The sequence below is a fragment of the Podarcis muralis genome, chromosome 5 (genome assembly GCF_964188315.1).
Source record: "Podarcis muralis chromosome 5, rPodMur119.hap1.1, whole genome shotgun sequence".
NCBI lineage: Eukaryota > Metazoa > Chordata > Lepidosauria > Squamata > Lacertidae > Podarcis > Podarcis muralis.
The window spans coordinates 28,726,926-28,871,104 of record NC_135659.1 but is presented as its reverse complement, the minus strand read 5'-3'; the positions used below and the strand labels follow the sequence as shown (position 1 = coordinate 28,871,104).

The window sequence follows — 144,179 nt, the reverse complement described above, 5'->3', positions numbered from 1 at the left end:
TTATTTTCATTAACAGTGTATCTTTCTGCTTCTCCTTGGTTTAATGTTGTTTCCAGAAAATTCTATAACTTTTTTGAGATTGCATTTTAAAATAATATTTTAACTGTGTATCTCCCTGAGGTGCTGCATGGTTTAAATAAATACATAACGCCCAGGGATGAAAATGACCACTCTTCTAATTACCAGCAAAGAGAAACATGGAAAAAAAACACCACACACAACATTTTCATGCAGTTTGAATGCAAAGCCTTTGGATAGTTAATTTAAAACTGGTGGCCCTTACTGATCTGCAAGTATTTAGAAAATATTTTTCCCTTATCTGACAGGCAAATATTTTCTTCCCTGGTTTCAGAGCACATGTGTTGACTCCTTTAATCTTACTCTCTAGCTAAACTCAGTGCTTCCCAGCTACATTTATTCACCTACCTTTGGGCAAAATATTACATTTACACCTCCCTGGGGAGCTGAGAAAGCTACAGAGAACCATAATGAGTTTGTGTAATGTTTAAATACGTTTGATTAGATGGCAGTATTTATCTTTAGATGCAATGAATTATTGACATCTGTTTTGCCCACAGCCTAGGTGAACCTCAGCCAAAAATTGTAACAAGGTGAATGACTGGAATCTAATATGTCAATCCTGTCTCAGTTAAATGCTGAATTATTATTATTATAAGATATGGCCTTGCTAAGAGAGTTATGGCTGAATGTAAATATTGAAACTCTCAAACCTAGAACTTTGATACTCATCTTAAATCTTTTATTGCTTTTGCTTTTATGTAGCTAGAACTCCACCACCCATCCATGCACAAGAGGGGGGCATTGATAGACTTGACGGAAGCCCACATTTTGCGGATGTACACACACAGAGAGATGGAGGGGAACCCTCAAACAGCCCAACTGAGCATGCTCAGTTCCCACAGAATGCTGGTTGGCTGTTGAGAGCAGGAGCCGGTGGAGGACAGCATAATGGAGCTAGCTTTCAGGCATCAGGATCACTACAGCTTCATACCCTCCAGCAAGTCCAGGATAAAACTGGGCCATGTGTCTTCCAGGCTGTGCTTCCTGGTGAGTCACATGACCCACATGAGATCACACCCTGTAAAAGTGCTTTGTTTCAGGGTAAGATTGTGGTGTGAGATCATGGTGCCTCAAATGGCTGCCATGCTCTTGAGCAAAAAATGGGATGTCCCGGTTTTCTCGGGACAGTTGAGGGGTATGCAGCTTACCTGGACGGTAGGGGCAGGGAAGTGGCAAGGACATGAAAGCACCCCAACAGAGCCAGTCTAGTGCTCTTGTTGGTATACCCACACTGCCCCAACCTCATTGCCACCTTGCCCTGTCCTTCACCATCCTGGTAGGTATCAGCAAGACTGATGCCAGAAGGCCAGTTTTGTAGTAGCACCTCATCTAACTAATCACTCCTGGTTGAGAGAGGGGAAAAAACCTGGCCTGAAAATAGTGTTGTTGTTTAGTCGTTTAGTCGTGTCCGACTCTTTGTGACCCCATGGACTAGAGCACGCCAGGCACTCCTGTCTTCCACTGCCTCCCACAGTTTGGTCAAACTCATGCTGGTAGCTTCGAGAACACTGTCCAACCATCTCGTCCTCTGTCGTCCCCTTCTCCTTGTGCCCTCCATCTTTCCCAACATCAGGGTCTTTTCCAGGGAGTCTTCTCTTCTCATGAGGTGGCCAAAGTATTGGAGCCTCAGCTTCAGGATCTGTCCTTCCAGTGAGCACTCAGGGCTGATTCCCTTCAGAATGGAAAGGTTTTATCTTCTTGCAGTCCATGGGACTCTCAAGAGTCTCCTCCAGCACCATAATTCCAAAGCATCAATTCTTCAGCGATCAGCCTTCTTTATGGTCCAGCTCTCACTTCTATACATCACTACTGGGAAAACCATAGCTTTAACTATACGGACCTTTGTTGGCAAGGTGATGTCCCTGCTTTTTAAGATGTTGTCTAGGTTTGTCATTGTTTTTCTCCCAAGAAGCAAGAAATAGTGTAGGAGGGGAAAACTGACTGGAGCCAGTAGGAGGGTTGCCATACGTCTGGAATTTTCCGGATATAGCTGGGATTTGGTTGTTGGAAACAGCGTGCACATGAAAATCACTGAAATGTCCAGGAAAATCTGGACATATGGCAACCCATGTTGGAACTGTAGATTTTGGTGAATCCCCCCCCCCAAGATTTTGCCAAAAAAGCTCAACAACTTTGGCCAAAAGAATGTGCCCAACCTTGGCCTCTCTGCCACCTGGCTTCAACCCAGCACAGTTCCAGGCAAGCTGAGGCAACCCCAGGACTAAGGTGATTATTTTGGCTGTGACTGCATTCAATTAGTCACTCCTCTGTCCCATTCATGCCCTACATTTAAAGCCTACGGCTTCCTCCAAAGAATCCTGGGAACAGTAATTTACCCCTCACACAGCTATGGTTCCCAGCACCCATAACAAACTACAAGTCCCAGGATTCTTTGAGGGGAAGCTATGTGTTTTAAATGTACGGAAGTGGCCCATGAGTGACAGAGTGCAGCCGTGACAAAAATAATCACCTCAGTCCAGAACACATTGGATGGCTTTGGGAAAGTCACTGTTCTGATTAGCCACAGCTCACAGGACCTCACTTCCCCCATAAATCTTCACTTCTTTCTAGCGTTTTGCCACCCCCCAATGAATAATAAATTATAACAATGGCACATTTCTCCCTTCAGCGAGCTGCACCTTTCACTTTAGTATGACTGGGCACTCAACTAGCCATATGCAATATTAATAGATTGTATTGCATAAACAGCGCATCTCTTTTGTAGGGTTATGCGAAAAAGGGGGTCAATGGGAAATTTGTGTGAGCAAGGAGAAAGAAACACTGACTAAGGGTTTTGGGGATATGGACTCGAGTGTAAATTATTACTCCATAAAAGAGCTGTCATATTCAACCGGCACTTTATGCTTGTTCCGATCCTTAGTAATCAGATGACAATTTCAGGAGCCCATCCTGCCTCTAGTTTTATGAGGCATTTTCTTGTTCACTGCTCTTGCTATGAACATGAGCAGCATGTCAATAGACCTCACTATGTCTTAACAGCAAATGACTGGAATATGGAGGAGCGGAATGACCAGGGCTGGGGGAGAACAAGGAGCAGTGCCAGATTTATGTATAGGCTAAGCAGGCTGATGCCTATGGCCTCTAAATCTAGAGGGGCTCGACAGCCCGCCTGCTCCCCAGTGGGCAGTCTCCCCTCTCCCAAAATTGCAAACCCAAGACTTCATGAGAGGGCAGGGCAACTCAGGCCCAGCAACTATGAGACTATCAGGGCTAGCCAGTGGGGCCCATTTTGAAGCAGTGGGGTGCAACTTGAATTATTTTTTGGTAGGGCCCCAATTCACAGCCAAAGTCTGCAAAGTCTTATAGTTATAAGTAAAATCCATCTAGATTGCCCTGGTGCAGGGGCCCCCTTAGGAGCGGCATTCGAGGCCCAATTTGGCCCAATTGCTCCAATTGCCTGAAGGTCAGCCCTGATGAGACTGTGTAGGATGAGACTGTGTAGGGGTTGGACTGACAAGCCCCACACCTTCTAGGTTCCTGGTGTCACTATTCATAGTACAGACTCAAGGACTTGTTATGGAAATAAAGGGGGGCACTTATTGGAAATCAGTTTTGTCACTTCTCTCTCCCCCAAACTCCGAGACAATGAGCCCAGCTCCTGCCAACCTAGCAGTTCAAAAGCACACCAGTGCAAGTAGATAAACAGGTACCACTGTGGCAGGAAGGTAAACGGCATTTCCATGTGGTGTTTTGTTGCACCAGAAGCGGTTTAGTCATGCTGGCCACAAGACCCGGAAAGCTGTCTGTGGACAAACGCTGGCTCCCTCAGCCTGAAAGTTAGATGAACGCTACAACCCCATAGTCATCTTTGACTGAACTTAACCTTATATGATGGACCCACTCTTTAATTCTGCCAGATATCTGCAGAGGTTCTTCATTCCAGATGTTTTTGTGTGGCTTGTGGGACAGAGGGAATTTTTGTTGTTGTGGGGGGGGGGACAACAACTAGAAAGTGGTATGACTGTTTACAAGTCAGGATATGAATGCTCTCCAGTTCATGCTTGTGTTTATTCCTTGGCAACTGCCTTCTTCAGTTACTGCTGCTGCCTCCATTCCTATTCCTTCAGTACATCCCTAGATAGAAGAATCAAGAGGAATGGAAGATGCAATGGCTTTTCCAAGCTTTGGTTGTGGGACTGGATGTTTGGGGAACTTCTCTCCATTGCGTTTTCTCTTGACTGCTATTCTGTGTCCCAAACTGTCAGTGCAACGAGCTTCGCAAATCAAGAATCCCCGTTCCCTAATTATGCATGGTTCCTGGACAGATTTGTGGCTCTGTTCAGATGGATAGCCCATTTGTGCTGACATCATGGAGCAAAGAGGATGAACCAGTCTTAGGAGAGAGGCTGACAGTATGTCAGATCCTCCAGTCACTTGTCAGGAGTGGCGATGCAGTTACTTCACATTTTACACTGCAATCATGTTTGATTGCTTAGAACTGCTTCACACTTCGAGGGTTTGGAATAGCTACGGGGGGGGGGGGGTACCACTCTGCTGTTTCCTACAGTAAATACCAGGATGTGCAGGACAGTCACACCCCTAAATTCCCCATTAAAAAAGCGAGTGGAATCTCCCTTCACATCCTCATCTTTTTATGTTGTGACAGAGCAAGGCCAGCCCTACCATTTGACTGAAGGTGGTAGTTGCCTCAGGTACCAGGTGATGGGGCACAGGGCAAATGAAGAAGAGAACTTTGCATGTAACCTGAAGCGTCTGTAACCCGAGGTACCACTGTATATCCCACCTGCTCTCAGGTGGGATATACAGTGGTACCTCGGGTTACAGACGCTTCAGGTTACATACGCTTCAGGTTACAGACTCCGCCAACCCAGAAATATTACCTTGGGTTAAGAACTTTGCTTTGATGAGAACATAAATCATGCTCCGGTGGCACGGCAGCAGTGGGAGGCCCCATTAGCTACAGTGGTGCTTCAAGTTAAGAACAGTTTCAGGTTAAGAACGGACCTCCGGAACAAATTAAGTACTTAACCTGAGGTACCACTGTACTGTCACTTTGTTAGTGTTGAAGTGAGAATCTCAGCTGCCAATCTGGTCAATTTCAGTATGTGGAACTATAGTGGGGGAGCCATCTTCTCTCCTGTTCTAGGCATGAAGATGTCACGTCCTAGCCCTGTGGTAGAGCAATCCTGCACAAGATAATTATCTAGAAAGAGAATGCTAAAAATGCTCAAATATGGGTATATATTAGGGTTTGCCACATTTCAAAAAGTGAAAATCAGGACACAAAAGCAGTTGATATTATTATTATTATTATTATTATTATTATTATTATTATTATTATTAAACATCTCAAAAAACAAAAAGAAGTTTGGGCCAAAGTTGTTGAGCTTATCTTTTTTCTTTTGGCCAAAATTGTTGACCGAATTCTGCTATGTCTGGGAAATTCTGGACGCATGGCAACCCTACTATATATGCACAGGTTATCTATAGCTATCTCTACGCATATGCATATATTTATGTACATTTTATCTCTGTCTCTGTCTCTGTCTCTATCACTATCTATTTATCCATCCATCAATCAATCAACCTATCTATCTGCATGGATTAGAATTTATTTTCCCGCTGAGGCTTGCTCTGTGCAGGGTAGTGATCAAAACTGAACAAGAACAAATACTTCGCATGCCTGTTCTACACCAGGTGTTTTTCCCTTTTCTCCCCCCACAGGTCAACATGCTTTCCTACACCAGGCCGCATCCTCGTAAGATCAAGACACTTTTGCCATGCTTTATTTTAGTTGAGGTAAGAAAACACTCAGAGTGCTATTGTGGAATTACCCATTTATGTTTCTGAAAGTGCTTTCAGTGAGCTCAAGGAGCCATTATTGTGTTGTTACAGCATGCTATCTATTTACTAGCAATCACTTTCCACGGCCATAAACGGTCCCGTTCCTGCGTTATTATTGTTTCGTTCCTTGAAGGCAGGAGAAATAGGAGTCCTGTTCACTGACTTTGCCCCTTGGCAATTTACATGGGGTTGGATGGGATGCAGTGGGGTGGAGTGGGGGTTGACTTTGGCTTCAATGCTTTTGAAGTGATAGATTAAGCAAAATCACCACAAATAAAAAATGGTGCCATAAATAGAGGTGCAGAGCATTATTCATTGTGCGTTATATTGCATGGCTCAATCCTGAGAGCTACTATAGGAGCAAATAAGGGAATTTATTTCGTTGAATGCAGTGCTATTTTTCTAGAAAAAGAGGTGCCAGAACTCACCATGAATGCCTCCCTTATAATGGCAATGGTGTCCACCTGAGAGGTGCCAGAACTGAGTTCTGGTGAGTTCCAGCTGGAAAAAAAGCCCTAGTTAAATGTAATCTACAAACTTAGTTGACCACCCATTGGGGTTACTCTGAGTACTACTAATGTTTGATATCACCTAATATTTCTTTTACTATGCATTCTAAAGGGAAACTTCTTAATTGTTTTTGGAGGTGTGCTAACATAATGTAGCTATGGCGTAGCAAAATGTTGGGTACTGACAACACAAGAATCCTGTTCAGGGCTTCTCCACAGCAAGGGGCTGGATCTAGACACATTAAAAAAGCGTTTCAGGAAAACACGTTGTAAACTTCATAATGGGAACTCATGTTGGTGAAAGACGGGGCTCCACAGCGCCATCTGGTGTCAAAGTGTTATAACACATATAAAACACTTTTTCTTTACTAATGAGTCCAGGGTAAGTGGGCGGAGTCGGAAGCAGCAGGACCACACTACTGGCCCTCCTGCTTGCCATACAATGTTCACAAAGGGGCTATGTGTAAATGTGCTATGTGTAAAACACATAGCGCTACATTTGTTGACAGTCCGTGCAACTGCGACTCCCAGTTGCACAAGTTCCCAGCACCTGCATGCTTAGATCTGTGCACACATAGAAGATACTTTGCCATTTTTGCACTGAGCACACATACATCACACTGAAGGACCAGTGGCACACACAAAATTGAGGGAGGGCCAGTCATGTGGTCCTACTCTTCCTTTTCCAGACATTTGCCCTAAATGTGGAGAAAGTCTAAAGTAGGGCTATAGCGATAGTCCATTTAGTGCTTTGCTCCAATTGCTCATTTTATAAAGAACCATTCTTATTACCAGAGTTATAAAAAGGTTTCAAGGAATGCATCTGGAGCCAGAATTAAATGCGGCAGGAGCTGGATGGCTTCTGTTCAAAGCAAAAGACCTGCACCTTCTCCTCCTTTTCTCCCCCCCAGTAATGTCTACAGCAGTTTCATCGCATTATGTGCTTTGTAGTACTGCAATACTGCAAAGCACATGATGGGATGAAACTGAATATCAGGCTTCCCTGGTTCTGGAACTGGCAGTCAATGCAGTGGTTATATAGTACTAAATGTTACTTACTGGGGGAAGGAGGAATAGATGATATGGCACTGTCTGCTACCACTGGCAGTGCCTCACCTCACATCTAGTTGTGGCTTGAGGGAAACGGGGAGAAACAAAGAGATAAAGCCAGAAGAAAAGTATATTTAGGCCAACCTTTTCAAGTACTATTCACTGGCAGGAAAACCCAGAAAACCTCACAAATAAAAGCAAGGACGACATTACCTTCATATTGTTGAATCAGCTGTAAGTTGTCCAACTTAATTTGGTTCTTGGCAAGGAAAATATCTTAAGATTCAGTGGGAAATGGTTGCATAAAAAACTTTGCAGAGTGCATAAGTGAATCACAGATCGATGACCTGTCAGTTTTCCTGAAGAGGCTTAAAAAAAAATACACCACAATCTAGCAAACACATTCCACATTTAATAGAGCTATTGTGTGTGTGGAATGTTTGTCCTTCAAGCTCCTACATGAACCTGCTACAACACTGAAAACAAGGATGGAAGAGTCTCTCAATTTTGGTTTATCTCAGAGTCTCCTATTATCCAGTCTTAAATTCCATTTGTTCCATTTCAGCAGAAGTTTGTAATTTTTCTTAGAGGTCCTCGCCTAAAATCTTCACAGTGAGGACTCTCCATGCTTTGCCATTCTTTGCAAGGATTGGATGAAGGAAAGAATGTCAAGCTTGCATGGGGGAATTGACTATTGTGAAACGAGTTCAACGATTTAAGATATAGCAAGTGAAAGTCAAATATCTCCATGGAAAAGGCTCACCTGCTCCAATATATCTGGGAGTGAAAGGGAAGAGCTTTTAGCTCATAAAGTGTGGCTTCCAGGTAGCCTTAAGCCCTGACATCTCTTTTTTAACGACTTAAGTATAGATGCTTCCCTATCTATTCGCCTGTAAAATCCAGCTAAATGCATTTTACTGGATTCTACAGCCATGCACCCAGAAGTGAAACTGTGGTTTTAATGTTGGCAAGGCACTGCTGGCAACTGCTATAGTCAATGTGTCCTTGTACATATTGATTTTTCTAAGTGACATGTTAGATCTGGCTTCTTGGTCTTCCTATGTGTTTTAATTATCTGGGTTTTATGATGTACCCGGGTTTTTTTGGAAAAGCACCTTCTGAGCTGTTGATGCTGACAGGTTCATTCATAAGGTTTTCTGCCCCTGCAATTAAAGGCTTGATCTAGAGTACAAAGGGTGTTTCACATGAGTACTAAGGTATGCATTTGTGTCTAGCCAAAGCTATGGATATGTTGTTTCCCATTGCATTAAGATACAGTAATATGTCTGAGAGCATGGGTAGGCAAACTAAGGCCCGGGGGCCGGATCTGGCCCAGTCGCCTTCTAAATCTGGCCCGTGGACAGTCCGGGAATCAATGTGTTTTTACATTAGTAGAATGTGTCCTTTTATTTAAAATGCATCTCTGGGTTATTTGTGGGGCCTGCATGGTGTTTTTACATGAGTACAATGTGCCCTTTTATTTTAAATGCATCTCTGGGTTATTTCTGGGGCATAGGAATTAATTCACCCCCCCAATATATATATATATATATATATATATATATATATATATATATATATATATATAAAACCTGCATATATATATATATATATATATATAGATAGATAGATAGATAGATAGATAGTCCAGCCGACCACAAGGTCTGAGGGACAGTGGACCGGCCCCCTGCTGAAAAACGTTGTTGACTCCTGTCTGAGAGTGTAGCCCAGCTATCAACACAGTATCATTTTCTGCATGTGCAGCACTCTGTATATATGAAATTTGTTCTCCCAATCTGCACAGAATTTGTTCTGTGACAATCCCTTACAAGTATTCATGTCTAGAAAGCAGAACAGTAGCATCTACGGTACTCTTGTTTTTGGAGAGGGATGAGGGAGAAATTTAGTTTACCTCACATTATGATGCAAACCTTCTCAATTTGCACTTCCTGAAACTCAATTTTCACTTCCAAAACATCTGGAAGGTCCCATGTTGGGGAATTCCGCTTTCCATGAACCAAGCAATTCCACAGCCATTTATTTGATGGTGGAGGCATTTTCTACAAGTTGCTGTGAGCCTGACAATGGAAAACAGACTCCCCCATTGTGGACTACAACTCCCATTAGTCCCAGCCAACATGTCCAATAATAGCCAGGGGTGATGGGTACTGAAGTTCAGCAACAAAGAATCTACCACAAGAGTAGAGAACATTCCCCCCCCCATCAAGAATTGCTGTTTCTTGGGAGTTAATCTCCTGGGGGCCATTTGCCATCAGTCTGTGGGGCCATAAAATAGTACTGGACAGAGCCTGTACCCCAAGTTGGTGGGGCCAGAGTCAAAAGTGGGAGGGGCACCATTTTCCCCTCTCTGTTTTTCTGCCACCTCTTTTATATCTCACCATCACTGCCTCCCCCTGCCCTGCCTTTTTCCTCCTTGCCAGCCTTGAGTAAAATTAAGCTGCCAAAAACGGATAGCTCTGGATGGCTGTAGCATAGCCTCCAGCATCATCAATCAAGATGACCCTTCTGAAGACTTGTTTCCAGGTTCTACAGAAGATATTGAATTTTTTAACCTTGCATCTTTTCCTTTTTTCCAGTCTAACAGCCCGCCCCTTAGGCAACTCTTAGGAGGGATTGGATCAGCTCCAACCTCTTCCCAGGCTGATAGACTACTTCCTTCTCTGTTCCCACCTGATTGGAGTTCCAGCCCCCTCGCAGTCATTCCCTTATCAACTGGCATTCCAAGGGAGTTAGCTCTCTTTGCTGTTCATCCTGCATGAAAGTAACCCTCTCTGTTCCTGGCTGCTTTCTTCAGTTGGCTGCAAACCTTCACTGGGAACTGGCTGTAGACCTTCGCTGGGAGCTGGCTGCAAACCTTCACTGGGAGCTAGCTTATTCCTGACACTATGTATCAGCAGAATGACCAGGATCACACTCATACAATTAGCACTTGGTGCTCAGTTGTCAAGTGGTGTGTGTGTGTGTGTGTGTGTGTGTGTGTGTGTGTGTGTGTACCAGCGCTCACAGATGTGTCAGGTTTCTGATGCCCTTCCTGGAACATTAAAAAACAACCTTCTCCCCCAATAATCCCATTCATGTCTTTAACACATTGCTCCCAGCACTGAATAAGTACCGGTATTCTATGAAGCTAGGCTACCCATCAGAACTTGGGAGGCCTTGGTAGGTCAGAATGTGCAGATGTCAGAATGATTCAGCATGTTTTGTCCTGAGCCACAAGGACTTTACTGCAAACATATAAATTGGTCCAGAACTGTGCCCATCGATAGGTTGCCATTTAATATATTTTTTTCAACATTGTGCTGATAAATGCCAGAAATTGAAGGTGTTGGAGATATCTTTCAAGAGGCTGAAACATGGAATGGATGAGTAAATTCCAACCGAAGTTTATAAATAACTAAAAGGCCACTGTGCAGCACAGCACACCCAGAACCCACTTTGAGGTAATTACATGGAAGACAAATTGCAGGATACATTATCAGAGGCAGTTTGTGCTCTTCAAAGTGAACATGGCTAGATCATTTTTCTTCTGGAGTTGGATAGCACTGGAAACAAGAAGCTGTTTTTACTTGTCTTTGATCGATATGGGAGACGATATGGTGCTGGACTTTCATGATATCTGATGGAGGGGAGAAATGGAGTTCTCTTCCCAATTTGACCATTGGTAAGGCAAAATATAGGCAAAGTCTGGATGTAAAATCACATTTTGTGATATAAGAGTAGATACTCTCCAACTGCTTGCCTTTACTCTGAAGGTGCACTCCTCCATTGTCTCCCGAGACAGACGAATGCCAACATCTCACACACCTATTAGATATACACACATTGGGTGATATCTAACTAAGTCAAACTTAGAGTAGACCTATTAAATTCAAGTGATTGTTGATCATTATTCATACTCATTATTCTACTCTGGGTATGACTAACATTGACTATTACCATATGTGTGTGGTACACACACACACACACACACACACACACACACACACACACACACTTACTCAAAGTTTCCAAAATTACACTTTCCAAAGAATGAAAATTAGGTGTGTTCATGGAAGACTGAAAATATCGGGGGGAAGGATTTATCTGTGCAGTTGTATTTGGGGGTTATATCAGTTGGGTAAGGTTAGGATTACTACAAAATTCTGTATGTTGCTGCAACTTGAAATTATGATGCCAGCATAACTTTAGATTTGTGTGAAGGGAAATTGGGTAAAGATGAGGGTGGGATGCAAGAAGATCAGCTTAGTCCAGCAAGGACCTCAACCTAGGCTGATGCAAGATTTCAAAACAGCTGACGTACAACGAAATGCACATTCATAGGAGTCCATTCATCCAGAGTTCTTTTTTCTATTGCATCTTTAACTTTGCTACTGAGGGAGCATCGGGGGAGCTATGCTGCTACAAATTGTAGTGTACTGGTCGCCATCATATAGCTAAAAGGGTCTCTCAGTTCATGTCCTCGTGGCCTGATCCTGTAAGTTCTTACTCAGAAGGAAATGAACTGTCCAATAAGTGTCCATGGGATTCACCCAAAGTCCCATGTTAAACATGATATTTAAATTAGCTATGGTCAACATCTTTCATTGGTTTTGAACTGCATGCACACTTTACTTTTAAAGCGCATTCAAAGTACATTTCACCTCTCAAAGAATTCTGGGCACTGTAGTTTGTTAAGAGTTGCTGGCAATTTTAACCCCATGAGGGGTTAACTCCAGTGCCCAGAATTCTTTGAGGGGGGGGGAGTGTGTTTTGAATGGGCTTTAAAAGTAAAATGTGTGTACACAGCCTTAGTGGGATTCTTGTCACAAGAGACTGAGCTATTTTCTAATGAAATTTGATTTGCCCAAGAAATTTTTTAGAGTTTTCTTCAAGGCAAACATGTCTCTGTTTCTATGGCAATGGTCATTTGCAAAGTGGTGAGAACAGAACATACTGTGCCCAGAACTTGACCATTGGACCTGCAGAAGAAAGAAGTACACTACCACAGATTAAATTCTGTCTTTTAATAATAATAATAATCATCATCATCATCATCATCACAAGCAGACATTCACAAAATTACTTCGTGCTCAAAACTGTTAATCTTAAACATTAAATAGGCACCCAGGATACTTGGAAATATATATATATATGTGTTTGTGTGTCACATGGTGATTCTAGTATAACTGATGTCCTATCTGCAGAGATGCACTTCATTTTCTTCACAGCAAAATATAATACATGGGTTGCCCAGAAAATGCATATTTCCTGAAATAAGAGTGTGACTTTGAAGGAAGATGTTTAGACCATGAGTAAACGGCAACTAATCAATGTGCACTTAATGTGCATCCAAACTGATTCTGAAGAAAGGCCTTGACATTGTCATAATAAATTCAATAAATTCAGAATAAATAATTTCCAAATAAACTTGGAGAGCTCACTCATCGCCTGTACTGAGATCCTACCAAATCCAGACCTACAAACTGGAGGCTCCATCCACTGTCCCGGACAAAGGCTTTGAATGTAAACGAATATTTTGCATCTCTCATTCTTGCGGACAAGTATGTCAGCCTTAATCTCTGCCAGCAATTAATGGATTTGGCAGACTGAGTCACTTGATAATGAGGGAGATCTTAAAAGCAGATTCAAAAGAGAGATAGAACTCACCCATAGTAATTCTATGTATATTTCATAAAGGAGATCTCAGAGAGGGCTCTGTTTTGATAAACCATACCCCCTTCTGCCCTCTCTGTGGTTGTCTCTCTCTCACTTTTGTCAAGACCCCAGGCCTTTTTGTACAGTACAGCCATGTGCTGATGTTGCACTAATTATCTAGACTGCCTAGTGGGCTGTGTTATTTGAACTTACGGCTGGATGAACTTAAGGAAGGGGGAGGGGAGAGGAATCTTCCGGTTGAGTCATTTCTGATTTCACATTCATTTTAATGCAGTTTACATTGTAAATTTTATATACGGCAGCAGCTATTCTTGTTTGTCATTGTTGGACAGAGCAAGACATTATTAGAAAATGTGAAGTTATATCTGACTCTGCCTGATATTTTAACTTTTAAGAATGGCAGCGAATTGTTATTGGAAATGAACTGAGAAATTAAGCTTTGAGGTCACATAATGTGGCAATGAATATTTCAGAGGAAGGTATCCGTACTGAGTGTTTACTGAGAGCAGAGCTATGAAGGCTGTGGGGGAAAAGAGTGAGGATAACAAAAGATAAATTGCCCTCATAAGTTTATATTTAAGTTCCAGCCAGTAAGACCAGAGGTAGATAAGCCTTATTTTCAAAACTGAGAACCATAATAGATTGCCATCTGAATTCCTCCTGATGTTGCTGGAATCCAGCTCCTGATAACCTCAGCCAGTATTGCCAGTGCTCAGACATTATAGAATGTCCAGCAAGATTGGAGATGGCCACAGGTTCCCAGCCCTACCTGTGAACTGTGTTGAGCAAGGTGGAGCCTGACATTTGAGGGGAATTAGCTCAAGTAAATGGCTGCAACAGGATCACCTCAGCCTGCTTAGATGACCAGCTGCTTCAAACATGCTTGGGACCGCCTCTCCTAGTATGCCCCGCAGGGGACCTTAAGGTCCACAAATGACAACACTTTGGAGGTCCCAGGTCACAAGGTGGTTAGATTGGTCTCAACTAGGGCCAGGGCCTTTTCAATACTGGCCCCAACTTGGTGGAACGCTCTGTCACAAGAGACCAGGGCCCTACGGGCCTTGACATCTTTCCGCAGGGCCTGTTTCACCTGGCCTTTGGTTTGGACTCAGTCTGACCGTTATGTTTCCTTCCCCATATGGTCTTGATTTATCAGCTATTTTAAAATGAGGCTGCATTTTAAATTGCATTTTAACCTGTATTTTAAATTGCCCCCCACCTTATATTTTTACTGTGATTTTATTGGTGTTAGCCACCCTGAGCCCGGCTCTGGCGGGAGAGGGCAGGGTATAAATAAAAATTATTATTATTAGTAGTATTAGTATTATTATTATTATCGGACAACAACAATATGATAGTGAGGATCTGATTCAGACAAGATGGCACTCCACTGCCAGAAACCAACTGGACCAGCTTCAACACTGGTGATCCTCCACATCTGAGACCACAGAGCCCAGGAGAAGGGGATGCGGCAACAGAAGGGGATGGTGGAGGGCTCAGGAAGAACAATGAAGGGCTGCTGCTGCCCCTGAGCATCTGTCCCCTGAGGCGATTCCCTCGCTCTCCCTAACGGCAGTGCTGGCCCTGTGTCTAATTTAGTAGCTAATGAGAAAAATTTGGAAGAAACATTTTAGATCTTCCTCCATGAGGCTAGGCTAATGAAGAGCTGATGTTGCTTAGGAACCAGCTGATGGTCCAGGTTCCGGGAGCAATCCTGTAGTAGAGCCAGTGTGGTGTAGTGGTTAAGAGCAGTAGTCTCATAATCTGGTGAACCGGGTTCGCTTCCCCGCTCCTCCACATGCAGCTGCTGGGTGACCTTGGGCCAGTCACACTTCTCTGAAGTCTCTCAGCCCCACTCACCTCACAGAGTGTTTGTTGTGGGGGAGGAAGGGAAAGGAGAATGTTAGCCGCTTTGAGACTCCTTAGGGTAGTGATAAAGCGGGATATCAAATCCAAACTCTTCTTCTTCTTCTATCTGCTAAGCCTGTACATTCCTAAATAAAGCATTACAAAGGCACCAAGAGTCCCTGCTTCCTCTTGCAAGGAGAGTTACAGCACCTGCTGTGGCTGCAAAGGCCGATACAGGAGAGACATGTTTTATTGCAGGTGGGTCAGATGGAAGTGCCCGGATGTGCTAATGTTGGTGTACCATGGCATTTCTTCTTTCTATGGACCTCCCAGTGGTCATTCCGCCCCCGATCACTGCTGTGGATATGCAACGTAGTCAAAGAGATAAACAACTACCTAACATTTAGAAGACATCTGAAGGCAGCCCTGTTCAGGGAAGTTTTTAATGTGTGACACTTTAATGTATTTTAATAATAATAATAATAATAATAATAATAATAATTTATTATTTATACCCCGCCCATCTGGCTGGGCCTCCCCAGGCACTCTGGGCGGCTTCCATAAAAACCAAAAATACAGTAAAATATCACACGTTAAAAACTTCCCTGAACAGGGCTGCCTTAAGATGTCTTCTGAATGTCAGGTAGTTGTTTATCGCTTTGACATCTGCTGGAAGGGCGTTCCACGGGGCGGGCGCCACTACCGAGAAGGCCCTCTGCCTGGTTCCCTGTAGCTTTGCTTCTCGCAATGAGGGAACCGCCAGAAGGCCCTCAGCGCTGGACCTCAGCGTCCGGGCAGAATGATGGGGGTGGAGACGCTCCTTCAGGTATACTGGACCGAGGCCGTTTAGGGCTTTAAAGGTCAGCACCAACACTTTGAATTGTGCTCGGAAATGTACTGGGAGCCAATGTAGGTCTTTCAAGACCGGTGTTATATGGTCTCGGCGGCCGCCCCCAGTCACCAGTCTAGCTGCCGCATTCTGGATTAGTTGTAGTTTCCGGGTCACCTTCAAAGGTAGCCCCACGTAGAGTGCATTGCAGTAGTCCAAGCGGGAGATAACCAGAGCATGCAGCACTCTGGTGAGACAGTCCGCAGGCAGATAGGGTCTCAGCCTACGTACCAGATGGAGCTGGTATATCTTTGTTGGAAGCCGCCCAGAGTGGCTGGGGAAACCCAGCCAGATGGGCGGGGTACAAATAATAAATTATTATTATTATTATTACAAAGGATTACCACACGGTGGGGTTAATGTCCCCAGCCTTCATGCCATGTTTGCAGACATCTTTGTCATGCAGACTTGGTCTGGCAATGGACCTGTTGCCTGAAGTCAGTTCCCTTTGGGGATCCTGACATCTTCCATTCCATGGACTTTGAACATGCTGGGATTGTGGACTTGGGGAACGCTCACCTTTCTTTGAGACATTGTCCTGCCATGTGATGCCCAGAATCTTCAAAGTAAAAACAACACCCTCATTACAAAAAAATACATTTGTTGCACTAGGGTGACAGACGGGCTTAAATCCGCTTTAACTGAACAAACCTAAATTTGCAGTATGCACTTTCAATCCCTCCTCCAAAATAGTGACTGTCTGGAGGCAGCCTAAAAATCAGGGTAGACCTACATTGGTAGGAGCTTTGCTGCTCAGTCGCCCTAGAATATAACAACTCATTAGAAGAGTGAGATGGAAAGTTCAGAACTCCTTCCTGAAGCTTTGATTGATTTGGGCAATATATATAAACTGCAAAATCAATGGGAAACAGTCTGAATTGCGTCTTTCTGCTGACAAAGGGGCCCCTTGCGCTAATGACAATCTAAGCAGTAAAAGTGCTGGCAGGTTCTGTGTGGATGTGATGTTAAGTCATTTGCCAGAGAGGCATGCAGGCTTGATTCAAGGGCTTAAATTCACTCTCAGAGCAGAAAAGAGGAATCCAGTGGCATTTTCATTGCAACGCTGATAGTTGTGGCTCTGAGTTTACATTGTAAGGGGAAAATAAAAAGGATACTCTTTCAGAATTGTAGGGTTTGGGGTTTTTTTTGCAGGTGTATCCTGCAACATGTCATTGATGCAATAAATAGTGTGCTTATAAACTGCTTTGAGGTTTTTCCTACAATCAAGCAGTGTCTACATTTTATGAACTAAATAAATGAATGAATGATGTCTCAATGCAGTGCTGCTGCAAAGCAGTCACACAATTTGGATGAAGGGTTGTGGAAAGGTCTTTTTCTTTCCTGAGTTGGAGTCACAGAATCATAGAATTGTAGAGTTGGAAGGGAACCCAAGGATCATCAAGTCCAGGGCTTTCAAAACTTGAGTCTCCAACTGTTTTAATTTTTAAAAATTCCAATCATCCCTAACCACTGGTCCTGCTAGCTAGGGATGATGATGGGAGTTGTAGTTCAAAAACAACTGGAGACCCAAGTTTGGGAAACTCTGATCTAGTCCAGCCTCCTGCAATGCAGGAATCTTTTGCCCAGTGTGGGGTGTACTGTTTGTCAATGTCGATGTGGCTCATTGTGAGACTCTGCCCAATCAGCCTTGCTGTGTACCTGAACAACAAAGTTTCCAGGCAAAACTACAGCATTCCTGCATCTAACCATTGTTGTTGTAAGTCTCCAGAAGGCATAAGATTCATTCTGAGAAGGTGCTATTCATTGATTCTTCTGTTCAGCTTTTGCAAATGGGCATTCCTCCTAGTAGGGATGCAGATGGCGCTGTGGGTTAAACAACAGAGCCTAGGACTTTCCGATCAGACGGTTGGTGGTTCGAATCCCCGCGACGGGGTGAGCTCCCGTTGCTCGGTCCCAGCTCCTCCCAACCTAGCAGTTCGAAAGCACAAAGTGCAAGTAGATAAATAGGTACCGCTCCAGTGGGAAGGTAAACGGCATTTCCATGTGCTGCTCTGGTTCGCCAGAAGCAGCTTAGTCCTGCTCGCCACATGACCTGGAAGCTGTCTGCAGACAAACGCCAGCTCCCTTGGCCAATAATTTCTCCTAGTACAGAGGAATTTTGTCTTCAAGAGCCTACGGGTTGCTTCACGTGGTCCTTGAGACCACTGTAGTAGGTAGGGGCTGATATTTCATTTGAAGTAAGATGACAGTTTGATACAGTGACCATTTCTATGGTGGTAGCCTGAGTGTTTGAAAAAGGTTATTTGAGGTAATAAAGGTAGGCAGTACTGGGACTGTTGGTATTCATTTTGTGGTGGCCTTGTAGGTATCTTTCTGGTGAACCAACAGATAGCCTCGTTTTGCAATTTGCAGAGAAAATTATAATATTGTCAACCAGCCCACATAAAAAACCCTGAGTAGTTTGTTGAATGAAGATAAAATTAATCTCTTCGCATGTTTCTTAAGGGCATCAGTAAATCAGATTGCAAATGTGTACTGCACTGTCACCAAAGATTAAGCATAAAGCTGTTGTCAGATGTATATTCTATAGCCAGTGAAATATTGCTAAGAAATAGAAATTCCTTATAATTGTAGTATACAAGACTGCTGACTTTTTGCCTCAGGGTCGCCCTTTACCTCAGTTATATACAAAATGGGCCCAGCTTGATTGTCTGTTACACAGTGCTCATTTATTGACCTAATTAATTCCATTTAAGAATAATTTCCCAAAGAATATCTCAAAGCAATTTCACAATAAAAACACCAGCGATAAAAAAACAAACAGTTTCATATATGAAAACAATTATATGCCAAAACAATTTAAATCCAACACAGATGCAAACTGGGATAAAAAAATCAGTAGCACTTTTATTTATTTGCATTCATTGATTGATTACGTTGTATGTACAGTATTTATAGGCCACCCTATATCAATCTTTTTTTAAAAAGGAATGCTACGTTAAACAAAAATGCACTGGACCTAATCTGTCTTAATGTCTCCTATCTTTGCTTAAAGCAGTTTGCAATGAATAGTGAAATGTAAGGGTCAGGTTTCAAGGTCTAATGCGGGGGGGGGGGGGGGTACTTCAAAAAGTTTCATACAAGTTTAAACTTATTCAGCAGAAACTAAACTTGGAAAAGTGCTAGGTTCTGGCCAAAACAGATGAGCTGTGTCAGCCCTGTTATATCCTAACCACAAAAGTGTGCAGAATCTCTTGGTACCTCTGGTGCATATCATTTTCTGATCCTTAGAAAGTACCTGAAGCAGCAGAAACTGTCAGGATTAGCTCCCTCCCCTTTTTCAAGTTTCCGTACAATGAGAAAATCAGGGCTGGCCCTGTCATTAGGCAATGTTAGGCAGTCTCCTTTGACAAACAGCGGCAGCAAGCTGGTGGAAGACTAAGATGGTGGAGGACTGAGCTGGGTGTGCAACTGTTCCCCATAAGGTGCCCCTGCTGCCTTCAGGTGTGGTGATGTTAGAGACTGGACTGAGGAGGAATGGTGGAGGCCGCTCCCCCTTCCTGAACCTTCCTGAGAAGAGGAAGACAGTATAGATTTACAGCAGTGGTTTGCAGAAGGTCATGACTCTGAGATAGAAGGATGGAGCTGGGAGATAATGGAAGGGGAGGAGAAGGAAGCAGCAGAGCCAAAACAGCTGACTGACATGTTATCATTAGAAAGCATTTCCGACCCCCCTTCTCATAGAAGCAGGAGGGCTGTTAAAGTGGAAGTGCAGAAAACAGACAAAGGGCCTTACACAGCCACTGCATAAAAGGTGGTGCCACAGGCGATGGAGAGTAAAAGGGGGGAGAAGATTACTCAGAGCAATGCCATGAATGAATGAATGAATGAATGAATGAATGAATGAATGAATATTTGAATCTGCCATCGGGCATAGCAATAAAACAACAATACAATATACAAAGAACAGAAATAAAAAGTCAATTATATAAAATACACTTTAGGGTTTTGAGTCAAATAGTGGATCTTATTCTGATTGCCCCAGCTAAAAACCTTGCAACCTTTGCTGTCAGCTGTTCATCTTGATCTGGCAAGAGAAAGGACACTGTGGCAGTGGTTGGGCGACCCAGAATGGACAATAAAAGAGGGGTGATAATCTCGTTCCTCAAGTCTTTATAAAGAGTGCAAGCCAGAAGGGCATGCGCCATCAATTTGGTACTGCCATCCCTACAGGGACATAAGCGTTTTTTGTGTGGAATCTGTTGGAATCGTCCCTCAAGTACAGCCGAGGGCAATATATTCCATCTTGCGAGAGTAAAATAAATAATAATAATAAATTTTATTTATATCCCGCCCTCCCCAGCCGAAGCCGGGCTCAGGGCGGCTAACAACAATAAAACAGTACAACAGTACAACACAACACAACACTCTAAAATCATTCATTATAAAATTAATTCAAAGCAAACCACTGGCAACCATTGGGCCAGAGCTCCGCGAAGATTGCCGAAGGAGGGAGTCAGGCTATGCCCTGGCCAAAGGCCTGGTGGAACAGCTCTGTCTTGCAGGCCCTGCGGAAAGATGTCAAGTCCCGCAGGGCCCTAGTCTCTTGTGACAGAGCGTTCCACCAGATCGGAGCCACAGCCGAAAAAGCCCTGGCTCTAGTTGAGGCCAGCCTAACCTCTCTGTGGCCTGGGACCTTCAAGATGTTTTTATTTGAAGACCGCAAGTTTCTCTGTGGGACATACCAGGAGAGGCGGTCCCATAGGTACGAGGGTCCTAGGCCGTATAGGGCTTTAAAGGTTAAAACCAGCACCTTAAACCTGATCCTGTACTCCACCAGGAGCCAGTGCAGCTGGTACAGCACCGGGTGAATGTGATCTCGCAGCGAGGACCCCGTAAGGAGTCTTGCTGCAGCATTCTGCACCCACTGGAGTTTCTGGGTCAGTCTCAAGGGCAGCCCCACGTAGAGCGAGTTACAATAATCCAGTCTGGAGGTGACCGTCGCGTGGATCACAGTGGCTAGGTCAGGGCAAGAGAGGTAAGGAGCCAACTGCTTAGCTTGGCGGAGATGAAAAAATGCCGCCTTTGTTATAGCTGCAATCTGCGCCTCCATGGAAAGGGAGGTGTCGAAGATTACACCCAAACTCTTAACGGACGGTGCTGGCACTAATTGCGCCCCACAAGAGATGGGAGTTGCCCCCCCCCCATCCCATATCATCCCGTCCCAGCCGCAGGACCTCTGTCCCCGACCAGAGAGAAACGAGCGCAGCCACTGAAGGACTGTGCCCTGGATCCCCTTTCGGCAAAGCGGGTCTATATTTTAGAATGGCTAGGTTATGCAATTGATTAATAGGGACTACATTCCTTTCTCCCAGTGTGTAAATCCTGAATAAATTACCCGGTAAGGACCCTTCTTGTTACCTGCTTTGTTTTGATGCCACCGGGGAAGGGAAAGGATTCCCTGAACCTTGACAGGTGGATGCATCCACTGTGTTGAAGTTAGAACCATGTGATGGAACTGCAGGAGAAGGCGCCATCTTGCCTCTTACTCCAGGCAACAAAATGCCTCGGTTCAGTCCTGAAAATACTGGAGACTTGTGCTGGTTTTTTGAAAAACATTTTTCTTCACCAATATTCAGATTGAGTGGAAAACAAGTATGCAGGTAGACAGTCCCAAGGCAGCATCAAGGGCGCTCCCTACTATGGCTTTGGAGATGGACAAGGCTAGTTCTCTAGCATTTAGAGATGCTTTGGAGATGGACAAATGCTAGTCCCCTAGCATTTACCTCTTTTCTTGGGTCTTGTACCCTGGCTGTATGATATGATCTATGATCCCCACAGATATGTCCCCATTAGTGCATAAGAGGAATGGGAAGCTAATGGACCTTCAGATGTTGTTGGCTTCCAACTCCCATAAGCCCCAGCCAGCATGACCAATATTTTGGAATGATGGAAGCTGTAGCTCAACAACACCTGGAGAGTCACAAGTTCCCCATCCCTGGGATATAGAAATGACTTGATGTGGGTATACATTCTGGAGTAAGTTAAAAACAAAACAAAAATAACAGCACAAGAACAGAAGGGCTGAATTAGACCAAAGGTCTATCTAATCCAGCAAACTATATCCCAGTTGCCAACCAGATGCATGAGGGCATTTCCTACTGGTATTCATAAGCGTGCTATTCCTGATCCTAGAGGTGGCATATTGCCATCATGACTGGCAGCCATTGATAACCTCATCCTCCATAAATTCAGGGCTTTTTTTATCTGGAACTATCCGGAACTCAGTTCTGGCACCTCTCAGGTGGGCACTATTGCCATTCTAAGAGAATAAGGGAGGTGCTCATCGTGAGTTCTGGAACCCCTTTTTCTAGAAAAATAGCACTGCATAAATTTGTCTAATCCTCAAAGCCATCAAGGATGGTGGCTGTAAGCAAGGGGCCTTAACCCAAACCCTGAACATCACATGATAAGCCTAGAAGTCACAGGAGATTTTTTTTTTAAAGCCATAGGAGAGAAGAAGAAGAAGGGTTTGGATCTGATATCCCGCTTTATCACTACCCTAAGGAGTCTCAAAGCGGCTAACATTCTCCTTTCCCTTCCTCCCCCACAACAAACAGTCTGTGAGGTGAGTGGGGCTGAGAGACTTCAAAGAAGTGTGAGTAGCCCAAGGTCACCCAGCAGCTGCATGTGGAGGAGCAGAGACGCGAACCCGGTTCCCCAGATTATGAGTCCACCGATCTTAACCATTACACCACATTGGCCATATAGCTAAAACGCTGTTTATGAAGTGATTTCTGAATTTCTATGATGTAATCCCATGAGTTTTTCAGTGATGATGGATAAAATGAGAATTTTAAAATACAGCTGATCTTTCTTTTTTAAAAAAAATAAAAAAAATGAAAATGAGGCAACCAGGAGCCTAATAAGAGTGGTGGCAAGAGTTCTAGGCCTTGTGATTCCTGCCTGCCTTTGTAAGTGCGTGTGAAAGAAAGAGTTCAAACACTACCATTGAGAGTAGATGAAGTCAGTATGGGGAGAAGGACTCACAGTCCTATAGCAAATAGGAACTAGAAAGGTTTTTGTGAAGTCATGGAAAAATGGCCTTCACACATCTTCCCAGAAATAATGAAGCCAGTCTCCTCAGTTACAGTTAGCTTGGACTCAGACATTTGTCTTCATTTTTCTCATAATTGGCTGGGCATAGGTATCAATTTTCAAGCAAAGGGTTTAAGGCCTCTACAGAAGTGTCAGGAATTGAAAGTTAATGTGTGCCCACGGACAGCTAAATATTGAGAGAGAACATAAATCTCCACACATAAAGGTGACTGGGGGAGGGACACAGTCTTCCTTGGTTTGGAGCTTCAGGAATTTTGGAAGCTGATAAAGCAATTTTTTTGTAACCAAGATAGAATGGCAGGGGCAGCCCCTTTATGTTCATCATTATTATACCTATACAAGTTGATTAAACAATTGGTTGCGTTAAGTTCTGCCTGTGTGTGGGCATAGCACTTGTTTCCTTCACAAAATGTCCAAAGGTCAAACTGAGTGATGTACACCAAATCCGCCATGTTAATCTTGAGAGGTGGTGGTGATTGTGGTTGTTGTTGTTGTTGTTACATTCTAATACTGTGTTTTTAGTGTGAATTGTAACGTTCTATATGAATTGATGTGCACTGCCTATATTCTATAAGAATTCTATATGAATCCGGTCTGTATTGTGAAATTCTACATTTTATTTGAAAGCGTGGTTTGTTGTTTGTTGTTTAGTCGTTTAGTCAAGACTGATGCCAGAAGGCCAGTTTTGTAGTAGCACCTCATCTAACTAATCACTCCTGGTTGAGAGAGGGGAAAAAACCTGGCCTGAAAATAGTGTTGCTGTTTAGTCGTTTAGTCGTGTCCGACTCTTCGTGACCCCATGGACTAGAGCACGCCAGGCACTCCTGTCTTCCACTGCCTCCCGCAGTTTGGTCAAACTCATGCTGGTAGCTTCGGGAACACTGTCCAACTATCTTGCCCTCTGTCGTCCCCTTCTCCTTGTGCCCTCCATCTTTCCCAACATCAGGGTCTTTTCCAGGGAGTCTTCTCTTCTCATGAGGTGGCCAAAGTACTGGAGCCTCAGCTTCACGATCTGTCCTTCCAGTGAGCACTCAGGGCTGATTTCCTTAAGAATGGATGCGTTTGATCTTCTTGCAGTCCATGGGACTCTCAAGAGTCTTCTCCAGCACCATAATTCAAAAGCATCAATTCTTCGGCGATCAGCCTTCTTTATGGTCCAGCTCTCACTTCCCACTTCCATACATCACTAGAAAGCGTGGTTTATAAATCGTTAAATAAATAAAAATTAAAAACAGAGCCAGGTCCATGGCGGTCTTTGGAAATGCTGGTGTGCTGAAAACAAGCATGTCTATACTTTGCAAAGTTCTGAAAATTACCAGTCTTCAGTAGCTGTGCAGCTGGTCTGGGGATACTACCAGACAAGGGTGTGTGCTGAAATGGAACTTCCAACCGGCTAAACCAGAGGTTCTCAACCTTTTTGAGCCCATGGCTTCCTTGACCAACTACATTCTTTCTGTAGCTGCCCTGGCCAGCCCCAGAGACACCATTCGCCTGGGGAGCTTGTAGCCAGGGCTGCTGCAACAAACAGTTGCACAAGCCTTTGGGAGGCAGATATGCGAGAGGGCATCAGAGGAGGGAGGGGAAGAAAGAAAGAAAGAAAGAAAGAAAGAAAGAAAGAAAGAAAGAAAGAAAGAAAGAAAGAAAGAAAGAGGGCCAGAGGCCAGTGTTGCCTGTGGCACCCCTGACTATCCTGCAAGGCACCCCAGGGTGCCATGGCACACTGGTTGAAAACCACTGTGCTAAACAATTGGACAGTGGGTCCCGCCCAGTGAAATAGGTGCAGCACATGGGCGTAGCCAGAATTCATGTTGAAGTGGGGAGAGGACACCTACCTGCCACCATTCTCTGTCTCTTTTCGTTAAGTATTATTATTCATTTACTTGATTTTGGGGGGCAGCTCCCCCTGCTCCCCCCTGGCTACGCCCCTGGTCCCGCAGTATTAAAGAAGGCAGGCAAGAGCAACAAACACTTAGAAGATATGGAGGCAGTTGTACATAGTGGTTACATGCACATGATAGCAAGTGACCTTTTGATGAATGAATGGTCATCTGTTCTTACCCTCTTTGAATTAAGTTGGAACTGTTGTCTCCTGTCTCTGTTGAAGTGGTCGTGCTAAGAAGCTTTTAAATGGCAGAGGCACTGCTAGCAGCTGATAAAAACCGATACATATGAAATGGCCCTGTAGTGTAGGAAGAAGATAGGTCCAAATGCTTTTTCAGCTGCCCATTTTGCTATTGAATAAGGCAAGAAGAGTTCTGCATATGTCAGCTTATTCACCAGTGTGCTGTCTCATCAGCCCTGGATAATACTATAGTCCCTAGGCTATTTCTTGTATCCCCGGGGGGGAATTATTCCAATGAAATTACTTACACGTTTATCGAAAGCTGATGAGACTGGGTCATCTGTTCTTAATTATACCAACTGAAAATTCAATTTCTACCCAACCAGTGGTGCCAAAAAGTGCACCAGACTTTGACAAATGCGATGCAATTTACAGTTTTCAGTCCGGTGCCAATTTGTGAGCGTGATTCAATATTATATTCACCCACCTTGGCAATAAATGGGTGACGGTTGTAATAATTTTCTAATTCATTTCCTAATTTATATTTCTTACACCAGACAAAATTCTGACTGCTTAAAATCAGAGTCAGCAGAAGAGAGACAGCGGTAGAGTCATGGCCTGCTTGTGATGGATTGTTCACTGCGGGCTAGATGCTATGATTTGCATATCGCAGGCATGGGAAACCCGTGGCCCTCTAGATGATGCTGGATTCCCAACCTCCATGAGCCCTAGCCAGAATGCACAATGGTCAAGGATGATGGGACTTGCAACCCAGCAACATCTAAGCATAGGCTCGTTCCCTCTCACAGCCTCTGTTGGGATCTTAGGAACATGTGAAGTCGCCTTTATACCAAGCCAGATCACAGGCAGGGATAGGCTAATCTGTCAATTTCGGTTTATGTCAGCTTCTCATTTTCCCACTTAAATTCAGTTCTCCGCATCTCCACATCAGTTTGTGAATCTTTTCTTTTAAGTTCTCTTGAAATTCTCATCAGCGCTTTGGTGCAAATTTCTCCTAATATATACAATTTGGTAAATCCATTATTCCTAATATAACAAGTTTCTGCATGGTATTTTAATGCACACTTTACCTCAGTATATGCATTTATATGCACATTAGCTGGCTGGAGAACTGTGTTGCAAAATTCAGAGAACTGTGACTCTCAAAGGACGGCTGTTTCGGTTTGAAAATTAGGTAGGTTTGCCTTTAAATGTGAGTTGATTCCTTCCCAATCCCAATTGGTTCATCCAGACTAGTGTTTCTCAACCTTGGGTCTCCAGCTGTTGTTGGACTACAACTCCCATCCTCTCTAGCTAGCATGGTCAGTGGCCAGGGATGATGGGAATTGTAGTCTGAAACCAGCTGGAGACCCAAGGTTGAGAAACACTCATCTAGATCAGTACTATCTGCATATGGAGCACTGAGTGCTTCAGATAGTCCTACCTAGTCCTTCCTAGGTCCCACCTGAGAAATGCCAAAGATTGAACCTGCAGCATACGTGGTGCCAGCGTGGTGTAATGGTTAAGAGCAGTGGACTAGTAATCTGGTGAACCGGGTTCGCATCCCTGCTCCTCCACATGCAGCTGCTGGGTGACCTTGGGCTAGTCACACTTCTCTGAAGTCTCTCAGCCTCACTCACCTCACAGAGTGTTTGTTGTGGGGGAGGAAGGGAAAGGAGATTGTTAACCGCTTTGAGATTCCTTAGGGTAGTGATAAAGCGGGATATCAAATCCAAACTCCTCCTCCATACGGCCTTCAAAACATGTGCTCTGCCACTGAGCTTTGGTCCTTCCCTAAGGGGAAGAGATTTTCCTCTGTGTGTAGACAGTAGGGGTGCCTGCAGGTGGGGATGGGAAACTCCATTGTGCTAGCACTCATCCTTGGAGTAGCCTTTCTATTCAGTTGAATGCAACCCATAAGAAGCTGCCTTATGCCAAGTCAAATGCTGGTCCATCTAACTCCAGCATTTCAGACAGGAGTCTTTCCTCAGCCTTACCTGGAGATACCAGGATCGAAGCTAGGACATTTTGCATTAAAAGCATGTGCTCAACCACTTAGCTCCAGTCCTTCCTTGCCAAAACAGGTGATTGTTTTACCAAACAACTGATTCCTTGAGCAGCATGGTAAGTTAACATGTGGTAAAGGGTCATTTGTATTCGCTCTTACACATTTGCAGCAGTGTGCAGGATTCCTTTGTCCCCCCTAGGAAACATTTCAATCCCTGCTTTCTTTCTTTTTCAAGGAACAAAAGAGTGACAATTTCAACTCCTTTGTGCCATCACTAATTTTGCACAATCTATGTGTGTCTTTTCCCCCGTTGAGCGTTCATACACAGCACCACTCTTTGCTTCTTGTTCATCAGAGTCGCTCCGAGAGCTTTGAAAGCATTAATTACTTTAGTCATTTAATCAAGCGCTAAACAGCCGATGGGCTGAGATTGTGACTCAATATACCAATCACAATTGAGTTCACTGCCACCTCGTGTCCTCCCACCCCCGTCTTTTCCGATTTCTCTGCTGTTCCTCATCCTCTGCTCAGGCTCTGTTCAAGCTTCCTAAGCTCTTGGGAGACGAGGGAGGCAGGATTTGCAGTGCAAAAAATATTGGAGGTAGAAGCTGCAAAAAAGGATTTCCTCTGATGGGTGCACTGAAGTCCAGTCCCATTTCATTCCCACCAACAGCAGGTATTGCAATCAGAGTCCTGCTTCAGTTCATAGAATCGTAGCATTGTAGAGTTGGAAAGGACACCAAGGGTCATCTAGTCCAACCCCCTGCAAATCCAGGAATCTCAGCTAAAGCATCGGTGACAGACAGCCATTCAACCTCAGAGGGAGACCATTCCACTGTCAAACAGCTCTTATTGTCAGAAAGTTATTCCTGATGTTTAGTCAGAATCTCCTTTCTTGTACAGTGGTACCTCGGGTTACAGACACTTCAGGTTACAGACTCCGCTAACCCAGAAATAGTACCTCGGGTTAAGAACTTTGCTTCAGGATGAGAACAGAAATCACATGGCGGCAGCACGGCAGCAGCAGGAGGCCCCATTAGCTAAAGTAGTGCTTCAGGTTAAGAATAGTTTCAGGTTAAGAACGGACCTCTAGAACAAATTAAGTTCTTAACCCGAGGTACCACTGTAAATTGAAGCCATTGCTTCAAGTCCTGCCCTCAAGAGTAGGAGAAAACAAGTTTGTTCCCTCTTCCAAATGACGGCCCTTGAGGAATTTGAAGATGGCTGTCATGTCTCCTCTCAGTCTCCTTTTCTCCAGGCTAAACATAACCAGCTCCTTCAACTGCTGCTCATAAGGCTTGGTTTCCAGACCTTCCCAGGTTGATGAGCCCCATCTGCCCCTTCAGCACATGCAGAAACCACCTTCTTGACTGTTGGACTAGCTCTTGGTCTCGTCCACTTAATCCACTGGCGCCTGTCTTCACATGCAGGGGAAGTCCCTAACTCACTGAGGGCAATGGGGTGAGTGTGTGAGTAGAAACAAGCTTACTGTACAAGGGTAAAATTTACATTCATTGACCCTCCCACTTTTGCCTCTGGCCCCACCCACCACTGGCATGTGGTCTCCAGAAATTTGTCCTGAAGGGGATATGGCCCTAAGTCTGAGAAAGTTTTCCTGTCTTGGTCTACTGCCCCATTCTTGTCTTATCTTTCCCGCCCCCCCCATTTTTTTGCATTAGTTTTCCAAATTTATAACAAACGAATAAAAAAAGAACATCAAAAAACAAACAAGCAACAAACAAACATTTATCCCAGCTGTAATAGTCCCACTTTTGTTAACATTGTTGGGTGACTTCCTTGAATCCCCCTGAATGAGTTTCCATATAAATCATTGTAGCAGTTTTCCAAAACTATTTTCACTAAGATTTACTTAATCAATTAACACATTTATTTCTTTCCATTTTAACTTTTAACACAGTATTCTACAGCATCACATATTTAAATCCTAGGCCTATCTGATACTCACAAGTAATTCTATTTAAGATATCTTAACATATTTAGCTAAGTAGTCTTTGAATTTCTTCCATTCCTCTTGGTACTCCTCCTCCTTCTGGTCGCAGACTCTTCCGGTCAGGTTGGCTAGGTCCCAAAAGTCCATCATCTTCATCTGCCATTCCTCCACTGTTGGTACTTCTTGTAATTTCCAAATTTTGGCCAACAAAATTCTAGCTGCAGTTGTGGCATACAAAAACAATCTGACATCTTTCTTGGGCAATTCCAAACCTGTTATTCCAAGTTGAAAGGCTTCTGGTTTCTTAATAAATGTATATTTCAACATTTTTTTTCAATTCATTATAAATCTTTTCCCAGAAGTCTTTCACCTTGGGACACGTCCACCACATATGGTAAAAGGTACCTTCTTTTTCTTTACATTTGCAACATAAGTTGTCACTCTTGTGGTAGATCTTTGCTAGTTTTATATGGGTCAAGTCATTCTTGTCTTTCAGCTTCCATACTATGAGTAGATTTTGTTCTCCTCTTCCAGTTGTAAGATTTGGTTTCCAGGCAGACAAAGACGACTGGGTTGATATCAACATGACTGAGACTCTGTAGCTGCTCTGTTGTGGATCTCGACATGTTCAGTTTGTTTTAAAATTCTGTTTCTAACCTTTATGATTCCGGGGGGCGGGGATCCTTTAGGGAACAACATGATTTGAATTCATAGGAACTGGTACAACAGACAATTAAGCTCCCCCCTTTTTTTTCTTTGCTGGTATGTATGCTTGTAAGCCAATGTTTTCACTACTAGACCTTAGTAAATGTCACTTCAGATCTCAATTAACTGATGATCAGTTCCAAACATCCTAAGACCTGCCACTTCTCATCGCACTTTAGAAATTGCACAAATGGCATTGAAGAAGCAGCACAACATGCCTGCAAGCTAAATGCCATTAAAGAGGGAAGTAAATAAGTTCATACCCTGGATTCTGGGTGAATGGCTGCTCTGCAACTGAAAACAGTGTTTCTTTTTTTAATTTGACGTTTGTTGGTGCTATCGGAAGGTTCTCAAATTCAAGCTCTTTGAAAGGAAACATTCAGGCCAGAGTATAAGAAAGCTCAAAGTTGGAGACAACAATAATACACAGAACTATATTCCATCAGATCCATAATTCCATATCTACAGTAGCGCACCAGAATTTCTGCATACAAGCACAGTGGGGACTCCATTTACAAAGAAATTTCTTACTAATGCCTTATTTACCCTCAAGTTGAAATTAGTTACAGCAGTTACCGAATAAGTTAGATGCATGCAGGACTCAAAATTAAACAACAATAATGGAAAACATCATCACAAAATAGTCAACTCAGACAATGTTAATATCACCCTGTATTTATTAATGGAGACCACGCATGAGAACCAAGTGACCATTACAACATCACTTTGCTATATGCTATTACCATTAGCATTTGGGGAGGTCACATTTTCCCCACCTCTGGGCTAGAGGAATGATGAATGACTTGAAACATCTTTATTGTTCTAAGATCAACCTATAGGTCTTTTTGAAATACCTGGGGTTATGTGAACTTAGGGCAAGTCCTCAACTTACCAACTTCTTAGTACTAAGACAATGGTTTTCCACCAGTGTGCCATGGCACCCTGGGGTGCCTTGAATGATGGTCAGGGGTGCCACAGGCAACACTGGACTCTGTCCCTCTTTTCTTCCCTCCCTCCTCTGATGCCCTCTCACGTCTCTGCCTCCCAAAGGCTTCCACAGCTTTTTGTTGCAGCAGCCCTGGCTACAAGCTCCCCAGACAAATAGTGCCTCTAGGGCTGGCCAGGGGCTGCTTCCTAGGCCCTTGTGGGGCAGTGGGAGGAGACATCTCTCTTTGGGGCAGGGAGGGCACCTCAGAGACCAGGGGTGGCAGCAGTAATTGCCCGGAGGACTCCCAAGGAGATGGGAGAGGAGAGGAGGCTGAGGGAACACTCCACAAGGGAGGGTGTTTGAAAAAGGCTGAGAGGCTACTGGCTCTGCAGGCAAGGGGTGACACATCTGGGCTCCTGAGCCCCACAGGGTTGCCGCAGAAAGAATGGAGTTCGTCAAGGAAGCCGTGGACACAAAAAGGTTGAAAACCTCTGTACTAAGGGAATAGCTGTGAATTATAAGCTTTACCATTACAGATCTCCACAGTCCAGCCTTAGCTGCACCACTGCATACAGAACAGACCAAATAGTTTCCTACCTGAGGATTCTAGTCCATTTATGCTAGGAGGCAAGCATGAAAAGGTCATGCAGAAAGCCAGACTCTTTCATTGCTTCAGACATGTTGGGCACACCTCTTCAACTGTGCCATCCTGTGTTGCTGAATGCATGGGAGTCTGGCCCTGAGCCACTGGTCATCCATACACTGGGCTTTTTCAAACTAGTGCCCTCTAGATGTCATTGACTCCAATTTCCACCAGCCAATGGTGGGGGAGGATGGGAGCTGTAGTCCAACAAAAATCAGGAGGGCACCAGGTTGGGGAATGGCGATCTGTGTGCTCATAGGTAAAGTGGCTGGAATGTTTTTGTTCTAGTGAAGTTTATTTAAGCAGTCTCTCCCCCTCCCTTAAAGAATGCAGATTTCCTATTCTGGAAGAACAACTTTCTCTGTAAGAACATACAGGTGAGCCAAGGACAGTTATATGTTCGGAAATGTTTGCTGCACCTGTCTACTTGCATTTTTTCGTCAATGAAAACTTTATTGCTTTTTCAGCACACTGTCTTCCTTAAGTAAGGTGCACAACAGCTGCTTGTCAGCATCTGGTTCTTCTGAGCTACGGTTAAGTGCAACTGAATGTTGGAATAGGTGACCTGCATAAATTTAGGTTTGCCCTTTCGTATTCAGAAACTGTGCTTGGAGACGGGAAGGGGAGCTTCGCTCAACTTGCCTTGCCCTCTCAAAGCTTGAGCAGCGCAATTGTAACCAGGTCTACTTGGAAGTAAGTCCTACTGAATTCAGTAGGTCTCACACACAGGTTAGTGCAGTTAGGATTCCAGCCTTCGTGACTCGGGAAACTTGGCAAGATCCTGCGGTTCTTGTTGTGGCTGCTATGAATATTCTACTTCAACTTGCGAGACACATCCCAATGATTAATTCAGCTCATTAGGAAGGAAGCTTACCTAGCTTATGCATAGCACAGCACAACGCTGCTTATGTGAATGGCCTGGGGGGATATAATGCCTCTCCCTTTAAATAGATAAACAGGAGTGCTTTTTTGCATTGCGTTATTCAACTAACCGGGCTAGATGGGGACATAAAGAAATACCATGGAAAACTAGGTATTTCAGAAATCCAAGAGGCAGGCAGTTTTGAATTTTTATTGCAATTCTGCAAACACTTTCCGCTTCCATATTTTGTGTTTTACTACCATTTAAGCAATTGTTTAATAAAACATCTGATTTTTAGTAGCCAGCATTTGACTTTTAAAAAAATGCACTCAAGTTTTCCCTCTTGATAATATCAAGAAGGCAGCCCTGTATACGGAAGTTTTTAATGTTTGATGTTTGAGTATGCTTTTATATTTGTTGGAAGCCACCCAGAGTAGCAGGGGCTACCCAGTCAGATGGGCAGGGTATAAATAAAATAATGATAATGATAACGATGATAGATTTATTTGAATTGGGAGAATGTTTCACTTCATTCTTCCATAGCAATCATTCAATCCTTGGCTGTTCCCCCACCTCTCTGAGGCTGTGCATGCATACACACACACACACACACACACACACACACACACACGACCCCTGGACGGTTAAGTCCAGTCAAAGGCGACTATGGGGTTGCAGCGCTTATCTCACTTTCAGGCTGAGGGAGCTGGTGTTTGCCCACAGACAGCTTTCTGCGTCATGTGGCCAGCATGACTAAACCACTTCTGGCGCAACTGAACACCGTGACGGAAACCAGAGTGCATGGAAACGCCATTTACATTCTTGCCACAGTGGTACCTATTTATCTACTTGCACTGGCATGCTTTCAAACTGCTAGGTTGGCAGGAGCTGGGATTCAAATCACCATCCTTCTGATTGGCAAACCCAAGAGGCTCAGTGGTTTAGACCACAGCACCACCCATGTCCCAATCCTGTGCATATAGGAAGTGACTAGGAAGAGCAAACTGTCTCTCAAGCATTGTAGATTTTGGAGGGGAAGTTCCACAGCTGTCACAGGAAGTACTGGTGGGCATAGTTGCTCCTGTGGCATCACGTTGGCAAACTCTGATGTAGGGTAGCAATTGTGGCAGTGGGGGAGGGATAGCTGGAGAGCTGCAAATTCAAAGAGTCCATGTAGTGAGGGGAAAAGTAAATGTAGTGAGGGAAATTGTCCCTCTTTGTATGAAATCAGTACAACCTACATTAGAAAGCTCAGGTCATGCTCTCTTTAATGTTCTCTTTAATTCAATAGCTAAATATTTGGGAAGTACTTTTCACAGGGTTGATAAAGGACCTGCCTTTTCTCCAGTCCGATAAAAAGAATTTCGAAAAGAAATTCCACACAGCTACTGACATTGTAAGTCACCTCAGAAACATACACCAAAGATGCCATTGACAGCGTTTGTTTGCACGCTAACTGTTGACCCCCAGGAAAGTTTGCCACATTAGCCACAAACCCAAGCATAGCAAAAACATAATTGCTCCAGGACAAAACCAGTATTAATGTTCCATCAAGGCCAGATTTTCACAGTAGTTAATATTCCATAGATGTGCCTATGAGAATAAAAGGTAAAGGTACCCCTGCCCGTACGGGCCAGTCTTGACAGACTCTAGGGTTGTGCGCCCATCTCACTCAAGAGGCCGGGGGCCAGCACTGTCCGGAGACACTTCCGGGTCACGTGGCCAGCGTGACATCACTGCTCTGGCGAGCCAGAGCCGCACACGGAAACGGCATTTACCTTCCCGCTAGTAAGCGGTCCCTATTTATCTACTTGCACCCGGAGGTACTTTCGAACTGCTAGGTTGGCAGGCGCTGGGACCGAGCAATGGGAGCGCACCCCGCCGCAGGGATTCGAACCGCCGACCTTTCGATCGGCAAGCCCTAGGCGCTGAGGCTTTTACCCACAGCACCACCCGCGTCCCTGCCTATGAGAATATTTTATTCCAAACCTGCAGTCCCATAGAATACATTGCATGATTCCCCCCCTGTAAGTCACTTGTGCATAGAAAACTGCATGACTCTCACTGCACTGCACTGGCTCCCGGTGGAGTACAGGGTCAGGTTTAAGGTGCTGGTTTTAACCTTTAAAATCCTATGCGGCCTAGGACCCACGTACCTACGGGACCGTCTCTCCTGGTATGCCCCACGAAGGACCTTAAGGTCCACAAATGACAACATTTTGGAGGTCCTAGGTCATAAGGTGGTTAGATTGGTCTCAACTAGGGCCAGAGCCTTTTCAGTAATGGCCCCGACTTGGTGGAACGCTCTGTCACAAGGGACTAGGGCCCTGTGGGACTTGACATCTTTCTGCAGGGCCTGCAAGACAGAGCTGTTCCGCCTGGCCTTTGGTTCGGACTCAGTCTGACCCTTATGCTTCCTTCCCCATATGGTTTTGATCTATGGGCTACTTTTAAAATGAGGCTGCATTTTAAATTGCATTTTAACCTGTATTTTAAATTGGGTTTTTACTGTAATTTTACTAGTGTTAGCTGCCCTGAGCCTGGCTCTGGCCAGGGAGGGCGGGGTATAAATAATTTTTAAAAAAATTATTATTATTATTATTATTATTATTATTATTATTATTATTTGTGATACACATTTAGATCCATTTCACCAGTGACACTATGTGACAACCTTAGCCTGGAGATATGCAGCCCCGCCTCACAGAATTGATGTCAGCGCAGGAAATTTATCTTGTATGAAAACAGCTGCACTGATAAAGAAAGCATTAAGCAGCATCAGTGGCTCAGCTACATTGTCTCATATGCAACTGTTGCATCCACTAGTGTGGATGGAACAGAGAGGAAAACCTTACACACATACAAACACACAAAAATACACACACTTCAATACTCAAGCAATTGCAATACCAAATGTAGCATGCAGTTTTCCAATGGAAGAGGATTGACTCTGCAGCAGTGGCTGCATCCACATTATACCTTCAAAGCGCATACCTCAAAGCACGATGGGAATTGTAGTCTACCTCACACAGAGCTGCACCCTTAAACTACAGTTCCCAATGATTCCTTGAGAGGAGAAATGTGCTTTAACAGCATACTGTATATGGAAGAGAACTCTTTGTGTGCCCTTTGTTTATTCAGTATCCCAACCCTTCTTCCATCATGAAATTCAAGGAGGCACACAAGGAGATTCTGGGTGGCTTCTCATCCAGGTACTGGCCAAACCTAGGAGATTTATGGATTGTCACTATTTTCAGGTAGGACTGAATCATGTTTTGGCAAGCCCAGGTTGCACAATGACTGCTGACTGGAGATTTTTGGGCTTTTTGCGATAAGGAAAGTGAGGAGGGGATTGCGCTAGAAAGTGTGGGTGCTTTGATGGAACATCATCTAACCGCAGATCAATAGTGCTGCTGAAGCCAGAGCGAGGCTAGATGAAGTTGTGGCTTTTCCCGTTGGGCAGCCCTTCTGTCGTTTGCACCACTTTGCATAAGAAGCCTCTGGATTCTGAGAAGCGTCTCTTGTGTTTCTAAGCAGCTAGTACGAGCTGAGAGCCAGCTGCAATGCCAGAGCTTACAAGCAGCTAGTTCTCAAAGCAGGAGGAGGAGGAAGAAGAGAAGGAGCTATATATATTATGTATATATAATATATTACACACATGGGAAGCTGATGCTTCGATTGACGAGCGCGGGGGAGTTACTGCTTCCGCTTTTTTCTTTAAGGGGGAAAAAAGCCACACACAACCAAAAATCCTTAATAGGGGAGGAAAGACGCGAGCGAGAAGGAAGCGCCTTTTCAAAAATCCACCCACCTCTCTCCCCACCCCCTCCAGCTCTCCGGCAGCCTTGGAAACGGCATTTGCGCTGCCTCCGCCGCTGCGTTCGGGCAGGGACCGGTTCAAAGCAAGGCAAGGGATTAAGCGCAGGGCGAGCTTTTCGCAGGCGCGGGGGCAGCCAGCGGAGAGGCGCCGGGGGGCCGCATCCCCGCGGCGAAGGATGGAACTTTGAGCGCGCCGGGGGGCAAGGAATCCGTTCCCGGAGTGGAAAGGGTCCCTCCGATCGTCTCCAAGGCTTGTTGGATCCAAGTCTCCAGTCTGAGGGATTTATTTAACTGGGTGTTTTTTTTGGAACGACTTACTGATATATTTTTTGCCCGCAGGCAAATCTGCAAAGAGGAGACTTCAGTGCGCCTGCGGGGGGCTGGGTCCACTACCCACTCTGATCTATACGGGACGCTGTGGGATTAAAGGACCGGCGACACCCCCCCACCAAATCCCCCCCAGTGGTCGCAGCGGAGGGCTGTGCGCGCGCGCGCCGCGACCCGTTTCCCCGGCGCGCAGTTGCTGCGCTCTCCTGCCTCGCTCGGAACGCCTTGGAGAGCTGCCGCGGACGGAGCGCGCTTAGGACCCCCTCCCCAGCCCCTCCAGCGGCGCCCGGGGCTCCGCCTGCCGCGGGGGAAGCCCGTGCTGGTTGCCTCCATCACTCCCCCGGAGGGGCCTTGCCCCACGTGCGCGACCCTGCGCCCAGGACCGCGCCGCCTCCGCCCCTTGCCATCCATGCGCTCGGCCGTGCGCCCGGACGCCTTTGGTCCTCTTCTTCTTCCTGCTTCTGCCTGGGACTAAGGCGCCTCCTCCTTCCCCCGGTGGATGCCTCCGGGAAGCGGGCGGAGCGCGCAGCCGGGGAGGGGGGCTGCCGCTGCCGCCGCCGCCAGAGTACATGCCAGTGCCCTCTCCTCCTGCTCCTCCTCCACCTCCTGCCGCTGCTGCTGCTCTTCTCACCAGAATGCTTTACTTCCAGATGGTGATCATGGCAGGGACTGTGATGCTGGCTTATTACTTCGAGTACACCGACACCTTCTCGGTCAACGTGCAGGGCTTCTTCTGCTACGAGAGCGCCTATCGCAAGCCTTACCCGGGCCCGGAGGAGAGCAGCGCGGTGCCCCCCGTGCTCCTCTACTCGCTGGCGGCGGGGGTGCCCGTGCTGGTGGTAAGCGTCGCTGTCGGCAAGCGAGGTCCCTCCCCTCTGCCTCTCCCACCCTCTGGGTCTGTCCCCCCTTTTCTGGTACACCCCCACCCCCGGGAAATATATACAATATAGGCTTTTCGCCTTTTAAGTTGCTCAACTTGTTGACAAGGAGGGCACAGGGGTGCCAACTTGAATAAAATATGGGGGGGGGGGAGAGGCAGGTAAGCCCCATCTCACATAATTGATCACATGATGGGGCACACCCACACCGTTGGAATGCCAATGCCTATCAACTTTGGGGAGGCCCTCAAATATTTTATTGGGGGCGGGAAGGCAAAGCGACCTCAGCCCCTAGGAGTTGGCACCTATGGGAGGGCACAAGGAGGGAGCAATAAATTGAAGGGGGTGGAATCCACTGTCAGTGGGTCAGTTGTTTGGGGGTAAGAAATCCTCCTTCATGCAATGCCTTGTTGTTAGTATTTTGAGTGCTGGAATATTATCCAACATTCTTGCACTTCTGTTCCTTTACTGGGATCAGATAGAGCAACCCCCCTTTTTTTTGCTTGAGTCCAAATTTGCTCCCTGGTGCCTTTGAGATGGGTTCAGCAATTGGGCCACCAGTTGGACTCTCTCGTTTGGGGAGGGGGCTTGCCACTCTTCTCAGCCATTTTCTAAGGACAGCTAGTTGAGAGAGGGCCTTCGGGTTTTCAGAAAAGCTAGATTCAGTGCTAGTCTGTTTCGGAGAAGGAATAGTTCCTCCCCTGCCCCCACCCTTCTTAAAAAACCCAACCCAACCCTGACATGATTTTGGTTTGGCTCCATTCAAAGCATGTGTTAGTCACAGATCCGGTGGGTAGCATTCTGGAGGAGACCAGTTGCTGATAATAGCCACATGTTAATATTTCAGCCAACGAAAGAAAAAGAAAAAAAAAAAGACAAGCTTGGTTATTTCTGACAGTAGATCGCTATTTAAAATGGAGCAGGTGCTTCTTCTGATTTCTGCCTAGTACATTTAAGAGATACACGCTGTGGCACGTGGCATGATGTGCAAGTGAAATCTTAAAAACCTGCTACTTATATGTGGTTTTCTGTACATATATTTTTTTAAAATAGAAGTAATTACACACACACACACACAGATATGTGGCTGTGTTGTAATGCAGTTCAGCTGGGTTCTCGGCTGGGGGCTGGGGAAGAATATCAGCGGCAAAGCAACAAAACATCTGCCTTTAAACGGCTCAGTGTACAAGTTGTAATGTCAGCTGACAAAAGCATTAGCATCATTTAATAATCCTTGACCATATTGAACAGATGAACAGAAAGGGGAGTGTGTGGCTGTTAGGGCTGGATTATATATAGACATGAACGCACACATGCGTGCATGTACACACACACACACACACACACACACACACACAGATACTGCATAGAATTAGTCTTGTTCTCGAATCTGCTGATTCCCCCTTGGTAGCAATAAATATTAAGGCCATAAAGATTAATGGTAATATTTTGGAATTTGCAGTTCAATAAAGCAATGGTCTCCTAGGAAATTCTGAATGGAAAACTAAAACTCAGAGAGAATTTCCTTTCCATCACAGCAGGGCTTTGCTTAGGAGTCTCTTTAATTATAAATCAATCACACTTGCAACCCTGCGAGTCTTCATAGTGATTTTAAACCTGAGAGCCAACTTATGCCCTAATCAAGAAATAATTGAAGCCAGGGCTGGCACAGGTTGCCTCCCACCTTGCAAATGTTAAGGCAGAGCGTTGGATAGAATGATATTGTGCTTTTCTCAGGCCAGGAAGAACTGGAAATGGGAAAACTTTTTGAGTACCCTTCCAAGAAAACACACACAAAAACTTAACGTTTTAAACTATGCAACTGCCTGTTCTCTTTTTAAAAGCTTCTTTGCTATTCAGTTTCAAAATATATATATACATATACTGTACATATAACAATCAACCCCCATATACCTCCACACCCAAAAAACATTCCATGCATCTACACAGTAAATGATAACAACTGAACATTAAGCAGGGTTGTACTATAGTTTTGTGTTGATTTTAGCAGCTAAGGGTCTTCGCTTCTTAACAGAGAGTGACATATTAAAGTTTGCTTGCATTATAGGATGGGTCAAAGAAGGGAAAGCATTTGAAATGTAAAAATGTCACCTGCTGACACTGAAGTAAAAGAGACTTAAGGTTGCAATCCTGTGCACATTTACTTGGGAGCAAGCAACACTGAACTCTGTGGGACTTACTTGAGTAAGCATGCTTTGGATTGTGATGCAAGTCAGTTCCTTACATGGGGTGCAGGGAGATGGTGGGGCAGGGAAAAAAAAGAGTATTAGCCCATAATTCCCATAGGGCGCTGGGGTATTTTTTAAAATGCAATGTAAGCTGAAATCTACTTCCATCAGATACCTGAAATGTAATTAACAGCAGGTATGTGATGGACACCACTGTTGCCGGTGTCAGCAAAAAACCTCAAAGACATTGCATACTGAAGGTGTCATTTTCTTAATACATTTGGCCCCTTATAGGAACCCTTTAGCAAGTCCATGAGGGCAAAAGATTCTTGGACTATGAATGTTCTCATGGACCTTTAGCAAGTCCATGAGGGCAAAAGATTCTTGGGTTGGGCTAGATGACCCTCGTGGTCCCTTCCTACAATACTATGATTCTGTGAATGTACAGTGCCTTTGCATTAAATGTATTGGAGCAATTAGGGACCCTATTCTTCTCTCCAGATAATTCTTTTTGTATCCATGTGAGTGCAGTACGGAGCCAGTGGTATGTAGCATGGATGTTATTTTGTAAGTTTGGCTTCATTAGGTGGGCAGGGGAATCTAGGTGTATGTAGTTCCAAGCACGGAGAGGATTGTGATAAATCACCAGTCAAGACCTCCATACATCTAAAACACTCTGTCGTGGATCCTCAGTGATCCACACTGGATTTGTGGCCGTGTCTGCATCATCCCAACGTGATTTGGAAAGAAGGAAGTTACACAGCTGCTTTTGTGTGGCTGTGCATTTCTGGATTATTATCCCAGTCCACAGAATTTCACAAGCAGAGTCAGCGGTACCTACATGACTGCATCTCTGCTTATTCACCTGTGGAAGAGGTGATTGCTGATCGGTTGGAGCGGCACAAGTTTAGAAGGGGATGCTGGGTTCAAAACAGTCGAGAAACACTGCCTGTGCCCTGTCATTGATTGGTCCCATTGATTCTATAGTTGAGTTTGGCACCTTTAGAACTTTCTGCACAGATCAGCCATTCCCGATACAGGCATCTCGTATCGAAAGAGATGGCATGAAAGAAAGAGGACACATGGGGGAATAAACCTCCTTTTTAATTAGCTGCATCACATGACTCTGTCACTGCATCCAATACACATTGGCTGCCAGACTTGTTTCCCAAGATACAAGATATTAATTTTTAAGGAGATTTGCGGTCCAGTTAAATATTCATTACACACTTCTATTTGGCAAGACTGTTTAAAAAGTGGCCGTTAGATACATTTTCTCCTCCTTATTTATCTTCCCAAATGCCTTGATGCAAGCAGGAAACAGCATTGTGTGGCCAGGCGGAGACCCCCCCCCCGAACCCAGGCGACACCCAGGTAGAATAATGACTTGTGACGCGTGTTATAGGATTAGAATTGGCCACAACTTTATTAAACTTTCAGATGCAGGAAGACCTTGGCTTAGGCATTGGGTGTTTATCCCTCCCAGATAGTCGGGGATCTGCGGCACATCAGGGTTAATCAATCTAATCTATCTGGGGATTGGGCTGGCTCTGGAAGATGTACCGGTATGTTTAAGCAGAGAGCCCGCCCCCCCATTTCTCCGTCATGCAGGGGAGAACACAGATAATCTTTCAACTATGGTCAGTGACTCCCCTCAACACAATCCCTTTAACAGGGAACCCTGGGACCGCCGCCACGGGGGGGGGGGTGTATCACAGCTTCATGCCCCCCCCCCCAGTAAGATAGACTAAAGGATTCCTCCCCAGACCTGAAACCGCCAAAGTTGTGGCGTTTTGCTATGGGGACAGCGAAACCTGCAAATGCAGGGAAATTCCTCCCCGGTCCTTTAACAGCAACCATTGTTAAGACCATAGCAGCACCCGCATGCCTGTAAATAAGATGTTAAGCTGCAATAAAAGACCTAAACTAAGGGAGGGTAGGGCGGGAGATACTCTGGAGCCGACTGAGGACTCCCAGGTAGGTTACACCCTCTATTGTGCCGAAAGGGCTGTCCCAACCCTTACCTGGTCCATTTCCCTGGCTACGCCTCTCCAGCTGTGATTGGTTCATTGAACTAAGGTTAGGTGAAAAACTTCTAGGTTTGCAACGAGGGGAGGCGGTCCAGGATTGCATGGCTGGAAGTCGTGTTGGATCGGGGGTGCCACGCAAATAGCGCCCTCCATTTGATGAGGAGAGTGGTCATTATGTATTCCTCAGCTGTGTAAAACATATAGCAGAGAAATGATTACATGAGTTTCCTCATGTAATAATAATAATAATAATAAATTATTTATACCCCGCCTATCTGGCTGGGCTTCCCCAGCCACTCTGGGTGGCTTGGCTTCCAACCAAATATTAAAATATAGTATACATCAAACGTTAAAAGTTTCCCTAAAGATGGCTGCCTTCAGATGTCTTCAGATTTGAGTACGAAGCCAGTTTTCTGCTACATACAAACTTGGGGAAGTGTTTGTTCGAACTTTAGTTCATTAAAACAAACCAGGATCAAACTATGGTTTGATATCCTGGTTTGTCAGCTAACTAAAACAACCAAAGTTCCTTGAGATCGTCATATGTAATGAAATACTGCAGTTTAGTCAAAACGGAAAGTGGAAGCTTTCATTCTGTCATGTGAAAAGGAACTGGAGGGGCAGAATGGAAGTCTGAAGCTTGCTATGGCTCATTCCTGATAATCTAACTATAGTTTCTCTAGGTAACCATAGAGTAGTACTCAACTAGATGTGCTAGCAGAATGGAATTTTTCCCTCCCTGCCACTTCCAAATCTGCTCCTCGGGGCTGGGGAACCTTCATAATAGATTTAGGGGGTTCACAGGGTGGGGAGAAGAATGTTCTGCTTAAAGCTACAAACGATAGTTTAGATAAGGCACTCAAGTGGTGCCTTCTGGATACCTCTGAACTCCCATCAGCCTCAGCCAGCATAGCCAGTGGCCAAGAATGTTGGGAGTTGTAATCCATCAACATCTGGAGGGCCCCACATAGGCTACTCCTGGTTTAGACAATCTTCCAAACCTTGTGTGTGTGTGAGACACATGGGCAGAGATAAATGAAAACCAAAGGAAAGAGTTGTATATTTGTTGAGTAACTGCTGAGAATGGCTGTTAGCTTCCTTCTTGCTTGTACTTTTGTACGTGGGTAGCATAATCAAGAGAAAGGTCTCAGCCAATTTTAGGCATGGTGACAGGATGGAAGAGAGAGGCAGAGTCTTAAGTATGTGAGCTTCAAACAATTCTACCATTTTTTGTGTGGATCAAAATCTGTACCCCAAATTGTGCCTCGAAGGCCACCAGAAGCCAATTTGGACAGCAGAATAAGTAGCTGAGTATTCTCTTTTATTTACTGATTGAAGTATTTAATATCTAGAGGTCATAGTCATGTTGAGATATTTTTAGTTTCTCTGTTATGTCTTGAAATCTATTTAAGAAAGAAAAGGAGAACTGTCTCGCTTGATTCTCCACTGTGTGTGCTTTTCTTTGTCAAAAACATGTGAATTGTTATACAGAATTTTTTTATTCAGTTCTACTTACAACCTTTCCTACTATGCTTCCTGGTTCTTTAGTAGGACTGCTTGCCTTTTTTGAACTCTTGCCTTTGAAAGCTGGGAAATACATGTTAGCCTAATCTTTCACCTACAGTTGAAATGATGCGTATATTACTTTTCCAGGAGGACTGCAGTTAACCTACCAGATGTGCTATGGAAAGATGTGCCAATGGCCAACAACTTAGATGTCTTTGAAAGGGGGTTAGATAAATTCATGGAGGTCAAGGCATGATGGCTGTATGCTATCTCCAGGATCAGAAGCCTTTGAATACTAATTTCTGGGGAGCAATAGCAGGAGAGGGCTATAGTCCTCCTGTCCTTCTTGTGTACTTTTCATAGGCTCCCCATCTGAGCAAGGGGATGCTGGACTAGGAAAGCCTTTCATTTGATGACTCCTTTTTTCTATTGTGCTTTATCCCTTCTGCTTTCAGTGTCAAACAGAGTTGTCTTCTATCACTTTATCACTATTTTACTAAGATGCAAAAAGAATATCTTGACAGCTAGCCCACCCGATGCCACAGAACCATTTGGGCATACAATTTTTGTGAAGTGTTGTGATGGTTTTGTTGCTTTTCATTTACCCTTGTAATCTGCTATTTGCCTGGATCAAGTAAAATGTACATTCTGGCAAATGCAAACTGTGTGTCTTTCTGCTTCTCCTCACCTTTAAGAGGTACTGAGCTCTAAACCAGGGGTGGGGAACCGAATCTGGCTAGCAGACCAGATGTGGTGTAGTGGTTAAGAGCAGTGGACTTGTAATCTGGTGAACTGGGTTCGCGTCTCCGCTCCTCCACATGCAGCTGCTGGGTGACCTTGGGCTAGTCACACTTCTCTGAAGTCTCTCAGCCTCACTCACCTCACAGAGTGTTTGTTGTGGGGGAGGAAGGGAAAGGAGAATGTTAGCCGCTTTGAGACTCCTTTGGGATATCAAATCCAAACTCTTCTTCTTCTTCATGATCTCCTCATAGGGCAAGTTTGACATGTGGGTAGCCCTGCCAACAGTCAATCACTATTACATCACCATGACAACAGTTCAGCATCCTTCTTGCTCTGAACTCTGCTCCAGATAAGAGTGGCCAACTTAGGGGTGCTCTCAGAGTTCCCCAAACTCATCTTTCCTTCAGAGGTGTCTTGGTAAGTCCCTGGTTCCTAGCATAGGAGAGTTGAGACTCTTCTCATTATCAAGCTCTCCTTGAGCTTAGCAGACAAATTCCCTTCTCACTTCCCTCAGTGCCTCTTCTGGTAAGGAGTTTACTTCTTGGGTTTCTACATCAGGTTGCAACCCGGAAGGATTTCCCTGTCATCTCTGAGGCTGAGACAGTGTTTCTCTGTTTATCTCTTCCTTCAGAATCTATGCTGCTCCTCTGGCTGCCTCCTTCCCACCTTCTCTCACTCTTCATAGTATGCAGAGGAGGAAAAGCACCCCTCACACAGCTGTGAGGTTCCATGGAGGCAAGGCTCAGTTATGTCAAGCCCCTGACAAGTCCCAGCTTTCAGCCAGCCTCTAACAGCCAGGCGCCTTTTTTTTTTTTTTGCATACATGGGTTTTGCAAAGTGCTTTGCAAGGTGCTGTGTTAAGCAGCTGTTCTGAATCCCCCAAGCTACATGCACTTTTCCTTGCCACGGGAGGGAGGTGCTTGGAAAATGAATCTCTTCCCCCCTCTCCAAATAAACACATTCAACAAGAGAAGGTTTTCTATTTGGACTGTGGCTGGTTGGTGCTGGTGCCTGCCGCAACACCACTTACAACAGTTGCAAGAAACAGTTGGGAGAGCTGACTCAGATACTCAGCAAACAAAAGGGGCTTCAACGTTCTCAGGGCTCAACAAGAGTTTCATTGAGAAGGAGGGATCAATATTAAAAAAACGACCTTTTGCACAAGCACAGTAGTAGTTGACTTTGGGTGCCTGGAGTGTTGAACATTGACCTTGTAGCTACAGAATGTAGTTTAACATTCTAGATAGACATCGGCTTGTAATGCAACAGAGAATCATAAGCAGGACAAGTTCATAAACCAAACCAGATTCATATTCAAGCTTTGGCAGTATCACTGCTTGAGAGACCAAGGGCCACGTAGGAGTAGAAATGGTCTCCCTACTCCTCATTACCAGTGTTAGAAACTCAGATTTATAAGCTAGGACCAAATGGCTCCTTAAATTAAGGTTAAAGTCACCAAAACGAAATGTCTAGTTGTCATTTTGGGGCAAGACAGCTCTAAAGTCTTATTTTTGAAATGATGGACTGACTGTGAGTGATTATCAGTTAAACATCTGGCTAGTTCAGATGCAACTTTGAGTTAAGGTTAAGAGCTTTGAAAACTTAAAGAAGAAAAGTCACTTGATCCAGGGACAGTCCACATATATATTGGCTTAGTCTGACCTCTTTTCCTTAATGGTGACATGGACCATTCATAACATAGGGATATTCTTCACAACTGTGAGCAGGGCAGCGGGGACGGGGTGTAAGGGAGGATAGGCTAAAACAATGAACTGTAATGTTGTTCACTGCTCCTGCTCAGGCTGCATAGAAAAAGGATTTTGGTTTCTGAAGTTCATTCTGGCTGTGCGGATAAAATAGAACTGATAGAATTCTACAGGATGTGGTATTAGTGTGTGAAAACAGCCAAGATCCAATGATGCCCAGGCATGCAGTTCCAGATGGTGCAGATGTCTGGCACCCAGGCATCTTTGCTTGGTCGCAAGTGGCCAATAGTCAGATGTGAAATGTGGCTGGCTAATTTCGAACACTGTTCATTACATAAAGGTTATATGGCATATCAACTAATAAGCAGAAACACTATCCAATCAAATGTGATTTGATAAATGTGATAACTGGATTATTATTATTATTTGACAATAATAAAAAATCCACATAATTCATTAGATAGGGTGTTTTGTTGTGATTCCTAAATGTCTCATTGCAGCTAAAATGTGGCTTTCCAAGGACAACTTTGAGAGGGGCTGCCGCGTTAGTCGATGGCAGCAATAACAACATGTCTTTTGGCACTTTAAAGACTTAACAAATTTATTAGGGCATAAGGTTCTGTAGAGACCAGAAAAAGTTTGTGCCATAATAAATTTGTTAGTCTTACAAATGTGCCATGGGGCTCTTGGTTGTTTCAAGGACAGTAGCACAGACCTGAAAACTTGAGAAATATGTCAACTTCTCACATCTCGAGACTTTCTCCCCAAGGCACAGCAGTCAGAAATCACCTTTCTTGGCACTGTTATCATTTGTCCTGTCCTTGGTGGCACATGGTTTTCGGGCTACCGCTGTGAACACGTTTTGTATCATTTCAACAGAAAGGAAGGAAATAAATTTGCTGCCCAGACAATTCAGTGCTTTTTAAGTGATCACCGCATATCTGTTAAAAATTGAGCTCAGAATCGTGAGCATGATGATTTGGATTTGGGGCTCACATTTTGGATTTAGCCTTTTGATGCCTTCTTTGAAGTTTATTGAGCTGTCAATTTTAGTACTTGGTAGCATTTCAGGACTGATGGGGGCACATCCTGGTGATGTGTAGATACAATGCCTGCTCCCTGTGAAGTAGGGATGGGGAACCTGTAGCCCTCCAGATGGTGGACTGCAACTCCCATCATTCCTCATCATTGGCTGTGTTGGTTGGGGCTGATGGGAGTTGGTGTCCAACAGCAACTAGAGCTTCCCTGTCTCTGCTGGAAAAGATGCACAGTGTCTTACAAAGCATAATATATTGTGGGCTTCTTTCCCTTCCCACTTTCTGTCCTTCTTTCTGGAGTGAATTCTTGCTTCCTTTTCCTTTTAGCGATGTACATAGATACATGTACATGGATGATGTACATATGATGTACATAGATAACTATGATGTACATACATGCACCACCAGTGTAGGTGGTGATTTGGTTTTCTTGTAATCCCAGACTGCAAAAACTCTTTAAACTATGTTTTTAATCTCTACATTGCAGTAGTGATATCAGCCATGGTTAGTGTTGATAACATGAACCCTAAACCATGGATCACAGCAACCAGGGAAGGGAGGGATCTGTGAAGTGTGCAAACCATGGCTTTCAGCTTTGTACATGCACTGGTTCTTGGCTAATCACTTTCAACCATACATGAGTAACAATGAATGCTGCCTTTTGATGCAGATATACATTTCACATTGCTTGAAGTTGAGAGGATTCTGCACATCTACCCTTTTAGACAACTTTCTCGACCCTGAACACGTTGCATGGAATCTTTTTTTAAAAAATATTTCAATAAGATGCAATGCCACATTTTGTACTAGAAAAGCTTTATTTACAAGGATAGTAACTGAGAATCTTCATACCTCTAGAGTAGGTCCCATTGTTTCAATAGCACACAATAGTGTGTTGCCTGTTTCATGTAATGTAAAGGAAATGCACCGTGTATGAACAATGATTAGTTGTATGGGTGAAACAGTAATCACAGAGCATCCAGACTGAGCTTTCATGCTTTCCCTTATCACCCAATCCTGTGCGATGGAGGCAGTTTATCCCTTCAGCTGTGATTTGATGGGTGCGTTATTGAATGATGTACAGTAGAGGTGTGTGTCAATCATCCATTATTTTCATGCGTTGCAATCCTGCTGTTTTCGAGACATGTCAGATTCCATTTGGACTTAATATCATCACTAATGTGTTTAAGATCAGGATGCCAGTCATCATTATCCATGTCAAATGAGGGCACCATAGATGATAAGGAGAGCGAGCGTGATCCTTTTTGTAGTCCATTTCTAAGGCAACTTAGATGGTGACATACTGATGTTGTGGGTGCATATGTCATTGCAAATGCTTAGGATAAAGCTATTAGTACAGGCTATGTAGAAATACGAGGGACACGGGTGGCGCTGTGGGTTAAACCACAGAGCCTAGGACTTGCCAATCAGAAGGTCGGTGGTTCGAATCCCCGCGACGGGGTGAGCTCCCATTGCTCAGTCCCAGCTTCTGCCAACCTAGCAGTTTGAAAGCACGTCAAAGTGCAACTAGATAAATAGGTACCGCTCTGGCGGGAAGGTAAACGGCGTTTCTGTGCACTGCTCTGGTTCGCCAGAAGCGGCTTAGTTATGCTGGCCACATGACCCGGAAGCTGTACGCCGGCTCCCTCGGCCAATAAAGCAAGATGAGCGCCACAACCCCAGAGTTGGTCACGACTAGACCTAATGGTCAGGGGTCCCTTTACCTTTACCTTATGTAGAAATACACAATCTATGCCCATGGCAGCTGTCCCACACTGCCTTTCAACAGACCAGTAGCCAAATACAATATTTCCTTAGACCAGGGTTAAGGAGTCTCTGACCCACTGGTGCAATCCCAACCATCAAGGTCAGGGTAAAGAGGTGTATCTTCAACATGTGGTAAAAACTGTCTAGTGAAGGTGCCAGGCACACCTCTGTGGGGAGGGAATTCCACAAGTTAGGGGCCAACACAGAGAATGCCATCACCTCCATCACCTTCTGAAGGCAGTGGAACTAACAAGAGGGCGTCCTCTGCTGATTTTCACACATGAAACTGTCTGTAGTGAAGAAGGTGGACTTTCAGATATTTGGGGCCTATGTCACTTAGGACTTTAAAAGCGCACATGAGCCCCTTAATTGATCAGTCTCCAAGGAGACACATTCTAGCCAGGTAAAAACAAAATGAGGTGGGTGAGGAATGTAGCCTGGGGAGAAGTGTGTGGGCTGGGGAGAGTCCAGAGGGTGAGACAGAGAGGCGGGGGGGGGGCATCCCTGCTGTAGAAAGAGGAGATACTGACGTCCTCAGTATGCATTGTACATAATACTGCCTATAACCTCACTGTATACAATGATAGACCGAATCACAATGCAGATCAGATGCCACTCAGAGGGTGTGAGTTCTTCCTTCTGCTAGACTAAAACTGTTTTGCTGTCCATTAAGCAGAGGCGGATCAAGAGATGAGGACTTGCAAAAAATCCTTGCATTGGAGAAATGTGTGCTATTAAGGTCCCTTACTTGGGAGGGATGTGCCATAAACATAACTTGTTGGTCTTTTGAGCATAGAGCTATGTCATATCCAGCCCCTTGTGGGAAGGTTAGCCCACCCACATTGTTTCTCTCTTCCCCCTTACTCCTCTCAGTTATCTACTTTTTCAAAGGAAATGGAGTTCAGAAGGTGTGCTTGCTTGAAATTTACATGTTAATTGGGTTTTGGGCTCTCAGGTTAATTAGGTTTAACACCTGTTTCACACTGGGATTATTCCTGTGATTGACTGAGGAAGCCATGAGGGTTTTGAGGTCACCAGACAGGCCTTTGCATGTCTTGTCTCTTAACCCCCCAACCACACATTTTGCTCATATAATTCCCTGGGCTTGGGAACAGGCTAACCTTTGACTCTGCATGTTTCAGCTGATGCTGTTTGTCACACAACTTTAGTGACCAACATCCAGCTGAAGTAGGAGTTAGTCAACATGTGTATCTTTTGTTTAATGTCTCCAAATGGAGTGCAGTAAATAATAATGAACAGCTGTGAAATATACTCAGAACTGAAACCCCAGTGAGTTCAATGGGACACTGTTTCAAGGAGAGGGGGTGGGGTGCAGATGCTTCAAATAGCACTTTTGCAAAGGAGCTGAGTGGGGATGCTCAGCAAACCTTTGACTATCCTCCCCTCCAGTTGCTGGAAACCACTGGAGAGAAAAGTGCTATTCTGCTAATGTCCTGCTTGCAGACTTACCATAGGCATTTGGGTGGCTACGGTGAGAAGAAGATGCTGCAATAGATGAGCCCTTGGCCTGATCCAGTAGCCCCTTCTTTTCAAACCTCAAACTAGTAGAAAATAATGTAGGAAAACAATTCATAAACTGATGGTGCCAAAACAAATAATTAAAGCCTGTCTCAGTTTCAGAGTACATAGAACTTCTTCACCCAGTATGCAGCAATTACCGTAGCTACTATTCTAAGGCCTCTGCCAAAAAACCCAGATTGGCTGTGGTTCCCTAGCACATGTCAGGTAGGTGTTGGGAGGAGGGAAAGGACATGCATAGCCAAAGGGAGACATGTCTCCAAACTTGATTTTCTGATCTGCAGTTGACCTTGTTTGCCTTTGCAGAAAATGTATTCAAGCAGTGATAGTTTTCTCTCTCTCTCTCTCATGATGACTGATTTATGCAGTAACACTGTAGACAGCAGCGGTTTCAAACTGTGTCCCAGGGAATCCTGTATTCCTTAGAGGTTTCTCAGGGTTTCCTCAATAGGCAGATAAATAATAGGGAGTGAGTTTCTCTGAAAATTTGCTTACCCACCACGACTGATGCTCTCTCCTGTGTGGCAATAGGAGACTGTTAGCTGAGTCTAGGGGTCATTTTTGGTTCGTGGAAAAGTGACAGAGAGGTCCAACAGGACTGGTGAACCATACTTCATCTCCCCAGCCTTCCAAGTTTCGCCCTGTAGGGAGATGAAAATGCCCTCTGGGGAACATTCATTCTCTGTCCCCACATCCTGTCTCTTCAGCTAGAAGAAACAGGAGAGGAAGCACCAATCACTAATGATTCCTCTCCCCCCACTACTTCAGAACATGTCAAGTAGCTCTGTGGCTGGAAGGTTGAGATCCACTTTTGAGGTGCAAGAACAAGCTACTGCTGAACTGGCTGGCTATGTTTCTTATGCCAGAACACTTGTGTGGTGGAGATCAAGTTGCATCTTGAGAATTTCCTTCTGATGCCAGAGCCCCTCGCACAGTCAGTTGTGCATATGACTTTGTGTACAGGCTTGTGAGGCCGGGTGGATGGTATGTTTTCTTCCACTCATGGCCCTTTGGCTCCGAGCTTAAATGATTTATCGTAGCATGAATTTTTTCAGGCAACAGCATATGAAAGTTTATGCCACAATAAACCAGCTACTCTCTGAGGTGCCATAGCACTTTAAGGCTTACTGTAAATAGAAGTGCTGCCTGATTCTGAATATTACAGGCAAATCCTTTTGCCTTTTGCTAGGCTTTTAGTAATATTCTTATTTTTGAAAAAAACAACACCATGTACGAGCATTATTTTGTGTGTGTGTGTGTGCTTTCTGATTTGGCTCCTGTTAAAAACAGTCTTAAATACTCTGCAGTTTGGAGGCTGAAGAAGCAGATTGGATACGTGCTCACACCCGCACAAGAGGCCAATGTGCTATTCTTTTTGCGGTACCTCATATAAAAGATACAAGCTCAGTAACTCAAGCAATTTGTCTACCTGTTTGTCTCTGAAGGGCCTCCTGACCCACTCATTTATCTCTGCAATTCCCAGTTGACATGGAAGGTTTTGCGCATGGTGTGAAAAGACCAATGTTCTGTTGCGCATACAGCCTTCATACTGTGGCTGTGGGTGACACTGCCCTAAAACCGTGCCTGTAATGAGGGTTTCTCATAGATGAGAGCCATATCCAATCAAAGAGAATCTGCAGATCTGCAGTGATTATTGGGGGGTCTGCGATTCAGCATTTCTTCCATTCTAAACCATTGAGTAATAGGGTTTTTGTCTGGAGTCCAAAGGAACAATCTGTCCTCTTCCCCCTGCTGGTTTCAGGAGGCACTGCCAGCCTTGGCGTTCTGAAAAAATGAGATTACTAACAGTTCTTTTAACTTTTCTCCCCCTCTGCATAGTACATCTCTGAGGCTCGCTGGAGTCATGATGGCACTAAGTAGGATGTGATTCACTCTAATCTATTGTCCCTGGGAAACTCGGAAATAAAATTCTGTACATTTCTTTAAGAAAAGCGATCGCTCATCTTCTCTAAATGAAACACTGAATGCAGAAATGCAGAAGTAGCACTCCAGTCCTGTACAGCCTTGTGCAACAGAGATTTGTAGCACTTAGCTCTGAAGAAGATAGGTTTCTCAGGTGCAATTTCCAGTTGGTACCCTTTGTACAGTTTGTACAATTTGTCATGGATGCTTTAGTTGAGATTCCTGCGCTGTAGGAGGTTTTTGGTCTAGGGTCTCTTCCAACTTTACAGTTCTATGACCATTGTATTAAGAAGAATACAGGATAATCTGCACAAAGTCTAAGGCAAAAACCTTTTACTGGAAATCCAGAACTTGTCTTCATTTTAATCTCTGGCTGTTCAGCGGTTGAGTTTTTCATTGGGCCATTTGCTCTTCCCAGTCAAATATCTTTTTAAGAGGGGAAACATAAAGGGATATGTTCCTTGGAAATGGAGTAGCACATGTGTATTATTTTTATGAAGTAGAATGATGGGTAAGCAAATGCCAAGGGGAAAGGAATGTAACGAGCTTCCATCTGTTCCACTTGGCATATAGCTTTGCGGATTTTAATGGTAATTTTGCCTGTTTAAGGGGAGCTGATGGATGTTCCATTCCGTTCACAGCGACATGCACTTTATAGGGATCTTTTCTTCCTAGGTTTTGCCTACGCTAGGAAGACAGGCTGAAATCTTCAGCTTTCCTCCTGTGCATTTAATTCCACCAACCAATGTCAATACTAATGCTGAATAAGGCAATGATAACTTTCTTAATGCCATCTTCAGAATGCTGGCTTGGGTCCTAAGTTCCTCTGAGTCAGGAGATGTTCCTACTGGTGGAATAGGGATACGGCAATTGTGTGGCGAGTTCCTGCCCCCCCAGTGGAAACAATTATTGACACAATTATTAAGGTTAATGGGCTAAATAAGGCCACAACTTTATTGGTTACAGGTGATGAGCGGTATTGGCTTAGGCATTGGTCCTAACCAACTTCAGCCCATCCGCTTGAAGTCCGGGAAGGGTTAACCACCAGTAGGGGGAGTCCTGCTGATGCACATCAACTAGGAACTCCCCCGGGGTCACCGATTGGGGTGTGCCTTAGGCCCTCACCTCCCCAGGCTTCAGACAGGGCCACGCCCCCTGGAATCCTTTATCGGACTACCCTTCGATATGCGGGGCAGGTGACGGCGCTACCTCCCTTTTTCCATCTACAGAACAATACCAATGCCTAACTGCCAATACCAAGAAAGTTGTGACAATTTGCTACGAGGTAGGTGAAAACCAAGCGGCTGCTGCCAATTTGCCAAGTGGAAAAATTCCTACCAGGCCCCTCAATGGTGACCAACCAAGGTCCATAGCAAGATGAAGGAACAAAAACCTTATAGGGCGGGAGGGTGGGAAAAACCGGAACAGCTGGCAGGCAGCAAATAGGGAGATCCCTGGCTGTGTTCTGCCTTAAATAGGGCAGGTCACACCCTCAGAGCCAGCTGATTGGCTGGCCAGGGGGTGACATGGCTGGGAATCCCTCCAATCACGCGGGGGCAGGGCTCCAGCCGCTACGTGCGTGGTGGGGCTGTGAAGCCCGCAACCCCACCTCCTCTGTAGGGCAGAAGTGGCTTTGGGGACAGTTGCTCCTACAGCACCCCTGTGCCACCCCAAAATGGTTTAACTGTTTGTTTGCTTTTAAAAAAACAAACAGATTGGTGACATGAGGCCTGGGATGTTAATACTAAGTTAGGGTTGCCATACGTCTGGAATTTCTTGGACCTAACCCGTAATCGTCCATCGGAAATAGTGTCCGGGCGGAAATTGTTTTAATGTCTTGGAAAATCTGTATGTATGCCATGTCGGCAGTGTCATTTGCAGAAGGAGCTTAACAACTTTGGGCAAAACTAAAATATGGCAACCCTATACTAAGTGCACTGAAATTTCAAAAGCAACAAATAAGTGATCTGCAAAATCTGTGTGGATGCCAAAGCTGCATTAAAAATCAACTAACATTTGACCAAGGAAAACCTGATTGTATCTTCAAAAAGGCAGAAGGTGTCTTGAAGGAAATGTTGCACAATGCATTTCCAGGAAGCCAGGAATTTTATGCCACCCTAGTAGTTCCATCAGCTTCCTTCATGGAGAAAGAAAGAAAGAAAAAATCAAAAATCGAACTACTACGGCAATGGAAGCATAGTACTATTTTGTGTGTAGCATGACACCTACAAGAACTTATTTTAAAATAAAGGCCTTTGTTGTCATTGTCGAACATTGTCTATAAAGCACTTTTGCTTGTCAGCATTATTATACTAAGCATTAACTCTACACATTGTTATGTGTTGGTTCAAAAGAAAAACACTAAAAATAACATGGTTGTTAAATCACATGGAAGGAAGAAACACCCCCTTCCCTGTTTTCAAAAGGCATATTTGGGAGGATGATACTGGCAGGAAAAAAATGAGTTGTAAAAGGCAGGTTTACAAGCATATTATGCAAAGACTTTGCAGACGTTTTTGGAAATAATTCACATTGACGTTTAGGTGGCCATCTAGAGGCAAGTCTGTTGACAGTTTGATGAAATAGAAGCACGGGAAGAGATAAATGATCAAAGGCAGCAGTCAGAAGTGTCAGAGTAGATGTCACCTAAGATGGATATTATATAATGTACGAGGAACCTACAACAAAATGTTGCTGGCAATGGTGTTCTCACCTCCTAATTGCTCAGGGTTCCTGCCAGCCATGCTCTCCTCCAGCCTTCCATTCCACACCCAAACTTCTCTGTTTTGCTTTTCTGATAGCCAACCTCCCATGCAGCAGCGCTTGGCAAGGTGGGGTGCCCCTCTGCTTACCTGAGCTCCCATCAGGGTTGTTGCTGTGACGTACCAGAAGGGCGAGAAGGAGGCAAAGTTGCAACTTTTCTTATGAATGGCTAATATCTGTCCTTGTGAGTTGTGAACTGTGTTATACTCCTTGTGGTTTGTACGAGTCCGCTGTTTTATTTGATTTGTTTTGTTGTGTTGTGTTTCATGATGGGCGTAAAGCCGAATAAACATTTTGAGGCAAAGTTGGTGTGGTGCAATTGCATTGGCAGGAGAGCTGGACTGACTCCACCAGTGCATTTGCATCTTGCTGCTGCCTCGCCCCTCCTTCTTGCCCTCCCAGTATGCCCTAGGGCAAACATTGATAGGTGGTCAAGTAAGCAGTTTTGCCATGTCAACCACTAACTATTTCCATGACTATTTCCTCAATGGGCTATTTTTGGGTGTTTTTGCTCCCTTGGATATTCTATCAAAAGTTGTTTATTTTTTTATTTGTATTCCCAATACTCCAGTCTTGTTTCTCAGTGGCTCTGTTTTGGCTATATAGTGGTACCTCGTGTTACATATGCTTCAGGTTACAGACTCCGCCAACCCAGAAATAGTACCTCGGGTTAAGAACTTTGCTTCAGGATGAGAACAGAAATTGTGCTCTGGGAGCGCGGCAGCAGCAGGAGGCCCCATTAGCTAAAGTGGTGCTTCAGGTTAAGAACAGTTTCAGGTTAAGAACGGACCTCCGGAACGAATTAAGTACTTAACCTGAGGTACTACTGTAATCCTGTTGGCACTAGTTACCCACACTCATTATTCAAAAAAAGTGACCAAACAATTGTATAGCGCTTTTAGGTGTTCAAAGTGCTCCACATTCATTATCTATTTGTGAAGATTACTACAACATTGTAAGGCAACCCTGCATTATCATCCCCCACATTGAGGGGGGGGGGAGCAGCTTGCCAAAGGCTACTGTCAGGAGGAGGTCAGCAATAAAACACCCAGTGTCAGTGAAGTTAACTCTTTATTCAAAGATGCCCAAACAGTGCAGGCCTAGAGATCACATCAACTCTTCCCTGTAGGTATTGCCCCAATGAAGCAGTTGTGAAAACTGAAGCTCGGTGCCTTCCACTGCTCTCTTGAGGCTCCTCCTCCAGTTCCTTCCCCAGCTTCTTTGTCTTGTCTCTCTTTGTCCCACCCCCCATTCCTCTCCATGTTCTGGGAGACCAGGGGGAAGGGGAGCTGCTTGCAACAGGAAGGGGAGACTCCCTGGCTTCTTCAGCAACCTGCTTCATCTCTGCTTCTTGGTCCCACTCTTCTCCAGCCTCTGCTTCTGCCACTGATTCTGAACTGCTCTCTGCCACTGCCTCCTTCTGCTCGCTAAACCCTGTTGCCTCTTCAGCTTCCTCTATCTCCTCCCCCCAGTCTGCTCCCTCTTCTCCCACTGACCACTCATCGTCATTCCACCACCAATCTCTGGGCTCTGAGCCTTCCTCCCTTGGGCGTTCCCCAGCTGATGCTTCCTCTGCGTCCATCCAGTCCATGACAGCTACCGTATTTTTCGCATAGGACGCACCTAGTTTTTTGGGGGGGAAATAAAGAAAAAAAATATTATTCCCCCCCCCAGGTGTGGGGCTGGGGTGGGGGAAGCCCGAGTTTCCCCCGACCCCAGCCCCCAGAACAGGCAGCTCTCCGCAAGCCTTGGGAGACCGGAGCAACTTCCCGCCGGGCTCCCACGCCTTGCGGATATCTGCCTGAAGCCCAAACCAGGTCGGGGAACAGTGGGATGGTGGCGCTGCACCTCCCCGCTATCCCCCGAGCTTGTGGGGCTGGCGGCAGGTTAGAAGCGCACTTCTCCCCACTGCCAGCCTCCAAACCAGGTTGGGGAACCGAAGCCCGGGGCGCGCTGTGCAGCGCGCCCCAGGCTTCGAGATGCAGGCTGCTATCCGCAAGCCTAGGGAGCCCGACGGGAACTCCCGCGGGCTCCCAAGGCTTGCGGAGAGCTTCCTGAAGCCTGGAGAGCGAGAGGGGTCGGTGCGCACCAACCCCTCTCACTCTCCAGGCTTCAGCGAAAGCCTGCATTCGCCCCATAGGACGCACACACAATTCCCCTTCATTTTTGGAGGGGAAAAAGTGCATCCTATAGGGCAAAAAATACGGTACTTACCGACTGTATGGCCCATGTGAGATGTCCAAGAGGCTTTAATGAAATATCAACAATAAACCAAACATCTGATCCTTTCATTATATATATGCAGATATCATGTTTTAATAGTTGATGTTTCACTAAGATTCATCCACGCTCCCTATTTTTTTAAATTTCCAATAGAGTGGAGCATTTGTGGCTTCCAGTTATAGCTGTTGGTATAATGGTTGCAGTGAAGCAACCATTTTAAAATTGCTGTTAGATTTGAATTTCAAAGGAAGTTAGTATTGAATACCCATCTGGCATATATTTCTTCTATTCCGCATTGTGCAAACACCTGACCATAGGCTATTGAGTCTCCAAAATTTCACATCTGATTGCTGCAATATCATGCTTGAATTCATTTCTTACTCACCTATTAGGGGTTTTCATGCCCAGTGCTACAGGATGGCTTTAAATTCATAGGGCTGAGTAGGGAAGGGAGCATGGAGCAAGAATGTCCTGGGAGAATATTGGAGATGCTGTACCTTAAGCGATGTACTCACGCATGGATGGCCTGAAGATCTTAATGTGCTTTATTGCTGCTTGTTTGCACAAGAGGCAGAGGTTTAGGAAAGGACAGATTGTTGTTGTTCTAGGTTCACATCTTTTTTGCCATTTGATGAGTGAAGGTATTTTTGTGTATGTATCAATGGAAAGGTGAGATATTTATTCATAAACAGCCTCCACAGAAGTACATAATTTTGTTTTGCCTTTACCTGGACAAACGACACAGAGCCAGATATGAGCATTCGGTGCTGTTCATCTGAGAATAGCTGTTTAATCCACTTCAACAAGGTATACACCTAGAATTGCTGTGGATTCAATTCAAGTTTCGTACAACAGTAATTGTATTAACAAGCAAACACTTCTTCTAATAGCACATAAATATAGTCTAAGGTAAGCAATAGTGGCACTTAAACATTTCTTACAAAATCTAGATCTTAAGATTTCAGTAGTTCTAAATAGGAGAGTATTTTTCTAAGTTTCCCGCTCTTGTAAGATATCACCAATCAAGTGATGAAAACAGGCTGGTATGTTCAAACTTCAAAGTGTATACAGTTTCTGAGAATCTTATCATGTGAAGATAGTAAGTCACTACCCCATAAATTAGGGTCACAATTGAAACTACCTTACTGTTTCTTATCATTCCCACAACTTGAACATATACAAAGGGAGTTTATTAATTAAATTGCTGACCCTAAAAATTCCTCAACAACACATATAGTTCTTCTGAATAAGACAAATTCTAAATTTATTTTTGACAAGTTTTCAATAGTGCACTTTTGGGCTGTTCTTATGACATCAATATGTTTAGCTTATCATGTCCAAACATTCATTCACCCCAAATTTATTGGTCATTGATTGATAAAACATAACTTTAAGTACCATTGTGAACTTGAATGATAGATTGAGCATCCCTTAAACTTCATATAACCTTTACACTCCAACAGTAGGGAGGAAGTCAATGTAGGGTTAAGCAGATTGCTCCATCAGCACAACCATGTCTCTTTTCCTGGTGGAACAATTTGTCCCTCCTCTCCCCACATGCTGTTCTGGGATTCTCTTGACCTATGTGTGTGTGTGTGTGGGGGGGGGGATATGGGAGGAGGAGAGAGGGAAAGCCCTCTTGCTCTACTGGAAGTACTTGCGTGGCCTTCTGCTGCTGGAACCAAAAAGCTAAATCTTAGTTTTATTGTCCAGCATTCTTCCTCCATATACCGTATTTTTCGCCCTATAGGACGCACCTTTTCCCCTCCAAAAATGAAGGGGAAATGTGTGTGCGTCCTATGGGGTGAATGCAGGCTTTCGCTGAAGCCTGGAGAGCGAGAGGGGTCAGTGCGCACCGACCCCTCTTGCTCTCCAGGCTTCAGGAGAGCCCCAGCGCCAGCCCCACAAGGTCGGGGGACAGTGGGGAGACGCAGCGCGTCTTCCCGCTGTCCCCGGACCTGATCTGAAGGCAGGCGGCAGGGAGAAGAGCGCTTCTCCCCGCTGCCTGCCCCACAAGCTCCGGGGACAGCTGGGAGGCGCATCGCGTCTTCCTGCTGTCCCCGGACCTGATCTCAAGGCAGGCAGCAGGGAGAAGAGCGCTTCTCCCCGCTGCCAGCCCCACAAGCTCCGGGGACAGCTGGGAGGCGCAGCGCGTCTTCCCGCTCTCCCCGGACCTGGTCTGAAGGCGGGCTGCGGGGAGAAGAGCGCTTCTCCCCACTGCCGGCCCCACAAGCGCCTGGGGAAAAAATAATTCCCCCCCCTTTATTTCCCCCCAAAAAAACTTGATGCGTCCTATGGGCCGGTGTGTCCTATGGGGCGAAAAATACGGTATTAAACCATTCCGGCTTGTGAATGAAGTTGATATAATTCATTATGAGCTTGCTTTGAGTCTATGTCCTTCCTTAGTATAATTATCGCTTTCACTTAATTACCTCTTAACATTTTTAATTATTTCTCAGGACCCGTTCCCATTTTGCAATGGCTTGCTTTTGTTCAATATATTCTGCTCCTTATTTGGAGAAGGCATCCTTAGCAATTCCAACAGAGCTAAAGCAGATGAACTGCTGGGGGCATGGCATATAGGTGGTGTGGTAGACCTAAAAGTGCTATGTGACTGGATATGTAACAGCACAGTATGTGTGTTGTACATGTAAGCTTCTGAACATGCACTCTATTCTTTGTCAGGAGCTTGTCCTACACTCGAGTAGGACCCTGGCAGAGACACATGCCCAGCTGACATGTTCTCTCCCTCCTGGTCAATCGTTCGGGAGCTTCAAAAGCTTTCTTCAGCCCGAATATCACAGCAACTGATGCCAACCAACACCGACACACTTAGGGATCTGCAGAGTTTGCGCAGTTTGTGTAACAGACCTCAGCAACTCAGCATTTTGGCTAATCTACTTTATTTATATAAAAACACACACGGAGCACTTCAACATGGCTCCCTCTCTCTCTAGCATCAGACAGCAAAGAGAAAAAAAGAACAAAGGACAATAGTCCCACTTCACGGAACAGCAGTAACACAAACATCCTGTCTCCGTCACTTCCCACTCTGTGGAGTCAAAACACATACTGTCATGTGATAGTCAAAAATCCCATGACTGCAAACATGGAGCAGGAATTCTAACATCCTTCCCCCTTTTTAATGTGAAGTGGGACATGTGAGTGTAGGGATGTGCTGAAGTATGCTCTTGTAGCATGCAGCATGTTCACCAGAAATGGACTTGGATTCTGAGTTGCCCTTCTGTGAATGGAAAGAACTCTGATCCAGTAGATGCTCCCAGTGGTAGAAAGGTAGACAAAGAGATTTCCACCAATTCTCCCTGAAGCCCCCAGTGCCATCTCCCACACTTTTCTGGAGTATCCTCCAACCCCCACAGCATCATTTTGTTGGCTGGTACAGAGGACTATAGGAGGAAGTGATGAAAACCGGCTCCTTTTGCTAGCAGAGATATCTCATGAGATTGCTCTCTTTTGGCCCAAATTTACATTTCATATCTTCTGTAGAGTGTGTTACATGTGTTGGTTTGGCTTGAGGATGGAAACTCCTCCTGAATGAATGCATGAAATCATGATGAATAATTTCCAAGGCTTTTAATTTAGATTTGTTATCATGAATCAGTAATTATTTTTTTAAAATAATAATAATATTATGAATCATCTTAAAAGGAGCCTCTTTTGTTTTGGTGTGCTTGCAGTTATTTCTGAAGTTCATGCAAATCTGCATACCAGGCCTTTTTCAGGGGGAACTCACAGGAACTCAGTTCTGGCACCTCTCTGCTGGGTTTCAGCCCCTCTCAGGTGGGTGTCATTGCCATTCTAAGAGAATGAGGGAGGTGTTTGATGGTGAGTTCCGGCACCTGTTTTTTCTAGGGAAATAGCACTGCTGCGTACCATTAGGCTAATAGTTCACATCTGAAACCAGAGGAGGGGTGGCTAACCTGCAAGTTGGATACGTTCCACCAAGAGTCTTGGAGTGGACCACAGAATGAAACTGAATGGGATGGGGAAGGGAAGAAAGACAGAGAGCAGGCAGAAGAGGAGAGGAAGGGAGCTGTCAACCCATCTGCTGTATTCCACTTTGTGTGTCAATCCTCTCTCTCTCACATGTGTGTGTCTTTGTGTATGTGTGTATGCACATGCTTGAACAAGTGGCCAACCCACAATGTAAATTTGGGCCGAAAGAGAGCCCTCTAATTTAGCACATTGCATTTTACTTGTACTCATAGGATCGAGGCCATGCTGTGTGGTGATGCGTCATTTTCTTCTTCCAATTTCTTAACGCTCATGCATTCCCAGCATTGGCAATCTAGGCTTGAAGAGAAAAAACCTCTTTCATGGGGAATGAAAGGGCATACTCAGACGATGTATAAAATATTAGAACAAAAAAGCTTTTAGCTCCGCTGTGTCACAAAACATGCCACTTTATACCACAGATTGTTTTTCAAAAGGCTGGAGGACTGAATAATAGATCTTGTCACTTGGTGTTGTGTGAAATGCTCTCATATAGATCTCCACCTGAAACTCCCAGTTCAAAATATCTGATTAATATGTTCTTTCCAGCCAGCCAGTCAATCTTTATTTATGGCTTTTGCCAAATAATCCTTTCAGCTACAAACTGCAATTTAGTCTTCCCTACTTACCTGTGGTAAGTAGCAATTTCCCCCTGGGGACTGGAATAGAGACAGGTTCCACTGTTACTCCCTTCTGTCAACTCATAAGACTGCATCTATCTCAGCTGTGCCTGCTGTCCTCATTGTTTAAATCTAGGGCTGGCATTGTGAATTGCCACACACTTTTAATTTCTGTGATCTGTTTTGGCTGCCTCCTTCTGCCCTGATGTCATGGACTGGTTGGGCACAAAGGAATGGTGGAGGAATCCATTGGGGAACCCCCAAGGGAAGAAGGCTCAGAGACCAGGTATTTGTGGTGGGACAAGGAAGAGGGAGAAGACTGGGAAGAGGAGGTACTGGAAGCTGAAGAGGTAACAGGTCTGTGGCAGAGTCCAGAATCAGAGACAGAAGCTGAAGCAGGAGGAGGAGGAGGAGTTTGGACTTGATATCCCGCCTTTCACTTCCCTTAAGGAGTCTCAAAGCGGCTAACAATCTCCTTTCCCTTCCTCCCCCACAACAAACACTATGTGAGGTGAGTGAAGCTGAGAGACTTCAGAGAAGTGTGACTAGCCCAAGGTCACCCAGCAGCTGCATGTGGAGGAGCGGGGAAGCGAACCCAGTTCACCAGATTACGAGTCTACCGCTCTTAACCACTACACCACGCTGGCTCTCTCAGGAGAGTAGGGAGGCCAACAGGCAGAGATTAGTCAGGCTGGTGAAGAGTCACTGGTGTCTCCCCCTCCTGCTGTGACAAGTTCCCATCCCCGCTGGTCTTCCAGAAGCAGGAGAGGCATGAAGAGGGTGAGGAGAGGTTGGCTGCACACAGATGCAGTCTCCAGTTGCTTGGAGAAAACCCTGGAGATGAAGGGACTTAGGCAGCTGTGGTGAGGCATGGACCTCCAGTCTCAGCAACTGCTTCATGGGCGCAAGACCTACTGGAGATGAGTTGTCACAAGAACTCCCAATATCAAGGGTTCTATATTATGCACTCCCAAATATAGAGAATCCCTGAATTCTCACTTGCTTTACCCAGGGAATGATCAAGGTTAAATCACCCCACACTCGGTCATGTTGCCCCACTCCCATCTGTTAAATAGCTGGTGCAGGTTCCCAGGATTGTGCAGAAAATATGGATTTCTTGCAAGCTGTGAGAGAAGAACGGAGAAGCTGTGTAGAGGAGAGATGATATGATCACCCCCTCCAGTTACTACTTAAAAGTCTGAATTTGTGTAAAATGAATCATTTTTACCATTACATGAAGCACAAAAGTCAAGGAAAACAAACCATTATAAACAAAGCAAAAGAAGAAAGTTGAGCCTTGCTGTGGATGTAAAAAGGAAAAACAAGGATATAATAAGAATAATAAAAGCCCATGGACTAAAACAAAACCTGTACAATACAGAAAATTCAATTGGCTAAATCCGTGAACTGTAAGAATATAATAATGAAGGGCAGGATTTACCGAATCAGCCCCATAAGGACATTCCCCCCCTCTCCTCCCCCACGTACCCCCAGGCCCCAAAATTGGCTGGAGAGGGGAATGGGAGAATCCTAGAGCAGTTTGTGTGTGAGGAGGAGGGGGATAGTTCTACCTGATGAGCCGCAATGCTTGCACAGGTGGAACAATTGTATGACATTGTATCCTCAACATGTATATAAGCATAGGTAAAGGTAAAAGATCCCTGGATGGTTAAGTCCAGTCAAAGGCAACGATGGGGTTGCAGCACTCATCTCGCTTTTCAGGCTGAGGGAGTCAGCATTTGTCCACAGACAGCTTTCTGGGTCATGTGCCCAGCATGACTCAACCGCTTCTGGAGCAATGGGACACCGTGATGAGTGCCAGAGCTGCTTACCTTCCTGCTGCAGTGGTACTTATTTATCTACTTGCACCGGTGTGCTTTCAAACTGCTTGGTTGGCAGGAACTGGGGCAGAGCAACTGGAGCTCACCACCGCTGAGCAGATTTGAACCGCTGACCTTCCCTCACAGTAATGTGAGTAAGAAGGAATACAGGAGAGTACATTAAATGCTCTCATTATTCTTCAGTGGAGTTGTGTGAATACCTGGAATGCCAGATACATTTCAGCTTCGTCAGCCTTCCTCAGTAGTCTGCATTCTTACTCCAGTTCCTATGTTGTACGTATCCAAAATTAAAACATTTCATAAACAAACAAACAAACAAACAAACAGATTGACAACATATCTTCCATTCCTATGACTTAAAATGATCTTATGCTCACCCTTGCTTATTGCCAGGTGAATGGTCAATGTCTTCAAATTGCAATAATGAGCAGAATCGCCTGTTAAGAATAACATATTAAAATGACATTTAAAAACCCCTCAAACTTCCTCATTGCAGCATGCCCAGGGGGATCCCTGGCAGTTCCTCCCTCCCTGTGAAACCAGCCCTGATTTTTACCATTTACCTCACAATGTCCATAAAGGGAAAGATGGGCCGTTTTATGCACCAACGGTAATGTTACCATAGCAAATTAAGCTGACATGTGACCCACATTTTGCCCTAATATAGCTAGCTGCATTATACCTTTTAATGTGTATCACAGGTCAATTGGTAATATGCCATGTACAAGCCCCGTATCCAAATATCAATAACAAGCTGGAGGTGGTGTGTAATATTTTACGCACAGAAATCAGTCATTGAATTCCTAATTTCATTTATTTGTTTCAGTCTTTTTCTGCCACCGTTCAGAGAAAGGCCTCACCATCAGAATCACAGAAACAATTTAGGCATAGAAACCAGCACGTGAAACTTTAAACCAAGCAGCAGCATAAAAAGGTCCAGATAAAAGAAATTAAACAATTTAACATGATTTGAAGCAGAGAAGCGGCGACAATTTAAGATCACAATCGCAAAGGCAACATTAAATTTACGTGTGGTATCAAATTTGTTTCTTAATGTTCAGTTCCAGTGTCAATCTCATTATTTATTCTAATCAGCAAGATATCCAGCTGAATTAACAAGGAAATTGTTTTCCTTTCCCTTCAAAATGGCTGGTTATTTTCCCCAATAGTGGGGAGAAAAAAACACCACCCTGCTTATAAGGGAATTAAGCAGGGCATTCTGTGTCTATTAAACAAACAAGGAGCAATGGCAACAAGGAAATACAACAAAAATGGCCCCAGGGGAAGGCTCAGCATAATGAACTAGAAATTGCTACTGATAGTTCTTTTGCTACTGCACTTCCTGTCAGCGGTCTCACCTCACAAGCCAATATCAGTTTACAGAAAAGTGCAGTTCTCATTTACAAAACCTCAAAGGACCACAGTTTACGCTGTTGGATTTTTCTTTAGAGCAATTGCCAGCATGCAAAGTAGATTTCCCCGAGGCGGCAACCGTTGCTAAGGATGCACAAATGTCACTTTTGGTGAGTCCAGGGGCAGATCTTCAAGATACACCTACCTGCTATGAATCTGCACAACAGCAACAAGCTTGCATTGACTTTTCCTTTGTGGTGTTTAACAGGGATAGGGATTAAGGCACCAGCTATGTATGGGGACGCGGGTGGCGCTGTGGGTTAAACCACAGAGCCCAGGAGTTGCCGATCAGAAGGTCGGCGGTTCGAATCCCAGTGACGGGGTGAGCTCCCGTTGCTCGGTCCTTGCTCCTGTCCACCTAACAGTTCAAAAGCACGAAGTGCAAGTAGATAAATATGTACCGCTCCAGTGGGAAGGTAAACGGCGTTTCCGTGCGCTGCTCTGGTTCGCCAGAAGCGGCTTAGTCATGCTGGTTACATGACCTGGAAGCTGTACGCCAGCTCCCTCGGCCAATAAAGCAAGATGAGCGCCGCAACCCCAGAGTCGGTCACGACTGAACCTAATGGTCAGGGGTCCCTTTACCTTTATATGTGTGTTGTAGGGGTTAGAGTGCTAGATCAGGAACCTGGGAGACCAGGGTTCAAATCCCCACTTGGCCATGAGGTTCACTGGATGGCCATGTGCCAGTCACTGCCTTTCAGCTTAACCTACCTCACAGGGTTGTCGTGGGAATTAAATGAGGAGGGGGAGAACCATGTGACCATTTTGAGCTTCTTGGAGAGAAAGGTGGGATATAAATGCAATAAAGAACAACGACAACAGACACAGGTATGTGTACAGATACATACACCTGTATAAAACAAGGTCCTCAGTGAGGAAGTGCAAAGAAGGGGGAAACAGAAAGGAAATTTTACCATCAAGAAAGATGCATTAGTGGGCGGTAGGTATAAAAAGGTTGACTACCCCTGCCATAGATCATAAGGTCAAAGAAATCTAAGAGGTTACCTGCATGGTTAACAAGGGGTACGGGTGGCACTGTGGTCTAAACCACTGAGTCTCTTGGGCTTGCCAATCAGAAGGTTGGCAGTTTGAGTCTGCACAACAGGGTGAGCTCCCATTGTTCTGTTCCAGCTCCTGCCAACCTAGCAGTTCGAAAGTACACCAGCGTGAGTAGATAAATAGGTGCCACTGTGGCAGGAAGGTAAATGGCATTTCCATGTGCTCTGACACTCATCACAGTGACGCATTGTGTCAAAAGCGGTTTACTCATGCTGGCCACATGACCTGGAAAGCTGTCTGTGGACAAATGCCAGCTCCCTCGGCCTGAAAAGTGAGATGAGTGCCGCACCCCTTTGACTGGACTTAACCGTCCAGGGGTTCTTTACCTTTACCTTTAACAAGCAGAGTCAAGGAAGCTCAAAAAGTCAGGGAAGCTACTTTGAAATCTTGTTCAAAGTAAAACTTGAAGACAACATAATTTCTTGTAGGCCTTTCAGTAATGCAAGCAAATAAACATTGAGAAGCATATTGATAAAATCATTTCATAAAACAATAATAATGTATTTAAATACACGAGATAGAAGAGACAGTCACAGGGGTAGGAAGATTGCAAGATGACTGAGTTGTAAAAGTATTACTGAAGAAGGGTAGCAAAATTGCAGAAAAAAATGAATTCTTTACATCCACCAGCAGAAGATGTTAGACAGGTACTCACACCTGAATCACGTTTTTTTTCAGGAAAGGCATTTGAAGAACGAAGTCAAATGGAGGTGATAAGAGATGAAGTGCCAAGACTAACTGACAAATTAAAAATTAACAAGTCACTAGGCCTGGATGGAATATATCTGAGAGCTTCTGAAGAACTCGAGTGTGAAATTGTTGCTCTAGCAAAAATAGGGAACCTGTCACTAAATTGGTCTCCTTACCAGAGGACTGGATGGTAGCAAGGGTAATATGAATTTTTAAAAAGGTATTCAGATGAAACTCAGAAATTACAGGCCCATTAGCCTGACTTCTGACACTGCTAAGTTGTTGGAAAGCATTATTGAAGCTAAATTGTTCAGCGTGCAGAAAAAACAAGTATTGATGTGGAAGAGTCAGCATGATTTCTGCAAATGAAAGTCTGGTCTCACCAGTTCTTTAAGAATGTCAAAAAGAATGGTAGACATTATAAGCTTAGATGCAAAAGCTTTTGACAAAAAGTTTAGCAGTCATTGGATAAAAAGGCAAGCCTTCTTGTGGATCGATCATTGGTTAAATAATATTAAGAAGAGGGCAGAAATAAAGATAATTTTTTATAATGGAGTGAAATAAGCAGTGGGCTTCCCTAATAATCTATACTGTATATACAGTCAGAATTTAAGTCTTGACCAATCTTTAATTGATGCTTGGGGGTTTATTTTTGCTGTAACGTGTGGCTTGACAATCACTCATAAAAACTATTTGCAAGAAACCTGAATGTGAACCCTAGAGAGAAATAACATTCAATGCTTTGTTATGTTACTCAAATGATTGTGCAAGATCAAAGAATTGTTTACTCCATTGGGGTTTGCATATACAGTGGGTTTTTGAGCCTCAGAATATGATATTTCTAAACTAAAGCACACAAGCCTTTAGCAGAGAAGAAAGTCAAATTCGTATTTGCAGATTTGAATACTGAGATGCATACTTAGCAGGAAAAAAGTATTAAAAAATCACAAATTGTCCTTCACTGCCTGTACTTGGATTTACATTTAATAAATCCACAAAGAGCTTAGAGATTGCTGCCTTATACACTCTACTGTTTTGTGTCACTTAGCTCTCAGATTAGGTTTTACTTAGCCTGTTTAAAACATGGGGTAAAAAATTAATAATTTTGAAAATAAAGAATAGTGGTTTGACACAACTAAATATTCAAAATAGGTACTGTCCTTCAATATTATGCATAGTTCAGTTGAAACTTCAAAGGCAGTCTCAAGTGCAAAAAAGAAGCAGGTGAAGATTTTCCTGATGTGAAACGTAATTGACTTGGGGGAGAGGTTCCCCTATTTAATTCTGGTGTGTTAAGACCTTATGTGGCATTCTGCAGGGCACAGGGTAGCCATTGACATGAGTCTTCCACCAAGTCTTTCTTCCCCAGTTAACTTCCAGTAAAAGAAACCAATAACATCATTCAATGAGGGTAAATGTTTACCTGGTCTGATCTCCAGTTTATTGGCTCTTGCCTGAATATGATACCCTGGACACAATAATGCTACACAGGTTTGTTTTTAAACCCAAGATGTGGGAAGGTTGACTGGTGGCAGCAATGCACCTCAGATCATGTCTACTTAGGCTGCTGTTATAAAAGACATATAGGAAGTTTCCTTAGACTGAGTGTTGTCTGCACTGATTGGAAGTGGCTCTACAAAGTTTCAGGCAGGAGCATTTCCCAGACTTACCTGGAGATCCCGGGGATTGTACCTGGGAGCGAATCTTTGGCATGCACAGCAGATCCTGTACTACTGAGCTGCAGCTCAGGAACAGTAACGAAGCTGGCAAATCCTATCCATAGATTATGTGGGTGTAATGATTTGGCCACTGGAATCTATGCTCAACGTAGATTTTTTTTTATTTTTTTATTAAATTTTCCATTTTAACAATGCAATCAAATCACATTAAATATTCCAAATTATACAAATACATATCATATAGTCCAAATATTCCGCCAAATTATAAAAAAAAAATTGGGACCATGCTTCAAGTTCGGTGGGGCTCTGATCATCTTATATCTCTACTGCCTTGAGTTCCCAATAGTTCCTTTAAATCTTCCTGTTGTTACCCTTCTTTCATGGCCTCTGAGTTGTTTCCACAGGTGAGTTGAAGTAAACAATGATATGCTTCTGTGTGAAATTAGTATGCTTGACTCTCCCACTATTGCAGCTGGTAAGCCTATTGTTTGCAGTATATCCTCACATGCTGAGAGAAGTTGGTGTCTGCCAGTGGTGAAATGGACTTTTGGACTGATTTGGCATAAACACCAGAATTGTTTTGTTTTTAATGGGTGTCTTGACTATAGGGTGTCTTGACTTTAAGAACTGCCATGGGGTTAATACAGTAGGTACAAAATCCCTTCAAAAGAACACACACACACACACACACACACACACACACACACACACAGAGTATGATTCCACCCCCTTGGTAAGTAGTAAGAGAATAGTGGTTGGAGCAGACTGCTGAGCAGAGTTGTAAACTTCCCAATACCCTCCATTTTCAAAGAAAGATAAATTGCCTTTCTAAAAACGAACTACTTGCTAAATGTGAAATAAAGCAGTTCAGCTATATTGAGCTATATATGTTCAATATGTATCATCTGTTCAGCAGCACATGGCAATTATTGGAGGAAATCCTGTCTCGTAAAGATGTCAGATGTGGCGTCCCTTTTAGACCTCAGAATTTATTGCCCCGAGTACAAGAGTATTAGGTCTATTCTTGGATATTTAATGAGAACATCAGTCATACCTTGAGGCCATATGATATTTCACCTTCATCCTGCAATTTCCAAGTTTTAAAATTCAATGCGTTTGGTCTCTTTCAGTAGGTTGAGCGCAAGGATAAGACAATGTGATTTCTTCTTGGTGATGTTGGACCCAACTCCCAATGGCACCAGAAAGCTTGGTGAGGGACGGCAAGAGTCTTAGGGGGTGGTGGAAGGTGACTAGCCTTGTTTTAACGCCGTAAACTTCTTTTAACTCAGCAGTCTGCTTGCAACATGGCAAAATAAGGGTTTTTCGCATTGGTACACAAGGCAGCTACAAATAAGTTGCAGGATAAACCCATTGTCAAAATTGGCTTAGAAGACTGAATGCAGTGACAGAAACAGGACTCATGGTTACAAGGGCAAGAGCCAAAAATGGAGTAGTGATAGAATCAGGAATGCAAAATATGCAGGCCAGAATACTTTCTGCCTTTGGCTATTGGAAGTGGAAAGCTTGTCAAGACTAACATTGGATGATCCAGCAAAACAAACAGGAGTGGAGGAATGGGGGGCGGAGGGGCGGTTCGTCCCGGGTGTCAGCACTGAGGGGGGTGACAGAATGCCGGGCGGCACTCACCGTGGGGCCTGCAGCGCGTTCCTGGGTACAGGACACGCATGCGGCCCCAGGCACCCAATCGGCTTGCTCCGCCGCTGAATACAAATAATATATTTTTTTTCTGTGTGTTGGTTTGGCTTGAGGATGGAAACTCCTCCTGAATGAATGCATGAAATCATGATGAATAATTTCCAAGGCTTTTAATTTAGATTTGTTATCATGAATCAGTAATTATTTTTTTAAATAATATTATGAATCATCTTAAAAGGTAGCCTTTTTTGTTTTGGTGTGCTTGCAGTTATTTCTGAAGTTCATGCAAATCTGCATACCAGGCCTTTTTTCAGGGGGAACTCACAGGAACTCAGTTCTGGCACCTCTCTGCTGGGTTTCAGCCCCTCTCAGGTGGGTGTCATTGCCATTCTAAGAGAATGAGGCAGGTGTTTGACGGTGAGTTCCGGCACCTGTTTTTTCTAGGGAAATAGCCCTGCTGCGTACCATTAGGCTCATAGTTCGCATATGAAACCAGAGGAGGGGTGGCTAACCTGCAAGTTGGATATCTTCCACCAAGAGTCTTGTAGTGGGCCACAGAATGAGAGTGAATGGGATGGGGAAGGGAAGAAAGACAGAGAGCAGGCAGAAGAGGAGAAAGAGGGAGCTGTCAACTCATCTGCTGTATTCCACTTTGTGTGTCAGTCCTTCCTCTCTCTCGTGTGTGTGTCTTTGTGTACGTGTGTCTGCACATGCTTGAAAGAGCGGCCAACACACAATGTAAATTTGGGCCAAAAGAGAGCCATCTAATTTACTTGTACTTAGTAAACACATGGCGGGACGCGGGTGGCGCTGTGGGTAAAACCTCAGCGCCTAGGACTTGCTGATCGCATGGTCGGCGGTTCGAATCCCGTGGCGGGGTGCGCTCCCGTCATTCGGTCCCAGCGCCTGCCAACCTAGCAGTTCGAAAGCACCCCCAGGTGCAAGTAGATAAATAGGGACCGCATACCAGCGGGAAGGTAAACGGCGTTCCGTGTGCTGCGCTGGCTCGCCAGATGCAGCTTGTCACGCTGGCCACGTGACCCGGAAGTGTCTGCGGACAGCGCTGGCTCCCGGCCTATAGAGTGAGATGAGCGCACAACCCTAGAGTCTGTCAAGACTGGCCCATATGGGCAGGGGTACCTTTACCTTTACCTTAGTAAACACATTAGGTGGAATGCAATGTAGCGCTCTTCAATAATTCTAGCTTGCCAGATGGAATGATGCCCCCACCCCCCTCCATGCTGCTCTGGGAGTTCTTCTGACCCCCAGAGCCAATTTTGTGTGTGTGTGTGAGGGGGAAAGGGTGGGGAGGGGGACACAAGCAGTTGTCTTTGTACAAAGCTTCCACTGATGGGACTGGTTAGATGAAGCCTGCCCATTGAAACTTCCATACTTTCTGAATCTACTTTACTTGGGCAACTTGAATTTTCTGGCATGTGCTTGATGCCTTCAGAATAGTAACAGTTTGGAAAGATCCTTTGATTTTAGTCTGTTTCCTGACATTCTGTGATTTTGAAATAAACCCTATTGTTCTCAGTAGGGCTTAAAAAGGACCCCTGACCATTGGGTCCAGTCGTGGCCAACTCTGGGGTTGCAGCACTCATCTTGCTTTATTGGCTGAGGGAGCCGGCATACAGCTTCCAGGTCATGTGGCCAGCATGACTAAGCCACTTCTGGCAAACCAGAGCAGCACACGGAAACGTCGTTTACCTTCCCGCCAGAGCGGTACCTATTTATCTACTTGCACTTTGACGTGCTTTCAAACTGCTAGGTTGGCAGGAGCAGGGACTGAGCAACGGGAGCTCACCCCGTCGCGGGGATTCGAACCGCCGACCTTCTGATCAGCAAGTCCTAGGCTCCGTGGTTTAACCCACAGAGCCTTACTTTCTGATTAATGTGCTGCAACCTGAATACTTTATGCTTTTAAATTTGTTAGAAAAAAACCCCTTTAAAACACCCACTTTGAGAGTCTTTCACTGAGAAGCAGGATAAAAGTGTTTTATTAAATTTATAAAATGAAAACTGCATCAGATTGGCATTTTCTTTCATCAGCTTAAACAAGCATCAGAGACTTGACGCAACCCTATGAGTTTCTTCATTCGGATATCACTGAACAAACGATTGTCATGAGAACACTGAAACTAAATGCTCATTTTATGGGGAAAGAGAAGGCTAATGAGAAATAATGCAGCCAAGATTTGGATCATTAGGTGCAGGTGTCAGCAGGTGCCTCAAAATTAGAAATAATCTGGGAGGGGAGAAGGAGGGGAGAATCTAAACATTGGTCTAACAGCGATTGAGAAGAATGTAGGCAGAAATCTACCGAATTACTTTTATGAGGTTAATAAATAAAATTTTCAAGACAGCTTGTAATTGGCAGTAAAGGAGATTCTAGAATAGAACACGGAACATCGCTTGACCTTCCCAGTGGGAGGAGTGATAACAGAATCATAAATAGCAGCTAATGCTGGAATACAGTTGAAAGTGTGGGCCATGTACTTGTATTGAATGAACTGGGTGTAAATCCAAAAGCATGACAGTATCAAAAGAGTAGAAAAGCCTACATCTCTATCCAAGCACGGACCTAAATCAATTGTTGCATCTAAGGTGTAACCCCCCCCCCCAGCATTTTGAGAAGGGATCTGTTGTGCTAGGATTTGTGTGGGGAATCTTTGGTTGCTGAAATACAGCTCCCATCATCCCTGGCCATGCTTGCTGGCACTGATGGGAGTTGTAGTTCATCATTGTCTGGAGGGCCAAGGGTTCCCCACTGCTGTACTAGTATGGTGACAGAGAACTTTAATTCACTTTGATTGCGGAAACCTAAATTTGTACTCTGCCCTCGAATCTGGCGTGCAATGCGGCGTGGCAGGAATCCAGAAAACTGATAATAAAGTTTAGTTGTGCCTCACAACTAAATTTTGTTGGTGGGATTCAAGTCCAGAACTGCAGATCAAGGGCAGATATAATCTCCTGAGACAGAACCCATGACATGATCAACAGATTTGACAACCAAGCCAGAACCAGGAGAATCATCAGATGAGGCCCATTCCAGCTTTCCAGGATGGTCCATTATGCAGGAAAGCAAATTCTATCAGTAAGGCAAACAACTCTGGTGAGGCAAGCAGGGCTCTGGGAATCAGGGAAGAATGGAGAGTCAGACAAGAACAACAAAGAGGCCTTAACTGACCTTAAAAGCCCTGTACGGCTCAAGATCCCAATAACTTTCAGAGTTCCTCTCCTGATCTCAGCCCACCTGGACCCTTCATCTGAGGCTCTCCTCTGGGTGTCCCCTCAGAAGGAGGTTCAGAAGGTGGCTTCTCCACTTGTGGAATGCTCACCCCAATGAGGTCCACCAGACACCATCATTGACAAATTTTGTGCACCAGCTGAGAGCCTATCTCTTCTCCCAGGTGTTTGACAGATCATGATCAATGTACTGCTCTTTGCTTGATAACTGCTTGCTGATGCTGAAGTTCTGCTGTTTAAGCAGCTCCAAGAGATGTTCCTCATCCTCCTCTGGCTCCAGCTTTCTGGCAGTAATTCCAGCGCCTTCATGGCTAGTCCAGCTCTGTTGACCTCACCACACAAGCTCCTTATGCCTCACAGTACAGGCTCCTAGCAATCTCTGGCATCACCTTGCCACTGCCAGCCCTTGACTCAGGAACCATACCCAAAAAAACGCTCAAAAACTCCAAAAAATAGCTGGGTCCATAACCTGATGGACAGCGTCCTGCAGTAAATGAATGAATGAATGAATGAATGAATGAATGAATGAACACCATGCAGAGTCAAAGGTCCAAAAGGAAAAAAAACAAACTTTTACTAAAAGGCAAAGGCTTCTTACAAAAAACGTCAGAAAAAACGTCAGACACATGAGGTACAAACGAAAGTAAGAGAGAGTGAGAGAGCAGCTTGCTGAGCGCAGGAACTTATCTCTCCTGACTTGGCGTGACCTTGAGATAGTCAAAACAATATTTGCCTCAGAAATGAACCTTATAGAATCTTCCAGAATCTTCTAGCACTTTCCAATTTCTGCCCTCAAAGACTTTAGTCATGACAAGTTTATGGGTCACTGTAAATGGTTTTACTGCAAGGTCTTCTCTTTGTTTCTATGTAAATTCTTTGGGCTGTTAATTTTTGTAAGTTGCTTTGTAGTGAGCAAATAATTAAGTCAAAAAAATAATAATGAGCCCCATTCCCCAAGAGTTTGAGAGTCCTGAGGTAAAGCTGGCTGGAGTTTGCCCAGAGAATACTGCTGTCAGATTTCTTCAGGCATGAACAGCAAATTGGAGCAGATTCTTCTGAACTTGCACCCGCTGCCTTGGCCATTTATCTGCTTCTGGACTCAGTTAAAGTTGCACTGGAAATGAAGTGTCTACATACGGTGCCAAATCCATTGTGTTCTTTACAGTTGCTGTGGGGAGATGGAAGGAGAACAAGATTACCTCTGAAATACACATGCTGTCAAGGCTTTCACTCAACACTTGCGTGAACAACACTTAAAATGCTGTTTTAGGATTGGATATAAAGAGCTCTCTTTGTTGTTGTCATTGTTCTGATTAATTCACATTCAAGGTGAAATTCATATTTACTCAAGGACTGAAGGCAGAGGATATCATAGATGATATGTGAGAGACGAAGCCCTGAATTTCCTGTTTATAAGGATTGTAGAACTGGTGTGCACTCTGTGTATGTTCTGTAAGAATCCAGAATTAATTTACTTCCAAGACTTCTAAAACTGTTTGCTAAAACTGCCTGGCTTCTTTAACCAGAATATAAAAAACCTGCACTGAAGAAATTCTATTTCTATCACCCATCATTTCTTCTGATCCCCGTTTCTACCTCACAGGTTGCATCTGAAAATATTTGTCTTAAATGCTCAATAAAAATCTAGAAAGAGGAATTTAAAAAAATACATGATAGAATAATAATTATAATATGTAATCATAGAAAGCTTTAAATAAACGAGTAGCCTAAAGTTTATTCCATAGTGGAATACAAGGTTCATATTTATACAAATCATATCAAATAATCATGAGTGTTGCCAAATAAACTCATATTTAGTGGCAGTGTGCCCACCATGAGTTTGTTTGGTCATATAAAGTCTGCCTGTAGAGAAGGGCTGTAGGTCATTGGTTTAATACCTGGCCAGTCATTGGAGACAAAACTGAGCTGGGAACAATATCTTCACTTAGTATAATGCACTTTCCTATGTTCCATGGTGGTTAGGGCTGGTGGGCACCAGGTTGACTATCCCTGCTCTGGCGTAATAAGGGAACAGATGACAATCTACAGCCTCCCCCCTCCCCCAACATCAGTATACTCAGCACCTCACTGGGCTAGACACTGGCTTCTTTAGGGACTGTTTGCACACACTTTTAAGCATATTTACTGAAATCCTTTTCTTCTTTGTTCTCCCCCTTCAAGATCATCGTTGGAGAAACTGCAGTGTTTTGCTTACAGATGGCCACACGGGATTTTGAAAACCAAGAAAAAACAATATTAACCGGAGACTGTTGCTATATAAACCCACTGGTGCGCAGGACTGTCAGATTTCTTGGTAAGACTATTATGCATTCTTTCCAGATCTTCATGTGTCACACAGGCTGTCCACCTGCCAATCATCCATTTCTGTTTAAAGGCATGCGCCCTGACGCAGCACTTGCAAAGCCCTGATGACCAGCAGATTCTCAATGCTTGCAAAGTACTGTGTATAGGGTTTTGCAGATGATGCCAGTCAGCGATGCCTGCAAACCCCATTTAGTCCAGTTGGTTTTTCACCTGCCTCACCTGTATATGATGCCCAGTGCAGGGCAGGTGAGTGTGGTTTCACCAAAACAATTTTGTGGGCCAAATGAGGTGGAATGAATTAGGCTTGCAGGTCAGAGGTTCTCTGCTGCTTCCTTTGAGGTTTTTGTGTCCTTTCAGGATGAAATTCTGTTGCTAAATCTTCTACACCAGACTAGTATTCAAAAAACTGCTTATTTTGTTACATCAGACAACCTAGAATTTCATAACTCTTACATTATTATTGGTGAGCACCATGTGCAAAGACATGGTCGGCCTTCCTTTCAGATTTGTCCTGTTCTCTTGAGATGCCCACTAGAGTGATGGAAAGCAAAGACAATGCCAGTCTTCACCCTAGATCAGGGTTTTCCAAACATGGGTCTCCAGTTTTTGGACTACAACTCCCATCACCCCTAGCTAGCAGGACCAGTGGTCAGGGATGATGGGAATTGTAGTTCAAAAAACAGCTGAATACCCTGGTTTGGGAAAACTTTCCCTAGATGGTGGTTTTTGCCAACCTGTTGTTCACCAGATGTTGGGGACTACAACTCCCATCAGTCACCCAAAACCTCTGGAGGGCTACAAGCTGGTGAAGAATGACCTATGGTAATACTTTCCCCTCATCTTAATATTCATCTTGAGAACTACAAGGAAGCAAATAAATAAATAAAAGTAGGATGCTGCACACCATAGTCTTATAAATCCCAAAACGTAAAAATATGCAACAGTGAAAATGAATCCCTCCAAAAAGTGTAATTTTGAGGCATCTGAGAGAATGTTTTTTGTTTTGTTCCTGAAAACCTTTTCAGAATATTTTAAAAGAGAGGCAGTGATTTTCAACTTGGTATTCCCAGACAGATTTCTAAGGAACTTGATGAAACCCCCCCTGAAAGAATTTGTCACATGATAACGCATCTGCTTTTTCTTTTCAGTAATGAGATGAATACATCTGTACTTGATGAACAATAAAGACCCAGGGCCTAATACATGCAGCTTTGATAATAAAAGATTCAAAATAAACATTCCTCAGTTTTGCTAATGTTTGGTGGCAGTGGCGTAGCGTGGGTTGTCAGCACCCGGGGCAAGGCAAGTAATTTGCGCCCCCTAACCCGTGGATTTGCGCCCCCTAACTCGTGGATTTGCGCCCCCTAACCTGTGGATTTGCCCTAACCCCAGATGTTGCGCCTGGTGCGGCCGGCCCCCCCTGCACCCCCCACGCTACGCCACTGTTTGGTGGGAGGAAGGACAAAAACACACCTATTGATGGACCTGCTTCCTCTAAGGGAAATGATTACCAACATTTCCCCCATTTCATCTATTTCCCCAAGCTTTCTTTGCCCTGCAGAGATTCTAGGACTTTATGTAAGCTATGCTAAAAAGTGGGGGTTGGTTTCCGGGTGGGAGTTGATCACGGTGAGGGTTTGCCAAGCATGCCTTCCTCTTAGCACGTTTCTCCCTTGCATCCTGAGTTTGAGTGTCTTCAAAGCCCATGACACCTTTGGTAAAGGCTGTTCTCCAACTGGAGCACTCGCAGGCCAGTGTTTCCCAGTTGTCAGTGTTTATTGACCTGACTAAGGCTTTCAGCACTGTAAATCGTAATGCCCTGTGGACTGTCCTTCTGAAAATTGGCTGCCCAGATAAATTTGTAAACATCATTCGGCTCCTCCATGATAATATGACAGCAACAATCTCAAAGTGGTTCTCAAAGTGGGATCAGGTGTTAAACAGGGTTGTGTTATTGCCCCAACTCTATTCATTATTTTCATTGCCATGATCCTACACTTTGTCGAAGGGAAGCTCCCCACCGGAGTAGAAATCATATATTGAACATATGGAAAGCTCATCAGTCTGAGCAGGCTGAAAGCAAAGAGTAAGGTTACCAGTTACAGGTAGGTAGCTGTGTTTGTCTGCCATAGTCAAAACAAAATAAAAAAATTCCTTCCAGTAGCACCTTAGAGGCCAACTAAGTTTGTTATTGGTATGAGCTTTCGTGTACATGCAAGAAGAAGTGTGCATGCACACAAAAGCTCATACCAATAACAAACTTAGTTGGTCTCTAAGGTGCTGCTGGGAGGAATTTTTCTTATTTTGTTTCGAGTAAGGTTACTGTAACTTCTGTCATAGAGCTTCAGTATGCTGATGACAACGTAGTGTGCACACACTCAGAGGGTGACCCCCAAACCATCCTAAATACCCAAACTATATATTAGCATCGTTATTGCTCATGCATTCTGGATGGTACTTCCATGGAGAAATTGCCATTGCTGTTTGAAGTAACGTTTGGTCAGCATTCCAGATTATGAACTCTTCCTTTTCCTCTTCCTTTTCTCCAGGCATTTATGCATTTGGACTTTTTGCAACGGACATCTTTGTAAATGCCGGACAAGTGGTGACTGGGAATCTTGCGCCACATTTTATTGCACTTTGCAAACCCAACTACACTGCTCTTGGATGCCAGCAATTTACGCAGTTCATCAGTGGTGCAGAGGCTTGCTCTGGAAACCCAGATCTTATCATGAAAGCCAGAAAAACATTTCCTTCCAAAGAGGCAGCTCTGAGTGTATATGCAGCGACATATTTGGCCGTAAGTAAAGTAGACAGCCTCGTTCTGTGATGCCTCGGCTGCTTCTTGAGCAACTATCTTGTTCTTCCTAATTTATTTAAACTTGCTCTGCCTTAACACGCATACCTCATGGGTCAGTGTTAGGGGTGTAGTGTGGGAGGTGCCAGGGGAGCTGTGGCCCCAGGTGCAGAATTGGGGGGTGGGGTGAACACGGCGCCCCCCAGCACAGCCTGGACCAATGCTCCTCTCTCAGTTGGCTGGCTGGGCTGCCCATTGCTCGGGTGGGCAGCTGGCTCAGTGCAGCCCTATTTTGCTCTTATTGGGGGCGAGCAGTGAGGGCTGGGCTGCTGCCCTCCTGGCACATGCACCCACTCGCCCCAGGACACAGCAACCGACGCTACGCCACTGGTCAGTTTTGCATTTCTTAAAAGTATGAAGACGCGGGTGGCGCTGTGGGTTAAACCACAGAGCCTAGGACTTGCCGATCAGAAGGCTGGTGGTTCAAATCCCCGTGACGGGGTAAGCTCCCGTTGCTCGGTCCCTGCTCCTGCCCACCTAGCAGTTTGAAAGCACGTCAAAGTGCAAGTAGATAAATAGGCGGGAAGGTAAACGGCGTTTCCATGTGCTGCTCTGGTTCGCCAGAAGCGGCTTAGTCATGCTGGCCACATGACCCCGAAGCCGTACGCCGGCTCCCTTGGCCAATAAAGCGAGATGAGCGCCGCAACCCCAGAGTCAGTCATGACTAGACCTAATGGTCAGGGGTCCCTTTACCTTTACCTTTAAAAGTATGAAATGCCTCTGTTTTCTTGACCATGTGCAGGTGTTTGAAACAAGGGATTTTGGAGGGGGATGGGGAGAACAGATCATGGGGACCTGCCTCACCCCTCCAGTATCGGCACATTAGAGTGGTTTGTTTGGCATTGCAGCCCATGAGAAGGGTAGAGTTCAACCTGTTTAGGCCAGGGATGGGCACAGGAAGCTGGGATAGCTCAGTTGGTAGAGCATGAGACTCTTAATCTCAGCGTCATGGGTTTGAGCCCTGTGTTGAGCAAAAAGATTGCAGAGGGTTGGAGTAAATGAACCTCATGGTCCCAGATTGTTTACAGGTCTGCTCTAGATGAGGGATGCCCTCTATATATGTTTTGGAATACAATTCCCATAATTCCTGACTATTGGCCGAGCTGGCTGGGCTGATGGGAGTTGTAGTCCATGATACCTGGTGGACACAACAGTGACTACCCCTCATCTAGAGCATGTCCGCAGACAAACTGGGACCCAGCAGCCATGGCAACAGCTCTAAGAAGTGTTTCAGAGTTAAAATGTTAAAATGACTGTAAAATGATAGAAATGTATATAACTGAAAATCATAAATATTATTATTATTATTATTATTAGGCGGGTCTGGGATAGTTCCAGGCAAATGCAAGACTCTTACAGTTTTGGACGTACTTAGCATTCCACCTAGGTTCATTTGTTCTTCAGATGGACTAAAATAATTAACCAAAATACCCAAGGACCAATCTGAGAAATGCCTCCACTGTCAGATTGTGTTTGTCCCCAAATTAAGCAAGGGCATGTTTTAACCTATCAAATGGAATTTTCCTCCAGCTTCCCCATTAATGCTGGCACTGGAGTAGCAGAGAATAAGGGTGGGGGGGGGGAGCTAATTTCGTGCCGCTTTCCCTAGTTTCTGCTGGCCTGGTTTTATGTGGAGTCCCAGCCACAATCTAAGTCTTCCACATGAGTGAAAAATAGGCCTTGGGAGGGCAATTTGACAACACTGATGTTGACATCTGTGGGTCTTTTTCAGCAGCCAGAAGAGCACGATCACATGTCGGGGACTCTCATATGTACTTTATTTAGGTTTGTAGGTTGCGAGTTGTACATTTGAATCAATTAGGAAATAAATGATGGAAAGCAGGCAAGGAGAAAAATTCCAGGCATGCTGACACAGTTCTGGGTAGGGAGCGAAACTGAAGCAATATCGAATGCCTCATTAAAATGAGTTAAAATCAAGTGTAACGAGAAACAACATAGCAAAAACTAAATAGTCTAGCTCTCAGAATGCCCTTTATACAAGACTACCTGTGCCGCTGCAACCGCGTTTATCTTGTCAAACTCTTTCCCTTACACTCAACAGCTTTCTCTGCTGATTATTTCAGGAATAATTCTATGGTGGAAACATTTTCCTTTTCCTGAGATCAAGTACAAATAAGAAATGAGTCAGATCTCACACAAAGCAGGCTGTGTCACACATTCTTTTGTGGCCCAAAGTCTTTTCACAAATTCTTGGGTGTATGCCAACTAGAAATATTGAGAATTAAGATGGGAGAGAGAGAAATACCAATAGCATAGGGAAGAGTTATTCCCCATAGTATATTCTCATTTTTTTTTAAAGACTGAAAACTTATATAAAAGCTACTTTAAAATAGTTTCTGCTTTCAAAAAGTTACTGGCATGCACTAGAGCACTTGTGCTGCAATTTCAGTGCCGGCAAAGCTTCAGATTTACACATGGCTCATATCTACCAGGAGTCATGTGTGGTGAGTCCAATTCTGTGAATTCCCCTCCCAGCTGAGATCAATCATCTCTCCCCTGCTCCCCTGATTAAAGTTTATTATTAATTATATTTGCACATTGCCCTTCATCTGAAGTTCACAGAATAGTTCACAATATAAAGATTTTTTAATGTAAAATAATTTTAAGTAAAATTAAGTCTGCTTTTCTGTTGGATCCCATTGGTGTGTCTTCTGTAATCCCTGTTGCAAACTCAGTATAAATTATATAAAGTATAAATTATATAAAGATCAAAGTGCTTACAAGTGACTTGGAAAAAATAAATCTGTTAGCATCTAAAGCCTTGGTCAAACAGCCTGCACAACTTATGGTTCACAAGTCCAAAGTTAGTCACAAAGTATGGACTTGAGGATCTTCCTGGTTTTTTTACTTCCTGCCAAGTATGCAGTAGTGCCCAAGACATGGGAGCTGGATTCATAGGTCATCAGGCTACATATTTGGGTAACGATTTATGTCCTGTCTTTGGAGGTTTGGAACAGGGAGTGGGATACTGCCATGGTTGCAGCGGTGCAGCAGGTGGACTCGGTAATAATAATAATAATAATAATAATAATAATAATAATAATTTATTATTTGTACCCCACCCATTTGGCTGGGTTTCTCCAACAAAGATTAAAAATACATTAAACTCCCCTGAACAGGGCTGCCTTCAGTTGTCTTCTAAATGTCAGGTAGTTGTTTATCTCTTTGACATCTGACGGGAGGACGTTCCACAGAGTGGGCGCCACTACCGAAAAGGCCCTCTGCCTGGTTCCCTGTATCTTTGCTTCTCTCAATGAGGGAACCGCCAGAAGGCCCTCAGCGCTGGACCTCAGCGTCTGGGCAGAACAATGGGGGTGGAGACGCTTCTTCAGGTATACTGGGCCAAGGCCATTTAGGGCTTTAAAGGTCAACACCAACACTTTGAATTGTGCTCGGAAACGTACTGGGAACCAATGTAGGTCTTTCAAGACTGGTGTTATGTGGTCTCGGCGGCCGCCCCCAGTCACCAGTCTAGCTGCCGCATTCTGGATTAATTGCAGTTTCCAGGTCACCTTCAAAGGTAGCCCCACGTAGAGCGCATTGCAGTAGCCCAAGTGGGAGATAACCAGAGCATGCACCACTCTGGCAGGTAGGGTCTCAACTTGTGACAGCTGCCCTGGATACAGAATTGACCTGCACCTCCATGGACAGCTGTGAGTCCAAAATGACTCCCAGGCTGCACACCTGGTCCTTCAGGGGCACAGTTACCCCATTCAGAACCAGGGAGTCCTCTACACCAGCCTGCCCCCTGTCCCCCAGCCCCCAGGCTGGCAGAGGAGGGTGGAGGTAGTGTGGCTCACCTGGCTTCTCAGCTGTCGCCATTAACTGAGAGGGGAGAGGCACTAGGCTGGTTGGTGCAATGCAGGTGCTGCGTTAGGAGTGTCCAATGGGCTCCTGTGCTACCCTGGTACTGCAGAAGCTGCAGCAGCTTCTTCACCATATTAATTTCATCGAGGGAATCCAGGTAAATAGCAGTGCCCCACCAGCTGCTGCTGGGTATGCCAGTTGGCATACATGAATAGGGAGGAGGAAAATAACTTGGGTATCATCCAGGACTACTTTGCCAGCCCACCAGAAACATCCAGCGGGGGTGGGTGGGTGGGCAGGACTGTGGAACTTGAAGACCAGCATAGAGTCAAATTAATTTGAAACCCGTTATCATTATTATTACCGTATTTTTCCATGTATAAGACTAGTTCCCCCCTAAAACATAATGTCAAAAATTAGGGGGCGTCTTGTACATGGATACATCTCCCCCCATTTTCTTAAATCTGAGTCCCCCAAAATAGGGGGCATCTTATACATGGGGCATCTTATACATGGGGACATCTTCTAGACGGAAAAATACAGTAATTGTTACATTTGAATGCCACCCTTCATCTGAAGATCACAGCGTAGTTCACAACATAAAAATGAAAAACAAAATACATAATACATAAACACATTATAAAAACAAAAACAAGCCAATAACCCGCCTCCCACGATCCAATGCATGGCTACTCGCTGAGATCAATGGGACTGACTCCTAGCTAAGTGGGCGTCTAGGTTTTAAGATACAGATAATCATTAAGGCATCTGTTGTAACCTTTCCTCACAGGGCGAGGTTGCTTCACCCCCTTGATCATCTAAACCAGGAAAAACCATTTAGGCTAGTGACCAGCACTACATCTTACATTGGCTAATTCCATAAGTTCAATAACTGTTGAATGAAGAAACATTGCACGCTGTGTTGGGATCCAACAGTGACCTTATGAGGTGACCTTGCATATGGGTGCTGTGGGTTGGGAATATGGTGCCTCTGATCTCCCAAACAACAGCAGTGTAAGCATGGCCTTTTAGGCTGCTGGAGGCTGGGATTGAACAATGGAGAACAATGGAGAATGGTAGCCACTGTAATGAGTAGCGTTTTGGACATGGACTTGGGAGTTCAGGGTCAGACATCTGAAACTTGTAGGACACAGATGGAGAATGCATAGTTCTCCAGATGTTCCTCACCTGCATAGCAACCAGCATTTGGAGGGATGCAGGTTTTGGGCCACCATCTGCTACCCTAGCATTTCTCATGGTGGTTGTGAGGAGATGAAATGGTGAAAACTCAGGAAAGCAGCCCTGACCTCCTTGATGGAGGGTGGGAGAGAAAAGTACACAAATACCCAATTTTACTCACGTTCAGTTCTGTGCATTCTGCGCTCTTAACTGAGAGGAGTAGCCAATGTTATGTCTCACACCATTATGCCCATGTTAATTATCTCCAGGGTATCTTCTAGCTTTTAAATATCTTAGCATATTGTTTTATTAACAATAGGCTCCCCTTTTCTGCCACTGTTTAGTGTGGGTTGATGCTGCTATGACAACTTGGGACTTTCTCTCCTGCTGGATATGCAGCCTTCTACCAACAGCTTTTATATTGCCTGTTTGGAAAACTTCGTGGTTATTTATTTTATACTGTTGATGTTTTTTAACCAAGAATCTCCCAGGAAAGATGGGAATGTTGTAGAAGTTTAGGAAATTGCTTCCTTACCTTCTCTCATGCGTAGAACGCTCTAAATCCATTTATTTTGCACAGTTGGACACACTAGCAAAATAAATACACTATGGGGGGAAATCAAATTGGATATCATCATTTATGAAGAGTTTTATCCCCTCTCCTTTTACTACTTTCCAATGTGATACAATTTGTTCTGTTAGGAGTGTTGGAATTGGCATCAACTTGTAAATCTGTTTCAGTAAACACTACAGTGGTACCTCGCAAGACGAATGCCTCGCAAGACGAAAAACTCGCAAGACGAAAGGGTTTTTGGTTTTTTAGTTGCTTCGCAAGACGAATTTCCCTATGGGCTTGCTTCGCAAGACGAAAACGTCTTGCAAGTTTGTTTCCTTTTTCTTAAAACCGTTAATACAGTTGCGACTTGACTTCGAGGACCCTTCGTGTGGTAGCCTTTTTTGAGGTTTTTGAAGACTTTGGTGATTTTTGAAGCTTTTCCAAAACTTTTCCGAAACCGTGCTTCGCAAGACGAAAAAACTCGCGGAACGAATTAATTTCGTCTTGCGAGGCACCACTGTACTTGTCTCTTACTTCATTTTCAACAGAAACCCAAAAGCCAAGTACAGTCATAATCCTTCACTATGGCTAGTGATAATCATGGTATGTTGGTTAAGACCCCCAACACCCAGTGGCTAAGTGATGAGATTTGGCTTCCCTTGGAGAACAATGAGCCCAGCAATTGCCACCTCTGGGCATTTCCTGGAGTGTATACATGTCTTCAAGCTTGGGGAGGTGGCAGGGGAAAGAGTCCTTTTTCCAAGGGCAAAATGGTGTTGGAATGGAGGAACTTGGCAAAGGTTTTGATTTTATATGAATCATAAAGCTAGGTATATTCCCTGATCTGTCAAATCGAAAGGATACATTCAGGCATAATATTTGTAACAGTTAACAACTTTCAAGATGTGGCCCCCCCTGCAATTTTCATAACAGTTTGCTTCTGTTATTGTTTGTATGTTCATGTGTTAGCTTGTAGATATATGGTAAAATAAAATAAATAAAGGAACAACCAGGCCAGCATGGAAAGGTCGGCGAGAGGGCCATTTTGGGTTTGGTGGGCCACAGGTTGTAGCAAGCTTGCCCTTGACACATTCCTTGCAAATAGGGCTGCTGGCTTTCACTTTGGTGATCGTGCTGGTCCTTTTGGTAGCTCTCAGGCAGGATGAAAGGATTCGCCCACAGCATCATTTGCAATGACTTCTCCCCTGGGCCCCCGCACTGCTCATTCACACAGGTTGAGAGATGGGAGAGAAGGGGAAGGAACTGTTGAGGCAGCGATGGGGACTCAGAAATTTCTCCAAGCTAGTCTCTTGTCTTCAGGCCATGCCCTTCCTCAGCCCCGCTTCCTCAGATGTTTTTGCCTTGGCTGGAAGGTGTGCTTGAACTCTTGACAATGCTTCTTGTTTCCCTGGATGGATGATGGGGTGTGTGACTGTGTGCAGAAACTACTGTGCAAAGGTAAAATTTACATTCCTTTACCCGCCTACTTTTCTTTCTGGTCCCACCCACTACAGTGGTACCTCGGGTTAAGAATTTAATTCGTTCTGGAGGTCCGTTCTTAACCTGAAATTGTTCTTAACCTGAGGTACCACTTTAGCTAATGGGTCCTTGCGCTGCCGCCATGCAATTTCTGTTCTCTTCCTGTAGCAAAGTTCTTAACCTGAGGTACTATTTCTGGGTTAGCAGAGTCTGTAACCTGAAGCGTCTGTAACCTGAAGCGTCTGTAACCTGAGGTACCACTGTACTGGCATTTGGCCCTCAGAAGGTTGGCCAGAAGGGAATGTGGCCCTTGGTTCCCCATCCCTAAATTTAGGGCGGCAGAAGGAAGGAGCCACAACTGCAGGCCCTCTTCCTCTTAGAGCATTGTAAGGAGCAGAAAGAAGGTTCAGGTTGATACCTGAGATTCCTGCTTCTAATTTGCCTCTGTTTTAATAAAACAATGAAAGGGAACAGGACACAAGGACACACACGTTGTTTCCCCCTTCCCTACCAGTTCTGCTTGTTGCTCGCATTCTTTGATAAAGGAGCAAGACTCCTTGACCTATTAACTGCTTCTCTGACTATGAAAAATGGCCGAGGCTGCAATTCTGGACAAGAGCAGAAGGCGCGACACTAATTGGCTAACACCGCTGAGCGATTGATCTCCTGCCCTCCAATTCCAGTTGTGCATGAAGTCCTTCTGCATACTTCCCCTCATCTCACATATGTGTGGGGGCACTGCAGGAGGCTGCAGTTTCAGCGGTATGATGGTGACGCTGCTTTCTCCCTCGCTTCCAGATGGCACAGTCTTTCAGCTCACCCCCCCCCCCACACACACACCTCTCTGCTTCCCAACGGCTTGCTCTGAGGCTGGGTGATGAATAGCTGCTGGCTGAATATCAATGCAAACAAGGAGGAGGTGGTCCCGTAGAAAACATTTGGAGGAAATGCCATCATGGGGACTGCTTGGAAGTCGGGCTATACATTAAAGATAGATAGATACAATAGATGATAGATAGATAGATAGATGATAGATAGATAGATAGATAGATAGATAGATAGATAGATAGATGATAGATAGATAGATGATAGATAGATAGATAGATAGATAGATAGATAGATAGATAGATAGATGATAGATGATAGATAGATAGATAGATGATAGATAGATAGATAGATAGATAGATGATAGATAGATAGATAGATAGATATAGATGATAGATGATAGATGATATATGATAGATGATAGATGATAGATACATGATAGATAGATATAGACGATAGATAGGTATAGATGATAGATAGATTGATGATGATGATGGATAGATAGATAGATATAGATAGATGATAGACAGATGATTAGATGATAGATATAGGCATTTTACTTGCTTGATGTACAGTGGTACCTTGGGTTACATACACTTCAGGTTACAGACGCTTCAGGTTACAGACTCCGCTAACTCAGAAATAGTACCTCGGGTTAAGAACTTTGCTTCAGGATGAGAACAGAAATCGTGTTCCAGCGGCACGGCGGCAGCAGGAGGCCCCATTAGCTAAAGTGGTGCTTCAGGTTAAGAACAGTTTCAGGTTAAGAACAGACCTCTGGAACGAATTAAGTACTTAACCCGAGGTAACACTGTAAATGGTTTTCCCTCTGCCTAAATTCATACCTGTTTTCATTTAAGCCAAGCTGGAGTTGAAAAGTTCTTGTATTTTTTTCAGGTAACAAGTGATAATTAAAAGACCCCCCCCCCCTTTAACTCTATGGAAGGGCTGTAGCTCAGTGACACAGTATCTGGTTTGCATGTAGAAGAACCAGGTCTAATCTCCAGGTCTGGTTGGAAAACAACTTTGTCTGAAACCCCAGAGAGTCACTGCCAGTCAGTGTGGACTATACTGGGCAAGAAAGCGCAGTCATCTGACTTGGTCTAAGTCAACTTCCTGTGTTCCTGGGTTGTGGTTACAGGTTGTCTCCATGTCTAGCAAGTTCAGATAGAGCCTCAATACTTCATCCCACGACATACTTCTCAAAGCCAATCAGTTGTATACGCAGGAGCCACATTTGCTGCACACCAGCAAACTGTATCTGCACAAATAAAGTGTTCTTCTAAGAATACCAATTGTTGGGGATCATAAGTGCGAAGAGTGCTGTTGCACTCAGGTCTTGCTTGCGAGCTTCCCATTGGCATCTGCTTGGTCATTGTGACAACTATGCTTGACTAGATGGTCCTTTGCCCCGATCCAGCGGGGGCGGCTCTTCCTGTATTCTTCAGAAAATACCCAAATAGTACTGCTGCACAAAATGTGAATCTCAGACCTCAGTGCAACCCTGCCCTACAGTCATGTCAGCTTTGTTCAATGAAGATCTTTGTACCCACATAAAGCTTTGGATGGGGGAAAGGAATGGAAGAAATTTGAGGTTATCCTTTGAGGGTTCGTTTCCTTATGGCTATAGCCTGGTTGACACGTAATGCTAAACCACAGTTTAGCCTTTTTAAGCATAAGCTCATGTGTTCACCCTTCCCCTTGTCCTGCATGCCTCCAAGGAGCCTGAAAGCTTTGTCTTCAGTTTTCAACTAACCATAGTTACTGGTTATTTGACAACTGTGGTTAGGGTTAACTATGGTTTAGGAAAACTAGCCAGAATCATTAACCACAATGTGAGGTCTGTTGGTTTCCCTAAACTAGGCACATCCTTGGATTTAGAGGTCACCCCCAGCTGTTACCATGATTTCTCCCCTGATGCTACACTGCCTGCTTTGTTTGGCAGCCATGCGCTCCTCCAGGGCTGGGAGAGCTGGCCAGACCTGTTGATGATTTAAAAATGGAGCCTGAAGGGAGTGGGAAAGCAATTGCACTCTGTAGTCGCATACTATAGTTCCCTTTCCACCTATTGTCAGGAGTTCAGCCTACACTCGAGTAGGACCCTGGCAGAGACACATGCCCTACTGGCATGTTCCCTTCCTCCTGGTCAATCGCTCGGGAGCTTCATAAGCTTTCTATAGCCCAAACATCACAGCGACCGATGCCAACCGACACCGGCACACTTAGGGATCTGCTGAGTTTGCACATCATGCGAGTGACAGACCTCAGCAACTCAGCATTTTGGCTAATCTACTTTATTTACACATGGAGCACTGCAACATGGCTCCCTCTCTCTCTAGCATCAGACAGCAAAGAGAAAAAGAACAAAGGACAATAGTCCCACTTCATGGAACACAGTAACACAAACATCCTGTCTCCGTCACTTCCCACTCTGTGGAGTCAAAACATATACCGTCATGTGATAGACAAAAATCCCATGGCTGCAATCATAGATCAGGAATTCTAACATCCTCCCCCAATTCATGTTCTGTGTTGCAGTCATCAGTGTAACTGCAACAACCATACAGATGTCATACACACAGTATACCCCGTATCACCTCTTCCACCCTTGGAACTGCCTCCAACTGGATTAGCCTTGGGGGCCTGCCTGATGCCTCCGTCTCCCTGGCAGTATCCCAACACTTATTTGTAGCTCTATTATCAAAACAGCAGCTGACCATCCAAGTTATCTGTTGTCAAGTTATCAATAAAAGTGTCACTTGGATTTTAAAGTGCATTTCCCTTCTGGTGTTTTAAAAACAGCAATGGTTTCACTTGGGTGGTTGTCAGCAAAGTTGGACACCCCACCTTGGCTCAATTCAGAAGAAGAAATGAGAGCTAGAAAATTTTGGTCACCTCTCTCTGAGTGTGGAAGCTCCAGAGGTTGCAGAATTTGGTCCCTAAATCCATTCCTAGCAGCACCACTGTGCTAAATCATAACTAACATTAACCACGGTTTTGTGTAAGGTTTTTATGTGGTGAGCAACCATGGTTAATGGACTATAGAAGCGAAAGGGGGAAGAGGGAAGTACAGGAATCCACATTGCCGCTTGTCCTTTTAATGCTCAACTTCGGTTGAGCATTACATGCAAACACAGTCATTGTCGTTTACTGTTTTTCTTACGGTAATACTGTTTGCGTGGTCAGAAATCTAAAATCTGAGTTGTGCGCATTTCATAAATACTTCATTAAATGAAAAACTAAATTGATAATGAAGCATCTGAGCCTCTGGCATACAGGTACTTTTTTGAGATACAAAGCGAAGCGACGTTCATTATTCATTAGTAGTGTTTGTTTTCTTACCTTGATGTGGGCTCTGCGTTGCATGAGAAAAGTTCAGCTCATTGTTGTCTTCTGGTAATCTGTGTAATAAACAAATATAATTAGGCCGGGTCAGTTTCAGGGAGATTTATCACTTGCCTTGCAGTGAAGTTTTATCCTTTAAGGTACTAGGAAGATGTAAATCTTGATGCAGCATTTGGGACTTCAGTCTTCCTCAAGGTTAAGGCAAATCTGACAGCTTTGGTTTCTCTCATTTTTGCATTTCCCCAGTCTTTAATTTGGTTCTCCACATTTCGGCATCAGATTGCCTTAAAATGAAAAGTCCTCATGAAAATTCTGCAGCATTTTAGTGTGAATTATTTTGCATGCAGTTTTGTCTACTATACACATTTTTGCAAGCAAGCTCTCTAACCATAATTCATTTTTGTATGCTTATTTTCACTAGGATATGCAGTTCAGTGCACATTTCCCCCTAATATATGTCTTTTTATACAATTATCTGGCTGGAGAACTGCATTGCAAGATTTGGAAGGGGGCACATTCTGAAGAATAACTGCATCTTGGTTTGTGTATTGTTTCAGGAAGTGCAAATTATGTAGGATTGCATTAAGATAGGTACCAAACCAAAACTCTTCCCCCATTCCTAGTCTCTGCTAGTAGTCCTAGTCCAACCAGTAGAGGTTGGACACAATTTGAAGGGGGGAAGTGGAAGGTGAGAGGAATATAGGAAGCTGTCTTATACTGAGTCAGACCATCTATCTCAGTTTTATCTACATTGACTGGGAGCTTAGCTCTCAGGGTACCAGGCATGAGTCTTTACAAGTCCTACCTGGAGACATATCAGGGATTGAATTTGGGGCCTTCAGCAGGTACACCACTGAGCTATGGTGCTTCTCCCCTTGATACCCCAACAATTTCTCTCTCAACCACAGCAAGCATGAACCTCATATTCTTAGTAGAGTCAAGCAGTACATACCTTTCCTCTGCTGATTTTTTAAATTATTTTTTTAAATTAAATTTGTGTATCACAACATAAAAAAAATTACAGTGGTACCTCAGGTTAAGTACTTAATTCGTTCCGGAGGTCAGTACTTAACCTAAAACTGTTCTTAACCTGAAACACCACTTTAGCTAACGGGGCCTCCCGCTGCCGCCACACCACCGGAGCCCGATTTCTGTTCTCATCCTGAAGCAAAGTTCTTAACCTGAAGCACTATTTCTGGGTTAGTGAAGTCTGTAACCTGAAGTGTATGTAACCTGAAGCGTATGTAACCCGAGGTACCACTGTATATAAAATGACAAAATACATGATAAAAGCAAGAACAAAACCCACAAACCAGTAAACCTACCCCACCCCCCCCGCAAAAAATAAAAAGTACATTTAAAAGGGGTAGAAGATGTTAATCAGCCCAGACACTGGGGCCCAGCTCTAAGGGCCTTCTGGCAGTTCCCTCACTGTGAGAAGTGAGGTTACAGGGAAGCAGGCAGAGGGCCTTCTCGGTAGTGGCACCTGCCCTGTGGAACGCCCTCCCATCAGATGTCAAGGAAATAAGTAACTACACAACCTTTAGAAGACATCTGAAGGTAGCACTGTAGAGGCTGGTTTTTAATGTTTTATTATGCCTTGTATATGCTGGAAGCTGCCCAGAGTGGCTGGGGCAACTGAATAAGATGGACAGGGTACAAATAATAAAATTATTATTATTATTAAAGGCCTGGTTGAAGAGCAGCATTTCCATCTGGCGCCGAAAGTTGTATAATGAAGGTGCCAGCTTGCCCCTTCATCCTTCTAAATCATGCCTGCCTTTGCCACTTTTCAAGGTATTAGGTGGATACCCAATTCGTATTCTCTCATCTCCCACCAGATGCCTAGTCCAACCTTTAGGCTGCTTAAATCCTGTGGAAGTCGGTCGGATTTAAACAGCTTGGCTGTGCAGAAGCTTACAGCTTTTGTTTAGAGTAAAAGGAAGGAGAGGAGAAAACAAGCTTAACTGTCCTACTTGCAACCCTGAAGTTGTATCTGTAGAGTCACAATAATACAGTGATTACTATATTGATCAAGAGCCCAAGATTTTTATTTTTATTTAATGAAAAACTAAGCCTGCAGTCACAAGAATTGGCTGTTCAGTTCGAAACCTGTGAAATTCAGCTCTTCCTCCTTCTACGTTTATTTACATCCACTTTCTTGACCTGCCCTGTACTTATTATCTTTTTCCTTGGCAGGAACTGGATATAAAGGCTTTCAGGAAAGGAAGTTCAGAGTGTTGTTCATCCTTACATTGTGCTCAGCCTGCCCCGAAAGTCTTTGTGAATTTTGATGAAACTGATGAGGACTCAGCTATACAGCTGCAAATAAAACATTTTGAATGTGTTGTAAAGTGCAGTACACAATTGTGCCATTAGATGGCAAAAGTGAGCTATGCCAAATTCAATATACCTTTCAAAACGTTTTTTTAAAAAAGCATTTTCACAGCGTTTTTTTATTTGTGTGTAGATTTAACCTCAGAGCAGCTAAAACAGAGATTTTAAGTGTGTGGTTGCATGTGTCTGTATAAAACAGGAAGGCTGTAGATTAAGACTAGATATTACAGTTACAAGACTCTTGATTGAAACCAGCAGCCCCATATCTCCTCCCCTCGCAAAGGCAAGATGCTCAGAATGTGATGGGATGCCCTCATGCTGCAAAGTTGCCTTGCTGCTGATCTGCTTCATTGGTGACCATTTGTGGATAAGGAAGTGTAACAGGTACCCCTGCCCGTACGGGCTAGTCTTGACAGACTCTAGGGTTGTGCGCTCATCTCACTCTATAGGCTGGGAGCCAGCGCTGTCTGCAGACACTTCCGGGTCACGTGGCCAGCGTGACAAAGCTACTCTGGCGAGCCTGCACCAGCGCAGCACACGGAAACGCCGTTTACCTTCCCGCTAGAAAGCGGTCCCTATTTATCTACTTGCACCCAGGGGTGCTTTCGAACTGCTAGGTTGGCAGGCGCTGGGACCGAGCGACGGGAGTGCACCCCGCCGCGGGGATTCAAACCACCGACCTCTCGATTGGCAAGTCCTAGGCGCTGAGGCTTTTACCCACAGCACCACCCGCGTCCCTAAGTGTAACAGTACGAGGGTGTTAAACCTTGAGTATCACTAGGTGTTATGGAAAAGGAAGGGAGTGGGTTTCTGTTTTCAGCAGCAGCCCCCAGCCCACATCTGCCGTAACTTCTAGCTCCAGCCTAATGCCTGCTTCAGAATTCTTGCTAGTTTTGAAATCAGTCCGGAATTGCCTTTGCATGTTTGGTACACCCTTTTTCTGAAGTGGCTGCTATTGCTGGGCAATATAACAGCGCATTGTTTGAAATAGGTTTGAAGTTCAGGTCGCAACAACGGTTTCAGAATTTCTGAGCTGGCAATATATTAGCTCCCCAGCCACTTCCAGCACAGTGCATTTTACTTCTGGACAGTGCTCCCCCCCCCAAAAAAAAAATGTTTAGGGGTACTCTCATTTTCCTACTCATATTGAAATACTGTCCCTCAAAGATGCTAAACTTAGATTCACAATCTTAGATTCACAATCTTAGATTCACATTTAGATGTTTGAGGGTATGCGTACTCCTGTGTCCCCCCAGAAAAAAGCATTTATTTAACAATATAAAAGCATATATTAAACTCTCTCTCTCTCTCTCTCTCTCTCTATCTATATATATATATATATATATATATATAACACTTTTTTAAAGAAAAAAGCCCTCTAAGCATTTTACATAACATAAGAGAAAAAAATCATAAGAAATTGCTGATACAGTCAACAGATTTTAAGAAGCTAAAAGATATAAGAAAAGCATCATAATATAAAACCAAGTGGTTTTTTTTAAAAAAACAACCAAATATAATTTTTTCAACATGTATCTGGGGAGGCTTGCCTAAACATAGAAGCTTTTAACAGGTGTTGATCACAGTACAGTAAAGTCAGTTCCAGAAAATAGGCGCCGCCACACCAAAAGATTGATTTGTCGCAACTGCAGAAATGAACATTATATGGAACTTGTTATAGTGCCAGTTCTGCAGATGGAAGCATATATTGAACATGGAAGATAAAACTTTGTGGTTTTTCAGAAATAAAATAATACGAGAGATTTTTTATCATCATCATCATCATCATCATAGAACTAAATACGGTGGTACCTCAGGTTACAGACGCTTCAGGTTATAGACACTTCAGGTTACAGACTCTGCTAACCCAGAAATAGTACCTCCGTTTAAGAAGTTTGCTTCAGGATGAGAACAGAAATCATGCTCCGGTGGCGTGGCAGCAGCAGAGGCCCCATTAGCTAAAGTGGTGCTTCAGGTTAAGAACAGTTTCAGGTTAAGAGCGGACCTCCGGAATGAATTAAGTTCTTAAGCACTATGAACCTGTAATATCAAAGTTTCAAATGCATTTTTCTAGTTATGATTTCCACAAGCCGTTTTCTCAGCAAGATTCGTTTACCTTTCATCTTCCAGTATGTGTAACGGTGAAGATGATTATTCCTGACCTCTAGTGGAGTTTACCACAAATTACCATGTTATTACATAATTATCACAACCTATTGTTTTGTCTAACTTTACAAAAAAGATTTAATATGTCTAGGGTGAAAGAATGAATTTATTTATTACCATGCCATGGGCTGGAAGATGATCATTTATTGTGCATTTATCATCATAAATCATCATATTTGCTAAATCGGACCGTTTGACCCAATTATATAAAATTTGGTTTTTTGTGCTTTGTTTTTTCTTATTTAAGAATTTTGAATTTTATTTAGTGTGGTTTTTTAAAAAATAAAACCCCTCATGAATGTATGTTTGTATGTTTGTGCATATAATTTTCCAAGCAATTTCAGCAACATGCTTAGCATGTTCCTCCCTTTGTTTCCTCCCTTTGCCTCTGGCCAACAGGACTGGCCCATAACATTTTGTTGCCTGAGGTGGAAGAGTGTGAACAGTTAGAAAAAGATAATGGCTGCCTAGCAATTCCAGAGCAGCATATTGCGGACTTCTCTGAGCAGATGACTTCTGTAGGTCCACTGAAGGATTCCCCTTGGTTCTTGATACAATCATCTACTCTAGGCTGTACCAGTCATGCTAGGCATATTAAGGTAAAAGTAAGGTAAGGTAAGGGACTTGGGTGGTGCTGTGGGTTAATCCACAGAGCCTAGGACTTTCCAATCAGAAGGTCGGCAGTTCGAATCCCCACGACGGGGTGAGCTCCTGTTGCTCAGTCCCTGCTCCTGCCAACCTAGCAGTTTGAAAGCACATCAAAGTGCAAGTAGATAAATAGGTACCGCTCCGGCGGGAAGGTAAACGGCGTTTCTGTGCGCTGCTCTGGTTCGCCAGAAGCGGCATATTCATGCTGGCCACATGACCCGGAAGCTGTACGCCAGTTCCCTCGGCCAATAAAGCGAGATGAGCGCCGCAACCCCAGAGTTGGTCACGACTGGACCTAATGGTCAGGGGTCCCTTTACCTTTACCTTTTAAGGTAAGGTAGGACATGGGTGGCGCTGTGGTCTAAACCACTGAGCCTCTTGGGCCTGCTGATTGGAAGGTCAGTGGTTTGAATCCCCATGACGGTGTAAGCTCCTGTTGTTTGGTCCCAGCTCCTGCCAACCTAGCAGTTCAAAAGCACGCCAGTGCAAGTAGATAAATAGGTACCTATGCAGTGGAAAGGTAAACAGTGTTTCTGTGTGCTCTGGTCTCCATCATGGTGTTCTGTTGCACCAGAAGCGGTTTAGTCATGCTGGCCACATGACCTGGAAAGCTGTCTGTGGACAAATGCTGGCTCCCTGAAGGTGAGATGAGCACCGCAACCCCATAGTCGCCTTTGACTGGACTTAACCGTCTAAGGGTCCTTTACCCTAGGCATATTGAATGGAGCTTGTTCCCAGTAAGGATGTTTACTTTATACCCTCTGAATTTAGTGAGGTTTACTTCCAAGTAGACTTGTACAGAAGTGTGCTTGTGGAAAAGTAAAATTAAGGAAACACCGCTGGAACTTCTGCATTATAGTCATGGTGTTGTTAGTATGCTTGTTTGGTATATGTGCCACTGTACATACCTGCAGACAAAGGCTGGGTAAGCCCTAAGGGACATTCAAAGCACAGTGTTTCCCTCAAAAAATTCTGGGCACTGTAGTTTGTTAAGAGGTACAGTGGTACCTCAGTTTAAGAACAGTCCAGTTTAAGAACCATTTGGTTTACAAACTCCGCAAAACTGGAAATAGTGTCTTGGTTTGAGAACTTTACCTTGGCCTAAGAATGGAATCCGAATGGTGGAAGGTCACCGGCGGCGGGAGGCCTCATTAGGGAAAGCGCGCCTCGTTTTAAGAATGGTTTTGGTTTAAGAACGGACTTCCGGAACTCATTACATTCATAAACCGAGGTACCACTGTCCTTGGAATTACCCTCCAACATTTCTCTGATGAAAATAGGGACGTCCCATTCTCTAATGATAATTTCACTATTTATACCCCACACATCTTACTTGGTTGCCCCGGCCACTCTGGGCAGCTTCCAACATATATAAAAACATAATGAAACATTAAATGTTAAAAATGACTTCCCTATACAGGATTGCCTTCAGATGGCTCGGGAGTCAAATAACTCCATAACCTCCAACATTTCTCCAATGAAAACAGGGACATCTTAAGAAAAAGCAGGACATTCCAGGATCAAATCAGAAACCAGGACAGCTTCTCTAAATCAGGGACATCCCTGGAAAATAAGGACACTTAGAGGGTCTGGAATTGTATCTATATGAAGGGTATACTACAGTGTCCAGAATACTTTGAGGGAAATAATGTGCTTTGAATGTGCTTTAAAGGTATATTGCATGCACAGTTTGCTTCTGTGTGTTCAGAGACTAGCCTCTTCTGGAACAGAAAGGACTGGGGGGAATTAGACCAAATGTGCTAGGGGAAATGTCCCGGGTTCTATTCTGCAATCCTGGCTCTGTTGCCAGAGGAGGTGTTCATGTCTATCCATAGAATAGGCCCATAAACTTAAGCACATTTAATTAAATGCACAGGATCACAGGCTGCATTAACTTTGTGTCGAAATCTGAGAAGCAGAGTGCCCTTGTACAGTGGTGGGGAGCAACAGAGACAAGATCAGAGCTTTCCCAAGAAGTGAGATTTATTGGGAGAGAAGAACAAAGTGGTCGTATAATAATTGACTGTGAAGGCTGTTCCAGAGAAGGGAAGGAAGGGTGGGGATGAGAAGTGATATGGCTGTCAGCCATGGATGCTGTACTGTACAGTGGATTGCTTCAGGGAGGGGAAATGAGGAGGTGTAGTGGGAGTAGAAAAGCTGGAGAGAGAGAGAGAGAGAGAGAGAGAGAGAGAGAGAGAGAGTTCCTTATGCTTTGTCTGTGCAAGGATTAGTAGCATTAGGGTAAACTGAAAAATAAAGTAAAAAGGAGAGACTTCCTTCAATCTCAGCTGGTCTTCATGGCACACACTCTACTGTTAGCAGCAGTGAGGGAAAAGAAAATGCAGGGCTAGGCATCCAGAATCAGTCAGGTTGATTTTTTTGTAGCAAGGCTTCTCCTGGGATCACCTAGAGTTCAAGGATCCGGAGGATCAAAAGCAGGAACTGACCCAGGAATTCTAGAGGCCATACAAATAGAGTGTTTGCAAGCATGGCGCTAACAATGGCATACTAAGTTGGGAAATGATTGTAAGACTGTGGAAAAGAGAATTCCTGCAAAGCAAAAACAGTCAATTTCACATAATTATTTAATCTGTAAAGAATGTATTATTTCCGTGCACTGTAATTTAAGATGGACAAACAAGAGTGTGTCTAGAAGAGAGGGCCTAAAAGGGAGAAGGGCCTGGAGACCAAGGGTTTGTTCAAACCAGAGTATGTTGTGGATTCAAAGTTTGCTTGTGTTCTCATTAAATGAGCATCATCAGCATGAAAACCCACTGCGGAGAGCTGCAATTTCACACATTTTCTCCACTGAATTTGGATTTTCCCAAATGGAGGATAATTCGATAAGGGGAGAAATAAATGACCCCAAACTGCTGCACTGTGGTCAGTGGATGATTTGCATCAGGTCCCCCCCTCCCATGAATGGATCAATCCTTCCCTTGACCTTTCCATGTCCCGCACTCAATTACTTTCAGTGTCATCCCAAGTTGCGAGTGTTGCTTTGATTTTTTTTAAAAAATAAAAAAACGGTTCACTCAGATTGACAAACAAAGAGGGGTGGGGGGAAGGTGAAAAGCATTACGAATAAATAAAAAATGCCCTTGCAGGTACAAGAATTGGGAAAGAGAAAGGGGAGGGAAATAAGTGGCAATCTTTCATGTGAGCGACTTCAAATTGCACCCAGGGAAAAGACATGGAGCAGTGCTGGTGAAGAGTTAAGACTGGGGAGAATCCCAAGGGGCTGAATGAGAGGCTTAGACTTTGTCCCTCAGACTCGAAGTTCCCTGCCCCTGAAATAGCTCATAAAATCAAAGGTAGATTTTATTTGAATGTCTCAAAATGACATTCAAATGACATTGCTTTTTATTTGAATGTCTCAAAATGACAGCAGTGATTTCCCCCACATTTCAAAAAACCAACAACATAGCTTTAAACAAAGTTTAGGCAATCCTTGCTGAGTTTATGAAGCCTCTATTTACCAGGGAGCTTGAATTTGAATTCCATTACTAAAAGCGTTGTGTAGTTTTTCCTGAACATTCTGTAAATGTTTTCTCTTGACAGATACACAAGCTCTTGTTTCTATTTCTCTCCCTGCCAGCACACAAAACCTCTGTAGCACTGCGCAATCAGAATCAAGTTCAAGTTCAAGAAAGACCAAGATTAAAAATGGCAACAATACCGGAGGGCAGGATTTAACAAGAATATGGTACTGCAGGAGTTAGTGCAGTCTGTGAAATGAATACAGTATCAGTTTTGACTGAATGCGGTCACAGATTTATTTGCTTGTAGGTTGCCTTTTACATTTAAACCCCTCCCAAGGTGACTTCCTATATATAAATTCATGGTGTAAAACTAATAACCAATTTAAAGCAATAAGAGGAACCCACAATACCTTTCAGGGGAATCCATTGCATAATCCTGCAAAGTTTTGGTTCCCCTTCCCAGTTTTCCATATTTTTAATTGCTGCCAATCAATGAATCAATTAATCAGTCATAGACATGTTCCGTCTATGGCTGGCTATTGATTTGTTTATATACTGCTTCTAACAGACGTATCTTAAGCAATGTACAGTAAAATCAACACACAAGAGACAAAAGAGATTGAAGAACAACTACTGTGTGATTGCGTCTCACACACATTTCACTTGTGTGATTTCAACTATACACAGTTGCATAACTATTGTTCTTCTGTATCTTTGCAATTCTCCTTGGTATCCTTTCTAGTTTGTCAATGTCTGTCTTGGATTGCAGTAACTAAAAGGAGTAGTGTTTAAAGATGCCAACCTGTTTTGTTAAATTCCTGCAGAGTTGTGTTTTTTTTAAATAAGATGTGTCTGTTCTATAAAGACAATTAAGAATAATGGAACATTTTGATACTGTTCACTGGCATCACCAATAGGTATGAGACTGATAATATTATTATTATTATTATTATTATTATTAGTAGTAGTAGTAGTAGTAGTAGTAGTAATAGTAGTATTTAGATATGGTTGGAGGCCTTAATCTTACAGGATTTATAAGTTTGGAAAATGCACATTTTAGGGTATTCTCAGTATGATGTGTAAAGGTTGAGGATATTTTGTGTGAAAGTGAAAAGCCAGTTTAATTTAGAATATTTTTTTTGTGTGTGTGTGGTGGTGATTATCCTGTTGTGTGTGCTATTGAGGCTCACAAGGAAAGTAGGTAGCGTGTGGTGAAGTCAAGTAAAAAGAGATAATGCCCAGTTGAGATAAGCAAGGTTGAGTCACAGTAGGCCATGTCAGGTTCATCAGGTGTAGTTTAGCCTTTCTCAAACTTGGGTTCCTGTGTTATTGGACTACAACTCCCATCATTCCTCACCAGCATAGCCAGTTGTCAGGGATTATGGGAGTTGTAGTTTAATAACATATGGGGACTCAAGGTTGAGGAAGGCTGGTGTAGAAAGTCAAAGCAGGCCAGGCTGGGAAAGTATGGTCAAAAGTTCGCTTAACAAAAAACAGGACCTTGGATAGCTCCAAGTGAGCCCTGCTAGCTGAAGTTCCCTTCTACTAAAATAGCTACGGGAAGATGTTGGCTCATCCAGGAATGAAACAGAACCGAAACTTTCTGTCAACCAAAGCCTTCTGACAAGACTTGTAACATGGTTGGCTTGGCTACCCCTAGAACAGCAGGCTGGTTAGTTAAAAGGCCCTTGCCTGATTTTGCAGAAAGCTATGCCCAGCCCTGCCCAACCCAAGGCCCCTCCTGGAGACCATCTGCTTCAGATCCAACTCCAAATCAATTCAGAGGTGGGGCTAATGGTTAACTAAGATGCTAATTAAATGTATGGTTGGAAGAAATGCGCCTCCCTCACCCCCGGCCAAGAGCAGGAGGGTTCAATTCTGTGCAGGGTGCTTCTTCGCAAATGCCTTCCCCACAGGAAAAGTGCTTGTTAAGAAAGTATGCCCAGCAGGATGGAATTCCAACACTCCTTCCCCAAATATCTCCCTGCCAGGCCTCCTCACAGTCCATTCCCAAGGCCCCATTGCCATAGCAACCCTACAGGCCTACCTCCATATGTGATGCAGCCACCACAGCAGGGCCAGGCTGTATTTGGGCTCTACCAGCCATAGCTCTCCACTTACTTCCGGGATGCATTTTCACCAAGTTTTCCTGCAGTCCAATCTTAGGCCTGGATGGTTGCCATGGGAACAGGGCCTTGGAAGAGGCCACAAGGAGGCCTGGAGTGGGGATTATATAGGGCACTCCTTCAAAAATGCCTTCCCTGTGCTGAGAGTCAATTCCACACTTTATGTGGCAAGTGTTTTGTCCCCCCTGCTGGTTCGGCATAATGTGTGAACAGCAGCACATAAATACAGTAACTCAGAGCAGGGCTTTAGGTGTGGCTGCCTCTGTTCTGTGGGACAGCATCCCTGCTGACATACAAAAGGCACTCACTACTTGTACTTCCCAGAAATCATTGAAGACATCTTTATTTTGGCAAGTTTTTTCAGCTATGTGTAAAAATCTCTGCTTATTCATTTTGTATTGTTCCTAATACTTTTGCCTCTAAAACCCATTTTTAGCTTTTCATGGTATGTTTGTAAATCACATTGACACATAGGTAATCACTGAATAATAAATTATATAATAATAATAGTACATTTGAAAACATTTGGCAGGAAGCCGTGGGCTTCCAGGGACATGCACCAAGTTTTTTAAAGGACAAACATCTGTGCTTTTGAGTTTGCTGCAGGAGAAACCATTGAATCTTGGCCAGTAGGATGGCTACATAAGGTTTGGGTCTGTATTAAATGCAGACCTTGGGGAATACACCCCCCAAAAGCAGCTGAGTGTTTATTGGTATTTGAAGACAGATGCTGTGAGAAAGACAAGAGCAACTGAATTCTTTCTCGGTTCATCAGTATTATATGCTAATATAGCAACTTGTCTTACTACAGAAGAGAGAATTCACTGCAATTTGAGGAACAGAAATAAAAGGAGAGCTGCAAAAACAACATTGATTCCCGACTGCAGGGAGAAAGAAGGATAAGTGGTATTAGAGATGCAGCCTTTTTAAGTCATTGTTTATTCTCTATGTTAGGCAGAATTGTTTTTGTTAGCTTGCCATTCATAAAGGAGCACATTCACAAGCAGATGATGAGCTTCAGCATTTTCCTCTCAGGGGAAAAAAAAGTAATGTTTGCTACTATTTTTTCTTTTTTGCTTATGGAAATGTACATTAAGCAAAATGACTAAAGTGTCATATTCTGCAAAGGAATGGAAGTTTAGCCTTCACAAAGGACCCCAGTGTGTATTATGGAAAGACACATGTGTGCACATATACAGACAGAGAGCCTTGCAAAAACTAGCTGGTTAATGAATGTAAATAGTCTACATGCAGGGACTGGAGCTACTCCTTGTAGCAAGCAGTTGCCATGAGGAATGGTTCCAACCATATTATCTCTTTCTTCTTAAACTGCCACCAAGAATATCTGTCAACAGCATGGGGGGAAACTTGGTGTGGTGTGGGCTTCGACTTGATGAGATGCTTACAAATTTAGTCAGCATATAAATTCAATTTCAGGTAGTGCATCATGGACCTTGATTTCCAGTTCTAGTTTAGCCTTGACTATGACCCTTTGAGGAGGGAGAATTGGAAGTACAGTGAGGGGGGAAAGTATTTGATCCCCTGCTAAATTTGCCCATTTGCCCTCTGACGAAGAAATGACCAGTCCATAATTTTAATGGTAGGTTGACAATTATTTTGTGTTTCTTCCATTTGCGAATTATTGCACCAACTGTTGTCACCTTCTCACCAAACTGCTTGGCAATAGTCTTGTAGCTCAGTCCAGCCTTGTGCAGGTCTACAGTCTTGTCCCTGACATCCTTGGACAGCTCTTTGGTCTTGGTCATGGTGGCTACTTTGGAATATGCTGGTTTGATTGCTTCTGTTGACAGGTGTCTTTTGTACAGGTACTGTAACGAGCTGGGATTACAGGTAAGACCTCTCCCTTACAGCAGGTGCTTCTAATCTCAGCTCATTACATACAGCAAAGATACCAGGTAGCCTGACATCTGGCTGGTTGATAGGGGATCAAATACTTATTTCACTTATTATAATGCACGTCAATCTCTGACTTTTGTCTTCTGGGTTTCTGGGGTTTTTCCTGTTGTTATTCTGTCTCTTACAGCTACAATAAACAATACCATTAAAAAGAAATGGACTGGTCATTTCTTCATCAGAGGGCAAACGGGCAAATTTAGCAGGGGATCAAATACTTTCCCCCCTCACTGTAGTATGATGAAGTCATTGATTCCCTTGGTGTATATCAACCTATCCTAATCTGGTGCTCCCCAGATGTTTTAGACAGCAACTCCCACCATCCCTTTTTATTTGCAGTGCTTGGTGGGAGTTGTAGTCCAAAAACATATGGAGATTACAGTGATGGGGAAGGATGATGCACACCAGGAGAAACAAGCATGGCACCCTTTAGATGTTTTGGGCTACAACTTCCATCAGCTTCAACCAGCATTACCAAGGATGATAGGAGTTGTAGTCCATAAGATCAGGAGCACAGCATGTTTGCTACCCCTGGTGCACACCCACCTTTCCTTTGTCCCACTGCCATCTCTGGTCAAATAGGTTTTGCAGGCATTTCAGAAACTCCCCCAAAACTGCAGAAGCCTGTTTTCCAGGAGTGGCTATCATACTGCCTTCAAGATGCCAAAGAAAGCATCTCTAGCCTTGATCAGTAAAGCTCCCCATCATATAGATTACTTGCTTCATAGAATTAATCTTCAGGATGAATTGGGTGATTGCCTCTTAAAGGTAAAGGTACCCCTGCCCGTACGGGCCAGCCTTGACAGACTCTAGGGTTGTGCGCCCATCTCACTCAAGAGGCCGGGGGCCAGCGCTGTCTGCAGACACTTCCGGGTCACGTGGCCAGCATGACAAGCTGCATCTGGCGAGCCAGTGCAGCACACGGAACGCCGTTTACCTTCCCGCTGGTAAGCGGTCCCTATTTATCTACTTGCACCCGGGGGTGCTTTCGAACTGCTAGGTTGGCAGGCGCTGGGACCGAACGACGGGAGCGCACCCCGCCGCGGGGATTCGAACCGCCGACCATGCGATCGGCAAGTCCTAGGCGCTGAGGTTTTACCCACAGCGCCACCCGCGTCCCGCCTCTTAGATGCAACCTACACTGATAACAGGTTTCAGACATTGTTGCTGAATGGTTCTTGCATCCGGTGACTAGAAGCAGTGGAGAGCCATCAGGAATTCAAAGCGTAGCGTTTTGTTGTTTGTGTTTCATTCCTGAGTCTGTTGAACACATTTTACTGGGCAGCAAAGAAAGATGTTAAGTCACAGTTTAATGCAGAGTTATGTGCAATCAGTCCATTGATTTTACTTAAAAGTGCGCCAGTGTTGGATGGCAGCCATAGACTGCAGCAAGATTACTTGCTAGTCTGCAGCTTGCTGGAAACGTTAAGAGCAAGGATGTTTCTTGATTAACCATAGAGACATTTCAGCTTATGTCCTCTCCACACAATGAGGTTGATTAGCATTAATTGCCCTTAGTGAACATGAAGAGGCAAGAGGCAGAGGTGCATTAGCTCTCCAATAACACTGAAAGTGGTGGGCGCAATTTTTCTTGCTGCTGTCGGGGCCCATTGTTAGCTTATTCAGCCCAGAACACTGGATGAGTGCATGGTGCTGTTTCGACTGTGTGCACAAAGGAGAGGGGCGGGGGCAGGCAAAACAACAGTAAGCTTTGTTTCTGCTCTGCTTTCCCCTCTTCCTCCCCCATGACCATCTACCAACAACTGCCCTGTGGGAAGGTACAGGGAAGTGAGGGAAGCAGAGATGGATTCCCTACTCCTGTTCAAGCTGGACTCCCCTTTCTGACAATAGCATTTTACCAACAATTGCTCTGCAAGAGCAGGTAAACACATCAATCTCCTCCTGCTGGATGGTTCCTTCTCCTACCTCCTACCTCTATCATCTACCATCTATCTATCATCTCTCTCGCTCTCTAATCATCTATCTATCTATCTATCTATCTATCTATCTATCATCTATCTATCATCTATCTATCATCTATCTATATCTATCTATCTATCTATCTATCATCTATCTATCTCTATATATCTATATCTATCATCTATCTATCTATCTATCATCTATCTATCTATCTATCTATCTATCTATCTATCTATCTATCTATCTATCATCTATCATCTATCTATCATCTATCATCTATCATCTATCATCTATCATCTATCATCTATCATCTATCTATCTATCTATCTATCTATCTATCTATCTATCTATCATCTATCTAATCTATCTATCATCTATCATCATCTCTCTCTCTCTCTTATCACCAACTGCCTGGTGGAAGTTGGTAGATAACAAAGGAAGCGGGTGAAGACAACATCCACCTGGTCCTAATGCAGCTAGACTGTCATTGTCCCCACCATACACAGGGTCATTTACCACTAACTGCCTGGTGGGAAGGAGCCAGAAAGAATGGGAGGAAGGTGAGGACAACATCAGACATGTATTCCTGCTGGTCCGGTTTTGTTTCAGGTGTATTACTTTTAGTGTACCCATTTGATAAATGGTTTCAGCTGCTTTGAGCACTTCTGTCTAAATTGCAGGGGTATATAAACAATTAAATGAATCAAGGCTTAAATTTATATGTACTACATTGCATTGTTTAAAATCATTATGTTCTATTCCCCACCAACCAACAAAGTAAGTTTTGCCTTTTTAAAAATCTGAGCAACGCTTTCCCCACTTAAGAATGAAAACTCACGCTGCTTTCATCCCCCCCCCCCCCGATCTTTTCACCCTCAGATGTATATCACCAACACGATAAAGGCCAGAGGAACAAGACTGGCAAAACCAGTCCTTTGCTTGAGTTTAATGTGCATGGCATTTCTTACTGGTATCAACAGAGTAGCAGAATATCGAAATCATTGGTCAGACGTGATAGCAGGATTTCTAGTTGGCATTTCTATAGCAGCGTTTCTGGTAAGTACGGCTGCACGTGACTCTTTCTATGACTATGAGTTTGACTATGAACGGGTTCCTCACATGATTTATTCATGAGAATGCAGGCGGCATGCTTGAATAACAATCATTCATAAATATAAACAAATGCACAGTTAATGCTAATTCTGAGCTCAATATGTGCTCCAGCATGGAACACATTCATATGAGAGATCACTGATTTCACTAGTTTAAATTGTTACATGCGTTCATCCCTTTGCCTGCAGTGAAAGTGTCTCCTCCACTGAGCTGTGTGCATCTGCAACTACTGGATCCCATGTTTAAAATAATATGTTAGTTTTTAAAAAAGGTTATTATCCAAACCTCACCATTCAATTCTAAGTGAGTCCACTGTATTGGAAGACTTCAGCACAAATTGGGGCTGAGGCCAATGTGAGTTCATGTTTGTCAGCAATGTCACTAAATTATTGTCAGTGCAATGTGTTAACTGGCTTTCCTTTTTTAAAAAAAGTTCAAAATACTGTACAGTCATTTAGAAAATGGCATTTTTGTTGCAGCCTTCGGACAATGTGGATCCACATTGCACAAGCTGAGTACAGAAAGTCACCATGTGCTGGAAGATATGCCACATTATTTACAGCAGTGGGCAATGCAGGAAGAGCTGCATTGCTAACCTGGTTTCCCAAAACAGTATGCCACTGCTGGGTGTTAAGAGGAAGGCGGGAGGTAGTGGGAAGCTTGATGTGGTTCAGGTGCAATAGTGGGGGTGTTGGATTGGCTTCGCTGCTGTACCTGTGAAGAACTATCCACCGCCTTGTCTCTCCCTCTCGATAACTGGCAGTGATGTGCACTGTTGGGAAACCAGGTCAGATATACCACACCAGCCACTACTGTTTATTTTATCTATGAGCTCTTGATGGTTAGACTATTCTGTTCAAAGAGTGCATGTTGATGGATAAGTGCATATTGATAAGTGCATTAAGTTGATGTATAAGTGCATGTTGATGTCTGTTGAAAAAGAGTTAGAAAACACTCCAGAGGCATCTAAAATGTCTATTTACAAGCAATTGTTGGTAAATTCAAGGAATGACAATGTACACTGGCATCTTCTTGATAATTAGCCTAAGCATATTCTAGCTGTGTTTTTACAATGTTGTGCTTGTGCTGTAATCTCATTCATTATGGAAGAGTGATTTAATAATTAGCATTTCTATCAGAGGACATTGTACAGTTGATGTGGGTGTTCAGGATCCAATCTATTAAACTCTCTCATAATATCTGATTTCTTCCTTCTCTTTCTAGGTTGTGTGTGTGGTAAATAATTTTAGAGGTAGACAACCAGAACATGAACATTCTCACATGGACAATCTGGCTCAAATGCCTATGATCAGCCTCCCTCGAGTAGAGAGTCCTTTAGAAAAGGTAATGGATGCTCTTCTTGAATTTGAAATGTCACTTCCTTTCTAAATTCTAGTGACACAAAAGGAGAATTTTCTGATTCATAGCCACAAGCTACCAATCACCGAATTCTAGGACAACTGCAGACTTGGGATAGCAAGGGAAAACTTGTATATAATGCCAAGCCAGTATTTAGTGCAGGGGTGGAGAACCTAGGGAACATGGGCTGAATGTGGCCTTCCATGCCTTTCTGTCTAGCCCTTGGGAGTCTTCCCAGGCCACACACCCTTCCCAGGCCACACCCACTCTCTCCAGGCTACACCCTCACTTTGATCATGCCTGTTGCTCGTCTTAATGGGAGATGGAGAAGTGTGTGTGTAGAAACCTCAGACTTCTGCATGGTTGGAAAATAACCTAGTGTACAAAGTAAGAGTCACATCCATTGGCTTTCCCACTTTTGTCTCCAGTTCCTGCCCACTAGCTGGTTGCCCTTGAGGAAATGTGGACCTTGGATTGAAAAATGTTACCCAACTCCCCAGGTTTTGTACTTGTGCATGAGTGGCATCAAGTCTTGGGTTTCCACACTTTTCTCTCCTCCTTTGGCAAACCCTGAGGGGGGAATCAGAAGCACCATGTTGTGATTTAAAATTGCCTAGAAGTCTTTGGAACTCAGGGGAGCTGCAAGTATTTTAAACAACGGTTTGTTCACACAAGACAACTTCACACCACTGTGTATGATCCAGCTTCCCTCCAACCTGGTCTCTTCCAGATGTTTTGGACTCCAATTTCCACCATCCCAGATGATTGGCCATGGTGGCTGGGGCTGATGGGGGTCTGGAGGATACCAGGTCATGGAAGGCTTGCTAAAACAATCTAGAATTCCCCTGAGTTTAGATGCAACCATGAATTATAGGTGCTTTAAAACCCATATAAAAAGGTAAAGGGACCCCTGACCATTAGGTCCAGTCGTGGCTGACTCTGGGGTTGCAGCGTTCATCTCGCTTTACTGGCTGAGGGAACCGGTGTACATCTTCCGGGTCATGTGGCCAGAATGACTAAGACACTTCTGGCGAACCAGAGCAGCACACGGAAACGCCGTTTACTTTCCCGCCGGAGTGGTACCTATTTATCTACTTGTACTTTGGTGTGCTTTCGAACTGCTAGGTTTGCAGGAGCAGGGACTGAGCAACGGGAGCTAACCCAATCACGGGGATTCGAACCGGCACCTTCTGATCGGCAAGTCCTAGGCTCTTTGTTTTAACCCACAGCGCCACCCGCGTCCCTTAAAACCCATATAGATGCTTTCAAAATCCTCTCACCATGCCAAGGTGGAACTTGTGGTTTCCCATTATGTGCAGCACAGGCATGGTAGCTTCAAACCAAAATCCAGTAGAGGGTACCAAAGAACATCTTCATTGCTCCTCTCCCCCCAACATATTCTTTATATGTTGATTGAGAAGAAACATGTAGTGGAAGAAACTCAGGAAGTGAGTCAGCCAAGAGACATCTGCATGTAAGAGTAGAAGGTTCAGGTTGATAGACAAGTCTTCCAGCAGTCTCCCCCGCCCCCACTTCCTAGGCACAGAACTGCTAATGAAGTGAGCAGAATTTTGGTCTCTGGTAGGATTAGGCAATCAGGCATCACACTGCACTTCCTTTGATCAGGACAGCAGAACTGCGAATGGTTAGGAGTTATTATTACCTTGCCAAAGCAAGGGCTGGAAAGGCTGCAGCAATCACAGGTGATTCTAGGAGATGTCAGTCAGAATAAATAATACATGGGTATATTAGGCAGTAAGGAACATTTTTAGTTCCGAAAAGATGCCACATGGTTACATAATAGAAAGTCAGATTGTGTCAGAACAGCTTTTTGTGGGAAAAGCAACCACTGAAATGGATAATGAGGCAGGACAAAATGTTTTAGAAATATTAATATTATTAAAAGTTAGATTACCCCTTATTTGCACAAATCTGTCATTATCCATTAACCTAGCATGTAATATCCAGCCCATTAGTGGTGGTCAGTGCTCCTATCATTTATTTACTTTTTAACCTTATACACAGTCTAGAGAACTAGAGAACATTTAGAGCATCTTACAAGTCAACACAAGGGATGTGGGTGGCGCTGTGGGTTAAACCACAGAGCCTAGGACTTGCTGATCAAAAGGTCGGCTGTTTGAATCCCTGCGACGGGGTGAACTCCTGCTCCTACCAACCTAGCAGTTCAAAAGCACATCAAAGTGCAAGTAGATAAATAGGTACCACTCCGGTGGGAAGGTAAACAGCATTTCCGTGTGCTGCACTGGTTCGCCAGAAGCGGCTTAGTCATGCTGGCCACATGACCCGGAAGCTGTACGCCGGCTCCCTTGGCCAATAAAGAGAGATGAGCGCCGCAACCCCAGAGTCGGTCACGACTGGACCTAATGGTCAGGGGTCCCTTTACCTTTACCTTTACATGTCAACACAAGAGGTCGTTTTATTACTGTTCATTATACTGCAAAATTCTACATTTAAATGTGCACCTGGAGTTTCTGCCAGGCACACTTACCAGAGAGTTGTGGGCAGTGAGTGGCATTCAGCTAAGTTTGACTCAGAGTGTCTCTATTGGAATGAATGAAGATGGCTAAATTAGGTCCATTAATTTCAGCAGCTCTGCTCTGAGTACAGATTCGTTGAATACTAATCACTTTTCATAGACCCACAGGCAACTAGTCAACAAAACAACTTTTTTGCCCCAAATGCGGATACACACTCCCGGTTTCCATCAAAAGAGGCACCCAGCCAGCACGAGACAGTTCAGAAGATCAATACAGTGTAGGTGAGGTATATATCTGCATTGTCAGTGTGCATGAAAAGCAGCTTACCACTGTGGCAATACATGAAGTGGCTTAAAGAAAGAGATAAGAGTTGTTGTTCCTTGCTATTGTTTCGCTTGTTTATTTTGCCACGGCACTCAGCATCCTTGTCTTTGGGGTATAACCCTGTAATTTCCCTGAAATTTGTGGGAGTTACAGATGATCAGGGACAAGTGTAAGAGCCTTTATGTGTTTCAATGCCATCGGAGAATAAACAGATTTCTTCTTGGAATTCTTTGACACACCACTCAACGCAAAGATGCCTGAGACGCTTTGTCATAAGGAGGTCACCATCTCCTTTGCTCGAGCCAGCATTTGCTAGATGAATGTGCATCTTTTACACAAGCCATTCTGTTAGGCCTTTGCTAGATGTCAGAATGAAGTTCCCATCGGAAGAGTTGTGTGGGTTGAAGAGAGCCCCGTCCTTCAGTGGGTCATCTTGTGCCCCATCACTTTAGGCAATTTTCTGAGAGCCCAGCTCACTCTCAGAGCTGGACTGAGAGAAAAGTATCAAGGAGGAGGTGAGGAGCTCCATTCGAAGATGAGGTGAGGGAGAGTTCAGATTCCCTCACCCATGGACTTTTTCCTGATGTTAAAAAAGTCAGTCCCCACCTGCTGCTTTGTTAATGAATGGGGAAATTAAATGACCCACTCCCCCACCACCACCACTCCGTGAATGTTGTATTTCATGTACAGACTGTTCCTTCTCAGATAAAGAGGAGAATATCCATGGCTGGGAATCTGGGCACATCATAAATCACACCACCTTGAGGAATCATATGGATTATTCCAAATCTAGCATGTGAACTGACTCTACCTGTGTGTTTCAATGGAGAGCGCCATCTTGTGAGGGGGAATCCTGATTGGCCTGGGATTCCCTCTTATGTGGAAGAACTCCAGAAGAGTGTCTGAAGCAAAAATAAAACCTCTGTGAGCCTATCGGAGGTGGAGCTGATGGGGGGAGCATGTGAGGGTTGTGTGTGTGTGTGTGTGTGTGTGTGTGTGTGTGTGTGTGTGTGTTCCCCCCTACCAACTTGTTAAATAACCAAAAAAATAGTGGAATATGTTGGGAAGGAAACTCTTTCCTTTCAGGGCAAGTGTATGAAAGCTCAGACCTGGAGCACAAAGGCGGCCTCCCAGGCCTCTCCATCCAGCCCCCAAGAGTCTCCCCAGGCAGGCCACACTTCTTCCCCCAGACTCCACCCATTATTTCCCCTGCTGCATGCCTTCCTTGGGTGCATTTGCCTGATCAGAAAGTGTCCCTGAACTGTGATGATTCCTCTTGCTTGTCTGGCTGGTTGGCTGGCTGGCTGGCTGACTGGCTGACTGGCTGTCTGGCTGGAGCTTCCCCTTCCTAGCTGTGGCAATTGCAGAGCAGAGGGAGCTCAGGGCACTTTCCTGGCTTTGGCAAGAAGACTAGTGTTGTGCTCTTGGACACTGCACAAGCTGTCAGCTTGCTCCTCCTTCTTCCCCAGGTGATGGCCAGGACAGTGGGGGCCCACAGTGAACCTGATAGAACACAAACAGGGAGAGATGTTTTGAGACAGTAGGAAAACACGGAACTGGATAAGGAATGGCACTGTGAATCAGTAGTGAAAGAAATGGCAGGTTGGCGTTTCCCATCTGTCTAGCTGAAATGCAATGTGTTTCTTTACAGTGGGGAATCAAAGCCTGGTATGAATATTAGGAAGCCTCCTCTTGCCTTTGCTTGCCAAGAGAGCAACAACCTCTGCTTACTGCATTTCAGGCTTCAGCTTTTCTCTCTCCCAGCCCAGCCACTGACCTCAGGAAACCAGAGCTAGAAGGTCTAGATTTGGCACAGCTGCCCACAGGCCTGCCTTATTCCTTATGTTCAGTTTGAAAATTCAATGTGACATTTGCATTGTCTCTGCTTAAATATATCCTTGGATCTATTCAAAGCGTTGGAAGGTCAGAAAATTCTTGTTATGCCCACCTTTCTTCTCTGATTCACTGAGCATCTGTACACCTGTGGTCCTCGGATGAAGGGTGGTATAGGAATTTAATGAATAATAATGACAATAATGATGATGCTACAAACAATGGAAATTGTTGAGCTGGTTTTGCTGCTCTTCTAAAATATTATGACAGCTGAAATGAGTATTCATGGTGTTTGGAGTATAATGCAAAACAAGAGCTCTGTTTGCTGTACCTTTCTCTGTCTATCCTATATAACCAGCCAGCCATGCAATCTAAACTATATTTCTTTCATTTGCCATAATGATCCATACCTTTTACTATCACATGTACTGTCACTGTGGCTTAGGATATCTTCCTAAATTGCATTCCATGATGCACTGGGAATGCTTGTGGAAGAGAAAATTGACAAACCTCCCACACTTAGCATGTAGAACAACTTTGTATGGATCTTTGGATCCCAAGGCTAGTAGAAGTTAGCACTAAGGGAAAACTGACTCGTTCCTCTATCTTGAGAGGCACACATTTACCTGCTTTGCATTTTCTAAAGCAAACACACACACACACACACACACACACACACACACACACAAACATGACATAATTATTACCAGCAGCTAGGGACTGGGCAGAAATGGGAAAAGGTCTCATTTAAAGGTGAACTTACCCAGTTCAAACTATCTGAAACAATATGCAACCTGAAACAGCTATCAATTCAAATTAGCCCTTTGCTGAATTTTGCAGTGTATTTCTTAAGCCATATGTGTACACAAATGCATATGTTTAAGTGAATCATGCATAAAAATGCATATATTAGCAAAAATAACAAGCAAAATTTGTCATATCTGGGGAAAGAAAAATGTGCGTATTAGGGGAAATTGCATACAAGCCTTCTGTATTAGAAGAAATTCGCATTAAAATGCGGATGAAATTGCATGAGAATTATTTTATTTTTTAAAGTTGCAATCTGATGTCGAGAACTGAATTTAAGACTGGAAGAATGAGAAACTGAGAGAAACCAAAACTGAGAGATTCACCCATTCCCACCGACAACCCAAGAAACTGAAAGAATAGAAATTCCTTGCCCTCTCTCTCTCTTTATCCCCTGTACACTGCCATCTGTGCCACCTTGTGCCCTCCCTCCTTAAGATGTGCTTGGATGCAATCTCAAACTAAATTAGGAGGTTTTTTTAAAAAGCAAGCAAGCAGAAGCTACTGCTCTGTTGCCCAGACAAAGGCAAAAGGTCAAGCTTCTGAAATTTATACTAGGCCAGGCTCATCTGTGATTTCCCAGTGTTCAAGAGAGAACTTGCATTCCAAACAGACAGAAAATACCAAGAATGATTTAAAGCAAGGCTCTGCTTGACTAATGATCCACAATGTCATTCTTACTCATTGAGCAGAGAGGATGTAAACATGCCTAGGGTTGTGCCATTTTTAAGAAATGCAACACTTTCAACTGTTGCCCATAGGCTGTGATTGTACTTTGTGCACAAAAGATAATCATTTTCCCACTGTAACTTTAAAAAATGAACTTAATTCAGAGTGTTACCTAGCACAGAGAATGCAGACTAATGGTAATGACCAGCAATTAATTATATGCGCCTTCTATGTAATTGACAGTCAAGTAATCAAGTTTAACGGAGCTAGAGACAAGCTTTATGTGTTTAGCATAAAAGCTGGGGGAACTATGCCTCACCTCCAAGGATTGCTAATTAACATGCTTTTAACCCCAGCTATGTATATTTATCCTTAGGATTGTAAGATGAGGGATGGGAGGCAATAAATATTTCCCGTGTTCAATTCTCCCTGTGCAAAACTCTTCCTTGCCACTTCCAGGTTTCTCTTCAGCTCAAATATGTTCTCTTTCACTAATTGCTGCCCAAACCAGGCTCTGCATTTTGCAAAGAAAGAAAGAAAATACTTCCAAAACGAAAAACACTAGCTTCTCTACCTCCTTATGATCACTGCACCCCGGTCTTGTTTGCAGGCCAAAGATTGAGAATCCACTACATCCTACGGAAAAAGAACCAGAGTAGATGGAAAAGGCAATGAGAAATATCTTCCAAGTAGGACCTTGCGCAGATTCAGTTGTGGGTCTCAGGGTTGTGGGTTTGAGCCCCCATTGGACAAAAAGATTCCTGAATTGCAGGGAGTTGAACTAGGTGACCCTCATGGTCTCTTTCAACTTTACAATTCTATGATAGAATGGAACTCTGTGCCTGAAGCTACATGGAAGTAGAAAGCGCCATTGGTATTATATCCAGTTAAGTTGGTTGGGCATCCTGACCTCAACAAGGAAATTGGGCTGGGGACATAGGCAACTGCCCTCTAACAGGAGCAACGCAGGAGCAGGGCCAATGAGTTCTCTCTCTCTCTCTCTCTCTCTCTCTCTCTCTCTCTCTCTCTCACACACACACACACACACACACACACACACACACACTTTTAGGAGTCCAGGTTCCCAGCTTGGTAACACAGTAAGCGTAGGTAATTAAAAAGGAGTGTTTATTGCAAAAACAGATAGCTCTGGATGGCTCTAACAAAGCCTCCGGCATTATCACTCAAGATGACCCTTCTGAATACTACTTCCGATGTCGACAGAAGATATTGAACTTATGGCTCTTGCGTCTCTTGTTTTCCTTCCTGTCTAGTAGCCCTCCCATTCACCGACTTCTTGGATTAGCTCCAACCCCTTCCTGTTCTGACATGCTATCTCTGTGTTTATTCGTGCCTGTTTGAGCTTCCTGCGAGCTTTGACTGTGTTCTAGCCTGCTATCCACTACTGCTTTATCAACCTACACTTCAAGGTCAGGAATAACCAAAGTCTGCAGCTGCCGGCTCTCCCCTGCCTGCCTGACTTCTAAGCCTCTCTGATCTTGGGTGCTTGCAGTTGGCTGTAAACCTTCACTAGGAGCTGGCTCATTCCTGACACCCACACACTCAAAATATTTTAAAGCAGACATTCCCCCCCCTTTTGGTGTCTTCTCCTTCTCACTGTACTCAAACGTCTCCCTTTTCCATTCCCTTCTTTACCTAAACTTCTGCCATTATTTTAAACCATCATGTGTCGTCGTCCCCCCCCAGCATCCCTCCCTTCTCGCTCCCATGCCATAGCCACTGGTGTTGTGCAACCTGCCTTCACATTTGCTCCCCTATCTCATCTTGATTTCACATAAATCCAGGATTCTGATGAGGCACTACAAATCCTCTGATAGGGGCTACACAATGACATTCATACATTTTGTGTGTGTGTGTGTGTGTGTGTGTGTGAGAGAGAGAGAGAGAGAGAGAGAGAGAGAGAGAGATTTAAAGCATATTTTTCCTGTTCTTCAGTCAAGAAAATCTTCCAGAGCAGCATACAAAGATCAGTTATAAGACAATCCTTGTCCTCCAGTTTATAATCTTAAAGACATGACATGAAAAGGGATTCGAATGAAAGAGATGACACACAAACTTGGGTGTTAGACTTACTTCCTTTATCGCCTTTTGTTTTGTTTTGTTTATTTATAGTCTGCCTGTCTGTCATATATGTATATACTTCCCACAAGAATATGAATAAATATATTTTCACGTGGGAAGTGCTGACTGTTCTTCTTCAGATGTCACTAAATGTTAATGCACATTAACATTTGCACATAATGCAAAGGCCACAATCCCATGCCCACTTACCTGTTGGTAAGTCCCATTGAATACAGTGGGATGTACTTCTGAGTAAACATGTCTAAAGTTGCAACTGTTATTCTCAAAAGAACTGCAAAAGATGTTATTTGAAGTCTCAAGCTGCAGATGGGGTGCAAAAGACCTTACTTCAAAATAGCTGTTGCATCATGATAAGATCACATGGAATTGTTCTCATATTGCCTTATTTATTTATTACATTTATATTTATATACTGCCCTTCCTTCCAAAGGAGTTGAGGGTGGCAAGCAATAAGTGGCAAAACAACAAAAGCATCTTTAAAATATTTTTTTAAAAAATCTATACAATCTCAAGGTGGCACTGGTTGTCTTTACATGCAATGCATCTTTCTTTTCCTCCTAAATATATATACGTTCACTTGCCTTAAGGCTGAAATAAAATCAGTCAATAGGCATATGGTGTGTGTGTGTGTGTGTGTGTGTGTGTGTGTGTAGGGGTAGGTGTGTTATAAATATACCATATACATTTCCACAGTTCATAATCCTTCCCACTCCACTTAAACTTGATTCTGAAAGCAGCTCATAGCAAGCAAGAGCCAGTGTGGTGTAGTGGTTAAGAGCGGTAGACTCGTAATCCGGTGAACCGGGTTCGCTTCCCCGCTCCTCCACATGCAGCTGCTGGGTGACCTTGGGCTAGACACACATCTCTGAAATCTCTCAGCCTCACTCACCTCACAGAGTGTTTGTTGTGAGGGAGGAAGGGAAAAGGAGATTGTTAGCTGCTTTCAGGCTCCTTAGGGTAGTGATAAAGCAGGATATCAAATCCAAAATCCAAAATCCAGTCAAACCTCGGTCCCTGAATGGCTCCGTTTTCAAACGTTTTGGCTCCCGAACGCTGAAAACCCAGAAGTAAATGCTCTGGTTTTCGAACGTTTTTTGGAACCCGAATGTCTGACATGGCTTGACTGTAATGAGCTCTTGCAACCAACTGGAAGCCACACCTCGGTTGTTGAACATTTTGGAAGTTGAACAGTCTTCCGGAACGGATTATGTTCGACAACCGAGGTTTGACTGTACCTGTTAAATCAGCTCAGAATGCTGATTGGGATGGTGTGAGGGTTCGTTCTCAACTGGGCTTGGATCCAGGCACAACTGAAAGGTTAAAAAAAATGCTCCACAGGCCCAGAATTAGGCAGGAGGTTATTTTTTGTCTGCTTGGTTGCAGCTATATCAGTATATCTAGAACAACTGGAATGTATTACAATGAACTCCACAATATACGATATTATTTGCAAAGAACACCCACATTTCTTTTCCCATCGCATATTTTTCCCCATTCCTCAGCATTTTCCTTCAAGGAGCTGCCTATAAACTGCTGTTATTTCTGTTCATGCTTTGTGCTTCGCCTTTCATATTTTATTTCATTTTTTTGCTTCACTTGAAGTGCTGGTTAGATGACAGTACATAATGTGGAAAATATGTCTAACTCGATTCTGTCTGTGTAATTATTGTACATTTTGCAGAGTCGAGGCATTGGTAATGGTCAAGAGGAGCCATTCCAGCAGAGCTCTTTTAAAGCACGCCTCTTTAGGGTTTTCTCCTGGATAGTAGGAATGGACCAGTTTGAGCATCTTCATATAAGGCAATAAACGTATGTGCGCATAGAAGCGCACTGGTGTGCTTTACGTGTGTTCTCACGAAGGCAGACATATTAGCCTTCAGTGCAGGCGAAGAGCATTTTGAGAAACAGAACTTTTGTGAAGTCTTCTTTTGTATTCTATACTTGGTTTGCCTTTGCTGTAACGGGGAGGCAAAAAGAATTCATTTGCTGAGGAGATGTGCATTTGCAAAATTTGTGCTTCAGCACCGACATCTCTCATAAGATCATTTTAATGCTCTGAAATCAGATCTAGAATACAAAGTATAAATAAGGAGTCTGTAGTCAAAATTTATATACAGATCTCCCCTTTTATATACAGCCCCTTCCTTATTTTTCACAAAACATATTTTATATGACTATGATACTCTTTCATATATTATTTTTTTAAAAAAAAATTAATAGAATAAACATTTAGCATAGTGGTAAATATGCTGAAATGTTTGATCAAAAACCTGCACTTGAGGTTCAGCCTTCGCATCCTGCTTTCCTAATGGGAGGGTGATTTTACTGGTTTGATCCCTTTGGGTTTTCGTGTTATGCCATTTTCTCTGGTTTTCCTCCTGTGATACATTGGTGGGAAATAATCATTACAATGCATGCTGCGCTTCTAATCTTTTCTGTTGCTGCTGCCAGTTACTGCCTCTGACGATTAGAACAAAACAAACTCGTGTAGTGCTCTGGTAGGAAGCCAAAGAGGAGGCTGATGCGAACTAATTGTGAGCACTGACGGGTAGAAACAAACATTCGTTTGGGAGCCTGTGTGTGTGTGCTGCTTGCTCGCACGACATTTCAATTTGTCTGCTGTGTGTGTGTGCTGTGGGAGTGCACCTCAAGGACTTGCTAAAGGTTGCATGGTTAGAAAACTCCAGAGTTCACCAATTAGGGGTCGGACATATTACAAGACCCCTTACATGATCAAATATCTGCATTAGAATATATATCTCTTCAAGCTTAGATTTCACAAAGTCGCATTTTAAAGAGCAAGGTTCGTAGCTCATTATTACAGGTGATTCAAGGCATTCCTGAAGAATAATCGTATGAACAACTGGCACCGGTGTGTGAAGGGTTGTGGCAGGATGGCAGCAGTAGCCTTCTGGTGACAAAGTGTGCCAAGACAGGAAGGGAGTGCACACAATTGCAGGACAACTTCACCCAGCCCAAAGCTCCCTCAATGTCATGGACTTGTTGGACGCAGAGGGATGAGGGAATGAGTGGTGGGACAACAAAGAGGGAGAAGACTGGAGGGAGGAGGTGTTGGAAGCTGAAGAGTTAACAGGGTTTAGTGAGCAGGGAGAGTCTGTGGCAGAGAGAAGTCCAGAATCAGAAGCTGAAGCAGGAGAGGAGAGGAGGGAGGCCAAGAGGCAGAGATGAGTCTGGCTGGTGAAGAGGCATGGGTGTCTCCTCTTTCTTCTGCAACAAGCTCCCTTCCCCTCTGGTCTCCCAGAACTAGGAGAGGCCTACAGGCACAATCTCTGATTGCTTGGGAAACACCCTGGAGAGGAGGAAACATAGCCGGCTGTCAGGAGGCATGGACCTTTAGTCTTGGCAACTGCTTCATGGGGGCAAGACTTGAGTTGCTGTGCTCATTAGGCCTGACACTTCTGTCCAGATCCTGTTTTACTAATAGAGAGTTAATTCCAGCTTGCTCGGTGTGATTAACTGTTGGGCTGCTCCTGTCACTCAACCTCACTGCCATCCCATCCAAATGTTGTAATCTGCCCTGGGACGTTCAGGTGATGAGCAGGAAATAAATAAATGAGTAGGTCTTAACACTTAATTCAAGTGCTGGAGACCCAGCCGAAATCAGAGAAAGTCATACAAAAGTCCTGTTGAAATTAATGGGACATCAATTGGTCACAATTAACTTACCATATTGACTTCAAGGGGACTTAAGCACCTTGACAAACGTATGCCCTGTATCTTTCGTCTAGAACATCCTTTTTTTTTGCCATCAACCTTTTCTGGTTAAGAACTAAACGACAGGCTTATTTTGAATGCCACAATTTGCTACTGAGTACTTGGTTGTAAAAGCAAAATGCCATGCAAATCTGTGACTGTGGGCCTCAGATAATTTGTTAGTATAGTTGAACTTAAGTTTCTGTTTACAGAAGACCACAGTTTGTGTTTTATATAAAAACGTGTATTTTTAAATGTTTGCTAATGTGCACAAACAATGGAGAAATAAAATCACCCTGTTGAAAGAAGCACAGTGTAGAGCAGATCAAATAAAGGGGGCATCTCACTGATTGAAAAAGAAGAAATGTTTTTAATGTGTACTGTCAATGAGCAAATGTCATTTTCATTCTAACATTTTGCTGCTTCATTCTGTGCTATATGTCTCTCTGGGAGTAATTAATACTTTTTTAAAGTGAAAATGAAGGAAGGAAGAAATGCAGCATTAAAATTGTATTAACAATGAAACACAATATGATCCGCTATCAGACGCTGTCTAATTTGTTGCCTGGAATTTAAATCCTAATTATTATAAGATCCTTATAGAATTACACCTAAGTTACCCAATACTCACATTGCTAAGCAATGGCAAATAAAGTAAATGTAGAAACAAGGTAAAACTAAATGTTATAATAAAAGAGAAAGGTTAGGTCCTCAGGCCCATATTTTCCTTGTAATGAAAATACAAGCGGAGGACTTCTGTCCTACTCTGTGGTCCAGCAAGACAAAACCCAATTGGGGTGCAAGGCAGATACAGTACACTGGAAAACAAAGATCTCTGATGTTGTTCCAGCAAGGAACAAGCTGAAACCTGTTCTACAAGATGCTATTTGACCCAAAGGGCCTCAGCCTTCTCCTGTAATCTCCTACTTTTCTGGAGAAGAGGACCCTCTGGGAGCCTTCCAGTGGAGTCCTCTGAGTCAGAAGATGGCAGTGCCCAGAGCCAGCCCACCCCTGAGGCAAGGTGAGATGATGGCCTTGGGTGGCAGGATCCATAGGGCAGCAGATCCTGATGTAGTTCTTTATCCCCCCCCCCCACTTGTTCCTGATGTAGAATTTAACTCTCCCCTTCTTCCCAGGTAGAAAGTGGGGGAGCCATTTTGTTGTTCGCCAAAATGTCTTATGCCAGCCCTGGCAGTGCTACATCCTTGGGCCAGGGGGAGGGGGCTCTGCTGCCCCCCAGGTTCATCTGATAGCAGTACTTCTGGGGCTGGCCCTATGTGCCCCTCGGGTTCTGAGTCCTTGCCTCCATCACCTAATGAAGAGAAAGAAGCCTGACTTTGGGCCCCTGACAATTTCCAAGCAAGAACTGTCGGGTAGGAAAGTAGTATTTAATCCAGGCATAGATAAACTCGGCCCTCCAGATGTTTTGGGACTACAACTCCCATCATCCCTGACCACTGGTCCTGTTAGCTAGGGATGATGGGAGTTGTAGTCCCAAAACATGTGGAGGGCCGAGTTTGCCTATGCCTGGCTTAACCCTTCTCCTACCTGCTGATTCACCCTGCAAAGGCTGTTTTTCACGTTTTTTACCTCAAGTGTCCTGCAAAACTGGCAGTCAGTCAGAAAAGAGGAAAATCAACTGGGGAGGGTTGGGAGTTTCAAGAGAGAATTGGCAAGTGTGTTATATATGTTGTGGCGGCAGCGGGTTAAGTACACTCCTTTGGAATATTCATTCTTCCTTCAAATGTCCCCTTCACCTCCCCACATTCACATTGCGTTGACAATGCCCTAAAATGGGGGGGAGTCTTGTGAAACATTTTGGACTTCTTGCAGGAATGTGTGTTTGCAGCGCAACAAAACTCCGAAAGCACACGGCCGTTCCCAAAGTGGTAGGGTAGGAAATGCACATTGTTGTTTTGTCAGTTACTGTATAGACTTTTAACTGTTTTCTTCTCTCTCTCTGTCTCCCCCAACCCTACGCCTTTTTTACATTTTTGTAGAACCACATCACGGCCTTTGCAGAAGTCACATGATGTTGAGACGGATGTCTATTCGCTGCACTGGACGTCATCCCTTTTCACAGTTCACTCATAATAACTGACATGTTTTCCAGCAGAGGAGAAAAATAAAACTTTTGTCTGGTTTTATGACCTGATTAGCAGCATTAAGATTTACATCAGCCTATGAAGAACATGCCAGAAATGTCAAAAGTTAGGAATATTTTCCAACAAAAAGCATTGCACCATTTAGGGGATGAGGGTTTTGGGTAGGGGAGGTATTGGGAAAGCATGAATCTGTTCACATCACATAAATATATCATTTCCCATCTCTGGCTATCCCCCCCCCCCCACACCTAGCTATGTAAGTATCCGACGAAACATTATTATGTCTGATTTTTCATTGTTACTTATTTTTACATTTTAGCATGACACTTGTTCCCATCCGAACAGATTTCAGTGCATACACTTCTTTTTCTTTTCTTTTTTCTTTTCTAAAAATCCCATACTCAAATGCTGTTTGCACTTCGTATTATGCCGTGTTTCACATACACATTTATATCTTAAGACTGGTGCTTCTGCTTTTGAAGAAACAACAACAACAACCCGCCAATTTTTACTGTAATAAGTATATTGTATCATAATTTTAAAACAAATTATTTATTTGGATATTTTCCTGACTTCATGTGGTTGAATAGTTGATTTTGTAGTTCTTGAATGTCTACAATGTACCCTGTAGTTAGGATTAGAGGTGAGAACACTTAGGCATTGGGATATCCTATTATTTTAGCGATTAACAATCTCATCCTGAAGGTTAATGGCTCTGTTCTGAGGTCCAGCATATTCTCCCCACCCCCATTTGTAACATAAAAGTAAAATGATTGCTTTCGTTGATAGTACTTGAAGGTTAATGTGACATAGCTAGCAACCTGTTTCCATAAGTGATCTCAAAACCTTTGATTCTGGCATGAAGAAGGAGCAATATATAAGATGCGCTTGGCTCCCAGCCTGAGGGGTCCTCACATCTTTCTCCCTTGTTCTGATGATGACGGTGATCTTTGTTATTATTATTTTAATTTATCACCTACCTTTCACCACAAGGTTCCAAGGTGGGTTGCGACAATTTAAAAATATTATATTACAAAATACTTTAAAACAAATTACAGTCACAAGAATAGTATGGTTCTAAAATATATGTTGTAGCTGTGAAAAGCTAGGGTTAAGAGTTGCTTCTTCATTGTTTGGTGGAAACTACACAATGAAGGTGTTGGACACACCTCTGTGGGAGGGAATCCACTGCCATTGAGAATACCCTATCCTGGGCTGACATGCCCCCAAACCTTAGAGGGTGGTGGAACCATCAAGAGGTTGCCTTCTGCTGATCTGAGATCTGTCCCCATCCTTTGTGTGAAGCAGTGGTGACTGATGGGTCCTCCAGTGCTAGAGAGTGAAGCTTTATAGGGCAAGGAGAAGGTTGGCCAACATGGAGTAGCCGATAGAGTGGGCCAGAGTTCCTCCCACTGGCGCATTATTGCTGTAGCAATGGGTTTCCCTATTCCTTTTACAAGTACGTGGACTTAAGATGCCCAGCTCTGCTTCACTGATATCAGTTTCAGCACATGCCTCTGTTCTGCAGCAGCTATGGCTAGGTGTATGATCAAGAATAAATCACTGACAACTTAATGATATAGCCCTGTTCACCCTAACAGTACCAGATCAATGTGAATGGTTTGTAAGGATTCTGTAGTCATTTCAACACCTAATGTAACCATGTTCTATCGCAGTGCTCTGCTATTTCTCCTGGACCTGGATTCACCATCTCTTATGACTTTCTCCTGACTCCTCTCTTCCCCAAAAAGTGGAAGCACCGCTGCTATGGTTCACCTTAAGTCATATTGTAGCCCTGTTGTAGGTGTTCTGGAGCACTAACTCCCTTTTTTACTGAAGGATAAAATCTGGATTTGGTCACTTCGGGTCCCATCTCTAAGTCACCAATGCCAACCCCCTTGTTGATTTGTTGACTACAACCCACAGTGTGAAGATCACCGCTCCCTACTGCTTAAGGCACTCTTGAAAATGGGATTCAGGCTTCCAAATAAAGGGTCTTTTCACATTGCCTTTCAAACACCATAACAACCAAAGTAAAATGGGGCTATATCACAGCCTTGCTATGCCAGGAGGCTTCACGTTTCAATTTCTTTAGTCTGGGAGGCAGTAGGGGGTGGGTGCTTTTTTTCCCTTTTAAAGGACTTGTGAAAAAATGGTCTTGAAAATGGTAAGAAGTTTAACCAAAGTACTATCATCCTTCCAATTATTTATTGTATTTCTCAGGAATTTTTTCAGTTACGCCAGGAAAGTATGTGAGAATACACAAGAGAAGGCCTAGTGAACAATTTTGCACATGTTCCTATTTTTCAAAATCACAAAGGAACATAAAATCCAAAACATCTGTATTTTGAGATCTAGTTTACCCTGGCAACCTACAGACATATTTTCACATTTCCTCCCTGGTGTGTCAAAGTGAGCTAGGCCTTTCTACAACAGACTTTGCACACAATCCAAGTTATGCACCTTTATATTCCCTTGATTTCACTGAGAAAGTTAGGCATGCACTTAATTTCCTCCATTTGAAATCAGAGGGAGGGGGAAAATGCTGCCCCTTGCCCTGATTAGCTCCCTTCCCTTTCCATTAATTGCTTTGAGCAAACATGCTGTGACTTCCCCAGTAAAAAGGTAACCCAGCTCTTTGCTCCTGCTAAAGTGAAATTTGTACAGGGCAAATGTCCAAGGAATATTGTCCCTTGAGCCATGCTTTACCCATATACTTAATGTTTTGCTCTGTCTGGCAGCAGGAGATGAAACTGCAACATAAATTCTATGTGGCTGGTGTACACTTGCCAAATTTTTAATCAAATGATGTGGTGCTCCGTGCCATCCACAATTATTCTCATGGGCATTTTATTATCTTCATTCATCATGGCAAATTAAACTCTGTTCTCATCAACAAAAGATCCAAATTCTACGATAATCAGAATTACATGACTTTGGCCTTTTCTAGAGTTTGCTACTTCAGACTGAGGGTTATGGGGAGGGGGTCACGTTGTTCAATACACCCTCTTGTTAAAACCCTCCTAAATTTTCTCAGACTAGCATGCCGTGAAGGTTGCAACATAATCTTCAACATGTTACCTTCCTGTGTGCAGGAAAGCTAATTGTTGTCAATGTTTCCTTATGTGATCTCCCCCTTGCAGTCTGAAGTGATGCAGTCTGAAAGAGCTTATACCATGTGATTCTGCTAATCGTGTAGCTTGACTTAAAGTGCACGATATTTCTTTCAGAGATAGATCAAACGCACTCTTGTATCCAGCCTGCATGATGGATGGTGATGACCATGTACCTTAAATAGCCAATTTCCAGCTCTTGGTCTAGAAGCATTCTTAAGGAGGGGACATGTCTTCTCTGGGGATGGATACAGTTGTGTGATTTTGGATCAGAGCCAGCTGCCATACAAGTGTCTCCCAAAGATTATGTGATACTGTGTGGATCTTTTAAAAAAAGAAGGGGGTAAAGTGCTCACTAGAAGCAAAGAATCGAGCCCTTAACTATAAGTCTAATGTGTGTTGCGAGCATCATTTCTTAAAGGATCAATTACGTTTGAGAAATCATAGCATATCCCATATGCTTCCCTTGCTTGTTTCATTTCTTGGTCTAGCTGTTTAGGACCCTCCTTATGTACAATTGTTCACAACGAGGATTTCAGGGAAATCCTCGGCTGGTCAGTGCAGTACAGCAATTCTGCAGATTTTATATCTGATTCTTAAGTTCAGGAAGAGACTCTTTTATGTTAAAAGAAAGACTATTCTTTTTCAGCATATTGTCTTATGTAAATCAGCATGTAACTGAGTCTGTCTCTCAGGATTTATAAGAGCCTAGTATTTGGGTTAAATTGATCATGTTATCTTTGTGAATCAGCAGTAACAGGGTGGGGAAGAGACACACTGCTGTGTACTGTATTTTTAAATAAAGTAATTTTTTTCAAGCATACGTTGCAAGTTTCTTTCTTAGAGAAAGTCCCCTTGAGGGACTTGAAGGCTGAGTGTTTGTAAGATGCGGTGAATAAGTGAGGTGCAGTGGTACCTCAGGTTACATATGCTTCAGATTACAGACTCTGCTAACCCAGAAATAGTACCTTGGGTTAAGAACTTTGCTTCAGGATGAGAACAGAAGTTGTGCTCTGGCAGCACGGCGGCAGCGGGAGGCCCCATTAGCTAAAGTGGTGCTTCAGGTTAAGAACAGTTTTAGGTTAAGAATGGACCTCTGGAACAAATTAAGTACTTAACCTGAGGTACCACTGTACTGGCATTTAAAATGGGAAAAAAACAATGGGGGGGGGACGAGCTTCAGTGGTAAGAAAGAAGTCGCCATATTTTTCTGGTGGACTCTGTATACATCTGGTGGGCTGTATTGAGTTTGAGTCAAGTAGGAAGGCCTATTCATGGCAGTTCTCTGCCTCTACTCTGCCCCGAAGCTCACAGGTTTGTGGGCCGGTGAATATCTCTGAGCCTCACCTACCTCTCAGGGTGGTTGTGATGATAAAATGAGGAGGGGAGGAACCATGGAGAATCTGTGGAAATGAATAAGTAAATGTATAAGTCTCTCAGAAGTCACCTCTGATGAGTTCTTCCATTATTCTAGATTCAGGTAGGTAGCCGTCTTGGTCTGATGCTAAATAAATAAATAAATAAATAAATTTTAAAATTGCCCAGTAGCACCTTAGAGACCAACTAAGTTTGTTCAGGAGCCAAACATTCTGGGTGTAAGCTTTCGTGTGCATGCACACTTCTTCAGATACATCTTAGTTGATCTCTAAGGTGCTACTGGGCAATTTTTTGAGTTCTTCCATGCACAGCATTTGAAATGTGAATTTGTGACAAGGCATATGGGGATACCAGCTGGGTGCACATCCATACTGATGTCCGTAGATGTATTTTCTGGCATTTCTGCAATTATGAAATGCAGAAGGCATATGGAGGCAGCAGCTGGGCTTGCAACTCTCTCCAGCTTTTACAAAAGTTCCTTCTAGAAATATATATTAAAAAAGGTGGGGATAATGTCACTCCCCACCCCCACCCCTGACTGCAAATTTCATGGCTATTTGCAGTTTCATTCTCACTCTAATGTGCTTTACAGAGAACCAGTTCATGGCCATTTTCAAATCATTTCCTGCATTTGTAACGACAGGGAGCTTTGCAAATTACTTAACAGTATTATGCATATGTGTCTGTATATTCCCTCCTCCTTCACCACCAAATCCTCCTATATACTGTGCTGAATGCAGGTGTGACTATAAGTGCTCTCCTGCATTAGCATAATATATTCAGTAAAAAAAACCCCAAAAAACGGGGCGAAAGATGATTGAGCATCTGGCGTGGAGGAAAAGGCAAAGCGAGAAAGAAAAGGGAGATAAAAATCCAAAGCTGCAGAGTAGAGATGCAGAAATTTACATTAATTTCTCCAAGTGGCACAAAGTCACAACAGTGTTGCTTTGCAAATTGGTGTATCTACGGTTGCCATATATACCGGAAAATTCTGGTAGTGTCCAGGGGCCAGAGGCTAACATGGCTGCCTGAAGGGGATTTTAAATTTAAGATTAAATGTCCGGGATTTTGTCTGTTCCCCAGTGGAAGAACAAGCACTGTGGAGAGGTTGCTTCCTTGTTGCCTCCCAGATGGCAATTTTGGAAGGTTGCTCACCACCCTGCTGTCAGCAGCTGCCGATCTCCGAAAAAAAAGCTCAGCAACTGTGTCTGGATTCTTACTTCTTGAAATATGGGAACCCTAGCAAATATGGCTGCCTTCTCTTTCTCGTAATACTGTGCAGAGCAGTTTGCAGCAAGTTCAGAAGACAAATTAGAGAAGATATCAAGTGTTTAAGATACTCTCAGGAGGCCCACAGCCAGGCATCTAGTCCTGTTCGACTGCAAAATGGCAGGATGTGTCAGCTCTTGACACTGGTCTGTGGGTGGTGGTGCCAACTGGGAGCTGTTACCTTCTTTGAATGACTAGTTCTTTTCCCTCAAAAAACTGAGGCATGTGAGCTTGCTGAGACCTTGCCATGCATTAATATTTGAGGAGATTTCCAGGCTCCTAGCCAGAGCCACACTGGCAGCCATAACAGATATTGGTGCACTGTTGTCATAATGTACTTGGTGTTCTAATCCTTTCAGGGACCAGTGACAACAATTCTGGAAACTACGTAGGCACACACACAGGTTATAGGCACACACTTTGAAAGTAACTGTTGTCTTGAGGATTGGTTTCTTCTCATTTTGTCCTGCAGGCCTTGGAGATACACTAATCTCATTCTAGAAGCTGGGCTTTTAGTGTTGCAGCTGCAGCCCTTTGAAATCAATTTACAGCTGAAATTAGAAAGTTGCCTAGCATCATTATGTTGTGGGGCGGGACTGTTGAAGACATTTTTTGTTTAAGAAGGGTCTCCCTGAAGTGTGACCCCCCATTATATAAGGAATACAGTGGTACCTCGGTTTACATAAGCTACAGGTTACATACGCTTCAGGTTACAGACTCCGCTAACCCAGAAATAGTGCTTCAGGTTAAGAACATTGCTTCAGGATGAGAACAGAAATCGTGCTCTGGCAGCGCAGCGGAAGCAGAAGGCCCCATTAGCTAAAGTGGTGCTTCAAGTTAAGAACAGTTTCAGGTTAAGTACGGACCTCCGGAATGAATTAAGTACTTAACCTGAGGTACCACTGTATTGATTGTCTAATTTTAGAAATGGTTTTATTATTTTTAGAATCTGTATTTCATCTTATTGCACACCACAGATTGCTTTGCCTGCAAAGTGGTTTAATAATATTTGAAATAACAGTAAGATGAATGGGGAGCAACCTGGCATCCAACTTTCTTTACCTCTCTTCCATACCTGGAGGGGCTGCCTTTAGTGAGGTAGGTGTCCACTTCAAACTATACTTAACGTATATAACACATATAAAGGGCTGTCTAGTTTCAAAATAAAGAACTGTAAGAAGGGAGTTGTCCACCAACAATTAGCATCTACATAACAGACTGTGCTGGCACACAGATCTCATGATTTCAGTCTCCCCACCCACAAGATGAAATGTGTTTCTATTTAAATTATAGTAATTATTTCTAAATTTTCATCTGTACATATACATTGGTAGCATTATTTTCAATTTATGATGGGGTGGAAGTTTCGCAGGCTACGAAGGTCTTTATTGACAGCTGCGTGAGTTACTATAGCTAGGAAGTGGAAGGGGAAAGGTGAATATAAAATGGAAGAATGGTATAAAGAGGTGTGGGATATAGCTATTAATGATAAATTAACATGTGCTATTAAGGTAAGACGGGGAATATGCAGGAGAAATGATTTTGAGGAGATATGGAAGGTGTTTGTAGAATTTGTACTCTTAAAATGGAAAAGGGTCACACCATTGCAAGAGGTTTTGCAATTTTGAAAGTTGGATAGTTACAATGGAATGGTCTTGCGGGTGGGGTGCACATTTTTATTCTTATTAATTATGATTACTTTGTCAAAATAAAAAACTATAAAAATATACATATAAATTTACTATGATGAAATGGACAGTCGTATCTCAGAAGTCAGACAGAATCTGTTCCAGAAGTCCATTCAACTTCCAGAGCGCGGCTTCTGATTGGCTGCAGGAAGCTCCTGCAGCCAATCAGAAGCCCCGGAAGCTCCGTCAGACGTTCAGCTTCGGAAAGAACATTCAAAAACCAAAACACTCACTTCCGGTTTTCGAACGTTCGGGAGCCAAAACGTTCGACTCCCGAGGTGTCCGGGAGCCAAGGTACGACTGTATTGCATTTTCATTTAAATAATAATAACATAATAATTTCTAATTTTGTATTTATACATATTCATTGAAATATGCAATTTTTATGAAAACCTGACATTTTGGGAGTGGGGAACGATACATAAATGGCCACCCTACCAATCAGCTGAGGGGAACTGGAGTCCAAATTCAGCCTTTCCTCTTGCTCTGTTAACAGCTGATTGGTTGGATTTCACCTTTTCCTTCAACAGGCTGAGCTCCTGAACAGGCTGAAAAATTGTTTGCACAACCCCCATTGGTTCATGTGATTCCCCGTTCATACAATGAAGCATACACTGAAGCCTGCTTTTCTGACCTTACAGCTCCCAGTTACAGTTAAATGGCAAGCAATAACAAATGTAATTGTATGTAATTGTAAATGCAACAAATGTAATTTTTTATAAAATGCTTTGTCATTATTGTTTTCAATAGAACGCAGAAAACAGGGAAGAATAGCCTTTTGAGCCTTGCTGTGAATCTCTCTTTGTGTCCCTCCCTCCTGGAAACTGAAATGGTGCTCTAAAATTGTATTATAAATATCATAATCATAACCATTTGGATCAGAACTCAATATTCAGCTAGCACCGAGACACAGTTGGTGTGCCTGTAAGCAGTAAAGACACCAGTCAGTAAAGAGAGGCAATGCACGATCTGAAAGTCGGATTGTTCCTGTTTTCATGATAATTTCGCTCACAGGGGATAACAGACAAAATACTCTGAGGAGAATGCAGGATTTTAAACAGAAAGGCCATCGAGCAAGTCTAAGGCAATATTGATTGCAGCTACAATTTAAAAATCTATAGGTCCCCTCCAAAAAAAATTATATTGACCTCAGCCATCTGAAATAATTTCACACATTTTCCTTTATCTAAAGTTTTTCTTAACTCCCCATCCCCTTGTTACATACCACCCCAATCTCCAAGCAGGGGTATCGGACACACTTACCGGACTCTGTGCTTCCTTTCGGTCAATGAGGCACAGCAGAGACTGTGGTGTCTTTATGATATATGGTTTATTTGCACATATATACAACCGGAGTCTGGATGGAGAGAGTGCAGAGCATTCACATCCCAAGAGGGTCCTGTTCCTTCCATTGTGTCTGGCCCTCTCTGCAGCACAAAACAGACAGCCCCACCTCAAGCTTGCAAAACTGACACATTTCCCCATGTTCTCTTACACCAGCACCCACTGCAAACCTGGATTTCCCCCCTCACTCCATCCTGGCATCACCTTCTGTTAATTGCCCAGAGCATGGGGTGGGTCACATAGTCTTAGACTTGCTGATGGCTTCTTTGTCTGTCTTTTCTTAGGTCAATGACTCGGCCATTCCGATGATTACCTCTTGAGCATTCCTCTTGATGGCACCTTTGCCAGGCAGTTTCCTGGGCAAGCAAAGCTGAATCCAGCTATTTAAAGTCTAACTTTCAGTTTAACCCACCAAGCAATAGCTTCATTCTAACTTTTATTAGACCCATGAATTTAGGGGAATCTGCCCTGTCCCATACTCATAACAATATACCGTATTTTTTGCTCTATAAAACTCATTTTTTTCCCTCCTAAAAAGTAAGGGGAAATGTGTGTGTGTCTTATGGAGTGAATGCAGGCTGTGCAGCTATCACAGAAGCCAGAACAGCAAGAGGGATTGCTGCTTTCACTGTGCAGCGATCCCTCTTGCTGTTCTGGCTTCTGAGATTCAGAATATTTTTTTTCTTGTTTTCCTCCTCCAAAAACTAGGTGCGTCTTGTGGTCTGGTGTGAGAGGTGTGAGTATCTATATGGGGGGCTGAAAATAGGGCAAAATGTAATGATGTAACATTTTCTAGTTTATAAAATTATAAAGAAGAATAAATTGGCATGTGTAGCTACCACTCATTTATTAATTCTTTCCTGCTTTTTCATTCCTGGACAGAAAATAAGTGCCTTCTTTTATTATGGACAAGATATAAAAAGCTTTCACCTCTGGGCTAAAAACAACTAGACCAGCAAGAATTTGATTAAACTGAGTACTATAAATGCTGATTACAAGTGAGGTTTTTTTATTAGCTGCGCTGGCAATAAAAGAATATCTACCAGTTCTATTACTGCTATTCTTCTGTGATGAGATTTCATCTTTCAACGTAATACATTTGGGGATCCCTTTCCTCTTATCACTGTTCAGTATCACAGCAGTGTACACAACACATTTCTCTTGAAACTGCTACTGCAATGGAATGCAGAAAGCATTTCCATGCAGAGATGACTTAGGGGGGCTGTTAAAGGGTAGCGAATTGGCAAGTATTTACTGAGATGTGAGTCCCACTGAGTTAAATGGAGCTTTAGTTCCATGTATACGTGTCAACTTCTGGGGGGAGATTGGGGGTGCCAACATTGCACACAGCTTCCTGACATCATGTCAGGTCGGAGGAATGTGGTGGCAGCCCAGCTGTGTGGTTGTAATGGTTAGAGTGTTGGACTATGACCTAGGAGACCAGGGTCCAAACCTCCACTCAGCCATTATTATTTACTGTGGTACCCTGGGTTACAGACACTTCAGGTTACATATGCTTCAGGTTACAGACTCCGCTAACCCAGAAATAGTACTTCGGGTTAAGAACTTTGCTTCAGGATGAGAACAGAAATTGTGCTCCAGTGGCGTGGCAGCAATGGGAGGCCCCATTAGCTAAAGTGGTGCTTCTGGTTAAGAACAGTTTCAGGTTAAGAACGGACCTCCAGAACGAATTAAGTTCTTAACCCGAAGTACCACTGTATTGAATTTATATATTGCCCTATACCCGGGGGTCTCAGGGTGGTTCACAGAATAAAATCAAGATATAAAACCACAAAATACCTCATAAAAATAAAAACAACAATCCAATAAAAAAGGTAAAGGTACCCCTGGCCATTAGCTCCAGTCGTGGGTGACTCTGGGGTTGCGGCGCTCATCTTGCTCTATAGGCTGAGGGAGCCACCGTTGAAACACATTTTAGAAAGGCATAGGATGTAAATCAAATCAATCAAAGGTTTAAAAAAAATGTTTTTGCCTGGTGCCTAAAGGTGTATAATGAAGGCGTCAGGCGAACTTCCCTGGGGAGAGAATTCCACAGACAGGGGGGCGGGGCACTGGAGAGGAGGCCCATTTTTGTGTTGCCATCCTCCGGACCTCTTGAGGAGGAGGCACAAGGAGGGCCTCAGAAGAAGATCTCAGGGTCTGGGTAGGTTCATATGGAAAGAAGCAGTCCTTAAGGTGAGCCATAAAGCTCACTGGGTGGCTTTGGGCCAGTCACCATTTCTCAGCTCAACTTACCTCACAGAGAGGAGGAAAAATACATATACACCTTGAACTCGTTGGAAGAAAGATGTGTAATAAATGTAATGAAAATTAAATAAACTCCAGGACATATCCAAGACTCTTCTGCTTACCTGTGAAGTACAGTAGTAGTAGGCAAAAGACCCTTCTGGAAAGTTGGTTCTCCATTATTATTTTCTTTCTTAACTTCACGACCAACTTCCAATAATCCCCAGAGTTCCCCACAACACCGTTTAAAAATCCCTGCCATAGAGTGCAGCCGTTAACAAAACCAATTAGTTACAAAGGGAATTTATATTAATCCTAATCTTCATTTAACCTCTAAAGTGTCAGGATCTATTTGTGTTCCTTTTGGAGCTACAGGCTAACAGGATTACTGGACTTCATCTATCTCCTACTATTCAATAAAAGAAAAGTATTACTTTCACTCTAAAGCAAGTAAGCTTCGGGGATATTTATTCCATAGTCTCCTCGCCAATTCTTTGCGGAAATGATTGAAGAAGGCTGCCTTCCCAAGAAACGAGAGGTTTATTAAGATGGTAACCTTGTCTGTGCTCATTCATGACTAAACCTAGTTTACTGTGGGACATAAAGTCAGGGAGCTGACCTTTTGTCATCATTTTAAAAATCCCTTGGCAATCTCTGCACGGTTATTGTAGAGAAGTGGCTAAATTTCTGCTCGATTCTACCCATATGAGTTCAGTCAGACATCCCACATCATCTTTTTTTGGGTCTCAATCCCCCACCCCAAGTCTTGGCCTATTACTCGCATCCAGTGATGGCTTTTAAATTTTATTTTAAGAACTTAATTTTGTCTTTCATGGTTGTGCCCTGAGGGCTCTTCTGTTGTTGTGGGGTCATAAACAGGAAACATAAATAAATATAACTCATATGAAATAAGCCCAAGCAAAGCTTGTGAGCTCCCAGAAGAATATGGCAGGAAGCATATGTTGCAAGCAGGAAGCTGGACTAGATGACTGATGGTCTGATCTAGCAAGGAAGTCCTTTCAGAATGGCTGTAGCTCAGTGGTAGAACATCTGTTTTGTGTGCAGCAGGTCCCAGGTTAGATCCCCAGCATCTCTCTTCCTGGCTATTGAAATCTGTCAGAGGGAGCTGGGCATGTGGACCCTGGAAGTTGTGAATGCCGTATTGAGGGGCAGGGTAGTAAAGAAGGCAGTGGTCAGATCCCTGTTACACAATCCAGTTAAGTTCACATACCCTCCAATGTTCCTCTGATGAAAAGAGGGACATCCTATTCCATACCCTCCAACATTTCTCCCATGAAAATAGGGACGTCCTACCATACCCTTCAACATTTCTCCTGTGAAAATAGGGACATCCTAAGGACATTCTGGGATCAAATCAGAAACCAGGATTGCTTCTGTAAATCCAAGACTGTGCCTGGAAACTAGGGACACTTGGAGCTCCTGAGTTCATTTGGCATGAGGGAACTGTCACCTGGTCTCCAATATTGAGTGCTTCAGAAAGGTAGTAGAGCAGCTACGGTAATGTTTGGACAACTCGAGAGTGAGGCAATTCATTGCTGGGAGGTGTTGGTACCCCTCAAGGTTCTCTCCTGAGCTCCCTGGCCATACCCTTCTGTTGGAGAAGAAAGCCGTGTGTCTCATGCCTTCCCCTCCACCTTTATAACTAACTTGTTGATCTCCCTCAGAGGCAGGGCAGTGCTCCATTGCTAGTATTGAAGTAGGATTCACTACTAGATATATAATACTATTTGTGTGTATATGCCATTTTGTCCTTTGCCTTGGACAAAGCTTGGGCTGCAAAACAACTTGGACTGGCCTTGACACTAGGCAGTATTGGGCGATTCTGACTATTTGGATCCATTGCAGTCTGACTTCCTGGAAACAGCATTGGTCACTCTGAAGCCTGACTTACACCAGAGGTGGGAGCATAGCATTGGTCCTCTTGGCTTTTAGCAACAGTTTGAAATACTGTTTTGAGAATCCCCCCCCCCCCCTTGGTGTGTCACATTTTTGAGCTGTATGTTCGGTATCTGACTTGTAAATCACTTTTGGAAGAATATTTTCCTGAAAAGTGCTTTACAAATGTATTAAATAAATCAATTTACCCCATCTCTTGCATTATATCCTTATCTGCCCCCACCACCAACAGTCATTTAGTATTCCACAGTGACTGAGCATGCTCAGTCTTCGTTGTTTTGGGTATTCCCTGCTCCCTAAAGATTATTAATTTTTGTACTTCTGAAAAACTTCTGGCTTCTCTGAGCCTGCTGCAAACTCTCTGCTATGCATGGATGGTTTCATCTTGGCCACACAGGAACCAACATTTGAAGAACCGAGATTGCTATTAGAATATATGACCCTGAAAAGCAAAATAAACAAAACCTAGAAAGTGATAAGAGGGAAAGTGTGCAGGGTGAGGGGGGGGGGGGGAGAGAGAATCAAAATAAAAAAATGTCACCCCATACAGCAGTTGATATTATATCTCTGAAATTAATGAAGGGAAATGTTAATAATTGAGATCAGCATGAGGGAAGGAATAGACTCGATTATTCCTTGGCATCGTCAAAAAGCACAAAGCAGCCCCCAGTGAAAGGACCTCTCATTGCAAATACTATTAATAATTCAGCGCATTACTTGCATATCTGAAAGCTGCCAAATCCCACCTTCTAAGACTCGGTTGAAAGCGACGCTGCTTTTCATTCTGCCAATATATTTGATGATTTTAATAAAGTAGAGAGGAAAAAATTGAATTATCGGGAGAAAAGAAGAAGAAGAAGAAATTAAAAATGCATGGGGGTCTGGGGAATGGAAAAGACAAACTACGGGAGATGTGGAAAGGACAAGGTTACACTGAGTGAAGAGTAAAAGGAGAATCCACAAGCAGCGCTGGGTTGGCCCTCAGGATGTTGCCAGATGACAGCTCTCATCACCGCTGACCACTGGCAGTGCTCACTGGGGCTGATGGGAGTATGAGTCCAACAACATCTGGAGGACCACTAATTCCCCACCCCTGATAGATGGAGAGATGGCTTGTGGACCACTAACAAGAGAACAGAATGACTCCTGAGAAATCCAAAGTTGGTCCTACCTGGTTTCTAGGTATCTTGCCATTAGGTTTCTAGGTACAGTGGTACCTCTGGTTAAGTACTTAATTCGTTCCGGAGGTCTGTTCTTAACCTGAAACTGTTCTTAACCTGAAGCACTACTTTAGCTAATGGGGCCTCCTGCTGCCGCAGCGCCGCCGGAGCACGATTTCTGTTCTCACCCTGAAGCAAAGTTCTTAACCTGAAGCACTATTTCTGGGTTAGCGGAGTCTGTAACCTGAAGCGTATGTAACCTGAAGCGTATGTAACCTGAGGTACCACTGTATCTTGCCATTAGGAACAGAAGGATCTGCCTTATGCCAAGTTGGACCAATGGCCAGTATTGCCTACACCAGGTATCTTCAGGCTATTCAGACGCAGAACCTACTTTTGACCCAAACATGCCTATGGTTGACCGACTGTATTTCTTAATCTTTACCATATATTTGCATGGTGGTAGTATTCCTGTGTGGAAGACAGGAGTGCCTGGCGTGCTCTGGTCCATGGGGTCACGAAGAGTCGGACACGACTAAACGACTAAACAACAACAACAACTATTCCTGTGTGGAAGACAGGAGTGCCTGGTGTGCTCTGGTCCATGGGGTCACGAAGAGTCGGACACGACTAAACAACAAGTATTCCTGTTGTGAACCACCAGTTGAAGACCACTGGTCTAAACTGACCGGAAGCAGCTCCCCGGGGTATGAAGCAAGAGTCTTCCCAGGTCTACATGCAAATACCAGGAATTGAACCAGTGACATTCTGTCTTCTGGGATGTGCCCTGCCATGGGCGTAGCCAGGATTTATTTTAGGGAGGGCAAGCTTTATGTTAGGGTGGGCAGAACCAAGTTATCTGTGATGCAATTGGTCAGTTAGTTAAGTATTTTTTTTATTTACTTGATTTAGGGACAGATCTGCCCCTCCCTGCCCCCTGGCTACTCCCATGTGCCTTGTCACTGAGCTACAGCTCTTCCCCCCTGCAGGACTGGAGTTGTGTTTCATCCAGTCAAGAGCTGAAAGTAAGAGTCAGTTGCTTTGGTTGCCCCTCTGTTGAGAGGGGGGTGGGCAATGTGTTCTTGTGAATTCCCCTTGACCTCTCAGCAGCTTTAGATGCTATGAACAATAATATCCTTCTGGAACAGATGTCTGAGTTAGAGGTGGGTGGCACCCCTTTGTGGTGGTCCCAGTCCTACTTGGATGGTCATTTTTAGAGGGGGATGCTTGGCCAGCCCCATGGAGCCTTCAATGTGGGGTTCCTCAGGGTTCAGTTTTATCCCCCTTGTTGTTTAACACCTTGTCAGGCTGGATGAGGAGGAGTGGTGGATGCCTGACCAAGAACCCCCCAGGGAAAGCACAGAGGGAGATGATTTGGATCCTGGATCCTGGCAGTGGACAACCAGGTACACCCCAAAGGAGGGGAAGAGCTAGACAATGGTACCTTGGTTCTCAGACTTAATCCGTTCCGGAAGTCCGTTCCAAAACCAAAACATTCCAAAACCAAGGCGCGCTTTCCCATAGAAAGTAATGCAAAACGGATTAATCCATGCCAGACTTTTAAAAACAACCCCTAAAACAGCAATTTAACATGAATTTTACTATCTAACGAGACCATTGATCAATAAAATGAAAACAATAATCAATGTACTGTACTGTAAAATAAATAAGACAGTATTGTAGATGAAAAAAATTAAAATTATTAATCTTTTCTTACCTGCACTGATGATAGTCATTGTTTGGATGGGGGGCTTTTATCCATTTTCACAGTCACACAATCCATCCATCCATCCATCCATCCATCCATCCATCCATCCATCCACCAATCAGTAGCTGAACTGGTTTCCACACAGTCACAAAAACAAATTAACCGAAAAAACAAAAATGCAAAATAAATAGTAAAAACAAAAGCATCAAACATAATCTGTTCCGGAAGTCCGTTTGACTTACGAAATGTTCAAAAACCAAGGCAAAGCTTTTGATTGGTGCAGGCACCCCAGAAACAATAGCTCACAGTCACATAGGACGTTTGACTTCCAAAAAACGTTTGAAAACCGGAACACTTACTTCTGGGTTTTCGGCGTTTGAGAACCAAGGCATTTGAAAACCAAGGTACCACTGTATTGTAAACCACCTTGTGATCCTCAGATGAAGAGCAGCATGGAAATTAAATAAATAAATGGCTGATTATATATTAACAAATAATGCATGACTTATTTAAACCAATGGTTTTATTAAGGCAATCACAAAAATGGCTGTCTTCCAGAAAATTCCAGTTATTACTGGAAACTTTACAGGAGGCCAGAGAACAGCAGATTGACAGTAACTCAGGCTTCTGTGAGTTCAAGAAAATATACAATATGGGGGGTGGGGTGGGACCAGAAAGCATGTGTGGCTTTGAGATTTTGAGATTTTTTAAATAAAAAAACCCCACATTTTCAGTTGGAGAGACGGTCACAGACCAGCCTCCACTTTCATGCAGCTGTTGTGTTAACTTCAAGAGCCATATGCATGCAAAGATATAGGATTCCCGAATATTTCAGGGAAGTTTTTAATATGTAACGCTGTACTGTTTTTAACACTGATTGGGAGCCGCCCAGAGTGGCTGGGGAAACTCAGCCAGATGGGCGGGGTATAAATAATAAATTATTATTATTATTATTATTATTATTATTATTATTATTATTATTATTATTTCCCCCTCCAATTTCATCACTATTTATATAAATGTGAAAGCATAAGCATACAGATATAGCTGCCCATTCTTTTCCACATCTGAAAATATTCACTATGACCTTTCCTTCTAACAGGGAGCTGTGGCTTCCCTTCTCCCTCATTCAATTTTATATGCACCACAACCTCTTTCAAAAAGTAGTAAACACACACCAGGGAGTTTTAAAAAATTGTTGCTGTTTATAATCTATTGCTGGCTTTTGATCTGTTTTTATTCTCTTCCTGGTTTCATTCTGTTTTAGAGTTCATGGTAATGACTTTGTATCCAAGATAAAGTGCCCATCGACCCTTTGTTATTGAGCAGCATAAGAATCTTAGAAAATAAGTAAACTAAAACTAAAATAACATTTTCAAAACTGGCTCACCATGAAGAAGCAAATAAACCCCCAAAACAGTACTAACCAGCACCAAACTTTCCAAGAGGGCATTTATTGATCGTTTTTAATTGATTTTAGCTTTGATTTTTTTTTTAATGAGTGCCCTTTATGCATTTGGAGCTGCCTCAGTTCTCAGATAAACCCTCCAAGTGTGTATTTGTCAATAGGAGGTAGTGCAACGGAATGATTTACTAAAGTATGCTGAAAGACCATAGGTCAAGTAATGGAGTAAAATGGGTTGGGTTTTTTTTTTTAGTTTCTTATTAGCAAGTCACACAAGCACATGAGGTTTAAAAATAAAAATATGTTTCAGAAACCGGCTGAAAAAGAAAATTTATTTTCCCCATGACAGGGATAAGGTTTCTACTTGTGCAGTAGTTACAGGATTCTTGGAGTTAAACATTCACTTTCCAGATTTATACAGTGGTACCTCGGGTTAAGTACTTAATTCGTTCCAGAGGTCCGTTCTTAACCTGAAACTGTTCTTAACCTGAAGCACCACTTTAGTTAATGGGGCCTCCTGCTGCCGCCGCACCGCCGGAGCACAATTTCTGTTCTTATCCTGAAGCAAAGTTCTTAACCTGAAGCACTATTTCTGTAACCTGAAGTGTATGTAACCTTAGGTACCACTGTATTAGAAACAATGTTGTCCGAAGAATGGTGAGGGAAAGCACAAATAAGGAAGATTATCCCATGGTAACAATTCCCAGTGGATGCTAAATCTGAATCCCCTGGGGCAGTAGAAGGTAAAGGTAAAGGACCCCTGACAGTTAAGTCCAGTCACGAACGACTCTGGGGTTGCGGCGCTCATCTCTCTTTACTGGTCAAGGGAGCCGACGTTTGTCTGCAGACAGTTTTTCTGGGTCCTGTGGCCAGCATGACTAAACCGCTTCTGGCAAAACCAGAGCAGCGCACAGAAACACTATTTACCTTCCTGCCAGAGTGGTACCTATTTATCTACTTGCACTTTGATGTGCTTTCGAACTGCTAGGTTGGCAGGAGCTGGGACCATTGCAGGGATTCAAACCACCGATGTTCCGATCGGCAAGCCCTAGGCTCAGTGGTTTAGACCACAGCGCCACCCGCATCCCTGAATCCCCTGGGGCAGTAATATATATCAAAGCAAGGATTTCTGCTTGTGCAATCAGACTTATCCCTGTCACTTACCCTACCTCACACCCTGTGCCCTCAAATCTTCTCCAGAGTGTTGGGAGAAACCCTAGAACAGATGTAGGGGCCACACAGAAGGAGGAGGAGGAAGAGGAGGAGGAGAGGAAAACCCTGTTGCACAAGTTGAAATCCTTGCACTGAAGGGGTGCATTACTCTACTTTGCAGTCGAATCCTTGATGGAATTGCAGAGTTCAGAACTTAGCCCATGGTTGTCGTTTGCTGTACGGCATATTCCCAGCTAAGGCCTTTTGATTTTTAAAACCATTCCTCCCAGGATTTGCATTTCAGCGCTCATTATTATATTGCTGCTAGCTTGGGAGTTGAAAATATTGTTCCAGTTCCCAAGAGTTTTAGTGCCATGTTTATTATACCGCAGGGGATATATTTCACCATTTCATTTTCCACAGAGATATTAAATAACGGTTGGATCTGACTTTTTTTTCTCTCTCATAAAGAGCCCATCTTCTGAATTTCTTAATTGCTAGGAGGAATATGGCTGCATTAAGCATTATGTTGGTAAGCTATGTGAAGGTTTGCGCTGCAGAATGCGAGCTTATACGGCTCATATGTGAATCCCAGGAAAATGAGTGTTCCTGCCATCATAGACTATATAATGAAGTCTGTAGTAAGTGCCTTTCTTGCTACTTGAATTACAGCTACTTCCCATGTTGCAAGAGGGAAGAGTATGAGCCACGATTCATGTGCTTTTCCATACAGCAGCAAGAAAAAGCAGGCAGCGAAACTTCCAAAGTAGTACATGTTTCTATTTGTCTTGAAACACAAATATGGCTTGCTTAAGCTATGCGGTCTAAACTTGGAGCATCCAGCTTAGACCTCCTTACTGGTAAGGTTTGCATGGTGGAAGTGAGAGAACAAAGTGTTTGGTAACCTTCCCTCGCAAGGTGAGGGGGTGTGAGCTAGCCAAGCCTGGCAGGAGAGCTTACTCTATAGTCTTAACCCCTTCTTGCATTAATTAGAGTTAAGCATTTTGCTTATAAGAGGTATCCCACAGGAGGGACATGATGAAGGGTCCAGGGCCAGCCAGCATGTCCCTGCTCTCCCTCAAACAGTTCTAATCACATAAGAGAATTGAACCCCTCAACAGGGCTCATTCTTGTGATCAATTGAAATATTCTGCATTTGTGGGTCAGGAGTGACAGAGGATGTTATCAATTACCAATTAGGCTTCCTTTTATATCATGTGGTACATTTCTCGCCAATAATTTACAGTCCCTTCCTAACAGATGCCTATTTCAGATAGAGATGTGATTTTCAGGAGCAGGTCCATGAAGAAGAAGAAGAAGAAGAAGAAGAAGAAGAAGAAGAAGAAGAGGAGGAGGAGGAGGAGGAGGAGGAGGAGGAGGAGGAGGAGGAGGAGGAGTTTGGATTTGATATTCCACTTTATCACTACCCTAAGGAGTCTCAAAGCGGCTCACAATCTCCTTTCCACTTTCATTTGTGGAAGGGGGGTATAATTGCTTTGTTGTTTTTGTTTTAACTATTTCCTTGTGTTTTCACCTTGTATTTTTATCCTGTGAACTGCCCTGAGATCTTGTGATTAAGGGCAGTATATAAATCATCATCATCATCATCATGAGTTCTGCTTCTACAGGTTTGCTTTATGTCTGTGCTGGAGGTTCCTCTCATGCCCACTGCCAGGGAGATTTCATTTTGGAGTCTCATCTTGTCTACTGACAAATGAGTGTTCCTTAACAAACCAGTCCATTTTTTAAAAAGATTGCTTTCATTAAGATGCCTACCTGTGACTTCGAGTGATTGGCGATAAGAACGTTTCTACTTGGAAAAATAAGTACACCTTTATACAGCAAGGGGGGAGGAAATAATTGAGAGAAACAGAGATATACGACTGCCGCAGAAATCCCTATGGCAGTATTCTTTATTAATAGTACAAATAAACTCTTTCGTTTTGAGGAGATGAAATGAAGTTCTGTATCAGCAATAATGCAATCGAGTAGCATTTTAATAGAGTTGAGTGCATCTAATTTGAAATGAATAATTTATTGAGTGAGTTTACCCGTTTTTATTTATTTGTAGGTTTTTCTTGAGTTCATCCTTTACTCTCATAATTGCATTGTAAATTAGAAGCTTGCGGAGATGTGTACAAGGGACTCTGGGAATAGCTTGGCTTAAGACAGGGCAAGATGATGAAGAAGGACAAGATTATGATAAGACAACACAGTGAATTATATTACATTGTAAGGTGTGAGACAAATTGCAACAGCGAAAAGCAAATCATATAGACATATACTAGGTGAATAAGTCTTGTCCTCATGTAGCACCTCCTGTTTCCCTCGCACACTCTGATTAACACTTGATTTTGATTTGGGAGCAATACATAGTTATGTCTTACATATGAATCAAGCCAGGGCCATCTTTACCCAGGGGTGCAAGGGGTGCGGGGCATCCAAGCGCCGAATTCTGGGGCAGCAGCAAATGTATACCTACTGCATACTGGTCCCTCTCGACTGGCAGCAGTGAAAAGCAGTGGAGCAAAAGTCCTCCCCCCCCCCCCCGTTGCTCTGTTTCTCTGTAGCATCAAATATTCCTGTTGAGTCAGGAAACAAAAGCAGTTACAGTGATACCTCTGGTTAAGTACTTAATTCATTCCAGAGGTCCGTTCTTAACCTGAAACTGTTCTTAACCTGAAGCAACACTTTAGCTAATGGGGCCTCCAGCTGCTGCCGTGCCATGTTCTCATCCTGAAGCAAAGTTCTTAACCCAAGGTACTATTTCTGGGTTAACAGAGTCTGTAACCTGAAGCGTGTGTATCCTGAAGTGTATGTAACCCGAGGTACCACTGAGCTATTTCCCCCCTAAAAAAAAGGTCAAAAGCTCAATAAAAGTTAATTTGGGGACGGCTAAACTAAATTTGGGGGGTGCTGGGTGGATCTTTGCACCCCAGCGGCACATATGCTAAAGACGGCCCTGAACCAAGCAAACTGTGGTTGATGCAAACCAGTTTTCCAGCCGGCCAGGAATGTAAGCCCAATTCAAACTGTGGTTTGCCAATCAAGATATGATTGTCTTAAAATGCAGTTCAGATGAAACAGAAAACTATGGTTTGCTGCTGAATCAGAAGTGAGTGAAGGGACTGGGGACAGAGAAGAGAAAACATTTGTATCACTTTAAGTCTATCTTTAGTTGTTGGGTTTTTTGTCCTTGTTTTAGTCTGTTCTTAGCTGTATTTATGGCATGTTTGTAAATTGCCTTGAGATACATGGCAAAGGCATTTCATAAATAAATAAAACAAAGAGCACAGGGCTCATTTGCATAGGCATCCCTCCTCCAAGGTTCAGTCTGCATTTTGGTGTAAAGTGACTCTCGGCTTATTCTTAATTTCAAACATTTCATCTTCTTTTCAAAGCCACCCTTGAGCCTTGCTGGAATCAATCACTTATGTGCTTACCTTGACTGTCACAACAGGCTTGACAAATTGAGTTGTTTGGAAGAAGGTGTTTTCAATAACAAGCTTTTTTTAAAAAAAGAAAGAAATGAAAATCTTCCACCTCTATATTTCACTGGACAGCAGAACAGACAAGGTATGATTGTCTTATAGTCGAACACCTTAGTCTTTTTCACGTATACAACAATTCAGGTAGTAGGCCGGTGTCTGGGCTCCATTTCTGAATCTAGGTGGGAGAAATTTCAGAACTGAAATGGATGCCATGGAAGTGGCATCTAGCTTAGTCTTCACCTGAGTATGACAGTCTTCTTGTTGCAAGGTAGTTTTGAGGGTAAAAGGGAGGAAGGATGAACTGCAGAGCCCTGAGGTTTGGAGAAAGCGTGGAATGGTTATTAAATAAATTAATTAGCTGGCAAATAAACCCATGCAATTATGAGTTCCTGTGTATATTAGAAAGAGTGCCATGGTATCCTTTTTGTGTGTGCGCATGGAAAAAAAGGATATCCTTTACTGAGCTTTCAAAAACTACAACATACAAACAAGACGAGCAGTAATAATAAAGGGAGCAATGACTGTGTGGCGCACATGACTGCAGTTGGAAGAAAATAAACAGAAGGTTCAGTACACTTTTGCAGACATCCTAATAAAATTGATTCCAAAAATGGACATTTTCATAGAACATGTCGAGTTCGAAGGGACCACAAGGGTCATCTAGTCCAACCCCCTGCAATGAAGGAATTTTGGTGCCCAATGTGGGGCTCGAATGGAGGACCCTGAAATTAATTGCCTCGTGCTTTTCCAGGTGAGCTATCCAAGCATCATCAATAAGATATTGATAAGGTAGCCTTGCTATAACCAGCGGTACCTCGGGTTAAGAACTTAATTCATTCTGGAGGCCCGTTCTTAACCTGAAACTGTTCTTAACCTGAGGTACCACTTTAGCTAATGGGGCCTCCTGCTGCTGCGTGAGATTTCTGTTCTCATCCTGAAGCAAAGTTCTTAACCCGAGGTACTATTTCTGGGTTAGCAGAGTCTGTAACCTGAAGCGTCTGTAACCCAAGGTACCACTGTACAAGCATGTGGCATTGAGGGGCAGGCAGGGCCGGATTTAGGTCTGATGAGGCCCTAAGCTATTGAAGGTCATGGGGGCCTTTATATGTCCAGCTATCCTTTGTCAACAACAAATTGTCACTGTTTTTTGTGTTGAATATATGCTATATGGTAATTTATGGACCTAATAGGTACCTAAAGCCATTTGCACATAACAAAATATTTGCACATAACAAAACAATGTTGCTGTATGTAGGTTTTATTTTATTTGTTTTTTATCTTATACTTTGGAAATGTACATCAAGGGGGTTTTTTTTTGCCTTTAAATTTTTTTGAGGGGGCCCCAAGAGAGTGGGGCCCTAAACTATAGCTTGTTTAGCTTATACGTAAATCCGGCACTGAGGGCAGGGCGCTCTGCAGTGTGTTATTTTTATTTGTAAAGCATGTAAACGGTGTCCATACATCATCACAATGGTCTCACTTCATAACTGCTCCTAGATCCCTTCTGTGATTGGTTCAGACAAGGCACATGCTCTCAAACCATCCATCCCTACAGGGATCAGATGCAGACTCCCAATGTTTGGCGATTTTGAGTCTGGCTTCAGCCAGAAGCAGAGCTGGGTGGCGTTTAAGTGCAAGATGTCCCCCAAAAAGAGAATTTGCTCTATGCAATGGTTGTTATCCAGCTCAGGATGCCATGACACTTCTGTTCTTGGTAGAAGCCATACATGCTCTTGCGACATCCCATTCCAGCCAGAGAGTTAAGCCCATTGTTTCTCAGAAACCCAACTATCCCACCCATTAACAAAGTCTTAACTTGTGCTGGCGGGATTGCACAACGACAATACACCCAAGCCCCGGCCACAGTTTGCATCATGTTTATTGGCATGTTGCCATGTGAGAAATTGCTTTGAAGGTGCCTGCATGGGCAGGGAATCATCTGATTAAACAGATCGGCTTTCAGCTTAAAAATTCTTAACCATAATAGCATCATAGGAGACTTAATTGTA

At 43.7% G+C, this 144,179-nt stretch overlaps 1 protein-coding gene across 1 annotated transcript; it reads left to right on the top strand.

Moving 5' to 3' along the window:
• Positions 1 to 35,878: 35,878 nt before the first annotated feature.
• On the top strand, positions 35,879 to 124,230 carry PLPPR5 (phospholipid phosphatase related 5). Its single transcript, XM_028732760.2, has 6 exons — positions 35,879 to 37,103; positions 74,969 to 75,101; positions 77,662 to 77,912; positions 104,654 to 104,830; positions 106,112 to 106,231; positions 120,195 to 124,230. Exons 1-6 carry the CDS (start codon positions 36,834 to 36,836, stop codon positions 120,225 to 120,227), a joined length of 984 nt encoding a protein of 327 aa, XP_028588593.2. The 5' UTR covers positions 35,879 to 36,833; the 3' UTR covers positions 120,228 to 124,230.
• The last annotated feature ends 19,949 nt before the right edge of the window (positions 124,231 to 144,179 follow it).

Bases quoted from the DNA above. Each gene is read 5' to 3' on its own strand.
- PLPPR5 (XM_028732760.2), top strand. From the start codon at position 36,834: ATGCCAGTGCCCTCTCCTCCTGCTCCTCCTCCACCTCCTGCCGCTGCT. The intron at 37,104-74,968 runs GTAAGCGTCGCT...TCCCCCTTCAAG, and splicing joins CGGGGGTGCCCGTGCTGGTG to ATCATCGTTGGAGAAACTGC. The intron at 104,831-106,111 runs GTAAGTACGGCT...TTCTCTTTCTAG, and splicing joins TTTCTATAGCAGCGTTTCTG to GTTGTGTGTGTGGTAAATAA.